Consider the following 144,179-nt stretch of genomic DNA (forward strand, 5'->3'; position numbering starts at 1 on the left):
GGTGTATGCATTTCTATAATACGGTACTGACAGCTGCTGCAGCACATCTTCAGACAGAGGAAAATTCCTGTGGATTGGAAGTGATGGATTTATTTGTAGCAAGAGAGGAAGAGATGGTGATAGAACTATGGGTGAAAGTGATTATAGCATAAGATTTGTAGGATTGGTGGGAAGCCACAGATATACCCTGTATTCAGACGGTCAATCGTACTTGTTGGCCACATCTAGAATTGTATCATACAATAACTGGCACTGATTGTATTATCACACTGGGAGTAAGAAGAGAGCAAAGACCAATTAAGTTCACGGAAAAGCGAGTTTGGTATTGGTGCCCTAAAGACACCCACCATCCTGGCACTGAGAAGTGCCCATACATTCATGCATAGTCACCCCACCTGGTGCCCTTCTTGCCTCCTGCATGGGGGGCTCTGAGAAGTCTGAGCTGAGCCTCCCCTGACTTTCCTGCTTGGTGTTGGATCTTGGATCAGACTTAGATGCAGGTTAGGAACACTGGCCTCGATGGTGGAGGCACATGGGACACACCATGTGCTTACTGTGACAGATGATATTGTCAGTGCCAGGGAGGAGGGTCACTTTAAAAAAATAAATAAATAATCAGGATTAAACTATCAGCTTAATATTGTGCACTCTTACTGGTCCATACTTCTTGTGTTCTGATGTTCCTCTGTTAATCCTCAGCAAAATCTACGTGTAAAATTTTTGGAGAATGGTTAGTATTTACTAAGATATAATAGCCAAACTGATGTGTGAGCATGAAGATCATAAGGGGTTGTAATGTGTAATGATCCACTCAGTATGCAGTCCTGTGTAAGGACACGTCTTGTCACAAAATATGTAAAAACCACACAGGGGGGGGTCAGTCAGTGGACGACACAACACACGCACACACACACACACCAGGATGGTATAAGGGACAGAAACACCCTACAGATAGGGAATGAGGTATGGCCACCACCTGAACTCAAACCTGAGTCTGTCTCTGCACTCCCCTAATGTCCTAAGTGGGTCCTTTGCCCCCCACGGCCATCAGGAACCTCATCCCTCGCTGTCACCTCACACTGCCCTGGCTAGTGCACTAGCCGGCAAGGACACTAGCCTCACCACTGCGAATGGTTAAAACACAGGGGACAATGACAAACACGAGAAAGACAAGGTGAAAAACACAACACTTAGCTTCCAGACTCCGCACACAAGCTCCACACCGCAAATAACACAAACTCCAGAAGTAGCTGACGCCAGAGAGCTGCAACTGCAAAGCTGGTTTCCGTAGAAAACTATCACCAACAGTCAGCTGATGCATCAGGTAACCATTTAAAGGATGATGGGAGTGCTCACAACCCACATAAGCTAACCCAGCCACTCTGCAGTTGCAGCAGATTGCCAACAAGGGAAAACTGACATTAACCTCCGCTGGTCCTGAAAGGAAAAAAGCTAAATTTAAAACAGATTGGAACCAGAGCTGCCACGAGTCCAAAAATGGATTGTGACACGTCTGTACTCCTAGTAGGAGGTCTATTAGAAGCACTGACAGCATACATTGGACACTCAGTTTAGGAGTCTGGCATATTCATAAATAGAGCTGTCCCTCTGCCCTCCTCACAGTGACTGATGGCCTGTTACGCATGCAGATCCACAGCAGCCATTTAGTGCCTAATGGCTGGGGGCGGCTCTCCTCATACATACGACGGACATCTATACGGTGTGTTCAGTCTATTCCTTAAAGGGAAGGTGCCACCAGTTTTCTTGTATTTTGTTTTTTTGTGAAATTAAGCTTAAAATAGTAATTAAAATGTATTAATGCAATGTTTGCACTGTTTGCAAACATTTCTATATGAAAAATATTATATATTTTTCTACAAATATACATATTTACCACTAGGGGGAGCATTTTCTGTTTTAGACCTCAAGCAGCTATAGTAAGATTTAGCAGCTCTGCCCCAGGGATATTAGACCACCTAAAAGGGGAGGGGAATGCTGATGTCAGCAGTTACTGCCCCAACAGTAAGAATGAAGAGCAGCATCACAGGGCAGCACCATTTTGTGTGTGACTGCTCTGTGATCTGCAATCACCAGCAGTTACTGCATCAGAGGCACAGCTTGTTTACAGAGGAGCAGAACACAGTGGGCTCAGCAGAATTTTTTGTGAATAACATTCTTGCCATCCCCCTTCCCCCACCTTAATCCCTGTCCTGTCAGCTGCCCTGCTCCCTCTCTCCAGGTGTCACCTCCCTCTCTGCAGGCTGTGAGTGCAGCTTACAGGAGATCACAGGGACTGTGTGTGAGGGGGAGGGGGAGACACAGCAGGAGAAGCACACAGGGCAGCCTGTGAGAGCAGAGGACATGCCTGCTTGGAGTACAGAGGAGCAGTGAGGGCTTCTTCTGTCCTGCGATAGAGAGCACAGGGCTATAATAAAATGGCAGCTAGTCACACCTACAGCAGTGAGTTGTGCAGCCCACAGAGGCGTGCCCAGCTCACTGCTACTGCTGCTGCAATGTTACAGATAGGGTCAGCGCCGGTCTATTATCTCCTATGTCCATGGGGTGCCGTAATCTGACACTGATAGGGCCCTGCTACTGCTGCAAAACGAAGATGTCAGCCCCCAGTGCATTCTTTAAACTCATATAACACATGAAATCTGTTTCACATGCATTTCAAACTTGCTTATAGCAGCATGTTATGCTACATTACAGATGATTGGCCTCGGGGAGACCAAAACATCCAACACTGCGGAGACACCATCACGTGTTTCTCAACGCAGTGATTCCAGAACACTGCCCCCATCCCTTATGGGAAATATGCAGATGCATGTAAAGAAGCTGCGGAGACACCATCACGTGTTTCTCGACGCAAGCAGTGAATAGCCAGGCCTTTCCCCGGGAAGGAACAACCACGGGAAGGGCAGCATCCTATGAAGGAAAGCCACCTATGCCAAGCATGGTATCCATCCACAGACAGCTGTCAAACACGTGATGGTGTCTCCGCAGCTTCTTTACATGCATCTGCATATTTCCCATAAGGGATGGGGGCAGTGTTCTGGAATCACTGCGTTGAGAAACACGTGATGGTGTCTCCGCAGTGTTGGATGTTTTGGTCTCCCCGAGGCCAATCATCTGTGCCTTTATAGCCTTTTTACTAGGCACTGCTCCTAATAGCCAGGTTCCTACTCCACACTGATGAGGGGCAAAAACCCCGAAACAGCTGTCTGTGGATGGATACCATGCTTGGCATAGGTGGCTTTCCTTCATAGGATGCTGCCCTTCCCGTGGTTGTTCCTTCCCGGGGAAAGGCCTGGCTATTCACTGCTTGCGTCGAGAAACACGTGATGGTGTCTCCGCAGCTTCTTTACATGCATCTGCATATTTCCCATAAGGGATGGGGGCAGTGTTCTGGAATCACTGCGTTGAGAAACACGTGATGGTGTCTCCGCAGTGTTGGATGTTTTGGTCTCCCCGAGGCCAATCATCTGTGCCTTTATAGCCTTTTTACTAGGCACTGCTCCTAATAGCCAGGTTCCTACTCCACACTGATGAGGGGCAAAAACCCCGAAACAGCTGTCTGTGGATGGATACCATGCTTGGCATAGGTGGCTTTCCTTCATAGGATGCTGCCCTTCCCGTGGTTGTTCCTTCCCGGGGAAAGGCCTGGCTATTCACTGCTTGCGTCGAGAAACACGTGATGGTGTCTCCGCAGCTTCTTTACATGCATCTGCATATTTCCCATAAGGGATGGGGGCAGTGTTCTGGAATCACTGCGTTGAGAAACACGTGATGGTGTCTCCGCAGTGTTGGATGTTTTGGTCTCCCCGAGGCCAATCATCTGTGCCTTTATAGCCTTTTTACTAGGCACTGCTCCTAATAGCCAGGTTCCTACTCCACACTGATGAGGGGCAAAAACCCCGAAACAGCTGTCTGTGGATGGATACCATGCTTGGCATAGGTGGCTTTCCTTCATAGGATGCTGCCCTTCCCGTGGTTGTTCCTTCCCGGGGAAAGGCCTGGCTATTCACTGCTTGCGTCGAGAAACACGTGATGGTGTCTCCGCAGCTTCTTTACATGCATCTGCATATTTCCCATAAGGGATGGGGGCAGTGTTCTGGAATCACTGCGTTGAGAAACACGTGATGGTGTCTCCGCAGTGTTGGATGTTTTGGTCTCCCCGAGGCCAATCATCTGTGCCTTTATAGCCTTTTTACTAGGCACTGCTCCTAATAGCCAGGTTCCTACTCCACACTGATGAGGGGCAAAAAACCCCGATACAGCTGTCTGTGGATGGATACCATGCTTGGCATAGGTGGCTTTCCTTCATAGGATGCTGCCCTTCCCGTGGTTGTTCCTTCCCGGGGAAAGGCCTGGCTATTCACTGCTTGCGTCGAGAAACACGTGATGGTGTCTCCGCAGCTTCTTTACATGCATCTGCATATTTCCCATAAGGGATGGGGGCAGTGTTCTGGAATCACTGCGTTGAGAAACACGTGATGGTGTCTCCGCAGTGTTGGATGTTTTGGTCTCCCCGAGGCCAATCATCTGTGCCTTTATAGCCTTTTTACTAGGCACTGCTCCTAATAGCCAGGTTCCTACTCCACACTGATGAGGGGCAAAAACCCCGAAACAGCTGTCTGTGGATGGATACCATGCTTGGCATAGGTGGCTTTCCTTCATAGGATGCTGCCCTTCCCGTGGTTGTTCCTTCCCGGGGAAAGGCCTGGCTATTCACTGCTTGCGTCGAGAAACACGTGATGGTGTCTCCGCAGCTTCTTTACATGCATCTGCATATTTCCCATAAGGGATGGGGGCAGTGTTCTGGAATCACTGCGTTGAGAAACACGTGATGGTGTCTCCGCAGTGTTGGATGTTTTGGTCTCCCCGAGGCCAATCATCTGTGCCTTTATAGCCTTTTTACTAGGCACTGCTCCTAATAGCCAGGTTCCTACTCCACACTGATGAGGGGCAAAAACCCCGAAACAGCTGTCTGTGGATGGATACCATGCTTGGCATAGGTGGCTTTCCTTCATAGGATGCTGCCCTTCCCGTGGTTGTTCCTTCCCGGGGAAAGGCCTGGCTATTCACTGCTTGCGTCGAGAAACACGTGATGGTGTCTCCGCAGCTTCTTTACATGCATCTGCATATTTCCCATAAGGGATGGGGGCAGTGTTCTGGAATCACTGCGTTGAGAAACACGTGATGGTGTCTCCGCAGTGTTGGATGTTTTGGTCTCCCCGAGGCCAATCATCTGTGCCTTTATAGCCTTTTTACTAGGCACTGCTCCTAATAGCCAGGTTCCTACTCCACACTGATGAGGGGCAAAAACCCCGAAACAGCTGTCTGTGGATGGATACCATGCTTGGCATAGGTGGCTTTCCTTCATAGGATGCTGCCCTTCCCGTGGTTGTTCCTTCCCGGGGAAAGGCCTGGCTATTCACTGCTTGCGTCGAGAAACACGTGATGGTGTCTCCGCAGCTTCTTTACATGCATCTGCATATTTCCCATAAGGGATGGGGGCAGTGTTCTGGAATCACTGCGTTGAGAAACACGTGATGGTGTCTCCGCAGTGTTGGATGTTTTGGTCTCCCCGAGGCCAATCATCTGTGCCTTTATAGCCTTTTTACTAGGCACTGCTCCTAATAGCCAGGTTCCTACTCCACACTGATGAGGGGCAAAAACCCCGAAACAGCTGTCTGTGGATGGATACCATGCTTGGCATAGGTGGCTTTCCTTCATAGGATGCTGCCCTTCCCGTGGTTGTTCCTTCCCGGGGAAAGGCCTGGCTATTCACTGCTTGCGTCGAGAAACACGTGATGGTGTCTCCGCAGCTTCTTTACATGCATCTGCATATTTCCCATAAGGGATGGGGGCAATGTTCTGGAATCACTGCGTTGAGAAACACGTGATGGTGTCTCCGCAGTGTTGGATGTTTTGGTCTCCCCGAGGCCAATCATCTGTGCCTTTATAGCCTTTTTACTAGGCACTGCTCCTAATAGCCAGGTTCCTACTCCACACTGATGAGGGGCAAAAACCCCGAAACAGCTGTCTGTGGATGGATACCATGCTTGGCATAGGTGGCTTTCCTTCATAGGATGCTGCCCTTCCCGTGGTTGTTCCTTCCCGGGGAAAGGCCTGGCTATTCACTGCTTGCGTCGAGAAACACGTGATGGTGTCTCCGCAGCTTCTTTACATGCATCTGCATATTTCCCATAAGGGATGGGGGCAGTGTTCTGGAATCACTGCGTTGAGAAACACGTGATGGTGTCTCCGCAGTGTTGGATGTTTTGGTCTCCCCGAGGCCAATCATCTGTGCCTTTATAGCCTTTTTACTAGGCACTGCTCCTAATAGCCAGGTTCCTACTCCACACTGATGAGGGGCAAAAACCCCGAAACAGCTGTCTGTGGATGGATACCATGCTTGGCATAGGTGGCTTTCCTTCATAGGATGCTGCCCTTCCCGTGGTTGTTCCTTCCCGGGGAAAGGCCTGGCTATTCACTGCTTGCGTCGAGAAACACGTGATGGTGTCTCCGCAGCTTCTTTACATGCATCTGCATATTTCCCATAAGGGATGGGGGCAGTGTTCTGGAATCACTGCGTTGAGAAACACGTGATGGTGTCTCCGCAGTGTTGGATGTTTTGGTCTCCCCGAGGCCAATCATCTGTGCCTTTATAGCCTTTTTACTAGGCACTGCTCCTAATAGCCAGGTTCCTACTCCACACTGATGAGGGGCAAAAAACCCCGATACAGCTGTCTGTGGATGGATACCATGCTTGGCATAGGTGGCTTTCCTTCATAGGATGCTGCCCTTCCCGTGGTTGTTCCTTCCCGGGGAAAGGCCTGGCTATTCACTGCTTGCGTCGAGAAACACGTGATGGTGTCTCCGCAGCTTCTTTACATGCATCTGCATATTTCCCATAAGGGATGGGGGCAGTGTTCTGGAATCACTGCGTTGAGAAACACGTGATGGTGTCTCCGCAGTGTTGGATGTTTTGGTCTCCCCGAGGCCAATCATCTGTGCCTTTATAGCCTTTTTACTAGGCACTGCTCCTAATAGCCAGGTTCCTACTCCACACTGATGAGGGGCAAAAACCCCGAAACAGCTGTCTGTGGATGGATACCATGCTTGGCATAGGTGGCTTTCCTTCATAGGATGCTGCCCTTCCCGTGGTTGTTCCTTCCCGGGGAAAGGCCTGGCTATTCACTGCTTGCGTCGAGAAACACGTGATGGTGTCTCCGCAGCTTCTTTACATGCTACATTACAGTGATTTATTAATGACCTACAAACGCGGTACCTTCCCTTTAAGGGTATGTGCCCACGCTGCGGATTACTCTGCAGATTATTCCAGACTGATTTTGGTAAATCCGCACTGCGGATTTTCTGCGGAATTACAGCATTTTTTGTGCAGATTTCGCCTGCGGTCTTACACTTGTGGATTCCTATTATGGAGCAGGTGTAAACCGCTACGGAATCCGCACAAACAATTGACATGCATGTGCACTGCGGATTTTGTTTTCCATAGGTTTACATGGTACTGTGAACTCATGGAATAATGCTGCGGATCCGCAGCGTGTGCACATACCCTTCGCGTTCCTGGTACTCAGAAGGCGAGTACTCCATTCCTAAGATATACAGTGACTTGAAAAAGTATTCACACCGTGTGAACTTTTCCATATTTTTCATGTTACACCGACAAACAAATGTACTTCTCTAGGATTTTATGCGATATAATGTGACAACATAGCAAATATTTATGAAGTGTAAAGGAAAAGATACATGGTTTAATTATTTTAAAAGTATAAATTTGAAAATTGTGATGTGTATTTGTATTCAGCCCCTGGAGTCTGATACCCATAAATAAAACCCTGAGTGATCAATTGCGTCTAGTAGTCACATAGAATCCATTTATTCTGAGTTTAACTACAGCTGTTCTGTGAAGGTCTTTGTTTCTTTGAGAACATTAAGGATCACACAGCATCATGAAAACCAAGGAACACACCAGACAGGTTAGGAATAAAGTTGTGGAGAAGAGTAAAAGTAAACATCTCTCAAAGCACAGTTCAATCCATCATCCAAAAATGGAAGGAGTATGGTGCAACTGGAAACCTACAGAGACCTGTCCGTCCACCTAAACTGACATCCCAACATGGAGAGCACCAATTTAGAGAAAAGCCCATGGTCGCTCTGGAGGAGCTGCAGAGATTCAAGGCTCAGTTGTGGCTCTGTCCACAGGGCATTATTAGCACTATTTTAAGACAGTATTTGGCATTTGTAAGCCAAAATCCAGAGTGAAACAAATCAGAGGAAAAGTATAATAGAAACACGTCACCACTTCTATAATTTTTCATCCTCTACTGGTTTTGGCTCACAAATACTGAGGTAAACTACTGACCAAATATAGATTATGTGAACGTCGTCCTTAGGCCAGGGTCACACACAAGGTATAAAAATACGGTCCGTTTTACACGGACGAGAATCGCACAAATGTTTACAAAACAGTGATCTGTGTGCAGTGTGAGGATGCGATTTCCTCGCATCAAAGTATACGTGTGACATCCGTATGGCATCCGTAGGACGAGATTTTCTCGCCAGCTTGCAAAACGGACATAGAATGGATCCATGACCTCAAATATTAGTAAAGACATATATACAGTCTAAATATATATATATATATGTCAGTGAGACACATTATATATATTATATATATTTATATTTCATATAGCGATAGATAGCATAAAAGCCGATAATTCAATTGCCGGCTATTGCCATCTCCTTCCCAAACCCGACAGGATATGAGACATGGTTACATACAGTAAACCATTTCATATCACTTATTTTTTTTTACATATTCCTCACTACTAATGTTAGAAGTGTATGTGTGCAAAATTTGGGGACTCTGTTAAAATAAAGGGTTAAATCGCGGGAAAAAAAAACTGGTGTGGGCTCCCACGCAATTTTCTCCACCAGTGTGACTGAGGGCAGATATTAATAGCCTAGAGAGGGACCATGGTTATAGGACCCCCCCCCCCCCCCGGCTAAAAACATCTGCCCCCGGCTAAAAACATCTGCCCCCAGCCACCTCAGAAAAGGCACATCTGAAAACCATCCCGAATGGGAAGGCACCCAGCCCCGACGGTTTCCCGGTGGGCTATTACAAAAAGTTCTCTGATATTCTTCTCCCCCACCTAGTTGATCTGTTTAATTCCTTTCTAGAGGGGAAGCTCCCACCTCGCCAGGCACTAGAGGCCTACATTGCTATTATATCTAAGGAGGGGAAGGACGACAGCCTGTGTAGCAATTACCGCCCTATCTCATTGCTCAACACTGACCTGAAATTGTGGGCCAAGGTGTTGGCTTCGAGGTTGAATGGTGTCTTGGGCAGAATTATTCGGCCTGACCAGGTGGGTTTCGTGAAGGGTCGCGAGGGCAAACATAATTCTACCAAAATCCTCCACGCTATTTCATATGCAAAGAAGACTAAGACTCCATTGACTATTTTGTCGACTGATGCTGAAAAAGCATTTGACAGAATTAGCTGGAGATACATGGTCTGTACGCTTCAAAACGTTGCCTTCCCACAAGCCTTTATAGATGCTGTAATGTCCCTCTACGTAGATCCATCTGCTAGGGTCGGTGTGAACGGTATTTTTTCCGAACCATTTAATATAACTAACGGTACCAGACAGGGCTGTCCTCTCTCTCCCTCCCTTTTTATCATGGTCATGGAAACCCTGATGGAAATGATTAGACAGGATAGTGAGATCGTAGGCCTTAAGATGGGTAAACTAGACGTCAAAGTAGCTGCTTTTGCCGACGACCTTTTAATCTTAACCTCCAATCCCAAAACATCTTTCCCGAAGTTAATGTCCCTGTTTGCTGATTTTGGTGAGATATCTAACTTTAAAATAAACGCAAATAAATCTGAAGCATTAAATGTCTCAGCAAACAACTCAGATATCCTGGTTTTAAAAGAAAACACCCCTTTTAATTGGCCATCAGAGAAACTAAAATATCTTGGAATTTATCTAACGGCCGACCCTTCCTCCCTTTATAAATGTAATTATACTCCCCTCCTGACACGGCTTCAAACGGACTTAAAAAATTACGACATACCTTATTTATCTTGGATGGGCAGAATAAATGTCTTTAAATCTTATATTTTCCCCAAAATATTTTATACCATGAACATGGTTCCCATACCCCTTCCCAACTCATTCTTCCATTCAGCCAACCAACTGATCTCCCAGTTTATATGGAAATACAAAAGAGCCAGACTCCCTTTTAAAATTCTCTCTCTTCCTAGAGGTAGCGGCGGTCTTGGCCTTCCAGACATCAAAACCTATTACAAAGCCATACATATTGCTAGATGGTTTAACCTGGTAAAACCCAATCCAGAAAATCTCAGTACAAATCTAGAACTTGCTATACTAGGGGATGAAGCTGATCTCTATCTCTGGTCATCTTTTAATTGCACACGCATAAAATCTAATGAGATCCTGTCCAACACTCTATATATAAAACGTTCCCTTATACCAAACCAGATTCCATATTGTCATTTTCTAGAAAGTATTCCAATTAAGATCATCCCATGGTTGGTGGACCCTACCTATGAGGACGTTTATGGACTCTGGACATCCCTACCAGACGCCCCAATTTCTCAGTTCCTTTCAAACCAAATACCTTGCATTGATAATTGGCCGATCAGTGCAACAAAACGACCTACTAATTTTATCCAGAAATATCACATACACCGTATAATGACCGCGTTTAGAACTAAGATAAACCAGTCTACGGATTGGCTCTGGCTTGACTTGCTAGTGAAGTTGAAAGCTCCAATCACTAAATTGGTTTCTAAACTATACGCGAACCTCCTCAAAAGTTCAACTCAATTTAAACCTTTATATCTTTCTTCCTGGGAGACGGAGTTGGGAATGACACTTTCCCCTCATGAAACTCAGCGGGTACTAGCCAATTCCCATGGGTTCTCCAGATGCATCCTATTACAGGAAAATACATTTAAGATCCTTTCCAGGTGGTATTATACCCCAGAAAGACTTTCATTTGGGATTGGTGGATTCCCCGCTGTGTTGGAGGTGCTCTCGATGTGTGGGGTCCTTAGCGCATATCTTCTGGCTCTGTCCGGAATTAAAACAATTTTGGGCAGATGTAAATATGTCTTTACACGATATGGGCCTGATAGATCGGGATCTAACTCCCCAGGAGGTGTTGCTCTCTCTTCCTTCTTCCTCTTTTAACCCAAAGAAACACGACTTACTACCCATTTTATTAGCGGCCGCAAAACACTTAATCTCATTACACTGGAGAAAAACATCTCCCCCAACGCTGGAGGAATGGATCCTCAAAGTCCAAGATTTATATCGTTTGGAGGAATTATCTAGTTGGGAAACACGCTCTCACGAGAGATTCAAGGATTCTTGGCTTCCATGGGAAGTGTTTTTGTCCCCTACTCCTGGGTTTAGGGCGGAAGACCCCCCCATGAGGACTTCATCTACTAGTTCCCTACCAAGAGCTCTGTTTTAACCCTTCCAACTTATCTTTTATTTAGTAAGACGCGATGACCATCCCGACTCTATTTTTGCATGTTCTAGCCTTTTTCTTTGCCATCCACTCCTCCTCCACCTCATCTGAATTCAATTTTATCCGCAGTAAATTAGTCCTTCCGTCGCACCCTCTAGCCTTCTAAATTTCTATTATAACTTGTATTGTATCTAGGGCTAGTTCTTTGCAGTCCTGAAATTTTGTTCTAAGTTCTGTAAGCTCAATTGTCTTCACTGTCTAAAGACTGCATACGTATAATCCAGATGCCATGATTATCCTTAGACATATTATAAAATGACAAATACCTGTATTTCTTGACATGAGAGCGAATGTTTACTGTTTTTTATTTCTGTTAATTGAAAACTTAAATAAAGAATTTCAAAAAAAAAAAAAGAAAAGGCACATCTGTAAGATGCACCTATTCTGGCACTTAGCCTCTCTCTTCCCACTCCCAAATAGCGGTGGGATATGGGGTAATAAAGGGTTAATGTCACCTTGCTATTGTAAGGTGACATTAAGCCTGGTTAATAATGGAGAGGCATCAATAAGACACCTATCCATTACTAATCCAATAGTAGTAAATGGTTAATAAAACACACATTAGGAAAAAATTATTTTAATGAGATAAAGACACATGGTGTTGTAATAGTTTATTATACTCTAAATTCAATTGAAGACCCTTGTCACCTGAAACAAAGTTAAAATAAAAAAACAACAATATCCCATACCTTTCCGGCATTACAGTCAAGTCCCACGTTGTAAATCCATCAGAAGGGGTTAAATAATTTTACAAGCAGGAGCCTGCTAATGCAGCTGCCCCTGCCTGTAAAAACCTGGGGAATGAATGGGAGCAGGGGAACGCAGCTACCTAGACTTGCGGTGCTGCGCCCCCTGCTGGCATAACCTCTTATGAACTCCAGCGTGGGAATTTTTCTGAATCTTTTCTCACGCTCGAGTTCATATGAGTTTATACCAGCAGGGGGCGCAGCACCACAAGCATGCTGCGATATCACTCGGATCCTGAATACGGCCGACAAAACAATGGATAATAGGAGCTGCCCCATAGATTAACATTGAGCCGAGTGCTATGCGATTGCATTGCACTCTGCTGTATTACGGTCTAGTTTGACTCCGGCCTTAGTCATATACTTCACAACCACAAATCCGGCCTTTATGGAAGAATGGTAAGAAGAAAGCAATTTCTGAAAGCAAGTTATAGAAAGTCCTGTTCTACATGGCTTTTTGCAAACTGTAGACACACAGCTAACATATAGAAGAATGTGTTCTGTCAGAAGAGGCCAAAGTAGAACTTTTTGGGCTAACTGCAAAACACTGTGTGGCAGAAAACTAACACTGCACATCACCCTGAAAACACCATCCCCAATGTCAAACATGGTGGTGGCAGCATCATGTTGTGGGGATGATGGTCTTAAGCAGCGACAGGGAAGCTAGTCAGAGCTAATGGGAAGATGGATGAAGCTAAATACAGGGCAATCCAGGAGGAAAACCTGTAAAAGGACGCAAAAGACTTGAGACTGGGGTGTAGGTTCACCTTCCAGCAGGACAACGACCCTAAACATCCTGCCAGAACTACAATGGATGGTTTAGATAGAAGCATTTTCATGTGTGTGAATGGCACAGTCACAGTCCAGATCTAAATTTCATTGAGAATCTGTGGCAAGACTTGAAAATTGCTGTTCACAGACGCCTCCATCCAATTTCACTGAACTAGAGGCAGTTTGCAAAAGAGAATGGACAAAAGATTCAGCCTCTAGATATGCAAAGATGGTAGATATACTGCTGCAAGCCCTTTGGGGTAATTGCACAAAAGGAGTTTCTACAGGTATTGCCTCCAGGGATGAAAACAAATGCACATCACAATTTTCAGATATAGATTTTTTAAAAATATTTAGAAAATCAAGTATCATTTCCTTTACACTTCACAAATACTTGTTGCTTTGTGTTGGTATACCACATAAAATTCCAATAAAATACATTTACGTTTGTGGTTGTAACATGAAAAATGTGGAAAAGTTCATGGGGTATAAATACTTTTTTTTTTTTTCAGTCAGTGCTCTATTAGTAGACTAATGTTACAAGATTTGTGTGTGCGGTTTTGTCTACTAGGAGTACAGACGTGTCCTTACACAGGACCGCATACTGAACTGACTATTCCAATTTACAGCACCTTTTGATGTGAACGCTCACATATCAGCAAGTGTCTTAGTTTTTAATATATTTAAAAGCATGAAATACTGTTTTTCTTTATGAGTATTTATTATATTGTAATAATTTCACGTTAATATTTGGTATATATGGTTCCTTCATTTTCTCTTTTCTCCTCTGTTTCCTTCTTTATTGATTGAAGGGGAATATTATTTTTGGTTTGGTTGTTCTATGTTGTTTTCCCTTCTTCTGTTATACTTACTCTTCAGCATGTGCGCATGTCTGCCGGTGATGCATCCTGATCCATCCCTGTGGGCCTCCGTAATGTCAGGTGGGTGATATGACGTCATGGGGATTTCCCCTCACCCATCCTGACAGGTGTGCGGCCCGCGGTGATGCATCCTGGAGGGTGCACTGCACGGCGCACATGCGCCATAGGATGCTGTGATGGGTGGTGGGCAGCGATATACGCAAATGGTGCCGCTGCCTGATGGGCGTCCTGGTGCCCTTGTGCGCACGCGCGATTATCGCTCATTTCTGTTCTTTCAGTGCGCAGGCGCCAGGGATGAGCGGCTAGACAGCGGCGTATTGACACTACGCTGCTTACCTAAGTTACGTATGGCATCTCAATACGCATGCGCGGATATCGCTTTACGACCGTGTGGTCGTGAATTACATCTTAGAGCGCAAGTGCTGGGGAGTGGATGATTAGGAGCGGAAACAGCTGCGGGAGGGATATATAAGCACATGGGAATGACACACACATACAGCCCCCGGAAGAAGCCCACGCGAAACGCGCGTTGGGGCTGCTGTGGAGTGCACACTGGCGGATTATATTATGGGTAAGATGAGCGTCCTTTGATAGGGGTCAATGGATATTTCCCTATTACACCATGTTTGGTAGAATTTCAGCTTGTGGGGAATAGGTCACTGATATCCATGCAAAGAGGTTGTGTTGCCCTTAGTGTTTAGCCCTATTATGGGATGTTACGAGTTATAATGGATGTTGGTTATCTTGGACTATATGCCTATTAGGTACGCTTACCTTCTCAGTCCGATATTTTAGATGTGCTGCTCTTTCTTCACATGAGTTTCTGTTTGGACCTTTTTTCATGTCTGTTTTGTACATATGTGTTATATTTTTATATATTGCATATTCATTAATAAAGTACTTTTAAATGTTCACCTGAGTGGGACATATACTCCTTTTGTGGTCTTGTGTAGGATTTATGGTAGTCGGAGTGTCCTGAGAGACTTATATAGTGGTCTATTGATGTGGCAATTTGCCCTTTGGAAATATATATTGATGTTTCAGTGGATTATTTTTCTATCAGTTGCTTTCTGTGTCTTCACAGCTGCCTCCACTGATAAAATGGACTTTAAGGCACGTGAACAAGCGTGGCTTTTACAGCTTGAAAAGGTTTTTAGCGGTAACTCATGTGGGATTTTAGATTCCAAGACCAAGGATTTGACTGAATTGACTAACAGATATAAGGAACTATTACAAAAAAGGACCCGCCTATGGTGGAATAAGTCCTTTTTGGAAAAATATATCACATGTGGATTAATTCCAAGAGGTTTGCGGATACAAGTGTTCCCGTCATTTAATGTTGATGATGAATGGTTTAAAAATCAGTGGGAAGAAGCTGCATCAAACTGCTCCAAAAAGTTTATGGAACTACTGATTAAAAATAATGAGGGGTCTCTTAATGACATTGATAAGGATCTCGATCTGATTCAAGAAGAGATCAATAAAACCTTCTCCCCTGAAAACAGCGAGAATTTTACAAAAGAACTAGATACCGCTGTACAGAGATGGGAGAAGGATATTATTGCAGTAAAAACAAAAAAATACCAACGTGATCTCTCTGACGTTCAAAACAACAGACTTTACAGATGGAGATCAATTCATGTAAATAAGAGGTCATTATCAAGGGCACGCTCGGTCTCTTTTTCATCGGTTTCTTCTGTCGATGAAAGAGCTGTGACCGATGAGAAGGATAAAACACCTATTGAGAGACCTGAGAGTAATAGAGATCGATGGCAGAGAACCACAAGATTTGGTAATAAACGGAAAAACTTTACCTCACCACAGAAAGAAAAAAGACCAAAGATGAATGCTCTTGAGGTAATTAATTTATCACAACACAATCTAACTGAAGCTCAACGTGAGGTTCTGTGCCTTGGTCTCTCCTTCTCTCCCTGTAACAACTATGATTATTTCACAGCGTTAAAGGATTTACACTTATTTTCCCGAAAACTTGTTTTGAAAAAATTACATTCTCGTTCAACAACGGAGAATTGGAGTATTGCCGAACAAGAGGCGATTTCCATTTTGGAGGAGCTGGAGAGTGAATCTATGGGACCATCTACAGGTATGGGTCTTCCTCCAATCTCGGCCAGATCTACCGCCTTCCCCCCCTTCTCTCTGTGCCCTCAGGTGGAGATTTTTACTAAACTGGTGGCCGCTGATCTGAAAAGGATTGATAATAGAGGTAAAAGAGACAATCTATCCTGGAGCCAAAGAAAAGCACTGAGGGAAATTAGGTCATGGAATGATGTGGTAATCAAGCCAGCGGATAAGGGGGGGAATGTGGTGATCTGGCCGATTGATAAGTATGAGAGGGAGGCTTTGAAACAACTTCGAGATAAAGATACATATGTTTTGCTCCCCCAGAATCCTCTCTCCAAGTTTATGGTTGAGATTTCACTCATCCTTGAGGAAGCATTTTTGGACGGAGTAATAAACAAAAAAATCTTGGATGGGCTTGTGGTTAAAAATCCAGTTATTCCAACATTTTATCTTCTCCCCAAGGTCCATAAGGATGCAGTCAGCCCTCCGGGGCGTCCCATTGTCTCTGGCATAGGAGGGCTATGTGATCCTATATGTAAATTTATAGATTATTATTTGAGATCGCAGGTTGAAACGTTGCCCTCCTATGTCAGGGACACTACGGACGTCCTGAAGAGATTGGATGGTGTTGTTTTGGAGCCTGACATGTACCTCGTCACGGCGGATGTTGAGGCATTATATACCTCCATCCGCCATGATGATGGTTTGGAGGCGGTTTCTTTCTTCCTGGAATCCAGCAATATTGAAATGGAGATGAGAGATCTGGTGTTGACACTTTTGCGGTTCATCCTTACGCACAATTTTTTTACGTTTAAGGATAGATACTACCTCCAGAATCGGGGTACTGCAATGGGGGCGGCGTGTGCGCCTTCATATGCTAACCTCTTTCTGGGTTTCTGGGAGAGGGGCATTTTTCAGGGAGGCGCACACTCCGCCTCCCAGATTCTGGGGTGGTATCGTTTTATTGATGATATTCTGTTTATTTGGCAGGGATCCAGTGAGGATCTCCATGGATTTATGCAGGATTTGAACCGCAATGGTCTCAACATCAGACTCACATATACTTTTGATCAGAAAAAAATCTCCTTTTTAGACATTTGTTTGCTGGTCCAGGAGGATGGATCCATCAACACCGATGTATATAGAAAGGAGACGTCTGTCAACTCCCTCCTCCATGCATCATCATCCCATACCAGCTCAACGATTAGAGCTATTCCGACTGGACAATTTCTCCGTATGAGGAGGATTTGCAATACGGACGAGGCATTTGAGAGACAATCCCGGGACCTTGGGGAGAGATTCCTGGCAAGGGGGTATAGTAGGAGAAATATTAAATCTGGACTTACCCGTGCCAGGAAATCAAAAAGATGTGATTTATTAAACCCAAGAAAAGTGAATAAACAAGAAAATTCGGGGATACGTTACATTTCTACCTTTAACCATCAATGGGGGAGGATGTATGAGATTTTGAAGAGGCATTGGCCCATTTTGATGACGGAACCGAGCCTAACAAGATGCCTTTCGGACTTACCCCTCATGACGGCTAGGAGGGGAAAAAATCTGAAGGACATCTTAGTCCGTAGCCACTATGTGGCGAGAACACCTGAGCTATTTGGGGCGGGAAAACGTAAGTGGGGATTTTACCCATGTGGTGATTGCATGGCATGTCGGAACCATACTAGGGCAGTTTCCTTTTCTTCCTCAGATGGCCGGAGAAATTTTAAAATCACAGACTATATATCATGTAGCACGACATTTGTGATATATTTGGCCAGATGTACCTGCAACTTAAGTTATGTTGGATTAACATCACGTGAGATCCGGGTACGTACCCGTGAGCATGTCAGGGATATCCAGGCAGCCGTGGAGATTGAGGATTACACCACTCTAAAAACAATCCCACGCCATTTTAAATTGTGTCATGGATCCAACCCAAAAGATCTTCAAGTGATTGACCGAGTGAGGTGTGGGATTAGAGGGGGTGATTTAAAGAGGACGCTTGCCCAATTAGAATGCCGGTGGATCACAACATTGGGCACTATGACCCCAAGGGGTCTCAATGAACAACTTAGTTTTTCGGCATTCCTTTAAGGAGTAGTGTATAAATATTATAACATCTGTTCCTGTACCTGTGGCCTTTCTAGTAGTTCTATTCCTTGGTTTTGGTTTTTAATTATGTGTGTCTTTTGTCTTTTTATGTAGTTATTTGTGTCATCATTTCTTACCATTTTGTGGTCGACTTCCCGTGTGCAGAGATTCGTCTGCGTGGCTTTTTCTGCTTCGGAGAGATGGTTGGAGAAGTGGTCTATGAAGAATTTGGAATCTCTTTCACATTGGATCTGTGGGACATTCACGAATTGGTTTCGGATGAAATTAATATACTGGGATGTTCAAATAATGTTTTTGTATATGTGTCACTATTATAGCTATGCTCTCTATTGTGGGTAGTTATATTTATGTCATTGTATTAACACATCTTAGATATGATTCACTTTTTTCACTAGTCATTTTTAATATATTTAAAAGCATGAAATACTGTTTTTCTTTATGAGTATTTATTATATTGTAATAATTTCACGTTAATATTTGGTATATATGGTTCCTTCATTTTCTCTTTTCTCCTCTGTTTCCTTCTTTATTGATTGAAGGGGAATATTATTTTTGGTTTGGTTGTTCTATGTTGTTTTCCCTTCTTCTGTTATACTTACTCTTCAGCATGTGCGCATGTCTGCCGGTGATGCATCCTGATCCATCCCTGTGGGCCTCCGTAATGTCAGGTGGGTGATATGACGTCATGGGGATTTCCCCTCACCCATCCTGACAGGTGTGCGGCCCGCGGTGATGCATCCTGGAGGGTGCACTGCACGGCGCACATGCGCCATAGGATGCTGTGATGGGTGGTGGGCAGCGATATACGCAAATGGTGCCGCTGCCTGATGGGCGTCCTGGTGCCCTTGTGCGCACGCGCGATTATCGCTCATTTCTGTTCTTTCAGTGCGCAGGCGCCAGGGATGAGCGGCTAGACAGCGGCGTATTGACACTACGCTGCTTACCTAAGTTACGTATGGCATCTCAATACGCATGCGCGGATATCGCTTTACGACCGTGTGGTCGTGAATTACATCTTAGAGCGCAAGTGCTGGGGAGTGGATGATTAGGAGCGGAAACAGCTGCGGGAGGGATATATAAGCACATGGGAATGACACACACATACAGCCCCCAGAAGAAGCCCACGCGAAACGCGCGTTGGGGCTGCTGTGGAGCGCACACTGGCGGATTATATTATGGGTAAGATGAGCGTCCTTTGATAGGGGTCAATGGATATTTCCCTATTACACCATGTTTGGTAGAATTTCAGCTTGTGGGGAATAGGTCACTGATATCCATGCAAAGAGGTTGTGTTGCCCTTAGTGTTTAGCCCTATTATGGGATGTTACGAGTTATAATGGATGTTGGTTATCTTGGACTATATGCCTATTAGGTACGCTTACCTTCTCAGTCCGATATTTTAGATGTGCTGCTCTTTCTTCACATGAGTTTCTGTTTGGACCTTTTTTCATGTCTGTTTTGTACATGTGTTATATTTTTATATATTGCATATTCATTAATAAAGTACTTTTAAATGTTCACCTGAGTGGGACATATACTCCTTTTGTGGTCTTGTGTAGGATTTATATTAACAATTTCCCAGAACTTTTTGTCATCAATTTCCCAGTGGAGTATCAGAGGAACATCACAACACAAAAGTTCTAGGAAGGCATGCCCCAAGCATAATATCCTAGAGATAGACAGACATGTCAGGAGGGCGGTCAGGTCCTCCTTAAAGGGATGAATTTTCCATTTTCCACACCCTTCGATACCCCGAGGAGGATGGTGCAGCTCTCCTGTAGACACGCCAGGACACAGGTTGGTAAATATTACTTTTATTCTAGGACACTCTGTGTTAATACAATAAATATACAAAACATCTGAACTACTCAGACATGCAACACAGAGTGGGAGCGCGGAGGTTTGTACAGGGCAATGGTTTATTTAACTGTGATGGAAGCGAAATATTAGTAATTTACAAAATATACAAACATCCTTCAGATAAATAAAATCCAAGCTTTACAATACAGAAATATTGGAGGGCGCCGACATTCCAGTGTTTAGATTGGATTGCGTTGATCACAGGCAACCCGCCATTTGCCCCGCAGCAGCCGTCCTGCCTACGTAACCAGTGTTACTGGTTCCCAAGGTAGTGATTGTTAATGGCTCAGAAACACTGGCTTTATTTCCTACACGGTGACCGCCGCTGTGTGCAACCAGGGGGGCCGCTGTAAGGCCGGGATCACACATGTGCGAGATACGGCCAAGTCTCTCAGGTGAAATCCCTCCTCTGGCGCCGGCACTCCAGAGCGGAGCGTGCACCCGCACAGCAACACATGGAGCTGCACACTCCGCTCCCAAGTGCCGGCACCAGAGGAGGGACTTCACCTGCGAGACTCGGCCGTATCTCGCGCATGTGTGATCCCGGCCTAATACATGTGGAGAATGAAAACATTCAGTGCAGAGAACAAAATCCTCCAATGCAAATGATGCGTCATTGATTCAACCAGTCAGTCGTGGATCGCAGAATGTGGGATTGGGTGGAAAGATGTCATCTGAAGAAGGGAACCTCAGATATAGCTAGATGATCATGCGTTAATGGAAGGAGCACAGCAGATGACATAATATTGAACAATCAGTCATAATCCTTTTAGCCACAAAGCCAAACTATAACATCATAAATCACATTCAATCTAGACGTGAGCAAAAATAAAGATTCCAGTTATCCAGGTCCGACATCCAGTTTGGTTCCCCATGGCAGTCAGATGAAGGCAGTGCAAACTCTGGCTCCAGCAACATCCTGGGCATGATGATGTAACATGGTGGCTGAGGCACCCAGGACGGCAGGCCGAGCATTGCGGGACCACATGTTCACTGCTCTGAACTGGCTGCCACATGGGACCAAACTGGACCCCGGACCAGGTACTTCAAGTCTTTTCTACATCTCTAATCTGTTCTCGTACCAGCCCATGACATTGTGCATTGGCCGCATTACAGGGGGCATCTCATAATTAACTTTTATGACACAACATAGCTGCAGCATTACCTTCAATACATGGGCCCCTTGCCTCTTATTACCATGTAGAACCCTTCAAGATCCATTAAAATAGGGGAATTTTAGGACATGTCTAATGTGTCGCAAGAGTTAACTATGGGATAATCCCATACAAGAGGTCATACAAGAGGGAAATTATACATTTTTAATCATTTTTGCAACATTTGTCTGTCTACAGTGAGCCATTATGACTGGGATTTCCAATGTAAAACACAAAGAAGCATAAAATACAAAGAAACAATCCTAATCTATTTACTTGTGAGGGTGTTTGGCTGCAGAGTGGATTAACGCCCTATGGCGGGACAATACAACCGGCCACAGAAAGAAAAGGCTAAAGCTGGCCACAGGCCCCTAGAGAGCCGCCGGCCACAGGCCCCTAGAGAGCCGCCGGTCACAGGCCCCTAGAGAGCCGCCGGCCACACGCCCCTACAGAGCATACGCCCCTACAGAGCATACGCCCCAAGAGCCACCGGCCACACGCCCCAAGGACCTGTTGGCCATACACCTCAGATTGCTGCTGGTCCGGCAGCTGTCCACTTGGTAGCTATCTCACCTGACTTCCCCCATACAGTGCATGATTAGATGTACTTGTTTTCGTGAGGAAATAAACCATTACCAGACACCTCTATAGCCGGCTTTCTCTGCTGAGAACAAAATTATAGTTATATCTGCCATCACAGAAGAGTGCAAACCCCAAAACACACTACACAATTATAGATTAAGACAGACAACTTAAAAGGGGTCGTCCAATTTCATATAGATTTGCTTGGCAATTTTTTGGATTCTCACACAAATTAATAGAGACATGCATGCACAGCCATTTCTACAGTCCCCTGTGGGGATTCATAAGTTTGCAGTAACACAGAATGACTGCAGACTTATTGATTTGGCCCGGACAACCCCTATAAAGTGCCATCTGCCTGTGTGAACAGGGTAATGATATTTGAGAATTGCTCATCTTCCTTGAGAACAAAACATTGGGTACGTGGAAATGTAACATTCCTGATTACTTTTTGCTCCGGATGGGAAGAGGGAACATCCACCAAAAGTCTCATACATAATAACTGGTTGGTCGATTCGACAGATCGTCAGGTTAGATTAACCCAAGTGTAAAGTATAGGGGACAATCATCTAATCTGTACGGTCGGCTGAAGCCAAGCTGTTACAGAGCAGATCAGATATAAGATAGGTATAATTCAGACTGTTCAGCACAGCATATAAGTCACCGGCACAGCCAGCGCAGTTTGGGGGCTTTTGTAGTGACTGACACATGGATCGATGCTGCTCACATTCACAAGTTGAATTCAGCTAAAACTATTGAGCAATGTGAAATCCAAAGTCATATGTTTTCCCTGGAGATCTGGGACTTTCTTATAGCGCCCCTCAGATCTGTGAACAACTGGGTAAGTTGGAAGTGGAACTTAAAGGGATATTTCCATCTCCAAGATCCTAGCTAAATAAGTAGTAGGTGTAATAATCTTAGTACATATCTCCAATTAGAAATGTAGTATAGTTCTTCTGATTTACTACGTTGTTTACCTCATGTGCAGACATTGCAGAAGCTTAGCTAACAATAGTTACGACCACTAAGAACTGTGTAACTGTCACTATATCAGTGGTCGTAACCATGGATACCTAAGCTACTGCAATGCCCTGTACATAAAATAAATAACGTAGCGAATCTGAAGAACTATACTACACTTCTAATTGGAGATATTTGCTATTAATATTACACCCACTACATATTGGGATAGGATCTTAAAGATGAGAATACCCCTCTAATGAGGTGCATTTGCAGCTTTTGCCCGACTGTCACTTTAGGTTCACATTTCCCTTTAAACAACGCTAATGATGATTTCGACAGTGCAATGCCCAATAAATGCTCCCAATATCACTCCTATAGGGGATAGTTTAAATTTGGGTATAAACCTAATGAAGTACTCATGGCAGAGTGCACAGTTAAAACAATAAGTTGTTGCACATACTTTGCATAGTTGGTTAATGGGTTTGCAATGACCTGGAAAAATCTTATTACTGTGGGTGATTACAAAACTGGAAAAAATAAATAAGTAAAATAAAATTGTAACTTCATAAGAGTTCATGCATTCGTCATCACAGGGTCTATCCTGAATACACAGTGTGTGAGCCCTACCTCTGCAACACGACGGCGTTCTACTGGAACGGTATAATGCATTCCTCCTGCAGTATACAGCCCAGGGAACGTATGTAATAAGGGAGGGCAGTGCGACAGTCACACTGCCTAGTGTTTTGGCTAGACCTGTAATAGATTCAGTGATCCCAAGCCCATCAGGCATCGGCCCCTACATGTGCACGGCAGCTATACACACAATGTATAGTGTATACACCAAGGTGCAGCCCTCGCCGCCAACAATACACTGCACACGTGTAATGACCAGCACCATCATCATCTAGTACTACATCTGTACGTTCCCCCATGTTTCTTCCTGGTACTGCTCATATATAATACAAAATGCTGGAGCAAAGCGTTAACAGCATCAAACTCCAAACTAAAGGAGACCGATCATATCACATACTGGGGTTCCAGTTACAGCTATAGGACCTATACACATCACTGTAAATAATACAATTTAGGGTTGAGGATAACCCTATCCCTGGGTTGTACCCATCTCCTTCTATAAATGAAGGAACTGCCTGAATCTAAAGCTCAACTTTACATTGTATGGGTAGCATTAATAATGTAGTGTCTTTCCCCGAGGGCTGCCACAGATGTTTATATTCCAGCCGGATGACTAGGCTTCCCGGTATACATAGGTTGGCAGACACCGCTGGCACTGGGCACTGCTCATCTTCCTTGTGCCATTACTCAGCCTCATGTATTGTAGCCTGGGAAATCCGGACTGTACAAACCCTCATCTTTACGTTCTCCTAACTATATGTCCAGCTTTAGGCACAGACACTCCGCTCAGAAAGGAGTTTACTGACAGACGTAACGTTGGCGAGGGCGGCTGTACCTTGTACCATGTGCTCCCAGTTTTGTTGCCTGGAAATATCTGCACATGTAAGGTGTCCTACCATAGCTGCTCTTTCAGCTGAAGACGGGCCCTGCACATTTGTCAGATTAGTCATTTATTGGAAGCCCCCTTCATCCAGGATACAAGTCTAAAACTGGCCTCACATGTGACAGCTAGCCCACTCAACTCCCCCAGTACAAATGATTGATTGGTTTGGAAAGGCATTAGTGTGTTTCCAATGGGGAGAGCGGATAACGTTGCTGACAGACCCCTCTGGCGGTGGCTTGTCTCCTAGAGGACAACAGGATCAGGGTGTTTAGATGCAGACTGCCTGATCCTCACCTTACCCGACAACATCTGTAGGGGAAACGTCAGTAAATCCCCTTCCCCCAAAATTGATGCTGCAATGGTGGATTCACTAGTAAAATTTAAGGAGGTCTGGATGCTTTCCCTGAAAAATATAAAATTACAGGTTATAGAGGTTACAGGCACTAGATACTGTGAAGGGAACTAGTCTGATTGCCATTCATGGAGTCAGGAAGGAATTGTTCCCCTGTATGGAGCTATTAGTGTCTGCCCCATGGGGTTTTTGCCTTCCTTTGGATCAACATGTTAGGGTATAGGTTGAATTAGAAAGACTTAAGTCTACCGTCAACCTTAAGAACTCTGAAACTATACACATCGGATGGTCGGCCAATTCTGCTCTTATCAATGGGTAGAGTGACCTTTAAAGTCTAGGATATTCTCTGCATTAGGCTGCACACTCCGGTCCCGAGAGGGTATTGATGCAAGTGTGACCCTGGCCTTATAACACAATGGTTGAAAAAAGGGGGAAAAAAAAGCCTAATGCAATTATAACCGCCTTATCAAGCACAGCCTGCTGACATGGGAATCCAGAAAGCCTGACAACAGCATCAGGGTGCGCGGCGGGGTCTGCACTGCTAATATAGTATTTGTACAATCAGAAACACAGTCTTGGCTGCCTGTATAGACAGTTTCAATATGTAAAAGCAGGAAAAATTGACCTTTTTACTTAAAAAAAATCAAAGCAAAAGAACAATGCACTGCATTAAATAACAAAAACCGCAAAATAGAGATGAGACGTCACAAACACACAAAAACATAAAGGCTATGAAGAAAGCCAGCACAAACACTGATACAGCTCCCTGTCTTCTCGTCAGCCCTAATGGCTAGCCTCAACCACAGACCATGCAAAGTACACACCAATCCTGCGGAGGTACGCTGGGATTGAATACCAACCCTGCAATACAGGGTTAAACACCCTTTCCTCTTCACATCTATGGACTATATATCAGATGACGGTACCATTTGTGCTGTGTCAGTAAAAATTCACATTAAAAAGAAAACCCCAGGGCACTAACTACTTACTATGTGCAGGTATGTATGGTCGTCCCCGGCTCGACTACTACCCGAGCGAGCACTTCTACAGAGATTAATTCTGTGTTTTTACTTAAGAGACTAAATACCAACGAAAAGTGTATCAGAAAATACCCACAAATGTGCGTTAAGAGTCGGCAAATACCTTCTGCACTTAGGACCTGAAGACGACTGCAATCTAGTTACGCCATAGTCACACTACAGATACCCACCACTTATCTAGATGGGTTTGGGTCGGCGCGTTCTGCGCTTGGGGCGGGGAGGGCTGGATAAAGAGACGGGAGTGTACAAGAGCTCCAGTAACAGCATCATTATTTTCACCATGCACAACCAATAGGCCCATAACCTGCCCGCAGAACCTTTGTGTTTTTTTTTTTTTTTATTCCTGGCATGGCATGGGCTAAAATGTAACAGAATACACATGGCAAGTGCAATTTAAAGTCTTTAGTGGGTGTTGCAAACACGGCTGGAGGAAAAGAGCGTGAATGAAGAGAGATGACGGTGGTGATGGTTGCCTTCACATCTGGTTACCCTTGAACGCATTCTGAGCAGCGCTGCTGGCAGCTGTGGAGGCCGCATTGGCTGCAGCAGTCTGCACCGTTTTGTTAGACATCACGCCTGTAGCAAACTCTTGCTGGGCCTTCTCAAAGCTGGCACCCGTAGTCCGGTACAGTCCATGCACCTGGAAGACACGACCGACAAAATAAGAACATTACTCTGCATAAGTAGATCCAGAAAAAAAAATCAGCAAATATGCTCCTAATCAGCAAATATGCTCCTAATCAGCAAATATGCTCCTAATCAGCATGTGCAGGGCAAGTGTGTTCTTGGGTCCTTACAATGCAACGGTCAAAGGGAAACTCTGCCTCATATGTTAGTATTCATAGAGAACAAATGAGCAAATCTGCTGACCGGGAAAAGAGCAGAAAATGCCGATCTAGGCCGGCTCTAGAAGTAATGGAGTTGTAAAAATAAATAATATAATAATATATTATTATAATACTACTAATTCCACATCTTACCTTTTTAAACATCGCTAGTGATACTACTGCGGAACCTGTGAAAAGGGCGGCAATCAGAATCATCATGATCCCCACGGGAATATTGTCATTGAGAGCAGTTAGTGCAGAAATCCAACCGCTGCAAAACACAAAGTCGATGATTAGGCCGCTAGTCGCCACATTACGCCCACCAGAAAGGACACTTCCGTATTGGACATTATTGATCTGCTCGCTAACCACGGCAAATCAGATGAAGAGAGAAGTACGGTAAAGATGCACATTAGGAATACAATGTGCTGCAATTCTCCACAAGTACACTAATATTACAATACTAGCTATCTGTACGCTTTGCATCACATATACAAGGAAAAGCTCCAAGAGTTATCCGGAATTTGAGGTTTTCCATTATTGAATTGTCTGTTCATTATGAGCTTGACGAAGTTACAGTATGTGATTAGTATTGGGCTGGTGGTGGTCCGGCACTGGGCACCCTCACATCAGCTGCTTTCAGCACTGGTAGCAGCTGGTGGTAAACAGAGCCGGGACGTGGTGTAGTAGATTGGCTGCATACACTTTTTACATCTTGTGGCTGCTCCAGCAGAAACCAGTTGATCAATGAGAGGTCTCAAGTGTCAGACCCACTCCATCTGATACTGACAATTAGTGTGAACTACAAATAAAGTTACTTACCAGTTTCCCCATCCTTTAAAGCCTGCCGCCTGTAGAACATGCACGGCGAACTGACAGATGTACACAAAGAAGAATACGAAGAACCTGAAGGAACTGTCGCTCCTGTAAAGACGAGCACCGATGTGAGGATCACAGCAACAAGAAATCAAGAGAAAGAGAAAAAACAACTCCAAATAAATGGTGCATAGAAGAGAACGTGATAATCCTGAGAAATTCCACCTCCTGTCTGCACGCTCTTCCAGAATGCCTTCTATTAGCTCTGGTCCTATGGAGCTAAACACCCAGCCACAGTAAGAAACAGACTGCACTCATACCCCGGGTGCATTCACATGTACACTGCAAACAGTGATTGTCAACCCACATTAACCCGACAGAGGTGATAAAATGATGTCAACTTTGCTTTATATACAGAAACAAACAGTAGGCAACATGAGAACAGATGATACACGGTCAGACAGAATATCATACAAAAATAGGGATTTTTGTGTACTCACCGTAAAATCCTTTTCTCCGAGCCATTCATTGGGGGACACAGACCGTGGGTGTATGCTGCTGCCAATAGGAGGCTGACACTAAGTGATACAAAAAAAAGTTAGCTCCTCCCCTGCAGTATACATCCTCCTGCTGGCTCTCAGCTAACCAGTTCGGTGCAAAAGCAGTAGGAGATCAATAACAATATATGAGCGTATAGCATGTCATATTCTAAAAAAACAAGCATAAGCTAATAACAGGGTGGGAGCTGTGTCCCCCAATGAATGGCCCGGAGAAAAGGATTTTACGGTGAGTACACAAAAATCCCTATTTCTCCTTCGCCTCATTGGGGGACACAGACGTGGGACGTCCCAAAGCAGTCCCTGGGTGGGGACAACAATAGATCAGGCCCTGTGTAACCGCTACTTACAAGTGCGCCACCGCGACCTGCAGAGTCCGCCTGCCCAGACTCACATCTGTGGAAGTGTGGGAATTATAGTGCTTCAAGAATGCATGCGGACTGGACGAATCCGCAAGCTTGCAGGCGTGCCTTGCTGACGCCTGGTGCCTAGAACCCTTGATAGACAGGGAGATAGGCTGACATCTAGCACGGAAGGACTCCTGGATGGAGAAAAGAATTCACCATGTTATCATGGTCGATGAAACGGCTAAACCCTTCCTGAAAATGTCAGGAAGCCTTCCTCTACCGTCAGGAAGCCCAAATAAAACGTCCAACCTTCAGAAGGACGCCGTCCTCAAGACGTACCTACTCAGAGCACTCACTTCGTCCAGAATATGGGGGGTCTTATTCCATTTTGTGGACTAGAGCCAAAAGAGATAGGGAAGAACTATGCCCTCATAACAGTGGCAATACAGTACCACCTTGGTAACAAGGGATGGAGATGGCCTGAGGACAACCTTGCCTCGAAGGTAATAAGGGAAAAAAGTCTGAAGGAGCAGAGAAGCTGGCTCCGAAGACTCGTCAGAATGAGAATATCGCAGAGGAGAACGGGACGACTTTCCCTGATAGTAAAGTCTGCCCGAATGAAAAAGGAGCCTACTGTAAGGCTCCTAGGAATAATAAGGTCCCAATGATCTAACGGTATGCGATAGGGAAGAACTACGTGTGAAAAACTCCCTGTGAGAAAGTCCCTACTTGCAGTTGTGCTGCGATAAGGCGAGAAGATACTAGCTCCGCAAACAAAAAAACAGACGTGGTCAGTGCGGATCTCTGAGGATCACTGGGGCCCCTTTCTGCTTCCGAAAGGCTTTCGGAAGCAGTGGAAGGGCAGACATGGAAACTGGTACCACGGCAGAACCAGAGCATGGAGAGCAATGGCTCCTGGATCTCGAGGCCGAACCACGAACTTGAGTACATTGGCCTTCAGTCTGGATGTCATCCCATCTACAACTGGAGAGCTCCAGTAAGGACAGATCTGATGGAAGACTTCGGGGTGAAGTTCCCACTGACTTGAGGCGGAAAACTGACAGCTGAATTTGTTTGCCGTTCAGAGTTCTACTTCTGGGATATATACTGCCGAGATCACCAAATAATAGACTTCGGCCCATCAGAGAAAGTGAGGTACCTCAGTCATGGCGCCTGACCCAGGGTACCTGCTAGATGACTGACGTAAGGCACCGCCGTGGCATTATCCAATTGAATTCGGATAGGGAGACCCGCCAGAAGGCAGTGGACCTGCTGTAAGACTACCGTTCGGATCTCCAGAACAATGATGGGGAGAAGACGACTGGCATTGGTAGTTACTAATAACCATTGAACCGGGAGAAAGGCCCTGGATGAAGAAGGAGCTCAGAGACTATTGTCTGAAAGTCTGTTTGACTTGCTGAAAACGAGCGGAGCGAAGGAAACCGCTTCCATAGTAGTCACCATTTTTCCTCAGAACTCTCTTAGCAAATCGAATGAAATGAGGGGTTGAGTAATCAAGTCTTCAGAACTCTCCTTGCACGAGCTCCCTGTTGAAGGGCCATGACCTTGTCTCGAGGAAGAATTACCATCCTTCTAGAAGTGTGCAGGATCATCCTCAAAAAGGATATCTGCTGGGCTGGAAATGAGGAGAACTTGTCTAAGTGTAGCTGCCAGCCCAGGAAAGAAGGTATCGCAAGAGATCTAGACGACTCAGCGTAGTCCTGGAAGGGCGGCTAGACAGACCAAACAGGGCAGGACGAGCACGCCTCTAGAGTGCAAGAGAAACATGACATCCGCCATGACCCGAGCGAACACTCTGGGTGCGGAAGCAAGGCCGAAGGACAAGGTTGTGACTTGAAAATGCTGTTGACGATAGGTAAGGCAAAGGAATTTTTGCAGAGGGCAAGCAACCCGAATGTCGATGGATGCCGGAAACTGCACCTTTTTCTGTTGAAGTAATGGCTGAGCGGAGGAACTCCATTTAAAGAAGGAGGACCATGTCAAAGGCTGTTAGAAGTTTGAGGTCCAGGGTCGATCTTATTTTTCGTTCCCCTGTTTGGAACCAAGATCCCTTAGATCTAGACTGTGCTGGACAATCCTTATACAATCCTTTGTCAGTCTCCCACTCAAAGGCTTTGATTGGCCAGTTGTTGCTGGTGTGAATCAAGGTAGTTAAGGTCTCCCGGCCAGGAGACCATTGCTCTAGCAATCCATGCGGCTGCTAGGGAGGATAGAGCGCTGGACCCGAAGCCGCAAGACGGAACGAACCAGATTTGCTATCTGACAGTCCGTGGTATTTTTAATTGATGACCCATCAGGTAGGGATACTGGTAGGTATACCACAGGAGATTCTACCCGGTTAATCTGCCCCATGGCAGAATGAGCGGCTGCATCCAGCAGGTCATAGTCTCTTGCCATCTCCTCTTTTCACGGTGCAGAGATAAAAATTAGGAACCCTCGATCCATCAACCTCTTAACAGGGAAGTGGAGAGGAATTGTCCGCCTTCTTGCATCATCCACTAAATAGTGATGATGCAGAGGGGGGAGCTCATAGGCCAAAAAGGGTGCCTCTATATGTCCACAGAGTTCAGGTCTCCAGGTGGACAGGACAGGTTGTCTGGATGCAGAAGAGGAAACATGGAGACGACACTCCATGTGATCGTCTGTTGATGGTGTGGGGAGATCGGTGCCCTCTAAAGGACCCGTTGCCCTAAAAAAAAAAATAGGGATTTTTGTGTTGCTCACCGTAAAATCCTTTTCTCCGAGACGCTCATTGGGGGACACAGGACAGTGGGTGTATGCTTCTGCCGCCAGGAGGCTGACACTAAGTAAACTTGAAAAAAAAAAGTTAGCTCCTCCTCCATCGTATACACCCTGACACCGGCTACCAGAGACTCCAGTTTGGTGCAAAAAGCAGTAGGAGAACAAAACACAAAAAATAATATAACAGCATAAATACAGAAACTTTATGTGTAGAAAAGATCCTACTGACTAATGTAATCAGATATAACCAAAGCAGCCATAAGGCTACCAGGGAGGGAGCTGTGTCCCCCAATGAGCGTCTCGGAGAAAAGGATTTTACGGTGAGTAACACAAAAATCCCTATTTCTCCTTCGCCTCATTGCGGGACACAGGACAGTGGGATGTCCTAAAGCAGTCCCTGGGTGGGAAAAATAACTCACCAGTCAAAGACATCCAGATGATGGTTGTCTATAAATGCGCCACTGCCGCTTGAAGAATCCTTCTACCCAGACTTGCATCTGCAGAGGTCTGGGAGTGGACATTATAATGTTTGACAAACGTATGCAGACTAGACCAGGTCGCAGCTTTGCAAACCTGTTCTGCTGAGGCCTGGTGCCGAACGGCCCAGGAAGCCCCCACCGCTCTTGTTGAATGAGCCTTGATTCCGGCCGGAACCGTCATGCCCATGGTGCGATAAGCCTCCTGAATTGTCGCCCTTATCCACCTGGCCAGGGTAGATTTTGAAGCAGCGCATCCCCTCCTGCGACCCTGCGGAAGGACAAATAGAGCATCTGTCTGGCGAAAAGGAGCCGTACGGGAAATATACCTCCTCAGAGCCCTCACCAGATCCAACGTATGGAGAGCTTTTTCTATACGGTGCGTAGGTGCCGGACAAAAAGAGGGCAGAACAATGTCTTCATTGATGTGAAAAGATGAAACAACCTTTGGCAAAAAGGACGGTGCCGGTCTGAGAACTACCTTGTCCTGATGAAATTGCAGAAAAGGGGGACGACAAGAAAGAGCTGCCAGCTCCGATACCCGTCTAATGGATGTTATAGCCACTAAAAATACAACTTTCCAGGAAAGAAACATCTTGCAGGGGCTCAAAAGGAGCGTTCTGTAAAGCCCTTAAGACCAGATTAAGGTCCCAAGCTTCCAAAGGAGTCTTATAAGGAGGGACCTTATGAGCGACTCCCTGGAAAAAAATCCTGACCTGACGATTAGTAGCAATCTTGCGCTGAAAAAGGACTGATAAAGCCGAAATCTGCCTTTTAAGGGTACTTGGAGCAAGCCCAGAATCAAGGCCTGCTTGAAGGAAGGCTAGAATGTTAGGAATGGAAAAACGCAGAGGAGGCAGCCCGCGCACTCTACACCAGGAAAGGAAAACCTTCCAAGTGTGATAGTAAATCCTGGCCGAGACGGGCTTACGTGCACTGATCATGGTATCAGCTACTTTTTGAGAAAACCCTGCCTGAGTTAAAACCCAAGATTCAACGGCCAGGCCGTCAAACGTAGGACCCCTGAGTTCTGGTGGTAGATCGGCCCTTGAGATAGAAGATCCGGCCGATCGGGGAGCCGCCATGGAACCCCGGCGAGAAGCTGTACCAGGTCTGCATTTCAGGTTCGTCGAGGCCAATCTGGAGCGATCAGGATAGCCGGCACTCTCTCCGATTTATCTTCTTGATTACCCTCGGGAGCAGTGCCAGAGGAGGGAACAGATAAGAAAGATGAAATTGGTTCCAAGACAGTACCAGCGCATCCACGGCGATAGCCTGGGGATCTCGGTACCGAGAGACAAAACTGGGCACCTTGGCATTCACCTTGGACGCCATTAGATCCACGTCTGGAGTTCCCCAAAGATGGCATATCTGCAAAAAAAACCTCGGGATGGAGAGACCATTCCCCGGAGGCTAGACCCTGACGGCTTAGGAAATCTGCCGCCCAGTTTTCCTCGCCCGGAATGTGGACCGCTGAGATCACAGAGTGATTTCTCTCCGCCCAGAGTAGAATCTGTTTTACCTCCTGCATGGCTGCCTTGCTGCGGGTGCCCCCCTGGTGATTTATGTAAGCTACCGCTGTGGCGTTGTCCGATTGAATTCGGACAGGGCGACCCGCCAGAAGATGGTGAAAACGTAACAAGGCTAGCCGAACTGCTCGAATCTCTAAGATATTGATGGGGAGATCTGATTCCCGAGGAGACCAGCGTCCCTGAGCTGTGTGATGGAAGAACACTGCTCCCCAACCCAGGAGACTGGCATCTGTTGTGACCACTAGCCAATTGGTTGGAGGAAAGGGCTTCCCCCTGAGTAGAGATGGGCTGTTTAGCCACCAAGAGAGAGCCTGCTTGAACTGGAAAGACAACCGGAATCTGCGGTTGAGAGAGAGAGGATTTCTGTTCCATACTGATAGGATTGCTCGTTGGAGGGGTCGAAGATGAAGCTGTGCAAACGGAACTGCCTCTATGGTTGCAACCATCTTTCCTAACACCCTCATCCCGGACCGAATCGTATGAGGGTATGGTTGTAGAAGATTCCTCACTTCCCGCCGAAGGGCTAGGACCTTGTCCTGGGGAAGGATAGATAGGGCTTGAGAGGTGTCGAATATCATGCCTAAAAAAGATTTTCCGAGACGGCTGTAGACGGGAAAGGGTGTCCAGAGTGATGCCGACATTTTCCCTGCAAGATTGAAATGTCGGTCCCTTGATCAGCAGATCGTCTAGGTATGGCAAGACGACTATACCTCGGGAGTGCAGAATGGACACCACAGTCGACATGACTTTTGTGAACACCCTGGGAGCGGAGGCCAGTCCGAAAGGTAATGCCGTGAACTGGAAGTGTAGATTGTTTACGGCAAACCGGAGAAATCTTTGATGAGGCGGAAAAATGGGAATATGAAGATAAGCATCCTGAATGTCTACTGAGGCCAAAAATTCTCCCTTTTCCAGAGAGGCGATGACCGACCGCAGAGACTCCATCCGAAAGTGTCGAACGCGGACAAACCTGTTTAAGAGTTTGAGATCTAGGATAGGCCTCACTGCTCCGTCCTTTTTGGGCACTACAAAAGATTGGAATAAAAGCCCTGAAACCTTTCTTCCTTTGGAACAGGAGAAATGACACCGCTGATACGGAGAGACTCTATGGAATTGAACAAGCTTTGACGGAGAGATTTGCACCTGGGAAGACGGGATGGGAAGAACCGGGAAGGAGGAAGACGGACCAGCTCTATCTTGTAACCTGAAGATACGAGCTCTGCCACCCACTGGTCGTGAATTACCTGAAGCCAGACCTGGCGAAATAAAAGTAGACGTCCGCCTACTTTTTTGGAAACACCCGGAGGAGGCCTCCAGTCACTTGGCCGAAAATCTTTGAGTCCTAGATCCTCTGGATCTAGAAGACTGGGGACGCATTCTTCCCCCTTGGCTGGCCGTATAAGAGATCCGACCGTCTCGGTCCTGATTGGGCCGACCCTGCGCAGGAGAGCCTGATGCTGGGGCCCATCTGACATAGCGAAAGGTTCTAAAACGGGCCTGAAATTGGCGCCGAAAAGGCTGTCTAGCCTTCTGCTGAGGAAGAAACTTGCTTTTCCCTCCTGTGGAGTCGGAAATGAGCTGATCCAGCTTTTCTCCGAACAAACGACCACCCTGATACGGCAGGGATGTAAGAGATTTTTTAGAGGTAGAATCAGCCCGCCAGGACCTTAACCAAAGGGCCCTTCTGATGGCAATAGCATTAGACGCAGCCGAAGAAGCACAATCTGCCGCATCCAGAGATGCGTTAATCAGATAGCTACCAGCCATAGCTACCTGAGACGACATTTCAGCCAATTCCGCTGACACATTACCTTCTTGGAGAGCCTTAGATAACGAGTCTGACCAAGATATCATAGCCCTGGCAACCCAAGTTGCTGCAAAGGAAGGAAAAAGTGCTGAGCTTGAGGCCTCAAAGAAGGAACGAGCCAAACTCTCTATAAGACGATCCGTAGGATCCTTAATCGATGAGCCATTAGGGAGAGATAGCAACGTGTTAGAGGCTAAACGGGACACTGGAGGATCTACAGAAGGATTTTCTGCCCAATCACTACAAAGTTCCGAAGCAAAGGGATACCTAGCCTTCAGAGCTCTTTGCCCTGAAAAACGTTTGTCCGGGTGCTCCCGATTGCGTCGAATCAGGTCCTCGAACTCAGGGTGAGAGGAAAAGACCCTATGGGCCCGTTTAGTCCGCTTAAATGAGACCTTATGATCAGAGGAAGAGGTGAGCTCGTCTACTATCCCCAAAGATTGATTGACAGCTTCAATTAGGCTGTCTACTGACTCCTGAAACCCAGGTTTATCAAAATTAAGAGACCCTTCCGACTCGTAGTCAGTCTCAACTTCCCCGCTTTCTGCAGGGGAAGGAGAGCAAGATACGGAACTCCAGGATGCGGATGCACCTGAGTGCCTGGGCGACGCTTTGCGATTCCGCTTTCCATGCGTCTGTCGAGCGAGAGCACGGCCCCTGCAGGCCGAAGACTCCTGAGACCCCGAGGCCCTCTCTGAGACAGGTGGATTACCGGTCCCGACCGCCGGGGTCTGCAGAGATTTGATCGCTTCAGTAAGGGACGCCATGGATTGTGACAAGGACGTGACCCATTCTGGTGGAGCTACCCCAGCATCCGCTTGAGGGACCGGAGCCGGAGAGACTACTGGAGAACTGGCAGTGGGGGGCTCCTGGACGCGTTCAGAGTCACAGGCCTCGCAGAGGCGATTACTTTGGGCGTGCGGAAAAAGGGCACTACAAGATACACAACTGGTAAAAAGAACCGTGTGAGTCTTAACCCTTCTAGACATAACGATCCGTAATGCTATACCCAGGGCCAGAGACTGGGAAAAAAAGAATGCTTCAGCCAGATGGAGGGAGAAGCACTTACCCCAGTCCTGTGTCCCCACGAGTACCGAGATGGATCCTGAAAGCACGATGCGGAGCCCAAAAGTGCTGTCTTATATGCAAAGCAGGCCTTAGGGGGGAGGGACCGCCAAACGATGCTGCGGCCTGGAGCAGGCCCGAAGCCGGGGCCTCAATTTTCCCCCCCTTAGAGCGAGGAGAGCCGGAACCGGAAGTGACGCGCCGGAGGGGGCGGAGCCTCACAGCGCGGTCCGATGGCCGGAAGTCCCGGCACCAGGAAGCTGCTCCACGCCTGAAGCAGCCAGGCAGGGCCGAAGCCTCTGGGGGGACAGCGGCGCTGATCATACCCGCAGCGCCGCTCCTAATGCCGCGCGCCGCCGGACCACGCTGCAGCGTAGCTGCGCTGCAGCGTCGCCGACATAACGCCACAGCGCCGGACAACGCCGCAGCGCTGCCGTCCTAACGCAGCAGCGCCGGATGACGCTGCAGCGCCGCCCGGATCACGCTACAGCGCCGCTGTCCCAACGCCGCAGCGCCGGACCACGCCGCAGCCCCCGGAGGACGCAGCCGCAGGTAATGCCAGGAGCCCCCCTTGTCATACCACACTCATCGAGGGGTAGAACCAATGACGGTGCAGGAACCCTATCTCCATTATCCCCAGGATAAGGAGAGGGACCGTCCACCACCCCAGCTAACACCGCAGGGGTGTAGAAATCAGGGGGGAACACACGGACATCTTACGGGCACCTGTACAGCCTGGAGTCTAGCTACCTCAGGGTGGTCAGGGCTAGTCCGGTGAAGAATCCCACGTAGCGGGGAAGGATACGTGGAGAAACATCGCACGTACTTGCCCATTGATGGTTTGGGGAGATCGGACCCTCAAAAAGGTCCGTCGCCCCTTCAATGCAAAGATGTTGAAAAATCGGGTCCAACGATCCAGGACCCAGAGATGTGCCTCCTTGAGACACTAAGCATAAACTGGAGTCTCTGGTAGCCGGTGTCAGGGTGTATACGATGGAGGAGGAGCTAACTTTTTTTTTCAAGTTTACTTAGTGTCAGCCTCCTGGCGGCAGAAGCATACACCCACTGTCCTGTGTCCCCCAATGAGGCGAAGGAGAAAAACAGGCCAGGCATGGCATCCCACGTAGAGGCTTCTGTCCAGTGAATCGCTTATTCGAATTGAATGGCAAATGCTCTCGAGGGAGTTTAGTCTCTGAAGCTCTGGCAAGCTCAGGCAAGCTCAGGCAATATCCAATCCATATTCAGAGCCTTGTTGTCATCAAATCATTGGTGAGGGAGCAGAAAATGAAAAACTTCCGTTTTCTAGATGCCTGTATGTTTCTAGACGCCTGCACGTTTCTAGAATACTTGCGGCCCCTGCTAGCCGACGGCTCCCATGTAGGATAGGGACCATGTATATTGGTCCTGCGAGCACTCCAAACACAGAGGGTACACAGAGGGATTCAATCTCTTGGTCAGAGAACCATGGATTGGTCAGTGAAGAAGTCCACTGAGGGGAACTAGAGGATAAAGCTGCGTTGGGGTCTGAAACAGACCCATGTGCCTCCTACAGACACTAAGCAAGAACTGGTTAGCTGAGAGCCAGCAGGAGGATGTATACTGCAGGGGAGGAGCTAACTTTTTTTGTATCACTTAGTGTCAGCCTCCTATTGGCAGCAGCATACACCCACGGTCTGTGTCCCCCAATGAGGCGAAGGAGAAATATAAACTTTATTAATAATTATTAAAACAAATGCATGGAAGGTGATACAAATAATGGCGCCACAGCGAAAAACGCTGCAACAGAACGCCGGGGGCGCGCACACAGGAATAAAAGTCCTCAGAACCTAATGTTCATGTTATTCAAAGGCATAATCCAGGAAAAAAAATAAATAAAAAGTACAAAGCAACCTAAAAAATAAACAAAACAAACTAAATATAGCTTTATGTGGCATAATCCCTGTGGAGTGGGAACTGAGCTGCTGGCAGTAATGCACTAAGAATTACCAAAGACCTTGGTCAGGGGTACACCAGATATATTATCAGTGTACCGTGTAAAGATCCATATTAAGTATAAGACCGCTGATCCACAATGTAGCAGTTAAATGCACCGCCGCCGGTCTACAATGTAAAAAATGAATACACCGCCGCAGAAAAGTACCCACCGCAAGAGGACTGCAGATCCTGTGAACGCGCCTCAGCCCCAACGCGCGTTTCGGTAGTAAACCTGATGAAGGTTTACAGGATCTGCAGTCCTCTTGCGGTGGGTACTTTTCTGCGGCGGTGTATTCATTTTTTACATTGTAGACTGGCGGCGGTGCATTTAACTGCTACATTGTGGATCAGCGGTCTTATACTTAATATGGATCTTTACACGGTACACTGATAATATATCTGGTGTACCCCTGACCAAGGTCTTTGGTAATTCTTAGTGCATTACTGCCAGCAGCTCAGTTTCCCACTCCACAGGGATTATGCCACATAAAGCTATATTTAGTTTGTTTTGTTTATTTTTTAGGTTGCTTTTTACCTTTTATTTAGTTTTTTTCTTGGATTATGCCTTTGAATAACATGAACATTAGGTTCTGAGGACTGTTATTCCTGTGTGCGCGCCCCCGGCATTCTGTTGCAGCGTTTTTCGCTGTGGTGCCATTATTTGTATCACCTTCCATGCATTTGTTTTAATAATTATTAATAAAGTTTATATTTTTGTATGATATTCTGTCTGACCGTGTATCATCTGTTCTCATGTTGCCAATATGTATTTTGATGATAGGTCTTTAGGTCCTTTTCAGATTAATGGTACAGATTTCTGAAATAGTTATTGTTACCATGTTAGTTGGCTATATTTGTTGTTATTAGAAACAAACAGTAGAATAATAATAATAAGATGAGATAAGCCCACCGGTATCAGGGGCTTATCTACAGCATTCTGTAATGCTGTAGATAAGCCCCCGATGTAACCTGAAAGATGAGAAAAAGAGGTTAGATTACACTCACATGGGGGGGCTGGCCAGTCCGATGGGCATCGCGATCCGGTCCAGGGCCTCCTATCTTCATAGGATGACGTCCTCTTCTTGTCTTCACGCTGCGGCACAGGCGTACTTTATCTGTCCTGTTGAGGGCAGAGCAAAGTACTGCAGTGCACAGGCGCTGGGCCTCTCTGACCTTTCCCGGCGCCTGCGCACTGCAGTACTTTGCTCTGCCCTCAACAGGGCAGACAAAGTAAACCTGCGCCGGAACCGCAGTGTGAATACAAGAAAAGGACGTCATCGTAAGCAAATGGGAGGCCCCGGACCGCAACGCTCATCAGACCAGACCACAGCGGAAACGCCCCTGGGTGAGTATAATCTAACCTCTTTTTCTCATCTTTCTGAATACATCGGGGCTTATCTACAGCATTATACAATGCTGTAGATAAGCCCCTGATGCTGGTGGGCTCCGCTCATCTTAGATTTTGGGGGTGACAGGTTCCCTTTAAAAGCAGGACTGTGGAGTCCGAGTCAGTCGTGGAGTTGGAGTCATGGAAATTTAGGAGTCAGAGGTGTGGCTTACCGGCTCCACAGCCCTGTTTAAAAGGGTTGCCTCCGGTGCTGGGACCATTCCAGCGTCGGGTTTATGCCACTTGATCCCTGCAGCCAATCAGCAGATCTCACTTCCTTCGGACAGACAGACATCTGGAAGAAGTGGGAGCTGCCGCTGGATTATAAGGAAGTGAGAGTGGAGTGGTCACCGCCTAACTGCCGGGATCGTGTGGCACAATACAGTCACGCGAGACTCAGCGCCACCATTGCTGGAACTGGAGCAGAGTATAAGGTGTTTTTATCCTACGTAGGGGAATATAACAAAAGAGAGATGGATATCAGAGTAGCGGACCACCCTGTTACTATGGCGGCCTATTGGTGACGTAGAATGAGGCACCATTTCAGCGCGCAGGACAGAACCTGCATATTCTGATCCAATCTGCATTTACTAAACAGGACAAGTGCTTAACGCTTAAGGTACCTTCACACATAACGATATTGTTAACGATATCGTTGCTTTTTGTGACGTAGCAACGATATCGTTAATAAAATCGTTATGTGTGACAGCGACCAACGATCAGGCCCCTGCTGGGAGATCGTTGGTCGCTGAAGAAAGTCCAGAACTTTATTTCGTCGCTGGATCTCCCGTGGACATCGCTGGATCGGCGTGTGTGACACCGATCCAGCGATGTCTTCACTGGTAACCAGGGTAAACATCGGGTTACTAAGCGCAGGGCCGCGCTTAGTAACCCGATGTTTACCCTGGTTACCATCCTAAAAGTAAAAAAAACAAACAGTACATACTTACCTACCGCTGTCTGTCCTCCAGCGCTGTGCTCTGCACTCCTCCTGCTCTGGCTGTGAGCGTCGGTCAGCCGGAAAGCAGAGCGGTGACGTCACCGCTCTGCTTTCCGGCCGCTGTGCTCACACAGACAGTACAGGAGGAGTGCAGAGCACAGCGCTGGAGGACAGACGGCTGTAGGTAAGTATGTACTGTTTGTTTTTTTTACTTTTAGGATGGTAACCAGGGTAAACATCGGGTTACTAAGCGCGGCCCTGCGCTTAGTTACCCGATGTTTACCCTGGTTACCGGCATCGTTGGTCGCTGGAGAGCTGTCTGTGTGACAGCTCTCCAGCGACCAAACAGCGACGCTGCAGCGATCCGGATCGTAGTCGGTATCGCTGCAGCGTCGCTTAATGTGAAGGGGCCTTTAGCAGAATTTACAGCCCTTATTAACAAGTCGGAAATTGCACAGTTATGGAATATATTCTGCTATATATGCAAAATCTAACGCTTTATATACATGGATTTGTGCCATGTGATAAAGGAAGAAAATGTATACAGTTCCCAAGCCAAGGAAAAAAAATGTGTTTTCGCTTTGAAGGCAGTGTGCCGTCTGTCTGCGGTATGGGCAGAACTGGAAATCATCTACTAATGCTGAGCACAAGATTTACACAAAGGAAGCAACCGATTTATGGAAAGGAGTTCACAGGAGATTACAGACCTGTCTATAATGAAACTTTAGACAAAAATTGCATTTTCCCCCCCAGACTTTTCAAACAAATACCAAACCGTACAGAAGAACTGTACCTTGGTAAAAAAGTATTGTCAAACGTGACTATATAAAGAACACTGACATAGAATAGTGAATAAATTGAAAGTACGATAAGAGGGTTTATAAAAAAAAAAGTTGCACCCAGGCAATACATGTAGAATAAGTAAATCCAGTGGCTTGCGAAAGTATTCAACCCCTTGGGTTTTTACCTATTTTGTTACATTACAACCTTTGGTTACATAATATACAATTTGTGTGTGCTGCATCAGCACTAATTAGTCTAAGTTGGTGAAGTGAGAAACATATAGGCATAAATTACATTTATGGGATCAAATAATAAAAAATTGGCATGTGCATATGTATTCACCCCTTTAGCTAGGAAACCCCTAAAAGTTTCTGGTGCAAGCAATTACTTTCATAAGTCACACGCTTAGTGAGAAGCAGTCCACCTGTGTGCAATGTACAGTAAGTGTCGCATGGTCAGTATATACACTTTACCTTTTCTGAAATTATATTATATATATATATATATATATATATATATATATATAGATCCCGTGCAACCCCATCAAATGCATTATCAGATGGAAAGAACATGGTACCACAACAAACCTGCCAAGAGAGGACCACCCACCAAAACTCTCAGCCCAGGCAAAGAAGGCATTAATCAGAGAGGCAGCACAGTGACCGAAGGTAATCCTTAATGAGCTGCAAAGTTCCAAAGCAGAGACTGGAGTATCTGTCCATACATACTAAGCTGTACACATAGACGTGGCCTTTAAGAAAGAGTGGGCAGAAAGAAGCCTTTACTTACACATAAAAACTGTAAAGCTTATTTTGAGTTTGGCAAAAGACACGTGGGAGACTCTCTAAATGTATGGAGGAAGGTGCTGTGGTCAGATGAGACCAAAATTGAACCTTCTGGCCACCAAGCAAATGTTATGCCAAGCTAAAACAGCTCATCGCCCCAAGAAGATCATCCCCACAGTGAAACATGGTGGTAACAGCATCAAGCTGTGGGAATATTTTTCCACAGTAGGGACAGGGAAAATGGTCAGAGTCGAGGGTAAGATGGATGGCGCGAAATACAGGAATAGTCTTGAGCCAAGCCTGTTTCAGTCTGTCAGTGATTTGATACTAGGACAAAGGTTCACCTTCCAACAAGACAATGACCCAAAGCATACTCGATTGGTTTAAAGAGAAACAGGTAAGTGTTTTGGAGTGGCCTAGTCGAAGCTCAGACCCTTAATCCAATTGAGAATCTGTGGTCAGACTTTAAGATTGCTGTTCACCAGAGGAAACCATCTAACTTGAAGGAGCTGGAGAAGTTTTGCCTTGAGGAAGAGAAACAAATCCCAGTGGGAAGATGTGGAAAGCTCATAGCGACTTATCCAAAGTGACTTGCCGCTGTAATTGCTGCAAAAGGAGTCTTTACAAAGTACTTCAGGGGGTGAATAGTTATGCACACTAAAGTTTTCAACCATTTTGTCTTATGCGGTTTGCTTCACAAAAAAACAACAACAAATGTTCACAGTTGTAGGCATGTTCTTTACATGAACTGATATAAACCTAGCCAGTGATTGTTATTGTGACATGAGGTCTGCAACCAAGGTGAAGCAAAGTCTAGCAGGCAACATCGAGAAAACAGAGCATAGAATAGAAGCAAAAGGGTGAGCATTAAAGGAATTATCTACTATATAATTGTCTAAGGGTCACTTCCATCTGTCCTTCTGTCACGGATATTCATTGGTCGTGGCCTCTGTTTGTCATGGAAATCCAAGTCGCTGATTTTGCCGCGACCAATCAGCGACGGGCACAGTCCGGAAGAAAATGGCCACTCCTTACTCCCCGCAGTCAGTGCCCGGCGCCCGCATACTCCCCTCCAGTCACCGCTCACACAGGGTTAATGCCGGCGGTAACGGACCGCGTTATGCCGCGGGTACCACACTCCGTTACCGCTGCTATTAACCCTGTGTGTCCCCAACTTTTTACTATTGATGCTGCCTATGCGCCATCAATAGTAAAAAAATGTAATGTTAAAAATAATAAAAAAAACAAAAAACCTGCTATTCTCACCCTCCGTAGTCTGCCGAGCCGCACGCGCCGGCCGCCATCTTCCATTCCCGGCGATGCATTGCGAAATTACCCAGAAGACTTAGTGGTCTCGCGAGACCGCTAAGTCATCTGGGTAATTTCGCAATGCATCCTGTGAACGGAAAATGGCGGCAGCTGTGCGCGTATCGCCGGAGCTTCGCTGGATCCCAGGGGTGAGTATATAACTATTTTTTATTTTAATTATTTTTTTTTTAACATGAATATGGTGCCCACACTGCTGTATACTACGTGGGCTGTGTTAGATACCGTGTGGCTGCTATATACTACATAGGCAGTGCTATATACTGCGTGGGCTGTGCTATATTCTGCGTGGGCTGTGCTATATACTGCGTGGGCTGTGCTATATGCTGCGTGGGCTGTGCTATATACTGCGTGGGCTGTGCTATATACTGCGTGGGCTGTGCTATATACTGCGTGGGCTGTGCTATATACTGCGTGGGCTGTGCTATATACTGCGTGGGCTGTGCTATATACTGCGTGGGCTGTGCTATATACTGCGTGGGCTGTGCTATATACTGCGTGGGCTGTGCTATATACTGCGTGGGCTGTGCTATATACTGCGTGGGCTGTGCTATATACTGCGTGGGCTGTGCTATATACTGCGTGGGCTGTGCTATATACTGCGTGGGCTGTGCTATATACTGCGTGGGCTGTGCTATATACTGCGTGGGCTGTGCTATATATTACGTGGCCACTGTTATATACTACGTGGGCTGTGTTATATACTACATGGGCTGTGTTATATACTACATGGCTGTGCTATATACTAAGTGGGCTATGTTCTATGTGGCCACTGTTATATACTGCGTGGGCTGTGCTATATACTGCGTGGGCTGTGCTATATACTGCGTGGGCTGTGCTATATACTGCGTGGGCTGTGCTATATACTGCGTGGGCTGTGCTATATATTACGTGGCCACTGTTATATACTACGTGGGCTGTGTTATATACTACATGGGCTGTGTTATATACTACATGGCTGTGCTATATACTAAGTGGGCTGTGCTATATACTGCGTGGGCTGTGCTATATACTGCGTGGGCTGTGCTATATACTGCGTGGGCTGTGCTATATACTGCGTGGGCTGTGCTATATACTGCGTGGGCTGTGCTATATACTGCGTGGGCTGTGCTATATACTGCGTGGGCTGTGCTATATACTGCGTGGGCTGTGCTATATACTGCGTGGGCTGTGCTATATACTGCGTGGGCTGTGCTATATACTGCGTGGGCTGTGCTATATACTGCGTGGGCTGTGCTATATACTGCGTGGGCTGTGCTATATACTGCGTGGGCTGTGCTATATACTGCGTGGGCTGTGCTATATACTGCGTGGGCTGTGCTATATACTGCGTGGGCTGTGCTATATACTGCGTGGGCTGTGCTATATACTGCGTGGGCTGTGCTATATACTGCGTGGGCACTGTTATATACTACGTGGGCTGTGTTATATACTACATGGGCTGTGTTATATACTACATGGCTGTGCTATATACTAAGTGGGCTATGTTCTATACTGCGTGCTATATACTATGTGGCCACTGTTATATACTGCGTGGGCAGTGTTATATACTACGTGGCTGCTATATACTGCGTGGGCAGTGTTATATACTACGTGGCTGCTATATACTGCGCGGGCTGTGCTATATATTACGTGGCCAGTGTTATATACTGCGTGGCCTGTGTTATATACTATGTCGCCTGTGTTATATACTGCGTGGCTGCTATATACTGCGTGGGCTGTGTTATATAGTACAAGGCTGTGTTATATACGGAGTGGCCACTGTTATATATTGCGTGGCCTGTATTAACGCATCGGGTATTCTACAATATGTATGTATATAGCAGCCACATAGTATATAGCACAGGCCACGTAGTATTTGTCTGCTATATACTACATGGCTCCTATATACTACGTGGCCTGTGCTATATACTATGTGGCTGCTATATACACACATAAATACATATTCTAGAATACCCGATGCGTTAGAATCGGGCCACCATCTAGTCTTCTAATAAAAGGCCTACAGTCACTATGTGCATACCCCGATGCTGTCCCGATTCACATGTATTGCCAGGGAAAGAGCTGGAAGTCATGTGGCTGCAAGTATGCGATTTGCATACTCCCGGTCACATTCCAACTAGTCGTACCTGGCTTGTCTTGATATACGTGAATTGAGAGATGCAGAGCATGCCTGGACGGCATGTGACTGCATGCCTGCAAATCTCATACTTGCAGTCACATGATCGCCCACTGTCTCACTGGCAATACTGGTAAAGCCTACTGAGACAGCGTTTATGAAGAGTTACCAAAAGACTGGACAACTCCTTTAATTGTTGCCTGTATGCAGCATTTTTGTTATCTTGGATAAGCCCTTTAATAAGCAGCTGAAAATGTGACCTTACCTGAAGGCTCCATATAGTGGTCTGTACCAGCAAACAAAGGAGCATGGTGTGAATAGCAAAAACCACAGGATGGCCAATCCAAAGTCAACACCTCGACTTGTATCGATGCAGAACCACGCCAGACAGCCAAAGATATTTACAAAGAGGGTGACTGTATGGACTGCGGGGAAACAAGAAAGAGTCAACATGCAGGAAAGTAAAAACAGAAGCTAACTACAACTATGGGCACCCTCATGCAATTTTGCACCAAGGTGAAAGGTTAGTATAATCACAAAAAGAAAAAAAATAGCTAACGCTCCACATGGGTCAAAACAGAGTCCTCAGTGGTTGATACCTTTTAATGGCTAACTGAAAAGATGGTAACAAATTGCAAGCTTTCCAGACTACTCAGGCCTCTTCATCAGGCATAGAATACTAGAAATTCTGAAGAATCACATATTTATGCACAACATAGCACAGAAAAATGCCATAGATAAAACAGGTGACAGTTAAGCAGAATTACCATTATGTGAGTGATAAACCGTTATGTCCATAAATACTGGAACAGTTCATAGATAAGAAGTGTGAATGTTTTATTCTCTGATTGGGGTCTGGTTCTGTGTTGTGATGCCCCCACAAGGTCTGAGGAGCAAATTCCTTAGTTGATGTAAAAAGACATAAATCCGTGCGACACATTCATTCCTGCACTGAGAGTGTCAAAGGTCATCATCAGCTTATATTCCCAGACTCTTTGAAGTTACCTTTTAATACAAGTAATTTCATGTCCATAATGCTATGATCAGGGAGACAAAAATGTTTGGCCACAGGTAGATCCATTCTTTTTTCTCTTATTGTATGGCGATGAGAATTCGTCCTTGTTCTCAGTTTCTGCCCTGTCTCCCATACATACAGACCCCAGTTGGACATTTTTCTGTGCTGTGTTGTGTGTAAATATGTGATTCTTCAGAATTTGTTTTAGTCTTTGCCTGATGAAGAGACCGGTGTAGTCTCGAAAGCTTGCAATTTGTTACCATCTTTTCAGTTAGCCATTAAAAGGTATCAACCACTGAGGACTCTCAATTCTAAATATTTTTCTATCCACTGGCTAACACTGTACCAAGATATATATCTTTCCTGTACCACGTGGGTCAGACATTTATTTTTAATACATACGGTGCATCTTTTACAAAAGTTCAAGATGTGCAAAATCCATGTATGCCAATGAGGCATTTTTTATATAGCCATCACTAAATCACAAGAAAAGGTCCAAAAATAGAATTTTATGCAGTAAAGGCAGCACGGATAGAATGAGTGTCCTATGCAAACCATCTGTTCCATCAAGATTCCTCCATAAAAATGTTATAAATGGCTCACAGTGCCTCAAATACAAAGTACCGTGGCTATACAAAAAGGGGAAAATCAGCTTACCCCTACAATGACAGTAATGTCCAACTTGGTCATGTGATTGATGCATGGATCCCTCCAGGCCGGTAAATCAGGGTGAGTAGCAAGGATAGTAAGGAAAACGGGGAAAATGTATCCAGCACAGAGTGCCCAAAAAAAAAAATATATGTGTGTGTGTGTGTGTGTCCGGGATTGGCATCTGCACCGTCGCAGCTACAGCCACAAAATTTTGCACAGTCACACGTCTGGACCCTGAGAACGTCATAGGCTATGTTGTGAGGTGAAATTTTAACCACGCGCTTTCCAATTCACCAAACAATTTTGCCCCATCTATATAATGGGAAAAAATGAAAGGAAAAGTGTAGGAGGCAAATTGACAGCTGCCAGATGTGAACAAGGGGGACTTAAAGAATGAGAGCGATGGCGCCAAAGAGTATATACCGTACAGTTGCTAAGGTGGGGCCCCGACATGGGATACTCACCACACACGGGGATATGAACACACACACAAAATGCGCCACACTACCACTATGTATGTATAGTGTTACACTATAACACTATGTGCTTGAACACATATTACCCTCAGCACACATTTCACCACAAATACACCAACCTCGCCACATAAAAGTCGAAACACAAAAGTCGCCACTCAAAACTCGCCACGCGCAGAACTCGCCACATGCAAAAACTAGGCTCTTGCAAAACTCGCCACAAGTGCAAAACTCACCTCATGGAAAACTCGCCACACGCAAAACTTGCACACGCGGAAAAATTGCCACATGCACAAAAGTTGCAACACATGCAAAAGTTGCCTCACACAAAACTTGCACATACTCAAAAGGCACCACACATAAAACTCGCCACGCGCAAAACTTGCTGCACACAACTTGCTACACTAACCTGTCACATGCAACTCGACACACAAAAAGTCGCTACATGCATGTCGCCACACACAACTCAACACACACAACTTGACAAACGAAACTCGCCCTAAAACACACACAAGTCTGGTATTAGCCTTCAAAAATAAAAATCTGATTAATAAGCAGACAAACTACAACAAATGTACCATATAGGAAATACGGCAGCTGTCAGTCACATGACCTGTCTATTATGTGTATGTGTGAGCTAATATATACTGCCAGGGGGAGGGCTTCCTGTTGGCTGGGGATTTATCAGGCTGCCAATTTAGCTTACAAATACTGAGGTAAAAATACTGAACAAATAACGTGTGAACGAGGTCTAATACAGGAGGAGATGACACACAGGTATATACTATATACAGGGGAGATGACACAGATATATACTATATACAGGAGAGATGACACACAGGTATATACTATATACAGGAGCAGATGACCTACATGTATATACTATATACAGGAGGAGATGACACACAGATATATACTATATATATACAGGAGGAGATGACATACAGGTATATGCTATATATAGAAGATGACATGCAGGTATATACTATATACAGGAGGAGATGACACACAGATATATACTATATACAGGGGAGATGACATAGGTATATACTATATACAGGAGGAGATGATATACAGGAGGAGATGATATACAGGTATATACTATATATAGAAGGAGATGACATTCAGGTATATACTATATATAGGGGAGATGACACAGCAGGTATATACTATATACAGGGGAGATGATACAGGTATATACTATATACAGGAGATGACATACAGATGTATACTATATATAAGGGAGATGACAAACATGTATATACTGAGGTGATGAGGTGAAAATGAGAGGTGTGAGGTGAAAATGAAAAGGTGTGAGTGCAAAATGAGAGGAGTGAGGAAAAATAGTGGAGTGATCGGAAAATGACAAATGTGAGGTTGAAATGACAAGTGTTAGGGGGGAATGAGAGGAGTGAGGGAGAAAATGAGAGATGTGATTGGGAAAATGAGAGGCGTGATGGGAAAATAAGAGAAGTGAGTTGCTATAACTAACCACAGATATTTACTATGCCCAGGCAACGCCGGGCTCTTCAGCTAGTATGTAAATGTATGTATGTATGTGTATGTATGTATGTGTATGTATGTATGTGTATGTATGTATGTATGTGTATATGTGTATATGTGTATATGTGTATATGTGTGTGTGTGTGTGTGTGTGTGTGTGTGTGTGTGTGTGTGTGTGTGTGTGTGTGTGTGTGTATATATATATATATATATATATATATATATATATATATATATATATATATATATATATATATACACACACACATACGCACGGTACATATCGTGAAGCTTCCTTTGTTAAAAAATAAATAAAAAACTAGATACATCTTTCTCCTTCCCCATTTTCCCTCCTTTCCTTGCACCATAATCTGGGTTCCGGAGGCAACAGCACCTCAACAGAAGAGCAAAATACATTGTCCGGCTTGTTCTTTCAGGACTCAAATTCAGGAACTGGAATGCTTTGTTTGATCTAACAAAGAAATGACGGCGACTACTTTTCATCTCTACAGACATTGTTTGATACATCTGTGTGATATTCATTTTTATGCAATCAATTATGTATCGGTATATATAATTAAACACAGTTTCCTATGTTAATAATGGCAGTGTATCCATAATAATCGGATGCAATACAGATGATCCGCACGGGATCCAATTTTGTGTGTGCACCTAGAGTTGAATGGGCGAGACTCATTCAAAGTATGGAAGAGAATAGTGCGTGCTGCGAGTGTTCAGGACTTTAAGCTTACACACGGAATATGCAAAGGGTTCAGAAAACATTAGGGGGTTTTCATCAATTTTTCACATAAAGAAAGTATCAAAGATTTATAAGATTATCTAGTGCTTATCATTACATAATGTTTTTTTTGGGGGAGGACGGGATCAATAGAAATTTACACAACCTGTCTTGGTCTCAGTGGTTGGACCTCTTCTGGTAATATTATGTTAATAATAATAAATGTGCCATAACATCATGAGATGGTTTGGGTGGAAATCCTCTTTCACGATTGTGTCCTGAATCTGACGCTAAACACTCTTTGTCCTCAACGTAGTGACATAATATTCACAAAGGGCAAAAGATGGAGAGAAAGCTTAGACACCAATTTTCCAGAGAATCCATAGCAGAAGTTTGAGGCAGAATCAAGAGGCCTAAAGTCAGCCAAACGCGCCAATATCAGCAGGAGTGGCCAACAGTTTATTGTGTATGGTGGCATCTGAAGTCTCACCTGACCGATGGTCGTGGGAGAGATGAGGCTAAGGGTACCGTCACACAGTGGCATTTTGATCGCTACGACGGCACGATCCGTGACGCTCCAGCATCGTAACAATATCGCTCCAGCGTCGTAGACTGCTGTAACACTTTGCAATGCACGACGCTGGAGCGATAATTTCATGACGTATGTGCGATGTAGAAGCTGTTGGTTACTATGCGCACATCGTTTACAATATCGTGCACACCTTTGTTACACCATGCGATCATGCCGCCACAGTGGGACACTAGACGACGAAAGAAAGTTTCAAACGATCTGCTACGACGTACGATTCTCAGCGGGGTCCCTGATCGCAGGAGCGTGTCAGACACTGCGAGATCGCTGGAACGTCACGGATATATCGCTGGAAATCGTGCCGTCGTAGCGATCAAAATGCCACTGTGTGACGGTACCCTTAGCCTTAATGAATTTCCAAGGGCCGATAAGCCTGATGCTACAGCGGCTCTCTGTTTGTTACTATATCTTAGAATTTACAAAATGAAAAGGAACAGCGGGAAATGACAAAGTGTTTTCTTCCTAATCTGGAAGTCGATAGTATCAGATATTCCCCTCGGTGCGCTGCTCTATTTTCAGATCTGCTGCCACTAACAAGAATGATTCCGCTTATAACAATATATCAGGGAGCGCTCAGCCGGAGTTCTTACTTTAGAAAGACATTGTCTATTGTTTGCAGGAGACATGCTAGCGGGCGTCCGTATCTTGTCAACACAGCACTTACACATCCATAGATAGTACATAATCTTTACAGTTTTCTGAAATTCCACAGGAATATCCACCGAGAAATCTTGGTAAAAACATGGACCTACAGGAAAATTTGACGGTAGGGGAGGCCAATTGTTCCTTCTTCCTGAAATATAAAAAGATACGGGAACAAACAAGATGTTATTTGATGATAAGTAAAGCTGCAAAGCGATTAAGGTGATCATGAAAATGGTCAATGTCCGAACCAAGGACTAAACTAGAAGCTTTGTGCAATTACAGGGTGAACCTAGGAAAGAAATAGAATATATATCTCTATCCATCCATTTATCTGATTTCTGGGGAGATTAAAGCTTAAATTGGATCTATAGCAACTCGTTTTTTTTGGGGAGAGACCAAGGAGGCCATTTTTGTTTACTGGCTGAGTGTGGTAGCGCAGAGTCATTGGATATTCAAGCGCCACTCTCTTTCACATCGGGAGGAGAGTGTGTCAAGTCTCATTTCCACCCAAGGTGAGTCAATGATTGACAGGTATCAAGTACATCTCCTATTATAATAAAAAAGAAGATGAAAGATACCAACTGGGTCTGTGCCATACTGGAATAGATGAGAATGGTGATAAGACAAGGGATCTCTGCAATGATCAGCCACTACATTAAAAACACCTGCCTAATATCAGACAAGTCAGCATCATGATGTCACACAGCTATGACCCATCCAGGAATGGACTCATAAGATCTATGAAGGCGTCTGGTTTTGTCTGTCACCAAAACATTAGCAGCAGATCCTGTGTGTGTGAGATGCAGCCTTCCTGGGTAGGACTTCATACTCCAGCCAATATCACAGATTATCAAGAGGACTGAGAATTCTGGAATTTGTTCATCTTGAACGCTTTATATTGAGGGAATCTATTTGGGTTTGCAACAATGTTTATGTAGGTATCACAAGTCAAGTTAACATCCACATGAATGCCAAGATCAAATGTGTTTTCCAGCAGCACATTGCCCACGTGATCACACTGCCTTCTTCCCGTAATACAGCCTCGTGACATCTCTTCCTCAGGTAAGTACACATCCATAGGATTTACAAGGAAACATAATTCGACAGACCCAGGGCGCCGCCTTGTTTTGCTCCATGATTCAGTTCAGATGTTCATGTGCCCATTAGTAGATGCTTTAGATGGCAGTCCGGGTCCAGCATGGGCCCTCTGACACTCTACAGGTAAATGCAAAAAAAGATTTGCAGGACCCTGGTCTGATATCCACATCAGTACCGTGTGGCAGCTGGATCAGCACAGTGCGAGCATCCTCAGATGGCATTTGAATGCTGGCATCTTGGGCTTCTCTTGTATTTACTAGGCTCTTGCAAAGTCCTGACATCATGTGAGGTCTACTGAGTATGCCAAACACAACATCTTGACATGCAGTGCGCCACAATGTCACCGAGGACTAGTAATCACAAGAGGCACCCAGAATGTTGGTGTTTGACCGATGTTGAGGAACTCAGCATTTCTTGGTGAAGCGGTGAAGGAGTGCCTAGGTGGACACCAGACAAAGGAGAGGCAAAACTTTTTGCTCATCTGACAGCTTTCTGACATAAAGCTAACAAATTGTTGAAGTCTTTATCTTGATTCCACGGGATGGGTCATCCTTCGATGCCCTCACACATCAGTTAGCCTTGGGCACCCATGACCAGGTCATTTTGATCACTTTCGGTAGGTACTAACACTGTGCCACAAATCTGATGTTTTGGAGATTTTTTTACCCAGTTCTCTACAGAATAACATAGTTAAAGTTGCTCAGATCATTCCACTTGACCATTTTACTCCTTCCAAGACAAAATATAAGGACTATGGCCCAGATTCATCAAAATGAATAAGCCAGAATTATGTTGTAAATTATATTGTGCAAACATTTTACTTCTTTTCATAGCTGCAGTTAGCAAAAAATAAGCAACTTTTGGTGTTTTCACGTCAGTTTCGCTTAGCTCAGACAAAGTGGCTCGAACTGGTTAGTGACACCATAGCTTATCTAATAAGTATTGAGCTGTGGCATGTGTTATGCCAGAAACCTTACTCCAGTCCCTGACTTGTATAAGATTTGTGGCTATTTGCCACTCTTGAGAGATGCTTCCGACTTATTAAGAGGTGTAGGCCTGTTAATGAATCAACTAAACAAATAAAGTAGCATTGTGTAGCGCTATAGCATGCAAACATGAAATATGAATTGAATTACTGCACTAGAAAATATGAAAAACTGAGAATACTTCGCGCATAAATATGCCAATTCATGTGTACCCGGCAGCCACGATAAGGCGACTCTTGTTGCCAGGACCTGCCTAATGTGAATCCTCTCTTTGACTAAAGTCTACATCTCTATGGGAAGGTAGGATCCTGCTGTAATTAAAAATGCCTGAGGTTGAGGGGCGGAGTGCTCTCTGGCCAATTTGTGCGCTAAGTATTCTCAATTTTTCATCTTTTCTAGTGTAGTAATGTGATTCAATTTTCATATTTCCATGCTATGGCGCTACAGTGTGCTGCTCTATTTGTTTGATTGTATATGTAGTGATGAGCGAATATACTCGTTAATCAAGATTTCGTTTTTCTTGCCACAGCTGAATGATTTACATCAGTACATGTGGGGGTTGCCTGGTTGCTGGGGAATCCCCACATGTACTTATGCTGGCTAACAGATGTAGATCATTCAGCTGTGGCAAGAAAAACTAAAACTCCGAGCACTAAAAAATACTCGGAGGACACACGAGCGTGCTCGCGAAATTTCGAGCAAAGTGTATATTCGCTCATCACTAGTAAGCACCTGTTCACACCTAGTCTCTATTTGGAGGTGACAGTCAGTATTGATATTTGTTAATGAATCGGGCGCCTCTGCCTAAAACACACCAGTCTTGATGAATTGGGGCATACGAGTTCACTTTATGCTTAATGTCCCCCCCCCTTGATTGGCACCACTGTCACAAAATAATGCTGTTCACTTATTCTGTCAGTGGTTTTAATAAGCTAGTCTATAAGATTATTGAACTGACTGCACCTCTCTAGCTAATAACTCTCATGGCAAAGTGAAATCATTGCTTTTTCTTCAGAGACCGGTTATGTACAAGCAGCAGTCATGAAAGATGTAAAAGGCTTGTACGGGATTGGGGAAACAAGGCTGCTCTCCGAGAGATTGTGCCTCACTAGTCCAGGGGCTGAGTCCCGTAATGCAGTATAGCTTCAATGAATAGAAAGGAGGTTACATGCAATACCAGACATAACCCACAGACAAGTGCGGTACCATTTTTGCAAGAAAGCAGCTACATTTGTTTGATCCAGAACAAGCCTTTTAACTGGTGATGGAAATGGACAACTAAATGTTGTACTCGCCTCCTGGTTGGTTCAGGCTCTGAATCTCCCGCTCCCTGCGGTCTAGTTCTGCTGCTTTCTTTTCCAGTTCTTCCTGGCGCTTCAGAAGCTCGGCCTGGGTTATAGCATGTTCCTTAAGAGAAGAGAATTTCAGACATAAAATGTTAAGTTGCTCTTAAAAGGATTTTCATAATCATTTACCAAAGAGCTCCTGAAAACACCCTGTACTAATGAAACATGACAACCAGAGATTATAATGCCACCATTCTGGCATCGACAGACTTCAGTGTATGGACCAGAATAGTGGGGGTCACGTGGCAGTAGAATTAGACCCAAAAGAGGCAATAGGAATTATGGAAAAAAGTAGGATTTTACGTATAGCCATTATTTTAGGCAAACCTGACAGGAATTGGGTTTTCCGTTACCTAGCATGTAGAGATTTTAGAAAATGGGCACAGAACAGAGGACAAGCTCACAGACTACGGACCCCATACAGCAGTCTCTGCACACAGGGTGGACAAGCTCACAGACTACGGACCCCATACAGCAGTCTGTGCACACAGGGAGACAAGCTCACAGACTACGGACCCCATACAGCAGTCTGTGCACACAGGGAGGACAAGCTCACAGACTACGGACCCCATACAGCAGTCTGTGCACACAGGGTGGACAAGCTCACAGACTACGGACCCCATACAGCAGTCTGTGCACACAGGGAGGACAAGCTCACAGACTACAGACCCCATACAGCAGTCTGTGCACACAGGGTGGACAAGCTCACAGACTACGGACCCCATACAGCAGTCTCTGCACACAGGGTGGACAAGCTCACAGACTACGGACCCCATACAGCAGTCTGTGCACACAGGGAGGACAAGCTCACAGACTACGGACCCCATACAGCAGTCTGTGCACACAGGGTGGACAAGCTCACAGACTACGGACCCCATACAGCAGTCTCTGCACACAGGGTGGACAAGCTCACAGACTACAGACCCCATACAGCAGTCTGTGCACACAGGGAGGACAAGCTCACAGACTACAGATCCCATACAGCAGTCTGTGCACACAGGGAGGACAAGCTCACAGACTACAGATCCCATACAGCAGTCTGTGCACACAGGGAGGACAAGCTCACAGACTACAGATCCCATACAGCAGTCTGTGCACACAGGGAGACAAGCTCACAGACTACGGACCCCATACAGCAGTCTGTGCACACAGGGAGGACAAGCTCACAGACTACAGATCCCATACAGCAGTCTGTGCACACAGGGAGACAAGCTCACAGACTACGGACCCCATACAGCAGTCTGTGCACACAGGGAGACAAGCTCACAGACTACGGACCCCATACAGCAGTCTGTGCACACAGGGAGGACAAGCTCACAGACTACAGACCCCATACAGCAGTCTGTGTACACAGGGTGGACAAGCTCACAGACTACGGACCCCATACAGCAGTCTGTGCACACAGGGTGGACAAGCTCACAGACTACAGACCCCATACAGCAGTCTGTGCACACAGGGAAGACAAGCTCACAGACTACAGACCCCATAGAGCAGTATGTGCACACAGGGAAGACAAGCTCACAGACTACAGACCCCATACAGCAGTCTGTGCACACAGGGAGACAAGCTCACAGACTACGGACCCCATACAGCAGTCTGTGCACACAGGGAGACAAGCTCACAGACTACAGATCCCATACAGCAGTCTGTGCACACAGGGAGGACAAGCTCACAGACTACGGACCCCATACAGCAGTCTGTGCACACAGGGAGGACAAGCTCACAGACTACAGACCCCATACAGCAGTCTGTGCACACAGGGAGACAAGCTCACAGACTACAGACCCCATACAGCAGTCTGTGCACACAGGGTGGAAAAGCTCACAGACTACAGACCCCATACAGCAGTCTCTGCACACAAGGAGACAAGCTCACAGACTACAGGTCCCATACAGCAGTCTGTGCACACAGGGAGGACAAGCTCACAGACTACAGACCCCATACAGCAGTCTGTGCACACAGGGAGACAAGCTCACAGACTACAGATCCCATACAGCAGTCTCTGCACACAGGGAGACAAGCTCACAGACTACAGACCCCATACAGCAGTCTGTGCACACAGGGAGGACAAGCTCACAGACTACGGACCCCATACAGCAGTCTGTGCACACAGGGTGGAAAAGCTCACAGACTACAGACCCCATACAGCAGTCTGTGCACACAGGGAGACAAGCTCACAGACTACAGATCCCATACAGCAGTCTCTGCACACAGGGAGGACAAGCTCACAGACTACAGATCCCATACAGCAGTCTGTGCACACAGGGAGACAAGCTCACAGACTACAGATCCCATACAGCAGTCTGTGCACACAGGGAGACAAGCTCACAGACTACGGACCCCATACAGCAGTCTGTGCACACAGGGTGGAAAAGCTCACAGACTACAGATCCCATACAGCAGTCTGTGCACACAGGGAGACAAGCTCACAGACTACAGACCCCATACAGCAGTCTGTGCACACAGGGTGGAAAAGCTCACAGACTACAGATCCCATACAGCAGTCTGTGCACACAGGGAGACAAGCTCACAGACTACAGACCCCATACAGCAGTCTGTGCACACAGGGTGGACAAGCTCACAGACTACGGACCCCATACAGCAGTCTGTGCACACAGGGTGGACAAGCTCACAGACTATTTACCCCATACAGCAGTCTGCGCACAAAGGGTGGACAAGCTCACAGACTATTTACCCCATACAGCAGTCTGCGCACAAAGGGTGGACAAGCTCACAGACTACGGACCCCATACAGCAGTCTGTGCACACAGGGTGGACAAGCTCACAGACTACGGACCCCATACAGCAGTCTGTGCACACAGGGTGGACAAGCTCACAGACTATTTACCCCATACAGCAGTCTGCGCACAAAGGGTGGACAAGCTCACAGACTACGGACCCCATACAGCAGTCTGTGCACACAGGGTGGACAAGCTCACAGACTACGGACCCCATACAGCAGTCTGTGCACACAGGGTGGACAAGCTCACAGACTACGGACCCCATACAGCAGTCTGTGCACACAGGGAGGACAAGCTCACAGACTACGGACCCCATACAGCAGTCTGTGCACACAGGGAGACAAGCTCACAGACTACAGATCCCATACAGCAGTCTGTGCACACAGGGAGACAAGCTCACAGACTACAGACCCCATACAGCAGTCTGTGCACACAGGGAGACAAGCTCACAGACTACAGACCCCATACAGCAGTCTGTGCACACAGGGTGGAAAAGCTCACAGACTACAGATCCCATACAGCAGTCTGTGCACACAGGGAGACAAGCTCACAGACTACAGACCCCATACAGCAGTCTGTGCACACAGGGAGACAAGCTCACAGACTACAGACCCCATACAGCAGTCTGTGCACACAGGGTGGACAAGCTCACAGACTACGGACCCCATACAGCAGTCTGTGCACACAGGGTGGACAAGCTCACAGACTACGGACCCCATACAGCAGTCTGTGCACACAGGGAGGACAAGCTCACAGACTACGGACCCCATACAGCAGTCTGTGCACACAGGGTGGACAAGCTCACAGACTATTTACCCCATACAGCAGTCTGCGCACAAAGGGTGGACAAGCTCACAGACTACGGACCCCATACAGCAGTCTGTGCACACAGGGTGGACAAGCTCACAGACTACGGACCCCATACAGCAGTCTGTGCACACAGGGTGGACAAGCTCACAGACTATTTACCCCATACAGCAGTCTGTGCACACAGGGTGGACAAGCTTACAGACTACGGACCCCATACAGCAGTCTGTGCACACAGGGAGAGAAGCTCACAGACTACGGACCCCATACAGCAGTCTGTGCACACAGGGTGGACAAGCTCACAGACTATGGACCCCGTACAGCAGTCTGTGCACAGGATGGAAGACAAGCTCACACACTATGGACCCCATACATCAGTCTGTGCACAGGGTGGAGGACAAGCTCACAGACTATGGACCCCGTACAGCAGTCTATGCAACAGTGTCAGTGTTGGTTGGTGACTGGCAGCAACAAGTTTAGCAAGTGTAAAATTATTTGCTGTATTCAAAATATGGTGCCGCCCTCAAGTTGCCACAATGCTTTGGCAGGTGTCGTTCATGGCTATTTAGTCAGCTGCATGGTTTCAAATTTGTCCCACAAGTACACTATCATGCACAAAACTGAATTCCTATTTGGACAGGACAAAAGTAAAGCCCCCTATTCACATTTTAGGTGTCAGACAAACAATGGTTCTGCTGACGGCCATCTTCATCGACTTCACCATAGATAGGAGCACTTGGTTTATCTCTTAAAGGTAATCGGTAACCCCCAAAATCGAGGGTGAAGTAAGCCCACCGGCATCAGGGGCTTATCTACAGCATTCTGTAATGCTGTAGATAAGCCCCTGATGTATCCTAAAAGATGAGAAAGAGAGGATAAATTATACTCACCCAGGGGCGGACCCGCTGCTGGTCCGGTCCGGCGCCTCCTATCGTCATCAGATGACGTCCTCTTCTTGTCTTCACGCTGCAGCTCTGACACATGTGTACTTTGTCTGCCCTGTTGAGGGCAGAGCAAAGTACTGCAGTGCGCAGGTGCTGGGCCTCTCTGACCTTTCCCGGCGCCTGCGCACTGCAGTACTTTGCTCTGCCCTCAACAGGGCAGACAAAGTACGCATGCGCCGGAGCCGCAGCGTGAAGACAAGAAGAGGACGTCATCGTAAGAAGATGGGAGGCCCCGGACCACGACGCCCATCGGATCAGATGGCCCGCCCAGGTAAGTATAATCTAACCTTTTTTCTCATCTTTTAGGATACATCGGGGGCTTATCTACAGCATTACAGAATGCTGTAGATATGCCCCTGATGTCGGTGGGCTTAGCTCACCGTTGATTTTGGGGGTGACAGATTCCCTTTAAAGAAAAGGGCCAGCTATTAGAAAGTCAATGTGCAAGATCCTTCTCTCCCTACATGATGCGCCAGTTAGAGTGAGGACGCCCCCATACACAGTCAGCGGATCACACTGATCTCGGTAGGATCGACCAACCTTCGTCTAGTCCAATGTGCACGGTTTCCTTGTCTCAGGTTCACTTATGGTTGTTGGTGAACTCTCATTCTAGGCTGCCAGTGCAGGAATCCTCAGTGCTCATTGGCACACTGCACCAGGACCACGTGTGCTGTACTGACATCACTCAGTAATTTTGGGCTGCTGACTTATGATCTGACACTCAATTTATCTGTTCCATTTGGAGAAGACTATAAACTGATTAAATGCCCAATACGGCTATGCTGCATAACCATAACGGATGCCAGCAAAAGCAGGGGGCCTCAGTGATAGTTGCAGGGTCTGCCTGGGTTTTGTTATGTGTCAGTTTTGGGAATGGAAAAGAAAAGTTCTGTATCATGCCCTCTTTCTCTGTTCTAAAAGCAGAGCCATAAAGCCTAGAAGGCCCCCACAATAATCAATAGGGTCCCTCTGCAGCAGTTATGTAATGGATCTGTTTATGACATTATCCCATTTGCTCCTCAAAAAAAAAAAAAAAAAAGACTGCCAAGATTCATGGACATCTGCTCTTTCAGCATTATTTACTAAGCAGGAGCAGAATCTGCAGTTAAAACTCCTAGCTGAGATTCCCTCAATCATTAGGCCACATACTACCTTTGCAATCTGTGTGTACGCAGGAGGCTCCTCTGTTGGCTTCATTATAGCCGGCTGTGTGCTCGGAGCTGTAGTCGGCATTTTCACTTTTGCTGGTTGCGGCTGAAGAAGAAAAAACAAAGACAAATTAGTAGACCAAAAAAAACCCAAAAAAACTTACAATGACAAACTAAAATCTATATTGTCATTAGAGGATTGCTTTCCAGTCTTCTCTCCTAATCACCTGGGGGATCCCACTGTGCAGGCTGGCATAAAGGGCTTCATTTCCCTGCGGTGCCACAAGGGCCGTGAAGACGTGCCCATTCACATCACTGGGGCATCTGCGTAATGCTGGACGGGAGCGCTCCTCCAGAGCCAGAAACTGTTTACACTAGGATTAGTATTATTCTGAAATTCCCTCTCTATTGCCATAAAATTTATATACAGGACATCTACGAATACGGATTATAAGATTTTTTTTTTTTTTTTTTTTTAACCCCTTTACCCCCAAGGGTGGTTTGCACGTTATGGACCGGGCCAATTTTTACAATTCTGACCACTGTCCCTTTATGAGGTTATAACTCTGGAACGCTTCAACTGATCCCGGTGATTCTGACATTGTTTTCTCGTGACATATTGTACTTCATGATAGTGGTAAAATTTCTTTGATATTACCTGCGTTTATTTGTGAAAAAAATGGAAATTTGGCGAAAATTGTGAAAATATCGCAATTTTCCAACTTTGAATTTTTATGCAATTAAATCACAGAGATATGTCACACAAAATACTTACCGTAATAAGTAACATTTCCCACATGTCTACTTTACATCAGCACAATTTTGGAACCAACATTTTTTTTTGTTAGGGAGTTATAAGGGTTAAAAGTTGACCAGCAATTTCTCATTTTTACAACACCATTTTATTTTAGGGACCACATCTCATTTGAAGTCATTTTGAGGGGTCTATATGATAGAAAATACCAAAGTGTGACACCATTCTAAAAACTGCACCCCTCAAGGTGCTCAAAACCACATTCAAGAAGTTTATTAACCCTTCAGGTGCTTCACAGGAATTTTTGGAATGTTTAAATAAAAATGAACATTTAACTTTTTTTTCACAAAAAATTTACTTCAGCTCCAATTTGTTTTATTTTACCAAGGGTTACAGGAGAAAATGGACCCCAAACGTTATTGTACAATTTGTCCTGAGTACTCGGATACCCCATATGTGGGGGTAAACCACTGTTTGGGCGCATGGGAGAGCTCAGAAGGGAAGGAGCGCCGTTTGACTTTTCAATGCAAAATTGACAGGAATTGAGATGGGACGCCATGTTGCGTTTGGAGAGCCACTGATGTGCCTAAACATTGAAACCCCCCACAAGTGACACCATTTTGAAAAGTAGACCCACTAAGGAACTTATCTAGATGTGTGGTGAGCGCTTTGACCTACCAAGAGCTTCACAGAGCCGTAAAAATAAAACAAAAATTTTTTCCCACAAAAATTATTTTTTAGCCCCCAGTTTTGTATTTTCTCGAGGGTAAAAGGAGAAATTGGACCCCAAAAGTTGTTGTCCAATTTGTCCTGAGTGCGTTGATACCCCATATGTGGGGGGGGGGGGAACCACCGTTTGGGTGCATGGGAGGGCTCGGAAGGGAAGGAGCGCCATTTGGAATGCAGACTTAGATGGAATGGTCTGCAGGCGTCACATTGCGTTTGCAGAGCCCCTAATATACCTAAACAGTAGAAACCCGCCACAAGTGACCCCATATTGGAAACTAGACCCCCCCACGAACTTATCTAGATGTGTTGTGAGAACTTTGCGCCCCCAAGTGTTTCACTACAGTTTATAACGCAGAGCCGTGAAAATAAAAAATCTCTTTTTCCCACAAAAATTATTTTTTAGCCCCCAGTTTTGCATTTTCCCAAGGGTAACAGGAGAAATTGGACCCCAAAAGTTGTTGTCCAATTTGTCCTGAGTACGCTGATACCCCATATGTTGGGGTAAACTCCTGTTTGGGCACACGGGAGAGCTCGGAAGGGAAGGAGCACTGTTTTACTTTTTCAACGCAGAATTGGCTGGAATTGAGATCGGACGCCATTTCGCGTTTGGAGAGCCCCTGATGTGCCTAAACAGAGGAAACCCCCCAATTATAACTGAAACCCTAATCCAAACACACCCCTAACCCTAATCCCAACAGTAACCCTAACCACACCTCTAACCCAGACACACCCCTAATCCTAATCCCAACCGCAAATGTAATCCAAACCCTAACCCTAACTTTAGCCCCAACCCTAACTGTAGCCTTAACCCTAACCCTAGCCCTAATGGGAAAATGGAAATAAATACATTTTTTTAAAAAAAATTTATTTTTCCCTAACTAAGGGGGTAATGAAGGGGAATTTGATTTACTTTTATAGCGGGTTTTTTAGCGGACGCTTTTTATTGCAAAAAATATTTTTTGCGTTATCACATTTTGAGAGCTATAATTTTTCCATATTTGAGTCCACAGAGTCATGTGAGGTCTTGTTTTTTGCGGGACGAGTTGACGTTTTTATTGGTAACATTTTCGGGCACGTGACATTTTTTGATCGCTTTTTATTCCGATTTTTGTGAGGCAGAATGACCAAAAACCAGCTATTCATGAATTTCTTTTGGGGGAGGCATTTATACCGTTCCGCGTTTGGTAAAATTGATAAAGCAGTTTTATTCTTCGGGTCAGTACGATTACAGCGACACCTCATTTATATCATTTTTTTTTATGTTTTGGGGCTTTTATACGATAAAAACTATTTTATAGAAAAAATAATTATTTTTGCATCGCTTTATTCGCGTTGCTGCGGGGGTCTAAGGGAAGCCCGCAGGGAGCCCCCTTCCCTGCGCGATGCTTCCCTATACCGCCGGCACACCGCAATCATGTTTGATCGCGTTGTGCCTGGGGTTAATGTGCCGGGGGCAGTCCGTGACCGCTCCTGGCACATAGTGCCGGATGTCAGCTGCGATAAGCAGCTGACACCCGGCCGCGATCGGCCGCGCTCCCCCCGTGAGCGCGGCCGATCGCGCTGGACGTACTATTCCGTCCTTGGGAATTAAGGCCCACCCCACATGGACGGAATAGTACGTCCGATGGCAGAAAGGGGTTAAAGTCCAAATATAGTATATTCTGCGCAATGGGAAGGGGGAAAAAATAAAATAATGTATTTAACTTTTGTTAAGTGGCGGCTTAGTAGTTCTGGAGGCTTAGTTTGGTTGTAGTTTAAGAACCCTATGTTCTGACTGTTTCATAACTCAGCACATACGCTTTCTCTATGTGAAATGATTGGCATATGTATGTTTTGTCTTTTTCAATCCCTGTAAGTGTAACCATGCAGATTAATGACAAGGACAAATATGTATGCTGTAATTTTATGCTATGTTTAATAAATAAACGAATTTAAAAAAAATATAATATATTCTACAAATATTCAATAGGGAGGGAAATACTTACAGTTTTGGAATCCGAGAAGGGATTATATTCTTCTAACCCGGGGGGCGCATTCCTGGTTACCTGTGTGACTGATGGATCCTGTAGGAAATAAACATGTGATACTTTATTTACACTATGTCAAACTTGGCAAAAGAAAACAAAGCATGTCACAACAAGAAGCCATAAACTTATTCTCCAGAATTTGCTCCAGCTACCGATCCGGGGATCAGACCCAGCCAAATCATCAGGAAAGAGAGGATTCTGAAATTTTGAATCTACTGAATAGCAGATGATTTAGAAGTGCTCAACTCCCAGTGCCAGTAAAAAGTGAAGCAAGGATCACCTTAAAAGTGATAGCCCATGTTCTGCTCCCCGCCTCCTCATTGCTAGAGATATGGAGCGCTCCTGACAGTTCAGGCGCTGATCATTGCTGCTGTGCTCTCAGATTCAGGTATATATGAGGCAGCGTCTTCTCTGCGGTGTCGGAAGTGCAGGGACACGGTCGCTGAGCAGAAATAGGAGCCAACAGTGCGCTGCGCATATCCGGCCAGCCTCAGTGCAGTGCTGACAAGCTCATCACCAAAGAGCTTGTAAACACTGCGCATGTTCGGCTACCACTCCAAGAGCTTGGCAGCGGCCAGTCTGTCATGCAAAGAGCAATAAAGAATTAAATAAAAGAAGAGGTTTGGGGAAACAGGGCAAACTAACTGCAAAGTTGCTTGCTTTGGAATTTATTATAAGATGTGCCAATCATGGGCATCGTCACAGGAGAACATGGGCAAAACAAATCACTTCCATGAAAGATCAGTGTACTGAGACAAAATAGCAAAACAAATAATCCAAAATGTATCTCCTGAAAGTGCACATAGCCCCACATAAGTAATCCAACTGGAGAGAGAAATAGGACACTACCCACAGACACCTATGGGTGAAGTCCTATGGCGGGCGATGCACCTACATACAGCCGTCAGCCGTCTCCCCCATACACATTCGGCTTGTCTGAAGTTTAGTGTGTTTTCAGATGGGAGACTGGAGAAAGTCGCTGCCAGACGGCTCTCACTGCGGCTTATCTCCGGAAGAATAAAAATACTGCACAGAAAAGGCAATCCGCCCGACTCTGATCCTCCCCAATATAATCTGCGAGACCCCATACATTACACTGCGGAAAGCTCTTTAAAGGGAACCTGTCCGCAAGTATTTAGATATGGAAGTAGTGGCATGGCTGTATAGGCGACTGTCACCCTATAATAAGGATACCTTCTTTGTAGAAAGTCATGAGAAATCTAGTGTACAAGACATATGCAAATCAGAGTGTAAGTGCACGGAGGCGTGTCAGTGCATTCAGATTGGCACGCCCCCACTGCACTTCCACACAAATTTGCATATGGCTTCTACACAACCAGTATTACTATATGTGTAGATGTGCTGATCGGAGTCCTTTATAGACTGAATCCAGAAGACGCCCTTTTGGCCTTCGTCCAGCAGTTATGCGTCTGCATACTATTAGGTTATGTTTACATGATGTGTTTTTTTGCTGCTTTTTAATGCAACTTGCGTTTTACAGAACCAGCAAAGCCTATGAGATCTCAGAAGTCTCATGCACACACATTGGGTTTTTTTTCCTGACTGATTTGGAAAACAGCAGCATATCACCTCTTTCAGTGTTTTTTTCACCTATAGAAAGCAATAAGTAAATGTAAAAACGCTGCAAAAAATACAGGTATCAGGATTTGGGTGCAAAAACCTTAAGGAAGTTGCATCATGATTTTTTTTCCTTCTAAAAATGCAGCAAAAAAAGAAAAGCAGTAAACCCTTTTTTTTGTAGCAGCTTCTCTGAACAGGTGTTACAGGCAGAAAAACACAGCAGCAAAAACGCAACATGTAAACATAGCAATCGGTCAGCTACGCAATTTGAGAGTTGCACGATGTAGGGGCGATGACCCGGATTCCAGCGGTGTGTCACTTACTGGGCTGCTTGATGCAGCTTGAATAAAATCCATTTTCTCTGCTGTAGATGTATCAGTGACTGCTGAGTTCTGTATAACCCCGCCCACTCCTCTGATTGGCTGCTTCCGGGGAACAATGTGCACTGTCAGCAAGTTGCCAATCAGTGGAGTATGACAGACCTGCATCGGACACCTAGTCCTGTAGTCAGTCTCCTGCCTATAAAACACTGATTGTACTAAAACTACAGCACACAGCCCAATAAGTGGCACTGGATTCAGGGTCTCTGCCCCACATAATGATGCTCTCTTATAGGTTCCCCAAAGTATACTTTCCTGGAAGATCTATAAGTAATGAATACATTTTAAAAAGTATAATATCAATGACTTGTAGGTCATCAATATCACATCTGTGGGGTCCGACATCCCCACTGATCAGCTGCCATCAGTGCCAGCCGTTGCTGGATGTAAACATTAAACCGAAATTAATGGAGTCAAAAAGAACTGGGGAGGAAGAAATAACTCCAAGATTAGGAATGAAGGGATGGAGATGGCCACCTGATATTAGCTTGTTATAAAATGATAGGATTTCAGGTTTACAAAGCCGGGCCCCGTTGTGTAGCCCTACAGCAGGGCCAGCACGTGGCGCACTAAGGCTCCCTGGCCAGCTGCCATTTTCCACATACGTTCCCTGGCTGTCTCAGGTCTCACCTGGACAAGCTCACATTTCCATGCAGGCTTCTATGAAGTGCTGTGCCTGGCACCTATAGGGGCAGCGGGCCCCCCTTACACCCAGCACATATTTTCAGGTGGTGGAGTAACGCTACCTGCTGTCAATGTCAAAGAAGCCTGGCATAAGGTAAGACAGACTAAGTAAGCGGCCATCGGCTGGAACTGAAAAGCTAAACTAATCCCGATACCTGAAAGTTGTAGGAGCAATGATTGGCGATGGTACGCACAAAATAATATCATCCGGATTATAGCAGTCGTATAGTTACACCCAGCATCACTGGGCTTTCACTTACTTCAAGACCCCACTTTTCTCGAATTTCCAGAGCTCCCAAAACGCTAACTTACCAAGGATTCCTGCACCAGAGCTCCAGGGGTCTCGTCACCTTCCAGGACATCCCCTCCTGAGGGCGGCTGAGACATTTGCACTCCCATGGTCCTGTACAGGTCCTTCTCAAAAAATTAGCATATAGTGTTAAATTTCATTATTTACCATAATGTAATGATTACAATTAAACTTTCATATATTATAGATTCATTATCCACCAACTGAAATTTGTCAGGTCTTTTATTGTTTTAATACTGATGATTTTGGCATACAACTCCTGATAACCCAAAAAACCTGTCTCAATAAATTAGCATATTTCACCCATCCAATCAAATAAAAGTGTTTTTTAATAACAAACAAAAAAACCAACAAATAATAATGTTCAGTTATGCACTCAATACTTGGTCGGGAATCCTTTGGCAGAAATGACTGCTTCAATGCGGCGTGGCATGGAGGCAATCAGCCTGTGACACTGCTGAGATGTTATGGAGGCCCAGGATGCTTCAATAGCGGCCTTAAGCTCATCCAGAGTGTTGGGTCTTGCGTCTCTCAACTTTCTCTTCACAATATCCCACAGATTCTCTATGGGGTTCAGGTCAGGAGAGTTGGCAGGCCAATTGAGCACAGTAATACCATGGTCAGTAAACCATTTACCAGTGGTTTTGGCACTGTGAGCAGGTGCCAGGTCGTGCTGAAAAATGAAATCTTCATCTCCATAAAGCATTTCAGCCGATGGAAGCATGAAGTGCTCCAAAATCTCCTGATAGCTAGCTGCATTGACCCTGCCCTTGATGAAACACAGTGGACCAACACCAGCAGCTGACATGGCACCCCACACCATCACTGACTGTGGGTACTTGACACTGGACTTCAGGCATTTTGGCATTTCCTTCTCCCCAGTCTTCCTCCAGACTCTGGCACCTTGATTTCCGAATGACATGCAAAATTTGCTTTCATCAGAAAAAAGTACTTGGGACCACTTAGCAACAGTCCAGTGCTGCTTCTCTGTAGCTCAAAAGTGGCTTAACCTGGGGAATGCGGCACCTGTAGCCCATTTCCTGCACACGCCTGTGCACGGTGGCTCTGGATGTTTCCACACCAGACTCAGTCCACTGCTTCCTCAGGTTCCCCAAGGTCTGGAATCGGTCCTTCTCCACAATCTTCCTCAGGGTCCGGTCTCCTCTTCTCGTACAGCGTTTTCTGCCACATTGTTTCCTTCCAACAGACTTACCATTGAGGTGCCTTGATACAGCACTCTGGGAACAGCCTATTTGTTGAGAAATTTCTTTCTGGGTCTTACCCTCTTGCTTGAGGGTGTCAATGATGGCCTTCTTGACATCTGTCAGGTCGCTAGTCTTACCCATGATGGGGGTTTTGAGTAATGAACCAGGCAGGGAGTTTATAAAAGCCTCAGGTATCTTTTGCATGTGTTTAGAGTTAATTAGTTGATTCAGAAGATTAGGGTAATAGGTCGTTTAGAGAACCTTTTCTTGATATGCTAATTTATTGAGACAGGTTTTTTGGGTTATCAGGAGTTGTATGCCAAAATCATCAGTATTAAAACAATAAAAGACCTGACAAATTTCAGTTGGTGGATAATGAATCTATAATATATGAAAGTTTAATTGTAATCATTACATTATGGTAAATAATGAAATTTAACACTATATGCTAATTTTTTGAGAAGGACCTGTATACTGGCCGTCCACAGGCACCATGAGACAGTCGCTGTACTCTGGCAGCACCCAGCCAGGGCCAGCACAGGGAGATGACTGGCACCCCGCGGCCGGGCGCAGAGCATCATGCCAGGTGACATCAGCACTGAAAATGTCAGGTGCAATGACACCATGTTTTTTTGCCGCATTTTCCAGAGTTTTTTTGCAGCAGAATAACTGTGGCAAGACACCAGCTTGAAGTTAGTAGAGAATAGAAAAATCAAGCAATAAAACTTTTTTGTAGCTTTTTTGTTTTATTGCTTTTTCTTTCTTTTTTCAAAATTTTGCTCTAAATATGGTGTTTTACTCAGGTATTTTTCCATATATAAAACTTTTGCACAGGAAACATTGAAAAGAAAAAAAAACCTGTCCAAAGTGTGACAAAAAAAAAAAAAACTGCAAAAAAAAAATCTATCCATTTGTGATAGAAGAAATTTAAAAAAAAAAAAAAAAAACTACGTCAAGTGTGTGCAACAAAACAAAGGATGCTACAAAAAAAAAAATAATTATAATAATCATGGAAATTCCAGTCAGACAAAGAAATAAAATATAAAACAAAGCATGACTGAAGGTAGCCATGAAAAAATATTGACATCCAATTGTATAACAAAAGGGAAAAAAGGCAAGTTATGGCTATTTAAGTATATTTAGTATGAGTTTTTGATATGATGTGCATGGTGCGAGACATGAACCCATTATTAACCCATGCAATGTTTCAGTTCAGGAGAGGTTTTCTCAATGCTTGAGAGCTGAATCATCACGAGGGTTAATAAAAGGTTCAGGTCACTGGATATGCGGATTTTCAATACCTGTTGGATCACCCCCATAGAGGCGGCACCCACTGCTGCTTCACTTAACCCCTTAGTGACGGAGCCAAATTTTTGAAATCTGACCAGTGTCACTTTATGTGGTAATAACTCTGCAACGCTTCAACAAATCCCAGTGATTTTGAGATTGTTTTTTTCGTGACACATTATACTTTATGATAATGGTAAATTTAGGTCAATATGTTTTGTGTTTATTTATAAAAAAATATCAAATTTGAGGAAAATGTTAAAAAATTAGCAATTTTCAAAATTTGAATGATTATCCCTTTAATGCAGATGGCCATACCACAGCAAAACATTAATAAATAACATTTCCCACATGTCGGCTTTACATCAGCACCATTTGTAAAATGTTATTTTATTTGGCTAGCATTTTAGGAGGATTAAAAATGTAGCAGCAGCTTTTCATTTTTTTAAAGGAAATTTACAACATTTATTTTTTAGAGACTTATCCATGTTTGAAGTGACTTTAGGGGTCCTATATATTGGGAAACCCCCAAATGTGATACCATTCTTAAATCAGCACCCCCTGACGTATTGAAAACTGCTGTCAGATAGTTTATTAACTCTTCAGGTGCTTTACAGGAATTAATGCAACGTGGCATGACAAATGAAAATGTGTATTTTTATCACCTAAATGTCTCTAACTTCTGAACAGGTTACAACTAGGGTTGAGCGAAACGGATCGTTCATTTTCAAAAGTCGCCGACTTTTGGCAAAGTCGGGTTTCATGAAACCCAGGGTCGGCCATGCGGTACGCGACTTTCGCGCCAAAGTCGCGTTTCGTATGACGCGCTTGGCGCTATTTTTTCAGCCAATGAAGGAGCGTGGGCAGGGTGATGACATAGGTCTTGAAATGTGTAACACCAGCTTTTCGAGAGAGAGAGATCGAGAGAGATCGAGAGAGATCGAGAGAGATCGAGAGAGATCGAGAGAGATCGAGAGAGATCGAGAGAGATCGAGAGAGATCGAGAGAGATCGAGAGAGATCGAGAGAGATCGAGAGAGATCGAGAGAGATCGAGAGAGATCGAGAGAGATCGAGAGAGATCGAGAGAGATCGAGAGAGATCGAGAGAGATCGAGAGAGATCGAGAGAGATCGAGAGAGATCGAGAGAGATCGAGAGAGATCGAGATCGAGAGAGATCGAGATCGAGAGAGATCGAGATCGAGAGAGATCGAGAGAGATCGAGAGAGATCGAGATCGAGAGAGATCGAGAGAGATCGAGAGAGATCGAGATCGAGAGAGATCGAGAGAGATCGAGAGAGATCGAGAGAGATCGAGAGAGATCGAGAGAGATCGAGAGAGATCGAGAGAGATCGAGAGAGATCGAGAGAGATCGAGAGAGATCGAGAGAGATCGAGAGAGATCGAGAGAGATCGAGATCGAGAGAGATCGAGAGAGATCGAGAGAGATCGAGAGAGATCGAGATCGAGAGAGATCGAGAGAGATCGAGAGAGATCGAGAGAGATCGAGAGAGATCGAGAGAGATCGAGAGAGATCGAGATCGAGAGAGATCGAGAGAGATCGAGAGAGATCGAGAGAGATCGAGAGAGATCGAGAGAGATCGAGAGAGATCGAGAGAGATCGAGAGAGATCGAGAGAGATCGAGAGAGATCGAGAGAGATCGAGAGAGATCGAGAGAGATCGAGAGAGATCGAGAGAGATCGAGAGAGATCGAGAGAGATCGAGATCGAGAGAGATCGAGATCGAGAGAGATCGAGATCGAGAGAGATCGAGAGAGATCGAGATCGAGAGAGATCGAGAGAGATCGAGAGAGATCGAGAGAGATCGAGAGAGATCGAGAGAGATCGAGAGAGATCGAGAGAGATCGAGAGAGATCGAGAGAGATCGAGAGAGATCGAGAGAGATCGAGAGAGATCGAGAGAGATCGAGATCGAGAGAGATCGAGAGAGATCGAGATCGAGAGAGATCGAGATCGAGAGAGATCGAGATCGAGAGAGATCGAGAGAGATCGAGAGAGATCGAGAGAGATCGAGATCGAGAGAGATCGAGAGAGATCGAGAGAGATCGAGATCGAGAGAGATCGAGAGAGATCGAGAGAGATCGAGATCGAGAGAGATCGAGAGAGATCGAGAGAGATCGAGATCGAGATCGAGAGAGAGAGAGAGAGAGAGAGAGAGAGAGAGAGAGAGAGAGAGAGAGAGAGAGAGAGAGAGAGAGAGAGAGAGAGAGAGAGAGAGAGAGAGAGAGAGAGAGAGAGAGAGAGAGATACCACTGACTTTGAATTGGGTTTCGTGTTTCGGTCGATCCCCGACTTTTCGCCATAATCGGCCGATTTCACTCGACTTTAGAGATAGTCGGGTTTGGCGAAACCTGACTCGACCCTAAAAAAGTAAAAGTCGCTCAACCCTAGTTACAACAGCTGTCAGACTCTAAGGCCGCTATTTAGTCGTGAATTGCCATGGCAAACAGCAGGACCACAAAATCATGATCTGAGGGCACCAATTGGGATAAAGGGGAAGCCCCCACACTCTGTTAACCATTTATAATGATGTAGTCACTATTGACAGCAGCATATAAGGGGTTAAACTGATATGGATGGTGAAAACACTGATCGTGGCTGATGCAGCAAGTTGTCAGCTATAGTGGACAGCCGACAGCTGCTGGATTGTCACCTGTATGGGGAGGCTATTCTCTTATATATCAGGTCAGTTACCGTAAATGACGTATTGGCTGTCATTAAGGGGTTAAATTACTTCTCTATGATGTCAGATGACCTGCAGATCAATGGAGGTCGGCTCCAGAAACCCCCATGAGTTGCTCCTAAGGGTATGTGTTCACGTGCAGGAAACGCTCGTGTCTGACGCTGCATAGAGCCGCAGCGTCAGACACGCAGCGTCCAGATGTTACAGCATAGTGGAGGGGATTTAATGAAATCCCGTCTCCACTATGCGTGGTAACACGCACGCGGCGGCCCTGCGACTCCGGACATGCTGCGCGTCTTTTCAGATCGCAGCATGTCCGTATATCTTGCGGTGACGCTGCGTCGCCGCAAGATATAGCACAGGGCCCTATGGTGGGGAGCGATGATGCCGGATGTGTGCTGTGAACACATCCGGCATCATCGCGTCCCAGAAAGGGGGCGGGGCTTACCGCTAAGCCGCTCCGACGATACCGCCGGCCATCCTGATCGTGGACACATACCCTAAGGGTTCGCACATCTTAGGCCACGTGCACATGTTCAGTATTTGGCGAGTTTGTTACCTCAGTATGTGTAACCCAAAACCAGGAGTGAATAATACAGAAATGCTGACGTGTTTCAATTATACAGGAAAAGTATAGTAGAAACATATGCACCACTTCTGTATTTATCACCCTCTCCTGGGTTTGACTTACAAATACTGATGTAAAATACTGGTCAAATACTGAGTGTGTGAACATGGCCTTGTAGAAGTTGGTGTACCCGCATCATTTTTGAAAAAGAAGACACATCAAGAATCCACTAGCAGTATTTTTGTTAACCGCCTTCCTGACGTGACGTCTCTTTTGTGGCTTTTGCCACCTGAGCTTTTTTTAAACAATCTTAAATATAAAATAGTTGCTCTTTCCAAGAGAAAGCCAAGAGAAGAACAGATTTTTTTTTTTAACCACTTGACGGCTTTGGAAGCCTAAGTGGATAAAAGTTGAAAATGACGGAATATGGAGTCAGTGCTTTTTAAGGTGGAATCCACCCGATACAGACGCCGTGTGCACACACGCAGACACCGCTCTGATACACACACACACCCCAGCAAGCAGAAGCGCAGAGCTGGATGGAGCGTCTATGGTCCCTACACCCTCTGTCTGGCCGCTCGTGCAGGAGTGCCGAATTGCTCTTCGTTGAAGCGACTGCTTCAGAGCATCGTTTTGAGCAATCGGTGGGTGTCAACGCTATTTGGGCCACCTGACAGCTTTAAATTGGAGTCTGGCGGGTGGCCCAGTCAGGCAGGATTACCATTGTATGTAACACCTCTATACACAGCTGATAACAAGATCCACCATTCAGAGTAGGTAAAGTCACAGCTGACCCTTCAAAATGACCTCTGCACACGCTCATTAGATGCTATAATACAGAAGATGGGTTTGAGTTAGTCCATTGCTGCTAATGTACATGTGCATGTCCAGAAAAAAAACAAAAAACCTTACAGGACATCAGTCATAAAAAGGCTCAGTGACTAGGGTGAAAATGGTAACATTTCTATTTTTTTTTTATACAGATTGTGATATGAAAGGAAAACAAAACGTCAAAAATGTTTACGCAATATTTAAAACAAAAGCCTGATTTAAACAATAGGTCATTTTCTGATATATTCCTTTTAAATGCACTGTCTTGCATATATCACAGGCACAGAAAACCAGAGAAGCTGCTGTCCCTTTAAGAAGACATTTAGAGCGGCTCGGCATAACGAGCGTCTCAGTATTGGATTACTAATAACCGGTTACTGACGGTCCACACACAACAAGCCCACAATTCTCCATATTACAGGGTTGTCAGCTCAGGGTTTTTTAAGGTTTGGAATATATTTTAATAGAAAAAAAAATCCCCATCAAACACTATTGTGGACTAATAACTAGTTTCTGCTCGGTTGGTCGAGTAGTCAGTAATTATCATTATGGGATAAGGCGTTAGTCACAATCCCACTGTATTTCTGTTTCTTTCTCAATCACAGCAGATCCGCCCCTGCACATCTTACTTTACCTCATATACAGTGCTTTGAATATGTATTCACAACCTGTGAAATTTTCCACATTTTTCACACTACACCCCAAACTTAAATTTATTGTATTGAGATTTTATGTGCTATAATAACACAAAGTAGAAAGTATTTGTGAAGTATAACGGAAACCACGGTTTTGTAATCGTTTTAAAAATATAAATCTGCACTTGTTTTCAGTCCCCTGTAGTCTGATACGCCAAAATAAAATTTCCAATTGCATCCAGAAGACACATAATTATTAAATTGAGTCCATGTATTCTCAGCATAATTACAGCTGTTCTGTGAAGGTCTCAGAGGTTTGTGTGAGAATATAAGGGATCAGACAGCATCACGAAAACCAAGGAACACACCAGACAGGTCAAGGATAAAGTTGAAGAAAAAAAGTAAAACAGTGTTCAGATTTATATTTTTTTTAAATATTTAGAAAACTATTTAGAATTTCCGTCACACTTCATGAATACTTGCTACTTTGTGTTGGTAGATAACATAAAACCAAATAAAATACATTACGTTTGTTTAATGAGGTCACCATCCTCACAACAAGGTAATCGAATGACATCACGAGAGACTGTGCAGGAAGACAGCAGCCTTAACGTGCTCTACCCACAGTATTATTACAGAGAAGAGCGGTATACGACATCAGTACAGATTACAGTCACAAGCATTTATAATCAGATACTGATTTTTTTTTTATACTAAAGTTATCAGATACAAAAATTGTTCACATATTCAAAAAGGCTATTTCCATTATCTTCATTATAGCGGTTGGCTGGGTCTAAGGGTACGTGTCCACGTTCAGGATGGCCGGTGATTTGGACGGAGCGGAAAACTCGCTCCGCCCCCTTCTGGAGACGCGATGATGCCGGATGTGTTCATTGCACACATCCGGAATCATCGCGCACTATGTTTTAGCTTGCGGAGGCGCAAGGTAAACGGATATGCTGCGACCTAAAAAAGACGCACCACATGTCCGGAATCGCAGGGCCGCCGGATGCGTGTTACCACGCATAGTGGAGACGGGATTTCATAAAATCCCCTCCACTATGCTGTAACATCTGGACGCTGCGGATTCCATACAGCGTTCAATCCGCAGCTAGTCCGGATGTAAAACGGCCCATGGACACATACCCTCAGGGGTTTATGACCAGAACAACAGAGCTCTGCGCAATGTTTACAACCGGCCACCACAAGAGCCATAGCTGACGGGTGGGAAGTGACGGACACCCATTGACCTTACATTTATGCCTGGACAATCCATTTAATATTGGATATACCATACATATCTGATACATTTGTACAAACTCTACCTGGTCTGGTCTTAAAGGGAACCTGTCACCCCGAAAATCCCGGGTGAGGTAAGCCTGTTGAGGGCAGAGGATAGTACTGCAGTGCGCAGGCGCCGGAAAGGTCAGAGGCCCGGCGCCTGCGCACTGCAGTACTTTGTCTGCCCTCAACAGGGCAGAGCAAAGTACGCCTGCGCCGGAGCCGTGGCTGAAGATCAGAAGAGGACGTCTTGTAATGAAGATGGGAGGCGCCGCAGCGGACCGGAGACGCCCATCCGACCTGACCAGCAGCGGGACCGCCCCTGGGTGAGTATAATATAACGTCTTTTTCTCCCTTTTCAGGTTACATCGGGGGCTTATCTACAGCATTACAGAATGCTGTAGATAAGCCCCTGATGCCGGTGGGCTTACCTCACCCGGGATTTTCGGGGTGACAGGTTCCCTTTAAGAAAGGGATGCCTGACCCAAGTTTTCTTGGCTGCTATATACCATGGGCATAGCCCTTTAAAGAGTCTGTTACCTCTCCTGTGCGGTTTATTTTTATTAAATACTAGTTTTCTTCATGAAATGATTATGATCTCCCATATGGGCTCAGTCAGACATCAGTTTTTCTCATACGACTGCTATCCATGTGTTTCACAGATATCACTTGTACCCGTGATCGTCTATGGGGCTGTTCACACATCTAATTTTTCCTTGGACCAAGTGGTCCGTGCAAAATCACGGAGACATGTCTAATACTGATCTGATAGAAAGGTAAAAATCATCAATGCAAGCCTATGGGTAGATGAAAAAAAAAAAAAAAAAATTAGGCCGCACTCGGATGCAAGGCTCAGCGCTACATTCAGGCCCTTGTGATAAGTGCACAGCGCGGAGAAGCATTCAGGGGCTAGGGCTCCACAGAGACTTTTGGGTTAACGCAAATATCATGTGACTTCCAATGCATCCAGGCAACACTTACAATTTAGGCTATGTTCACGTTCAGGATTTTCACGCGTTTTTTGGCCGTTTTCTGCTAAAAAAAAAAAAAAAAAAAAAAAAAAAAGCGCTTACATTAAGCATCCCATCATTTCAATGCATTCCGCAATTTTTGTGCAAATGCTGCATTTTCTGCGAAAAAAAACGCATCGCGGTAAAAAACGCAGCATGTTCATTAATTTTGCAGATTTTTCGCGATTTTGCTGCTATATTATTGCATTGGGAAGCTCTGGAAAAAAATGTGAAAAAATCTGCAAAAAAACACGTGCAAAAAACGCATGCGGATTTCCTGCAGAAAAAGTCCAGTTTTGTTCAGGAAAATTCTGCAGCCATTCCTGAATGTGTGCACATAGCCTTAAAGGGGTTTTCCATGATTATTTTTGTCCCATGGCTTGCCCAGCATATGATAAAATAAGTTATGCCCACCTTCCCCTCAGCTCCAGTGCTACCGCTCCACCACTGCCTCTAGTTATTTGTTCACATGGCTGAAGCGGAGGCATCACGACTACACTGCCCACTGCTGCCCATCTCTGAGCACAGCGGCGATACAGGGGTAGTCAGCACGAGACTGCTGAGCCCAGTGATTGGCTGCAGTGGTCATGTGCACTGTAGTAGTGATGTCACCACTGCAGCCTGTAAACAAACACTGGAACAATGGCACAGAGGAAGCTCTGGACCTGCGGAGGCAGAGTAGCGCTTACTTTACTATGATGCCAAGTCAGGGAACAAAAATAATCATAAAAAAACCCTGAGTAAGAACAAATTCCACTTTGATCCCGATGTGAAAGTTTCACCATATACAGGTCCTTCTCAAAAAATTAGCATATAGTGTTAAATTTCATTATTTACCATAATGTAATGATTACAATTAAACTTTCATATATTATAGATTCATTATCCACCAACTGAAATTTGTCAGGTCTTTTATTGTTTTAATACTGATGATTTTGGCATACAACTCCTGATAACCCAAAAAACCTGTCTCAATAAATTAGCATATTTCACCCATCCAATCAAATAAAAGTGTTTTTTAATAACAAACAAAAAAACCAACAAATAATAATGTTCAGTTATGCACTCAATACTTGGTCGGGAATCCTTTGGCAGAAATGACTGCTTCAATGCGGCGTGGCATGGAGGCAATCAGCCTGTGACACTGCTGAGATGTTATGGAGGCCCAGGATGCTTCAATAGCGGCCTTAAGCTCATCCAGAGTGTTGGGTCTTGCGTCTCTCAACTTTCTCTTCACAATATCCCACAGATTCTCTATGGGGTTCAGGTCAGGAGAGTTGGCAGGCCAATTGAGCACAGTAATACCATGGTCAGTAAACCATTTACCAGTGGTTTTGGCACTGTGAGCAGGTGCCAGGTCGTGCTGAAAAATGAAATCTTCATCTCCATAAAGCATTTCAGCCGATTGAAGCATGAAGTGCTCCAAAATCTCCTGATAGCTAGCTGCATTGACCCTGCCCTTGATGAAACACAGTGGACCAACACCAGCAGCTGACATGGCACCCCACACCATCACTGACTGTGGGTACTTGACACTGGACTTCAGGCATTTTGGCATTTCCTTCTCCCCAGTCTTCCTCCAGACTCTGGCACCTTGATTTCCGAATGACATGCAAAATTTGCTTTCATCAGAAAAAAGTACTTGGGACCACTTAGCAACAGTCCAGTGCTGCTTCTCTGTAGCTCAAAAGTGGCTTTACCTGGGGAATGCGGCACCTGTAGCCCATTTCCTGCACACGCCTGTGCACGGTGGCTCTGGATGTTTCCACACCAGACTCAGTCCACTGCTTCCTCAGGTTCCCCAAGGTCTGGAATCGGTCCTTCTCCACAATCTTCCTCAGGGTCCGGTCTCCTCTTCTCGTTGTACAGCGTTTTCTGCCACATTGTTTCCTTCCAACAGACTTACCATTGAGGTGCCTTGATACAGCACTCTGGGAACAGCCTATTTGTTGAGAAATTTCTTTCTGGGTCGTACCCTCTTGCTTGAGGGTGTCAATGATGGCCTTCTTACATACATAGTAACATAGTAACATAGTTAGTAAGGCCGAAAAAAGACATTTGTCCATCCAGTTCAGCCTATATTCCATCATAATAAATACCCAGATCTACGTCCTTCTACAGAACCTAATAATTGTATGATACAATATTGTTCTGCTCCAGGAAGACATCCAGGCCTCTCTTGAACCCCTCGACTGAGTTCGCCATCACCACCTCCTCAGGCAAGCAATTCCAGATTCTCACTGCCCTAACAGTAAAGAATCCTCTTCTATGTTGGTGGAAAAACCTTCTCTCCTCCAGACGCAAAGAATGCCCCCTTGTGCCCGTCACCTTCCTTGGTATAAACAGATCCTCAGCGAGATATTTGTATTGTCCCCTTATATACTTATACATGGTTATTAGATCGCCCCTCAGTCGTCTTTTTTCTAGACTAAATAATCCTAATTTCGCTAATCTATCTGGGTATTGTAGTTCTCCCATCCCCTTTATTAATTTTGTTGCCCTCCTTTGTACTCTCTCTAGTTCCATTATATCCTTCCTGAGCACCGGTGCCCAAAACTGGACACAGTACTCCATGTGCGGTCTAACTAGGGATTTGTACAGAGGCAGTATAATGCTCTCATCATGTGTATCCAGACCTCTTTTAATGCACTCCATGATCCTGTTTGCCTTGGCAGCTGCTGCCTGGCACTGGCTGCTCCAGGTAAGTTTATCATTAACTAGGATCCCCAAGTCCTTCTCCCTGTCAGATTTACCCAGTGGTTTCCCGTTCAGTGTGTAATGGTGATATTGATTCCCTCTTCCCATGTGTATAACCTTACATTTATCATTGTTAAACCTCATCTGCCACCTTTCAGCCCAAGTTTCCAACTTATCCAGATCCATCTGTAGCAGAATACTATCTTCTCTTGTATTAACTGCTTTACATAGTTTTGTATCATCTGCAAATATCGATATTTTACTGTGTAAACCTTCTACCAGATCATTAATGAATATGTTGAAGAGATTACATTTATCATTGTTAAACCTCATCTGCCACCTTTCAGCCCAAGTTTCCAACTTATCCAGATCCATCTGTAGCAGAATACTATCTTCTCTTGTATTAACTGCTTTACATAGTTTTGTATCATCTGCAAATATCGATATTTTACTGTGTAAACCTTCTACCAGATCATTAATGAATATGTTGAAGAGAACAGGTCCCAATACTGACCCCTGCAGTACCCCACTGGTCACAGCGACCCAGTTAGAGACTATACCATTTATAACCACCCTCTGCTTTCTATCACTAAGCCAGTTACTAACCCATTTACACACATTTTCCCCCAGACCAAGCATTCTCATTTTGTGTACCAACCTCTTGTGCGGCACGGTATCAAACGCTTTGGAAAAATCGAGATATACCACGTCCAATGACTCACCGTGGTCCAGTATATAGCTTACCTCTTCATAAAAACTGATTAGATTGGTTTGACAGGAGCGATTTCTCATAAACCCATGCTGATATGGAGTTAAACAGTTATTCTCATTGAGATAATCCAGAATAACATCCCTCAGAAACCCTTCAAATATTTTACCAACAATAGAGGTTAGACTTACTGGCCTATAATTTCCAGGTTCACTTTTAGAGCCCTTTTTGAATATTGGCACCACATTTGCTATGCGCCAGTCCTGCGGAACAGACCCTGTCGCTATAGAGTCCCTAAAAATAAGAAATAATGGTTTATCTATTACATTACTTAGTTCTCTTAGTACTCGTGGGTGTATGCCATCCGGACCCGGAGATTTATCTATTTTAATCTTATTTAGCCGGTTTCGCACCTCTTCTTGGGTTAGATTGGTGACCCTTAATATAGGGTTTTCATTGTTTCTTGGGATTTCACCTAGCATTTCATTTTCCACCGTGAATACCGTGAAGAAGGTGTTTAATATGTTAGCTTTTTCCTCGTCATCTACAACCATTCTTTCCTCACTATTTTTTAAGGGGCCTACATTTTCAGTTTTTATTCTTTTACTATTGATATAGTTGAAGAACAGTTTGGGATTAGTTTTACTCTCCTTAGCAACGTGCTTCTCTGTTTCCTTTTTGGCAGCTTTAATTAGTTTTTTAGATAAAGTATTTTTCTCCCTATAGTTTTTTAGAGCTTCAATGGTGCCATCCTGCTTTAGTAGTGCAAATGCTTTCTTTTTACTGTTAATTGCCTGTCTTACTTCTTTGTTTAGCCACATTGGGTTTTTCCTATTTCTAGTCCTTTTATTCCCACAAGGTATAAACCGCTTACACTGCCTATTTAGGATGTTCTTAAACATTTCCCATTTATTATCTGTATTCTCATTTCTGAGGATATTGTCCCAGTCTACCAGATTAAGGGCATCTCTAAGCTGTTCAAACTTTGCCTTCCTAAAGTTCAGTGTTTTTGTGACTCCCTGACAAGTCCCCCTAGTGAAAGACAGGTGAAACTGCACAATATTGTGGTCGCTATTTCCTAGATGCCCGACCACCTGCAGATTTGTTATTCTGTCAGGTCTATTCTTGACATCTGTCAGGTCGCTAGTCTTACCCATGATGGGGGTTTTGAGTAATGAACCAGGCAGGGAGTTTATAAAAGCCTCAGGTATCTTTTGCATGTGTTTAGAGTTAATTAGTTGATTCAGAAGATTAGGGTAATAGGTCGTTTAGAGAACCTTTTCTTGATATGCTAATTTATTGAGACAGGTTTTTTGGGTTATCAGGAGTTGTATGCCAAAATCATCAGTATTAAAACAATAAAAGACCTGACAAATTTCAGTTGGTGGATAATGAATCTATAATATATGAAAGTTTAATTGTAATCATTACATTATGGTAAATAATGAAATTTAACACTATATGCTAATTTTTTGAGAAGGACCTGTAATAAGTAACTCCGTAAATACATTACGTGACTTATTTCTGACTGATCTGAGGGACGACCTGCAACTGGCCAGAAATCACAATAATTACTGGGACATCTATAAAGTGCAAATGAGGTTCAGACGGGTGAAAGCAGAGTTTCTGTAACTCCACGGCCATACGACGTCAGAGGAATTCACTTTCTAAAAAATAGCTGCAGAGATAAAACATTCCGGCCCAAGAACGTTCTCATATGTTAAGAAGCAGATAAGAGGCAACCGTTCCTGGAGAATATCACCCGCTGCTGGTGACTCCGCCATCATGGACGATCAGTAGCGTCACTACAGCAGACCTGCCACTAAAGTCACCTCAATGTGGACAGGAGTCTATTCCACCTATAAAGTGCCCCTGCATCATTCTGCACGAATACAGGGGCTTCGGAGTTCGGGTATATGCAAGCAGCGTCAGTCAGGAAATAAAAACACAAGCTATGTGCATGAGATTTCGGAAATCTCATACACTTTGCTGGTACTGTGAAACACAGCAGCAAATGTGTGTGTGTGTGTGTGTGTGTGTGGGGGGGGGGGGGGGGGGGGAAATCGCTGCAAAAATGCAAAGTGTGGGTTGTCCTGGATTAGGAAACATGGTCGTCTTCTGTAGAAAACCGCACAGCCCCCGCACACTGCTGCTCATCACATTCACACCAAAGCCACTAAATAGCAATACCAAACAATCTACGGACAGATGCGCCGCTGTTTGTAGAAGTAAAGGCCGCAATTCCATCATCTAGGTTTTTAAGCTACTTTTTTGATTTTGTGGTATTCTTTGACAATTTTTATGGTAAATTCTTCAAAATGGCACAAGAAGAAGATCATAAATATTGTGAAAAGTGAAATGTCACAGCGAGGTCACTGGGCACCATGGTGAGCGGATATACGGACACGTCCAGCCAGTCGTGAAGAATACTTCCATCATATAGCCTGGTGACAGGGCCTCAAATCATTATGTCCATTACACATTGCAAGAAAAAAAGTGTCATCCGAGGGCTTTTTCTTTTTACATTTTAGGCCATGTTCACACGCAGCAAGTGCTCTTAAATCTCGGTACAATTGCATCATGTGGACCGGGCATTATTGCAAACAAGAAGCTGGATTTATTTTTTGCATACGAGAAAAAACACGACACTGAAGATAAAAACAAGCACCAAAAACGGATGAAAATTGAATCCTGCACACTAGTAAAAGACTGTCTTTAAGACCACATTCACACATTCAGCATTTGGTCAGTATTTTACCTCAGTATCTGTAAGCCAAAACCATGAATGAACAATCAGAGGAAAATTATAATAGAAACACGTCACCACTTCTGTATTTATCACCCACTCCTGGTTTTGGCTCCAAATACTGATGTGAAATACTGACCAAATACTGAATGTGTGAACCTTAACAGGAATTTCCCCAAATACACACTGATGGCCTAGACTTAAAGGGGTTTCCCAACTTCACCAAATCGAAAATCTTGAGGAATCATGAATGGGATGAAAATGACAAAATGTTTATTTAGTCACCTGCTGTCATCCCCCCACCCCCGGATTCAGTGCAGACCACTATAGTGATCAGTGCCATGACGTCGCCATTCCCCAGTCACAGAACTCCTGACGCCTGTGACTGGCTGCGACATGTCAGAGAAACATCAAATGACGCATCGCTCTGACTGAAACCTTTTTATTACTGATTTAAATGCATTCTGCAGACAGATGGTATAGACCTATTCTTAGGAATAGCTCATCAATATCAGATCAGTGGGGGTCCGACACCCGGCATCTCCACGATCAGCTTTTAGCAGCTCTGGCACATAGAATGGAAGGCACTGCACAGCCACATTCAGTGTAGCAGCCACTGCCAGGTGCTGCAGAACAGCTGTTATCTGGCATCATACGCTGCACATTTATGGGTACGGGTGCTGGGATCTGTATGGATCTGATATTGATGAGTTTACCTAAGCATAGGTCATAGTACCATAAGCCCAGAGTACCCCTATAAAAGGGAACCTGTCCTCAGGGTAGCATTAATCAGATACTGGGTGCGCCATTATAGCCTTTCAGGGAAAATAAAGCTCGACGAGCAGGCCAGGGACTATAGGGAAAGACCTGCTAGGGCAATGCGATCCCTGGCGGCTGCTTCCGCCCCACTCCAGTTGCCCAAAAGTTCTCTTCCTATGTGTGTACACAGAGAGCAAGTAGTCAGTCAAAGTGATTGTGGCGGAGACAAGCTGCCAGTGACCACACTGGACTAGTCAGTGGACACACAAAGTGCTCAATTCATCAAAACATTTCAGACAGAATTCTGTCATAAATTGCTTTAAAAAGTCACTAAATTTTGACATCTGGGAGTTGTGCCAAAATGTTTTGACTTTTGTCAATTTCACACCAGTTTCTCCCAGCTCCACGGTGAGGGCGTGACGCCACAGCTCGTTTAACTCATGGTGAGCTCTGGCCTCCCTTAAGCCAGAAATCTTACTCCAGTCAGGGACTGGAATAAGATTTTTTGTGAGGCGCTCGCCACTCATCAGACACTCGTGATTTATGAAGAGGTGTGCACTTTTTCTTGAATCAGGAGCATCTTACTCCACAATGCGCGCTCCTCAAAACCAACGAGGAAATCACCGGTCTTGATGAATCGAGGCCATTGTCCCCGGCTCTTCAATCTATATCTTCTCTGAAAAGCTGCAGCATTACACAGTACAACATATCTGGCGGTAATCGTACACCCGGTCTCTCATTCATGAGGCCTGTGGTTTAGGCAGTATGAATCTGATGTCAGGTTCCCTTTAATTTGTATATCCAGTCAGTGCAGTAAAATATACCAACAGGATGGCATCAGATTCATGACACCCATTAGTCTCACAGACCCAGACTTTTCTGTATCTCTCAGCAATGGAAGCACATGATAAAGCCTTTATACAAAAACATAAGACAATGTCCGGCACCATTTTATCTTCTTTATCACATCAATGGCCTGTATATGAGGGATGTCAAGACTGAAGAAGGACTACGGTATGTAAAAAAAGGTCAAGTCTCTGCGTATTAGCCCTCTGCCTCAAGTATGTGCCATTACTGTAACAAGTATGATAAAGCAGACTGAGGAGTGCTGCGGTATGTCCCGTTACTGTCAGATGGATGAGTGCTGCGGTATGTCCCGTTACTGTCGGACTGATGAGTGCTGCGGTATGTCCCGTTACTGTCAGATGGATGAGTGCTGCGGTATGTCCCGTTACTGTCGGACTGATGAGTGCTGCGGTATGTCCCGTTACTGTCAGATGGATGAGTGCTGCGGTATGTCCCGTTACTGTCGGACTGATGAGTGCTGCGGTATGTCCCGTTACTGTCAGATGGATGAGTGCTGCGGTATGTCCCGTTACTGTCAGATGGATGAGTGCTGCAGTATGTCCCATTACTGTCGGACTGATGAGTGCTGCGGTATGTCCCGTTACTGTCAGATGGATGAGTGCTGCGGTATGTCCCGTTACTGTCAGATGGATGAGTGCTGCGGTATGTCCCGTTACTGTCAGATGGATGAGTGCTGCGGTATGTCCCGTTACTGTCAGACTGATGAGTGCTGCGGTATGTCCCGTTACTGTCAGACTGATGAGTGCTGCGGTATGTCCCGTTACTGTCAGATGGATGAGTGCTGCGGTATGTCCCGTTACTGTCAGATGGATGAGTGCTGCGGTATGTCCCGTTACTGTCGGACTGATGAGTGCTGCGGTATGTCCAGTTACTGTCAGATGGATGAGTGCTGCGGCATGTCCAGTTACTGTCGGACTGATGAGTGCTGCGGTATGTCCCGTTACTGTCAGAAGGATGAGTGCTGCGGTATGTCCCGTTACTGTCAGATGGATGAGTGCTGCGGTATGTCCCGTTACTGTCAGATGGATGAGTGCTGCGGTATGTCCCGTTACTGTCAGACTGATGAATGCTGCGGTATGTCCCATTACTGTCGGACTGATGAGTGCTGCGGTATGTCCTGTTACTGTCAGATGGATGAGTGCTGCGGTATGTCCCGTTACTGTCAGATGGATGAGTGCTGCAGTATGTCCCGTTACTGTCGGACTGATGAATGCTGCGGTATGTCCCGTTACTGTCAGGCTGATGAATGCTGCGGTATGTCCCATTACTGTCGGACTGATGAGTGCTGCGGTATGTCCCATTACTGTCGGACTGATGAGTGCTGCGGTATGTCCCGTTACTGTCGGACTGATGAGTGCTGCGGTATGTCCCGTTACTGTCAGATGGATGAGTGCTGCGGTATGTCCCGTTACTGTCGGACTGATGAGTGCTGCGGTATGTCCCATTACTGTCGGACTGATGAGTGCTGCGGTATGACCTGCTACTGTCGGACTGATGAGTGCTGCGGTATGTCCCGTTACTGTCAGATGGATGAGTGCTGCGGTATGTCCCGTTACTGTCAGATGGATGAGTGCTGCGGTATGTCCCGTTACTGTCAGATGGATGAGTGCTGCGGTATGTCCCGTTACTGTCAGATGGATGAGTGCTGCGGTATGTCCCGTTACTGTCAGACTGATGAATGCTGCGGTATGTCCCATTACTGTCGGACTGATGAGTGCTGCGGTATGTCTCATTACTGTCGGACTGATGAGTGCTGCGGTATGTCCCGTTACTGTCAGTTGGATGAGTGCTGCGGTATGTCCCGTTACTGTCGGACTGATGAGTGCTGCGGTATGTCCCGTTACTGTCAGATGGATGAGTGCTGCGGTATGTCCCGTTACTGTCGGACTGATGAACGCTGTGGTATGTCCTGTTACTGTCAGATGGATGAGTGCTGCGGTATGTCCCGTTACTGTCGGACTGATGAGTGCTGCGGTATGTCCCGTTACTGTCAGATGGATGAGTGCTGCGGTATGTCCCGTTACTGTCGGACTGATGAACGCTGTGGTATGTCCTATTTGTACATAGGATCCCATTATCTGAAATACCAGACAATGGTCGATAGAACAGCCAGGAGGCGCAAACAGCAGGAAATGCAAAATCTGCACGTCATCACTAATTCAAGGTACCAAACATTAAAGGGAAAACAAAAATAATCCCACAAAGAGTGCGCAGCTGAGCATCACACACGGTAGACGGGACGTCAAGGATTTACAGGAGGCCCAGAATACCAGAAGACTACAAGAGCGGCAGTCAGCAGATTACACCCACCAAACCCGGAGCAAGCACAAGAAATGTATCCTGAGACCACGATGGATGGATGAAAGCTGAACACAACCTGCAGAGCCTCATTAATAATGTGACACCAGACCGGCACGTAACCCAATACTAGAGGCTCCGCACTAATGAAATGGCCCAACCATCGCACCACGGCCGGCCACATATCAATATACAATCATAGTAATGGTGAGACAGATTGTTACAAGCTGGATCACTGGCCCTATCCTTTACTACCAGTAATATCCCGACTAATGGCCCATCCACACGGCCGACCACAGCTGCGAGGTGTATGGAGTAGTGGTGCACCGGGTCTTACCGCGCCTCCGATCTCACACAGAGCCCATCGTATGCATCATTGTACTCAGAGTCTGTAATGGTGCGGAGCACTGTTCTAGGGGAGCTTCCCTCGAATACAAAAGGGGAGCAGCCCGGCCCTATATAGGTCTGTACAATGGGGTTTTTATAAGATGGTCTCTTTATCCCAGGTTATAACTGTCATGTGTTATCACCAGGACCCCCACCGATCTCTTAGCAGGGGTCCCACACTCCCTCAGGCACAAGATGGTGATGGAAAAGTGTTGTATGTAGCATCGGTAGAGGCACTGGTGACCAGGGGATAGCAAAATCCCCCTCTTATCTAACAATGTCTGTCTAGAGCTGGCCATCCACGAGATCGCAGCTCTGGACAGGTCGCTCCTCTGACTCCACCATAAACTTGAGCACTGGCTCTGCTAAATGTTTATGTACTTTCACTGGGGAAAAAGGAGAGAAAAAAACCTTCTTCCAGACTGCTCCAACAGCGGCTCATCTCACCTGAAAACAAAAAGATCGACCATTGACGTCACAGACCTGATCCTTCTGCTCCCCAACATCATCTGTGCGGGAGAGTTAGGAAGGTGCCCCCACACATCAGATGTTCGGCCGACTACGGAGCCCCCACACATCAGATGTTCGGCCGACTACGGAGCCCCCACACATCAGATGTTCGGCCGACTACGGAGCCCCCACACATCAGATGTTCGGCCGACTACGGAGCCCCCACACATCAGATGTTCGGCCGACTACGGAGCCCCCACACATCAGATGTTCGGCCGACTACGGAGCCCCCACACATCAGATGTTCGGCCGACTACGGAGCCCCCACACATCAGATGTTCGGCCGACTACGGAGCCCCCACACATCAGATGTTCGGCCGACTACGGAGCCCCCACACATCAGATGTTCGGCCGACTACGGAGCCCCCACACATCAGATGTTCGGCCGACTACGGAGCCCCCACACATCAGATGTTCGGCCGACTACGGAGCCCCCACACATCAGATGTTCGGCCGACTACGGAGCCCCCACACATCAGATGTTCGGCCGACTACGGAGCCCCCACACATCAGATGTTCGGCCGACTACGGAGCCCCCACACATCAGATGTTCGGCCGACTACGGAGCCCCCACACATCAGATGTTCGGCCGACTACGGAGCCCCCACACATCAGATGTTCGGCTGACTACGGAGCCCCCACACATCAGATGTTCGGCTGACTACGGAGCCCCCACACATCAGATGTTCGGCTGACTACGGAGCCCCCACATGACATTCTCACCCTGCATTAAGAAAAGCTCCCGGACTGTACAGCAAAACTATGTGCAGGTCTCTGATATTCCAACTGAGCCCAGAGAAGTATCTCCATCCAGCCGATCAGACCACACCATTCCATACAGTCAGGTGACACCAGTAGTCCGTGGCCGCTTGATGGTAGCCCTGAGAACCACCTTCTGCCTGCTGGAATCTCCAGAGCCTGATTTATAGGCAGGACGCACGCATGACATTTGATCTCCCCGAGGTCATTCATCCTTATGTTTATAGTCCTTTTACCAGGCACTGCTCCTAATAGCCAGTTTCATACTCCACACTGATGAGGGGCAAATACCCCGAAACAGCTGTCTGTGGATGGATACCATGTTTTGGCATAGGTGGTTTTCCCTTTTTGGATGCTGCCCTTCCCGTGGTTGTTCCTTCCCGGTGAAAGACCTGGCTATTTATTGCTTGCGTTGAGAAACACGTGATGGTGTCTCCGCGGCTTTTCTACATGCATTAGCAATCAGAAGAGGCCCAGGGATTCCCACAGGTAGAAGGTGGTCTGCGGGGCTCACAGGCTACTGCTGTGGCCACTGGCCCAGGGTCTATTATTAGTGCGGCTCTCCACCACTCATCTCCCATTATGTAGAAATGGAAGAACAGCCCAAGCCCTGGTATAAAACCGGCACAAGATCTCACCTGCAATAACAATTAGGACTACAACTCTCATAGTTATATACAGAACAGCCGAAATGTCCCAGGTCCTGATGGCCAGCAATCATTCTCTGAGACTGTAGTATATATATATTTATTATGGCCAGATCGCTCTCTGATGCTGCTGCAGCACAGCTTTGCCCCTGAGGCTGGGCAGATCCAACAACCAGGACTGGTAGGCTCCATAGCAAAGAGCTTGTAAGCGCTGCGCTCCTCCTCTAGGAGAGAAGAACATCCCTGAATGATGGCCGAGAGTCGGTAACCTAGGCAACAAGTGGTAAACTATAAAATAATCCCTCAGTTCTAAGAACATGGAGGGATTTTTAAAAACAAGTACGGTAGCTTTTTTTTTTTTTTTCAAGCATCTTGCAAATTCACCCAATCATGGAGCTGAGGGAACAGGTCAGGGAGATTTTTGCCTCCAAATCGCTACCTCCATGTAATAAGGTGTAAGGGGTAAGGCTTCTCCTTGTGGAGAGTGACACACCAGGTAAGGAGGCTTATTCGCCGTGCAATGCTCCTCTGGGAAATATAATATGCAAATTGCCTCTGAAGAGGCAATTTGCATATGTAATAAGTTGACAATTATGTCTCTATATTCTGTAGGAGTTATATAAAACCAGTGCACTATAGTGTAATGTACTTTAAGGAGTCATAGGGGTGGAGCCTCTGAGGAGTCACACTGGCCGGTCTTCCTTCTGGCTTGCCGATGTCCCACTACACTCTAGTGCGCGTTACTTCTGCAGGACGCTGTGTGATGGCATACCAGGAATTGTGGGATGCCCACCGGGCCAGGAGAGGAGGCTAGCGTGACTCTTTAGGAGGATAGCCCCGCCGCGTGACTCTTTAGGAGGGGTAGCCCCGCCGTGCTTTAGAAGGGCAGCCCCGCGTCTCTATAGGAAGATAGCCCCGCCCCCACGGCGCTTTAGGAGGGCAGCCCCGCGGCGCTTTAGGAGGGCAGCCCCGCCCCCGCGGCGTTTTAGGAGGGCAGCCCCGCCCCCGCGGCGCTTTAGGAGGGCAGCCCCGCCCCCGTGACTAGTTATTAGAATATGCCGCTTGCTATTTATAGGTCATACTGCATCTAGCAGAAGCCAGAGGGGAATCACTGTCCGCCGGAGAAGGCCGGGCAGTCGGGGATACAGGATCTAATGGTGCCCATCTGACAACAGGCCGGCAGCCCGCACTTGTAGTCAGCACTGGCGGAGGACACATCCCGGGCTCCCACATGTCCTCGGTGCTCCTAGTGCTGCCATCAGCCCTGCAGCCCCCTCACCATGTCCGAGGTGGAGCGTCCCTGTAGGACGGGGCCGTCCATGGAGTCAGCGATCACACACAGCCCCGCACATCTGCTGCCGCACCGGGAGATACCACTACACGGAGCGAGGGGGGTGGGCGCAGGTGACGTCACACACATACAAACTGCCTGTCAACAGAGGGCTGTCAGTGAATGGCAGCGCTCCATCACCGCCCGGATCACACGCTGCTCACCTTAAACGGATTGTTCAGGTCCGGATCCGCAAACGGGTTGCTGTCGAAGTCGGACATGGCTGCGGTGGGGGCTCACGGGCAGCTCCCGGAGCACGGACCCGCACGTACCGTTATCCTAAGCAGCAGAAATGGCCGCTCCGGAAATGACGTCACCGCATCGTACACGTAACTCCTGGTCGTCCGCCTCAGAGAGGGGTTCTACGGCTCCGCCCCTCGCGTCACGTGGTGCAGTCAGCTGTAGGGGGATTACACATGGGGGTAACGAGAGGACAGAACGCTATGGGCGCCGCCACATAATACCCCTCAGCCATGTAATCCCGGCGGGGCTGTGGGGCAGTATGTATATAGTGCTTGTTCCCCACTGGGGAGGTGCCTGAGCAACCTTCCTGTTTTGAAGTCTATGTTGTGTAAAGTTGCATACCAGTCCCTGCTGCACTCTGATGCATACCAGTCCCTGCTGCACTCTGATACAAGCTCTGCCTGCTGCTCTCTGATACATAGTAACATAGTAAGGCCAAAAAAAGACATTTGTCCATCCAGTTCAGCCTATATTCCATCATAATAAATCCCCAGATCTACGTCCTTCTACAGAACCTAATAATTGTATGATACAATATTGTTCTGCTCCAGGAAGACATCCAGGCCTCTCTTGAACCCCTCGACTGAGTTCGCCATCACCACCTCCTCAGGCAAGCAATTCCAGATTCTCACTGCCCTAACAGTAAAGAATCCTCTTCTATGTTGGTGGAAAAACCTTCTCTCCTCCAGACGCAAAGAATGCCCCCTTGTGCCCGTCACCTTCCTTGGTATAAACAGATCCTCAGCGAGATATTTGTATTGTCCCCTTATATACTTATACATGGTTATTAGATCGCCCCTCAGTCGTCTTTTTTCTAGACTAAATAATCCTAATTTCGCTAATCTATCTGGGTATTGTAGTTCTCCCATCCCCTTTATTAATTTTGTTGCCCTCCTTTGTACTCTCTCTAGTTCCATTATATCCTTCCTGAGCTGATACGACTCTGCCTGCTGCACTCTGATACGACTCTGCCTGCTGCACTCTGATAGGACTCTGCCTGCTGCACTCTGATACGACTCTGTCTGCTGCACTCTGATACAAGCTCTGCCTGCTGCACTCTGATACGACTCTGCTGCTCTCTGATACAAGCTCTGCCTGCTGCACTCTGATATGAACTCTGCTGCACTCTGATACAAGCTCTGCCTGCTGCACTCTGATACGAACTCTGCCTGCTGCACTCTGATACGACTCTGCCTGCTGCTCTCTGATACGACTCTGCCTGCTGCTCTCTGATACAAGCTCTGTCTGCTGCACTCTGATATGAACTCTGCTGCACTCTGATACAAGCTCTGCCTGCTGCACTCTGATACGACTCTGCCTGCTGCTCTCTGATACGACTCTGCCTGCTGCTCTCTGATACAAGCTCTGCCTGCTGCACTCTGATATGAACTCTGCTGCACTCTGATACAAGCTCTGCCTGCTGCACTCTGATACGAACTCTGCCTGCTGCACTCTGATACGACTCTGCCTGCTGCTCTCTGATACGACTCTGCCTGCTGCTCTCTGATACAAGCTCTGTCTGCTGCACTCTGATACGAACTCTGCCTGCTGCACTCTGATACGACTGCCTGCTGCACTCTGATACAAGCTCTGTCTGCTGCACTCTGATACGAACTCTGCCTGCTGCACTCTGATACGACTCTGCCTGCTGCACTCTGATACGACTCTGCCTGCTGCACTCTGATGCAGACCCTGCCTGGTGCACTCTGATACGAATTCTGCCTGCTGCTCCATCCAATCGTCCTTTGGGTCCAGCTGCTGCGCGACCCTTGGTCTGTCCCAGAGTGGCCCCTGCCGTTCATCGGGAGCCGAGTCTAACCTCACCATCAGAGGCTCTAGTGAACAGTCCGGTGTTTGCTTAGTCACGCCCCCAGGCTCTCCGAATCCGTCGCACAGTGCTTCCAGAAACGACGTCTGTGACATTCAGGCACTTCTTACTATACAGTGAGTGGCGGATGTCAGCCTGCCCCGGCACTGACGGACAGCTGGTGATGCAGCACATCTGTGCAAAGCGCGCGGACAATCAGTGTGACGGGGAATTCTTACATCTGACGCTTTGTACTGAGCAGTGGCTGAAGCTGCTCCATCCTGTTGAGGAAACTCGTTTCCTGGGGGGCTAATTTGGGGGAAACACAAAGGGTCTCCAGGTCTGCCAGTGTTAGGCTATGTTCACATTAGCGTTTTTCGCGGCTGCGTTGGGCGCAGCCGCGGCGACGCATGTGTCATGCGCCCCTATGTTTAACATGGGGGGCGCATGGACATGCGTTGTGCTGCATTTTGCGACGCATGCGTTTTTTTGCCGCAAGCGTAGGGCGCAGAGGACGCAGCAAGTTGCATTTTTTTGCGTCCAAAATTCGGCAAAAAAGGACGCATGCGTCACAAAACGCTGCGTTTTAGCGTGCGTTTTGTTGCGTTTTTGTTTGTGTTGTGCGGTGCGTCGCCGACGCAGCCCCGCACAACGCAAATGTGAACGTAGCCTTAGTTAAATTAGGAGTGATGCTTAGAGAAAAGAACACACACATAAAAATAAGTCCTATCCCAAAAATAATCCCTAGCAAGAATATTTGGCCTTTTTGAGAAAGCTGAAATATAAACCCTACTTCAGAAATAAGCCCTAGTTGCAGTTCAATGAGGAAGTGTCCAGGCAGCTAAAAAGGTTAAAGAATACAACAAAATTGCAGACACCCCAAAGAAAGAGGCCCCCCCCCCCAAAAAAAAAAAAAAAAAAAATCACACTGACCAGACCCTATACAACTACAGCTGGCAAGTGCCGATGGGGATGGGCTCTCACCTGGGGATCTGCATTGCTATGAGGTCCCTCGCCGCTCCAGCTGAATTGCACTGCAGCTTGCACAGACACATTGGGTCCCAGTATCACTCTGCTCTCACTAATTGCGCGAGTGATACTGCTACCGGCCAGCAGTGGAAAGCAGGGACACCTGACAGCAGCGCTGATTTGTATCTGAGAGCCCATTCACTCGCCAATTCTATTGTTTTTGGTCTGGTAAGTGCAGTTCTTGTGTATGTTGGGGGTTCTGCTTTCTTTTGAGGGTAAAGAGTAGATAGAAAATAAAACATTTAAAATTGGAAATAATAATATAAATACTGAATATATTCAGTCAGGAGATGGCACCACATACAACAGAGGAAAAGCAATAGAATGGTAATAATTGCCCATCTCAAAATTCATAGGACCTCACAATGTCAATGTCTGACGAAGGGAGATGCCAAAACGCGCGTCGGGGTGGGCACATCCAAGGGACCATCTGTATGTGCATAAGTTAATGATCTGAGGCTTTTTTTAAAGTACCGTATATACTCGAGGATAAGCCGAGAATTTCAGCCCATTTTTTTAAGGCTGAAATTGCCCCTCTCGGCTTATACTCGAGTCATACCCAGGTGTCGGCAGGGGAGGGGGAGCGGCAGCTGTGTAATAATACCTGCTCCTGGCGCGGTGTCCCTGGTTCCCCGGTGTTATGGAGAGAATATATGGCATATGAAGATATACTGAAATCAAACTTATATGGACGCTTTGCTGAATATATATATATTAGATTCATGTAGCTTTAAGGTTTTCTGATTCACTGTCATGAGACTAAGTTCTGTTCATTACTTCGTACCAGGATACACCTAGTGTCCAGATGGACTTTAAGAAAGGCTGTGTAAATCCCCTACTCTTATCTAGAGTAAATGTATCTGCACGAAGGTGAATCGATCGCCAATAAACCAAAGATAAGTAGAATACGTGCATAGACAGATGTCAGCTTGACCCAATAATGGTACTATAGTAATAAATATAATAACACATAACATGTAAGATCAAAGAGATTTGTGATAATTAAGTTGGAAAAACAACCCAATGATGTAATGTGCTTTACTCCTATAAAAGGAGGCAATGTGCGGATGAATAAACTAGGTGAGAAGCATTTGAGACATGATCCATTGTCTTGCGTGTCTTTCTTTCCTCCGTGCACGTACTTTCTCTCCTAGAGAACTAATTTGACCACAGACAATTAAGACGGGTCGCACCTAATGTGACAGAATTAACAGCTGGCGCCCAACGTGGGGCTCAGGACGATACCCAGACGACCACAGCCGCACCACATCTCCCCCAGGACGGACATCATCGGTGGGACGAGTCTGCAGCTCTGAACAAGGTAAGAAAATATATAATCTTACCTGACCCCTGTATACGTCCTCCCCTGGGCTGAGATAGTTGGCTGTCGTCCCTGGACAATAGACCACATTTGAAAGTCCTGAGTCTACGAACCTGGTCTGATATATACTTCCTTAATTGTCTGTATCTGTGTGTATTGTCCAGTCCGACTGAGGGTGTGTCTAGTGTCTACTCCTAAGCCATCCCACACTATACATGGGCTGTTAGATTCGTGCGGAGGGGTTACTGTTATAAGACCATCATGCAATCGCCCTGGTTCCGACCTTAGACGGTCGAAGAGCTACACTCATACAGGTGCTCACGTCCGGCCATTCGCCCCATAGTACAAAACTGGGGTCTGGTGACGTGACTGACACGGCATACACATATATGTGACAATTGATACAAAGGATTGTGGCATTGCTATACCCCTCCACAGTAAGATCAACTGTATTAACCAAAGTTGATCATTAACCATATTACTGCCCATTGCAGCTGAAGTTGAGCCCTAGATGTCTTGGTTACAAAACCAGTGACAGGAAGGGAAAAGCATTAACTATTGCATTACTACTCACAGTTGTCTCATGTCTTGCCCTCACTGTGTACAATGTTATGATCAGGTAATTCAGTACCACAATGGACATAGAAGTCAGAGCACATACAGTGACCTGACAATAACCCAAAAACATAGAACGAGCTCTGAGACGTGGGAACTCTGCTGACCGCAATCCCTAATCCTCTCCAACCACACTAGAAGCAGCCGTGGATTGCGCCTAACGCTCCCTATGCAACTAGGCACAGCCTGAGAAACGAACTAGCCTGAAGATAGAAAATAAGCCTACCTTGCCTCAGAGAAATACCCCAAAGGAAAAGGCAGCCCCCACATATAATGACTGTGAGATAAGATGAAAAGACAAACGTAGAGATGAAATAGAATTAGCAAAGTGAGGCCCGACTTTCTGAACAGAGCGAGGATAGGAAAGGTAGCTTTGCAGTCAACACAAAATCCTACAAATAACCACGCAAAGGGGGCAAAAAGACCCTCCGTACCGACTAACGGCACAGAGGTACACCCTCTGCATCCCAGAGCTTCCGGCAAGCAAGAAAAATCAAACAAGCAAGCTGGACAGAAAAAAACAGCAAACAAAAATAACAAAAGCGGAACTTAGCTATGCAGCGCAGCAGGCCACAGGAACGATCCAGGAGGAAGCAAGTCCTATACTAGAACATTGACTGGAGGCCAGGATCAAAGCACTAGCTGGAGTTAAATAGAGCAGCACCTAACGACTTCACCACATCACCTGAGGAAGGAAACTCAGAAGCCGCAGTACCACTCTCCACCAACGGAAGCTCATAGAGAGAATCAGCCGAAGTACCACTTGTGACCACAGGAGGGAGCTCTACCACAGAATTCACAACAGTACCCCCCCCTTGAGGAGGGGTCACCGAACCCTCACCAGAGGCCCCAGGACGACCAGGATGAGCCATATGAAAGGCACAAACAAGATCGGGAGCATGGACATCAGAGGCAAAGACCCAGGAATTATCTTCCTGAGCATAACCCTTCCACTTAACCAGATACTGGAGTTTCCGTCTTGAAACACGAGAATCTAAAATCTTCTCCACAATATACTCCAACTCCCCCTCCACCAAAACCGGGGCAGGAGGATCAACAGATGGAACCATAGGTGCCACGTATCTCCGCAACAATGACCTATGGAATACATTATGGATGGAGAAAGAATCAGGAAGGGTCAAACGAAAAGACACAGGATTAAGAACCTCAGAAATCCTATACAGACCAATGAAATGAGGTTTAAACTTAGGAGAGGAAACCTTCATAGGAATATGACGAGAAGACAACCAAACCAAATCCCCAACACGAAGTCGGGGACCCACACAGCGTCTGCGATTAGCGAAACGTTGAGCCTTCTCCTGGGACAAGGTCAAATTGTCCACTACATGAGTCCAAATCTGCTGCAACCTGTCCACCACAGTATCCACACCAGGACAGTCCGAAGACTCAACCTGCCCTGAAGAGAAACGAGGATGGAACCCAGAGTTGCAGACAAACGGCGAAACCAAGGTAGCCGAGCTGGCCCGATTATTAAGAGCGAACTCAGCCAAAGGCAAAAAGGACACCCAGTCATCCTGATCAGCAGAAACAAAGCATCTCAGATATGTTTCCAAGGTCTGATTGGTTCGTTCGGTCTGGCCATTAGTCTGAGGATGGAAAGCCGAGGAAAAAGACAAGTCAATGCCCATCCTAGCACAAAAGGCTCGCCAAAACCTCGAAACAAACTGGGAACCTCTGTCAGAAACGATATTCTCTGGAATGCCATGTAAATGAACCACATGCTGGAAGAACAGTGGCACCAAATCAGAGGAGGAAGCTAATTTAGACAAGGGTACCAAATGGACCATCTTAGAGAAGCGATCACAAACCACCCAAATGACTGACATTTTTGGAGAGACGGGAAGATCTGAAATAAAATCCATAGAGATATGTGTCCAAGGCCTCTTCGGGACCGGCAAGGGTAAAAGCAACCCACTGGCACGAGAACAGCAGGGCTTAGCCCGAGCACAAATCCCACAGGACTGCACAAAAGAACGCACATCCCGCGACAGAGATGGCCACCAAAAGGATCTAGCCACTAACTCTCTGGTACCAAAGATTCCAGGATGACCAGCCAATACCGAACAATGAACCTCAGAGATAACTTTATTCGTCCACCTATCAGGGACAAACAGTTTCTCCGCTGGGCAACGATCAGGTTTATTAGCCTGAAATTTTTGCAGCACCCGCCGCAAATCAGGGGAGATGGCAGACACAATTACTCCCTCTTTGAGAATACCCGCCGGCTCAGATAAACCCGGAGAGTCGGGCACAAAACTCCTAGACAGGGCATCCGCCTTCACATTTGTAGAGCCCGGAAGGTACGAAACCACAAAGTCAAAACGGGCAAAAAACAGCGACCAACGAGCCTGTCTAGGATTCAACCGCTTGGCAGACTCGAGATAAGTCAAGTTCTTATGATCAGTCAAGACCACCACGCGATGCTTAGCTCCTTCAAGCCAATGACGCCACTCCTCGAATGCCCACTTCATGGCCAGCAATGTTGTGAATTCTGTGGCTGAGTTCACTTCTGTGGTCACAAGTGGTATTGCAGTCTCTGGGCTTCCTCCCTCAGGTGTTTTGGTGAGCTCGTTGGCTGCCTTGCTATTTAGCTCCACCTGAGTCTGTCTTCCTTGCTCCTTGTCAATGTTCCAGTGTTGGATCTGAGCTACTGCATCTTTCCTTGGGCCTGCTGCTCTGCTAGATAAGTGCTTCTAGTTTGTTTTCTGTTTTTTCTGTCCAGCTTGTTATTATCTTTTGCTGGAAGCTCTGAGAAGCAAAGGGGTGCACCGCCGTGCTGTTAGTTCGGCACGGTGGGTCTTTTTGCCCCTTTGCGTGGTTTTCGTTTTAGGGTTTTTTGTAGACTGCATAGTTCTCTTTGCTATCCTCGCTCTGTCTAGAATATCGGGCCTCACTTTGCTGAATCTATTTCATTCCTACGTTTGTCTTTTCATCTTGCTAACAGTCATTATATGTGGGGGCTGCCTATTCCTTTGGGGTATTTCTCTGAGGTAAGTCAGGCTTGTATTTCTATCTTCAGGCTAGTCAGCTCCTCAGGCAGTGCCGAGTTGCATAGGTAGTGGATAGGCGCAATCCACTGCTGCTTCCAGTTGTGTGAGGATAGATCAGGTACTGCAGTCTACAGAGATTCCACGTCTCAGAGCTCGTCCTATTGTTTTGGGTTATTGCCAGATCTCTGTATGTGCGCTGATTACTGCACGCTGTGTTGCCTGATTGCCAGCCATAACAGTACAAGGAGCCATTCAATGATTTCCAATAGAGGGAAAAAAGAAATCCTGACATCATTTTTTTTTCTTAGCTCTGTCTTCAGTCTTTTTTTTCCCCTAGACATTAGAGTGCTTCAGGACACAGCTGTGGACATGGATATTCAGGCTCTGTGCTCCTCAATGGATAATCTCGTTGTAAATGTACAAAAGATTCAAGATACTATTGATCAGAAATCGATGCTAGAACCAAGAATTCCGATTCCTGATTTGTTTTTTGGTGACAGAACGAAGTTCCTGAGCTTCAGAAATAATTGTAAGCTATTTTTGGCCTTGAAACCTCATTCTTCTGGTAATCCTATTCAACAGGTTTTGATTATTATTTCTTTTTTGCGCGGCGACCCACAGGACTGGGCGTTTTCTCTTGCACCAGGAGATTCTGCATTGAGTAATGTTGATGCATTTTTCCAGGCGCTGGGATTGCTTTACGATGAGCCTAATTCAGTGGATCAAGCTGAGAAAAATCTGCTGGCTTTATGCCAGGGTCAGGATGATGTAGAAGTATATTGTCAGAAATTTAGAAAATGGTCAGTACTCACTCTGTGGAATGAATCTGCACTAGCGGCTTTGTTCAGAAAGGGTCTCTCTGAAGCTCTTAAGGATGTAATGGTGGGATTTCCTATGCCTGCTGGTTTGAATGAGTCTATGTCCTTGGCCATTCAGATCGGTCGTCGCTTGCGCGAGCGTAAATCTGTGCACCATCTGGCGGTATTGTCTGAGAGTAAACCTGAGCCTATGCAGTGCGACAGGACTATGACTAAAGTAGAACGGCACGAACACAGACGTCTGAACAGACTGTGTTTCTATTGTGGTGATTCTACTCATGCTATTTCTAATTGTCCTAAACGCACTAGGCGGTTCGATAGCTCTGCCGTTATTGGTACTGTACAGTCCAAATTCCTTTTGTCCATTACCTTAATGTGCTCTTTGTCATCATATTCTGTCATGGCGTTTGTGGATTCAGGCGCTGCCCTGAATCTGATGGATTTGGATTATGCTAAACGTTGTGGATTTTTCTTGGAGCCTTTGCGGTGTCCTATTCCGTTGAGAGGAATTGATGCTACACCTCTGGCCAAGAATAAGCCTCAGTACTGGGCCCAGCTGACCATGTGCATGGCTCCTGCACATCAGGAAGTTATTCGCTTTTTGGTACTGCATAATTTGCATGATGTGGTCGTGTTGGGGTTGCCATGGCTACAAACCCATAATCCAGTATTGGATTGGAACTCTATGTCGGTAACCAGCTGGGGTTGTCAGGGAGTACATGGTGATGTTCCATTTTTGTCTATTTCGTCATCCATTCCTTCTGACATCCCAGAGTTCTTGTCGGACTTTCAGGATGTATTTGAAGAGTCCAAGTCTGATGCCCTACCTCCGCATAGGAATTGTGATTGTGCTATCGATTTGATTCCTGGTAGTAAATTCCCTAAGGGTCGTTTATTTAATTTGTCCGTACCTGAACACACCGCTATGCGCAGTTATGTGAAGGAGTCCCTGGAGAAGGGACATATTCGCCCATCGTCGTCACCATTGGGAGCAGGGTTCTTTTTTGTAGCCAAGAAGGATGGTTCGCTAAGACCGTGTATTGATTACCGCCTTCTTAATAAGATCACTGTTAAGTTTCAGTATCCCTTGCCATTGATTTCTGACTTGTTTGCTCGGATTAAGGGGGCTAGTTGGTTTACTAAGATTGATCTTCGTGGTGCGTATAATCTGGTGAGAATCAGGCAGGGAGATGAATGGAAAACGGCATTTAATACGCCCGAGGGTCATTTTGAGTATCTGGTGATGCCGTTCGGACTTGCCAATGCTCCATCTGTTTTTCAGTCTTTTATGCATGACATTTTCCGTGAGTATCTGGATAAATTCTTGATTGTTTACTTGGATGACATTTTGATCTTCTCAGATGATTGGGAGTCTCATGTGAAGCAAGTCAGAATGGTTTTCCAGGTACTGCGTGCTAATTCCTTGTTCGTGAAGGGATCAAAGTGTCTCTTCGGTGTGCAGAAAGTTTCATTTTTGGGGTTCATCTTTTCCCCTTCTACTATCGAGATGGATCCGGTTAAGGTTCAGGCCATCCAGGATTGGACTCAGCCGACATCTCTAAAAAGTTTGCAGAAATTCCTGGGCTTTGCTAATTTTTATCGTCGCTTCATCTGTAATTTTTCTAGCATTGCCAGACCATTGACCGATTTGACCAAGAAGGGTGCTGATTTGGTTAATTGGTCTTCTGCTGCCGTGGAAGCTTTTCAGGAGTTGAAGCGTCGTTTTTGCTGTGCCCCTGTGTTGTGTCAACCTGATGTTTCTCTTCCGTTCCAGGTCGAGGTTGATGCTTCTGAGATTGGTGCAGGGGCGGTTTTGTCACAGAGAGGTTCTGGTTGCTCAGTGTTCAAACCATGTGCTTTCTTTTCCAGGAAATTTTCTGCTGCTGAGCGTAATTATGATGTGGGCAACCGAGAGTTGCTGGCCATGAAGTGGGCATTCGAGGAGTGGCGTCATTGGCTTGAGGGTGCTAAGCATCGCGTGGTGGTTTTGACTGATCATAAGAACCTTACTTATCTTGAGTCTGCCAAGCGCTTGAATCCTAGACAGGCCCGTTGGTCGTTGTTTTTTGCTCGTTTTGATTTTGTGATTTCATACCTTCCGGGCTCTAAAAATGTGAAGGCGGATGCTCTGTCTAGGAGTTTTGTGCCCGACTCTCCGGGGTTATCTGAGCCGGCGAGTATCCTCAAGGAAGGAGTCATTGTGTCTGCCATCTCCCCTGATTTGCGGAGAGTGTTGCAGAAATTTCAGGCTAATAAACCTGATCGTTGTCCGGCCGAGAAACTGTTCGTCCCTGATAGGTGGACTAGTAAAGTTATCTCTGAACTTCATTGTTCGGTGCTGGCCGGTCATCCAGGAATCTTTGGTACCAGGGAGTTGGTTGCTAGATCCTTCTGGTGGCCATCTCTGTCACGGGATGTGCGTGCTTTTGTGCAGTCCTGTGGAATTTGTGCTAGGGCTAAGCCCTGCTGTTCACGTGCCAGTGGGTTGCTTTTGCCCTTGCCGGTCCCGAAGAGGCCTTGGACACATATTTCGATGGATTTCATTTCTGACCTTCCCGTTTCTCAAAAGATGTCTGTCATTTGGGTGGTCTGTGATCGCTTTTCTAAAATGGTCCATCTGGTGCCCTTGGTTAAATTGCCTTCCTCCTCTGATTTGGTGCCTTTGTTCTTCCAGCATGTGGTTCGTTTACATGGCATTCCTGAGAATATTGTTTCTGACAGAGGTTCCCAGTTTGTCTCGAGGTTCTGGCGAGCCTTTTGTGGTAGGATGGGCATTGACCTATCTTTTTCCTCGGCCTTCCATCCTCAGACTAATGGCCAGACCGAACGAACCAATCAGACCTTGGAAACATATCTGAGATGTTTTGTTTCCGCTGACCAGGATGATTGGGTGTCATTTTTGCCGTTGGCTGAGTTCGCCCTTAATAATCGGGCCAGCTCGGCTACCTTGGTCTCTCCATTTTTCTGCAATTCTGGGTTCCATCCTCGTTTCTCTTCAGGACAGGTTGAGTCTTCGGACTGTCCTGGTGTGGATAATGTGGTGGACAGGTTGCAGCAGATCTGGACTCAGGTAGTGGACAATTTGACCTTGTCCCAGGAGAAGGCTCAGCTTTTCGCTAATCGCAGACGCCGTGTGGGACCCCGACTTCGTGTTGGGGATCTGGTTTGGTTATCTTCTCGTCATATACCTATGAAGGTTTCCTCTCCTAAATTTAAACCTCGTTTTATTGGTCCGTATAGGATTTCTGAGATTCTCAATCCGGTGTCTTTTCGTCTGACCCTCCCAGACTCCTTTTCCATACATAATGTATTCCATAGGTCGTTGTTGAGGAGATACGTGGCACCTATGGTTCCATCTGTGGAGCCTCCTGCCCCTGTTTTGGTGGAGGGGGAATTGGAGTATATTGTGGAGAAGATTTTGGATTCTCGTGTCTCTAGACGGAAACTCCAGTATCTGGTCAAATGGAAGGGTTATGCTCAGGAAGATAATTCCTGGGTTTTTGCCTCTGATGTCCATGCCCCAGATCTTGTTCGTGCCTTTCATGTGGCTCATCCTGGTCGGCCTGGGGGTTCTGGTGAGGGTTCGGTGACCCCTCCTCAAGGGGGGGGTACTGTTGTGAATTCTGTGGCTGAGTTCACTTCTGTGGTCACAAGTGGTATTGCAGTCTCTGGGCTTCCTCCCTCAGGTGTTTTGGTGAGCTCGTTGGCTGCCTTGCTATTTAGCTCCACCTGAGTCTGTCTTCCTTGCTCCTTGTCAATGTTCCAGTGTTGGATCTGAGCTACTGCATCTTTCCTTGGGCCTGCTGCTCTGCTAGATAAGTGCTTCTAGTTTGTTTTCTGTTTTTTCTGTCCAGCTTGTTATTATCTTTTGCTGGAAGCTCTGAGAAGCAAAGGGGTGCACCGCCGTGCTGTTAGTTCGGCACGGTGGGTCTTTTTGCCCCTTTGCGTGGTTTTCGTTTTAGGGTTTTTTGTAGACTGCATAGTTCTCTTTGCTATCCTCGCTCTGTCTAGAATATCGGGCCTCACTTTGCTGAATCTATTTCATTCCTACGTTTGTCTTTTCATCTTGCTAACAGTCATTATATGTGGGGGCTGCCTATTCCTTTGGGGTATTTCTCTGAGGTAAGTCAGGCTTGTATTTCTATCTTCAGGCTAGTCAGCTCCTCAGGCAGTGCCGAGTTGCATAGGTAGTGGATAGGCGCAATCCACTGCTGCTTCCAGTTGTGTGAGGATAGATCAGGTACTGCAGTCTACAGAGATTCCACGTCTCAGAGCTCGTCCTATTGTTTTGGGTTATTGCCAGATCTCTGTATGTGCGCTGATTACTGCACGCTGTGTTGCCTGATTGCCAGCCATAACACAGCAACTCTCGATTGCCAACATCATAATTTCGCTCAGCAGGCGAAAACTTCCTGGAAAAGAAGGCGCATGGTTTCATCACCGAGCAACCAGAACTTCTCTGCGACAAAACAGCCCCTGCTCCAATCTCAGAAGCATCAACCTCGACCTGGAATGGAAGCGAAACATCTGGTTGACACAACACAGGGGCAGAAGTAAAACGACGCTTCAACTCTTGAAAAGCTTCCACAGCAGCAGAAGACCAATTGACCACATCAGCACCCTTCTTGGTCAAATCGGTCAATGGTTTAGCAATACTAGAAAAATTGCAGATGAAGCGACGATAAAAATTAGCAAAGCCCAGGAACTTTTGCAGACTTTTCAGAGATGTCGGCTGAGTCCAATCATGGATGGCTTGGACCTTAACAGGGTCCATCTCGATAGTAGAAGGGGAAAAAATGAACCCCAAAAATTAAACCTTCTGAACACCAAAGAGACACTTTGATCCCTTTACAAACAAAGAATTAGCACGCAGGACCTGAAACACCGTTCTGACCTGCTTCACATGCGACTCCCAATCATTCGAGAAGATTAAAATATCATCCAAGTATACAATCAGGAATTTATCCAGGTACTCTCGGAAGATGTCATGCATGAAGGACTGAAACACTGATGGAGCATTGGCAAGTCCGAATGGCATTACTAGATACTCAAAATGGCCCTCGGGCGTATTAAATGCAGTTTTCCATTCATCGCCTCGCTTAATACGCACTAGATTATACGCACCACGAAGATCTATCTTGGTGAACCAACTAGCCCCCTTAATCCGAGCAAACAAATCAGATAACAGCGGCAAGGGGTACTGAAATTTAACCGTGATCTTATTTAGAAGGCGGTAATCTATACAAGGTTTCAGCGAACCATCCTTCTTGGCCACAAAAAAGAACCCCGCTCCTAATGGCGACGATGACGGGCGAATATGCCCCTTCTCCAAGGACTCCTTCACGTAACTCTGCATAGCGGCGTGCTCAGGCACAGATAAATTAAAGAGTCGACCTTTTGGGAATTTACTACCAGGAATCAAATCGATAGCACAATCACAATCCCTATGCGGAGGTAGGATATCGGACTTGGGCTCATCAAATACATCCCGGTAATCAGACAAGAACTCTGGGACCTCAGAAGGGGTGGATGACGAAATAGACAGAAAAGGGACATCACCATGTACCCCCTGACAACCCCAGCTGGACACAGACATGGATTTCCAATCTAATACTGGATTATGGACTTGTAGCCATGGCAACCCCAACACGACCATATCATGCAGATTATGCAACACCAGAAAGCGAATAACCTCCTGATGTGCAGGAGCCATGCACATGGTCAGCTGGGTCCAGTACTGAGGCTTATTCTTGGCCAAAGGCGTAGCATCAATTCCTCTCAATGGAATAGGACACTGCAAGGGCTCCAAGAAAAACCCAAAACGCCTAGCATACTCCAAGTCCATCAAATTCAGGGCAGCGCCTGAATCCACAAATGCCATGACAGAATAAGATGACAAAGAGCAGATCAAGGTTACGGACAAAAGAAATTTTGACTGTACTGTACCAATGGTGGCAGACCTAGCGAACCGCTTAGTGCGCTTAGGACAATCAGAGATAGCATGAGTGGAATCACCACAGTAGAAACACAGCCCATTCTGACGTCTGTGTTCTTGCCGTTCAACTCTGGTCAAAGTCCTATCGCACTGCATAGGCTCAGGTTTATGCTCAGATAATACCGCCAAATGGTGCACAGATTTACGCTCACGCAAGCGTCGACCGAACTGAATGGCCAAAGACATAGACTCATTCAGACCAGCAGGCATAGGAAATCCCACCATGATCTTCTTAAGGGCTTCAGAGAGACCCTTTCTGAAAATAGCTGCGAGCGCACCTTCATTCCATTGAGTGAGTACGGACCACTTTCTAAATTTCTGACAATATACCTCTATCTCATCCTGACCCTGACACAGAGCCAGCAAATTCTTCTCTGCCTGATCCACTGAATTAGGTTCATCGTACAGCAATCCGAGCGCCAGGAAAAACGCATCAATATTACTTAATGCAGGATCTCCTGGCGCAAGAGAAAATGCCCAGTCCTGAGGGTCGCCACGTAAAAAAGAAATAACGATCCTAACTTGTTGAACTGGGTCACCAGAGGAGCGAGGTTTCAAAGCCAGAAATAGTTTACAATTATTTTTGAAACTCAGAAATTTAGTTCTATCTCCAAAAAACAAATCAGGAATAGGAATTCTTGGTTCTAACATAGAATTCTGAACCACAAAGTCTTGAATATTTTGTACTCTTGCCGTGAGCTGATCCACACATGAAGACAGACCTTTAATGTCCATCGCTACACCTGTGTCCTGAACCACCCAAATGTCTAGGGGAAAAAAAAGGCAAAACACAGTGCAGAGAAAAAAAAATGGTCTCAGAACTTCTTTTTTCCCTCTATTGAGAATCATTAGTACTTTGGGCCTCCAGTACTGTTATGATCAGGTAATTCAGTACCACAATGGACATAGAAGTCAGAGCACATACAGTGACCTGACAATAACCCAAAAACATAGAACGAGCTCTGAGACGTGGGAACTCTGCTGACCGCAATCCCTAATCCTCTCCAACCACACTAGAAGCAGCCGTGGATTGCGCCTAACGCTCCCTATGCAACTCGGCACAGCCTGAGAAACTAACTAGCCTGAAGATAGAAAATAAGCCTACCTTGCCTCAGAGAAATACCCCAAAGGAAAAGGCAGCCCCCACATATAATGACTGTGAGATAAGATGAAAAGACAAACGTAGAGATGAAATAGAATTAGCAAAGTGAGGCCCGACTTTCTGAACAGAGCGAGGATAGGAAAGGTAACTTTGCGGTCAACACAAAACTCTACAAATAACCACGCAAAGGGGGCAAAAAGACCCTCCGTACCGACTAACGGCACGGAGATACACCCTCTGCGTCCCAGAGCTTCCAGCAAGCAAGAAAAATCAAACAAGCAAGCTGGACAGAAAAAAACAGCAAACAAAAATAACAAAAGCGGAACTTAGCTATGCAGCGCAGCAGGCCACAGGAACGATCCAGGAGGAAGCAAGTCCTATACTAGAACATTGACTGGAGGCCAGGATCAAAGCACTAGGTGGAGTTAAATAGAGCAGCACCTAACGACTTCACCACATCACCTGAGGAAGGAAACTCAGAAGCCGCAGTACCACTCTCCTCCACCAACGGAAGCTCATAGAGAGAATCAGCCGAAGTACCACTTGTGACCACAGGAGGGAGCTCTGCCACAGAATTCACAACAGTACAAACACTAATACTCAGTATCTCACAAGAGGGTTGGCGCATTATCAAAGTACTAGACACACCCATCCGAAGATTCAACACTGGTTATTCTGCCTTTTCTGCTGAATTCCCTGAATTTAAAGTGTTTATACTGAACATTCACGCTAAGATATCTGTTCCTAGTCCAGAAGGTGCACTACCACACCACATTGAGTCTAATAGGTTGTACAACCCTACACATATACAGTCATGGCCAAAAGTATTGACACCCCTGCAATTCTGTCAGATAATACTAATTTTCTTCCTGAAAATGATTACAAACACAAATTATTTGGTATTATTATCTTCACTTAATTTGTCTTAAATGAAAAAAACACAAAAAGAATTGTCCTAAAGCCAAATTGGATATAATTCCGCACCAAACATAAAAAAGGGGGTGGACAAAAGTATTGGCACTGTTCGAAAAATCATGTGATGCTTCTCTAATTTGTGTAATTAGCAACACCTGTAACTTACCTGTGGCACCTAACAGGTGTTGGCAATAACTAAATCACACTTGCAGCCAGTTGACATGGATAAAAGTTGACTCAACCTCTGTCCTGTGTCCTTGTGTGTACCACATTGAGCATGGAGAAAAGAAAGAAGACCAAAGAACTGTCTGAGGACTTGAGAAACCAAATTGTGAGAAAGCATGAGCAATCTCAAGGCTACAAGTCCATCTCCAAAGACCTAAATGTTCCTGTGACTACCGTGCGCAGTGTCATCAAGAAGTTTAAAGCCCATGGCACTGTGGCTAACCTCCCTAGATGTGGATGGAAAATAAAAATTGACAAGAGATTTCAATGCAAGATTGTGCGGATGTTGGATAAAGAACCTCGACTAACATCCAAACAAGTTCAAGCTGCCCTGCAGTCCGAGGTTACAGCAGTGTCAACCCGTACTATCTGTCGGCGTCTGAATGAAAAGGGACTGTATGGTAGGAGACCCAGGAAGACCCCACTTCTTACCCCGAGACATAAAAAAGCCAGGCTGAAGTTTGCCAAAACTTACCTGAAAAAGCCTAAAACATTTTGGAAGAATGTTCTCTGGTCAAATGAGACAAAAGTAGAGTTTTTTGGGGCAAAGGCATCAACATAGAGTTTACAGGAGAAAAAAAGGCATTCAAAGAAAAGAACACGGTCCCTACAGTCAAACATGGCGGAGGTTCCCTGATGTTTTGAGGTTGCTTTGCTGCCTCTGGCACTGGACTGCTTGACCGTGTGCATGGCATTATGAAGTCTGAAGATTACCAACAAATTTTGTAGCATAATGTAGGGCCCAGTGTGAGAAAGCTGGGTCTCCCTCAGAGGTCATGGGTCTTCCAGCAGGACAATGACCCAAAACACACTTCAAAAAGCACTAGAAAATGGTTTGAGTGAAAGCACTGGAGACTTCTAAGGTGGCCAGCAATGAGTCCAGACCTGAATCCCATAGAACACCTGTGTAGAGATCTAAAAATGGCAGTTTGGAGAAGGCACCCTTCAAATATCAGGGACCTGGAGCAGTTTGCCAAAGAAGAATGGTCTAAAATTCCAGCAGAGCATTGTAAGATACTCATTGATGGTTACTGGAAGCGGTTGGTCGCAGTTATTTTGGATAAAGGTTGTGCAACCAAGTATTAGGCTGGGGGTGCCAATACTTTTGTCTGGCCCATTTTGGAGTTTTGTGTGAAATGATCAATGTTTTGCTTTTTGCTTCATTCTCTTTTGTGTTTTTTCATTTAAGACAAATTAAATGAAGATAATAATACCAAATAATTTGTGTTTGCAATCATTTTCAGGAAGAAACTGAGTATTATCTGACAGAATTGCAGGGGTGTCAATACTTTTGGCCATGAATGTAACACCCTTCAGATGTGCTCACAATTACGGTAGTCCAGAGGTGTATGAAGTTTTGGCACAACAAGAAGTACGGTGGTTAGAAATTAATTGTAAAATGGGTACCAGCGAGTCTAAACTCAGTCAATTCTCAGCACAAGAGATAGTGGCAGAACGAGAAGGCAAACAGTATGTTAAAATGTAAAGCGCCTTTTAAAACTTATGGGATCTACAACCCGAGGGGGGAAGCTTGATGAGACAGAATGGAAAAGTATGTTGTCTAGCAAGAAAGGACTCTTAAGAGATAATAATGTTTTAAGAGATGCTGAAGCATGGTATAGAACGGCAAAAGAGATTAAAAGACAAATGTTGGTTGAGGAATGTAATTCTGCCACTGGTGAATATCTTTACCGACCACCTCCCGATAAAATGGCTCTGGCAGGTGCATCCACGCCACATAGACCACCCCCATACTCACCAGAGGGATGGACATGTGCAGTCTGCCAAAATCAGATTGGAGGGACACTTGTGCTGTGTGCGGAGCACCACGCCCACACAAGTCTACTTCCCTATATCCAGAAACACATGGGCCACCTGCATAGCGAACAAGTCTGTAGGAACCTGTTCACACCACCAAAGAACTTGAAAACACAAAAGCGCACAGAGAGGTAAAAAAATACTCTGTTGTAAAAAAAGTCACAGTAAATAAGCAAGTGCTAGTCAAAAAATGAAAAAATACAGGGTATTTAGTTACTTTTTTTGCAAGAAAAGTATTATGTTAAGCTGCTCCACCAATCGCCAAGGTATACCCATAATAGAGCAGTCCTGTCTAATGTATATAATCCCTATCTGATGTATTTAAAAACCTGATCATCTGTATAGTACCTGTATGAACAGGGCTCAGAGAGAAAATATCCACGTTGAACATGCGAGATGGAACAGCTACAATGCAAATGACCCACAAAGGAGTGGTGAACTCCCCAGTCTTGTAGAAACAAACAAAAAAACGTATTAACTAAATACCCTGTATTTTTTCATTTTTTGACTAGCACTTGCTTATTTACTGTGACTTTTTTTACAACAGAGTATTTTTTTACCTCTCTGTGCGCTTTTGTGTTTTCAAGTTCTTTGGTTGTGTGAACAGGTTCCTACAGACTTGTTCGCTATGCAGGTGGCCCATGCAGTGGCAACTATACTGACCGCAAACCCTGATCCTATCACCGCAACTAGAAGTAGCCGTGGGGTGTGCCTAACCAGACCTAGACACCTCGACACAGCCGAAGAACTAAATATCTCTAAAGATGGAAATAGGAAAACTCTCTTGCCTCAGAGTAGACCCCCAAAGGATAGATAACCCCCCACAAATAATGACTATGAGTAGGAGAGGAAAAGACATACGCAGACTGAAAACAGGGATAAGCAAAGGAGGCCACTTCTACCTAGATAGGAAAGGAAAGTACAGGATACTATGCGGTCAGCATAAAACACTACAAAATATCCACAGCAGAAAAATACAAAAACTCCACCACCTAACTAAAGATGTGGAGAGTATATCTGCGACTCCAGCGAATCCAACTAGACTGAGCAAAACAATCAGGCACAGTCTAGCAGGAACAAAATAGAAACAAGATAGCGCAGAAAATAAACACACAGCAGTGTGTCTAAAACAAAATGAAGCAAACACTTATCTTTGCTGAAATGGCAGCAAGCAGGAGAGGCCAGGCAGGACCAACACTTCCAAAGGAACATTGACAACTGGCAGGGACTAATGAGTCCTGCAAAGCTAAATACCCCAGTCAGCTTTGCAATTAGCAGATACACCTGTCCAATCTTGCAGTCCAGGCACAACTGCATTACCCTCTACAACCACCGGAGGGAGCCCAAAAGCAGAATTCACAACAGACAGGACTGCTCTATTATGGGTATACCTTGGTGATTGGTGGAGCAGCTTAACATACTTTTTTTTTGCAAAAAAAACGTATTAACTAAATACCCTGTATTTTTTCATTTTTTGACTAGCACTTGCTTATTTACTGTGACTTTTTTACAACAGAGTATATTTTTACCTCTATATGCGCTTTTGTGTTTTTAAGTTCTTTGGTGGTGTGAACAGGTTCCTACAGACTTGTTCGCTATGCAGGTGGCCCATGTGTTTTTGGTTTTATAATTGTTCTCTTGTTTCTACAAGACTGGGGAGTTCACCACTCCTTTGTGGGTCATTTGCATTGTAGCTCTTCCATCTCGCATGTTCAACGTAGATATTTTCTCTCTGAGCCCTGTTCATACAGGTACTATACAGATGATCAGGTTTTTAAATACATCAGATAGGGATTATATACATTAGACAGGACTGCTCTATTATGGGTATACCTTGGCGATTGGTGGAGCAGCTTAACATACTTTATTTTTGCAAAAAACGTATTAACTAAATACCCTGTATTTTTTCATTTTTTGACTAGCACTTGCTTATTTACTGTGACTTTTTTACAACAGAGTATTTTTTAACCTCTCTGTGCGCTTTTGTGTTCCCTATATCCAGTCCTTAATGCTGATGGCACGCCCCATGTCCCGGTGGCCATCTTACGTCAGGCCACACCTACACCTGCACCTACCGCCATTTTAAGTAAGGGCACACGTCACCGAGCAGCCATCTTAGCTCCGGTAGCATCTGGCATATTCACAAAAGGGGATGAGGATGAAGATGAAGGTACAGAAGAAGGGGTTAAGGAGGAAAAAGTAGAAACAGTCCGCCCTCCAACCACATCCTCACAGCAAGAAACAGGCACAAGCAGTGAAGCAAACCCAAGAGACAGTGCAACCGCAGCGGCTCTTTACACACCAAAAATATCTATACCTTACTACGTAGATGAGAGCCCAGACAGGACAGAGTCTATAAGGGTTTCAGACCGCCCCCGTACTAGACGTACAGCTCCCTTCCGTGACAGCTTAATCGGTACCAGACGTAGCACCCGCTACGTGAGCTGGAAGCCCCAGGAAGCGGCTACCCTAGTAAACAGTCTACCAGACCCGGAAGGGCACCCTATGCCTTTCTATAGGAAGATGAGTCAGATACATAAGACACATGCTGCCTCATGGATAGACTTGATTGGGCAGAAATTAAAGCAGGTGACTCCTTCTGGCCCGTTATGGAACCGGCCTTGAGGCCCATAAGTGGCCTACCTGAATATTATCAGTCATTAGAATCGGGACAGGACTTCCTCGATCAACTCCGGACCTGGGCTAAGGACCGCCTGGCAGACCAAGTCACCTCCCTACAGGACACAATGCAGGAAAAGGTGGAGTCTGTGGAAAAATGTTACCACAGACTAAATCAAATGTTTACTAATCTAGGATTCGATCTACACGACAAAGCCCATCATCAGATATGGGTACAGGCCTTTGTGCAGGGCCTCCGAGAGCCAATACGCAAGCAAGTGCAGGCTACAAGGCCAGAGTACAGAAGGCTAGACTCAGAAGTGCTCCACACGGTAGCAAAGGGAGTAGAGCTGAACCAACCGCCCAGACCCCGTACCACTCTTCTGTTCTCTCAAGACCCTTCAGACCCAACTAAACCACACAGACCTAGGGCAATCTGCTACAATTGTGGCAAAGCAGGACACCTTAAAAGGAACTGCAGATCAGCTCCGCTTAAGAGGGGGCCATGGCAGCAACAACAGCCCACCCAGGGGCCACCTGGACCCAATCCACAATAGGACATTGGTAATCCGGATCCACTGCACACACCACTCATACTCTTACACTCCACAAAACAGCCGAGTGGACCAACGCCTACCATCCAGCTAGAGGTTGAGGGTAAACTGTTGTGAATTCTGTGGCAGAGCTCCCTCCTGTGGTCACAAGTGGTACTTCGGCTGATTCTCTCTGTGAGCTTCCGTTGGTGGAGGAGAGTGGTACTGCGGCTTTTGAGTTTCCTTCCTCAGGTGATGTGGTGAAGTCGTTAGGTGCTGCTCTATTTAACTCCACCTAGTGCTTTGATCCTGGCCTCCAGTCAATGTTCTAGTATTGGACCTGTTTCCTCCTGGATCGTTCCTGTGGCCTGCTGCTCTGCATAGCTAAGTTCCGCTTTTGCTATTTTGTTTGCTGTTTTTTTCTGTCCAGCTTGCTTATTTGTTTTTTCTTGCTTGCTGGAAGCTCTGGGACGCAGAAGGTGTACCTCCGTGCCGTTAGTTCGGTACGGAGGGTCTTTTTGCCCCCTTTGCGTGGTTTTTTGTAGGGTTTTGTGTTGACCGCAAAGTTACCTTTCCTATCCTCGCTCTGTTCAGAAAGTCGGGCCTCACTTTGCTAAATCTATTTCATCTCTACGTTTGTCTTTTCATCTTACTCACAGTCATTATATGTGGGGGCTGCCTTTTCCTTTGGGGTATTTCTCTGAGGCAAGGTAGGCTTATTTTCTATCTTCAGGCTAGCTAGTTTCTCAGGCTGTGCCGAGTTGCATAGGGAGCGTTAGGCGCAATCCACGGCTGCCTCTAGTGTGGTTGGAGAGGATTAGGGATTGCGGTCAGCAGAGTTCCCACGTCTCAGAGCTCGTTCTATGTTTTTGGGTTATTGTCAGGTCACTGTATGTGCTCTGACTTCTATGTCCATTGTGGTACTGAATTACCTTATCATAACAGTACTGGAGGCCCAAAGTACTAATGATTCTCAATAGAGGGAAAAAAGAAGTTCTGAGACCATTTTTTTTTCTCTGCACTGTGTTTTGCCTTTTTTTTCCCCTAGACATTTGGGTGGTTCGGGACACAGGTGTAGCGATGGACATTAAAGGTCTGTCTTCATGTGTGGATCAGCTCACGGCAAGAGTACAAAATATTCAAGATTTTGTGGTTCAGAATTCTATGTTAGAACCAAGAATTCCTATTCCTGATTTGTTTTTTGGAGATAGAACTAAATTTCTGAGTTTCAAAAATAATTGTAAACTATTTCTGGCTTTGAAACCTCGCTCCTCTGGTGACCCAGTTCAACAAGTTAGGATCGTTATTTCTTTTTTACGTGGCGACCCTCAGGACTGGGCATTTTCTCTTGCGTCAGGAGATCCTGCATTAAGTAATATCAATGCGTTTTTCCTGGCGCTCGGATTGCTGTACGATGAACCTAATTCAGTGGATCAGGCAGAGAAAAATTTGCTGGCTCTGTGTCAGGGTCAGGATGAGAGAGAGGTATATTGTCAGAAATTTAGAAAGTGGTCCGTACTCACTCAATGGAATGAAGGTGCGCTCGCAGCTATTTTCAGAAAGGGTCTCTGAAGCCCTTAAGGATGTCATGGTGGGATTTCCTATGCCTGCTGGTCTGAATGAGTTCATGTCTTTGGCCATTCAGATCGGTCGACGCTTGCGTGAGCGTAAATCTGTGCACCATTTGGCGGTATTATCTGAGCATAAACCTGAGCCTATGCAGTGCGATAGGACTTTGACCAGAGTTGAACGACAAGAACACAGACGTCTGAATGGGCTGTGTTTCTACTGTGGTGATTCCACTCATGCTATCTCTGATTGTCCTAAGCGCACTAAGCGGTTCGCTAGGTCTGCCACCGTTGGTACGGTACAGTCAAAATTTCTTTTGTCCGTTACCTTGATCTGCTCTTTGTCATCTTATTCTGTCATGGCATTTGTGGATTCAGGCGCTGCCCTGAATTTGATGGACTTGGAGTATGCTAGGCGTTTTGGGTTTTTCTTGGAGCCCTTGCAGTGTCCTATTCAATTGAGAGGAATTGATGCTACGCCTTTGGCCAAGAATAAGCCTCAGTACTGGACCCAGCTGACCATGTGCATGGCTCCTGCACATCAGGAGGTTATTCGCTTTCTGGTGTTGCATAATCTGCATGATGTGGTCGTGTTGGGGTTGCCATGGCTACAAGTCCATAATCCAGTATTAGATTGGAAATCCATGTCTGTGTCCAGCTGGGGTTGTCAGGGGGTACATAGTGATGTCCCGTTTCTGTCTATTTCATCATCCACCCCTTCTGAGGTTCCAGAGTTCTTGTCTGATTACCGGGATGTATTTGATGAGCCCAAGTCCGATATCCTACCTCCGCATAGGGATTGTGATTGTGCTATCGATTTGATTCCTGGTAGTAAATTCCCAAAAGGTCGACTGTTTAATTTATCTGTGCCTGAGCACGCCGCTATGCGGAGTTACGTGAAGGAGTCCTTGGAGAAGGGGCATATTCGCCCGTCATCGTCGCCATTAGGAGCAGGGTTCTTTTTTGTGGCCAAGAAGGATGGTTCGCTGAGACCTTGTATAGATTACCGCCTTCTAAATAAGATCACGGTTAAATTTCAGTACCCCTTGCCGTTGTTATCTGATTTGTTTGCTCGGATTAAGGGGGCTAGTTGGTTCACCAAGATAGATCTTCGTGGTGCGTATAATCTTGTGCGTATTAAGCGAGGCGATGAATGGAAAACTGCATTTAATACGCCCGAGGGCCATTTTGAGTATCTAGTAATGCCATTCGGACTTGCCAATGCTCCATCAGTGTTTCAGTCCTTTATGCATGACATCTTCCGAGAGTACCTGGATAAATTCCTGATTGTGTACTTGGATGACATTTTGATCTTCTCGGATGATTGGGAGTCTCATGTGAAGCAGGTCAGAACGGTGTTTCAGGTCCTGCGTGCTAATTCTTTGTTTGTGAAGGGATCAAAGTGTCTCTTTGGTGTTCAGAAGGTTTCATTTTTGGGGTTCATCTTTTCCCCTTCTACTATCGAGATGGACCCTGTTAAGGTCCAAGCCATCCATGATTGGACTCAGCCGACATCTCTGAAAAGTCTGCAAAATTTCCTGGGCTTTGCTAATTTTTATCGTCGCTTCATCTGCAATTTTTCTAGTATTGCTAAACCATTAACCGATTTGACCGAGAAGGGTGCTGATGCTGATGTGGTCAATTGGTCTTCTGCTGCTGTGGAAGCTTTTCAAGAGTTGAAGCGTCGTTTTTCTTCTGCCCCTGTGTTGTGTCAACCTGATGTTTCGCTTCCATTCCAGGTCGAGGTTGATGCTTCTGAGATTGGAGCAGGGGCTGTTTTGTCGCAGAGAAGTTCTGATTGCTCAGTGATGAAACCATGCGCCTTCTTTTCCAGGAAGTTTTCGCCTGCTGAGCGTAATTATGATATTGGTAATCGAGAGTTGCTGGCCATGAAGTGGGCATTCAAGGAGTGGCGTCATTGGCTTGAAGGAGCTAAGCATCGCGTGGTGGTCTTGACTGATCATAAGAACTTGACTTATCTCGAGTCTGCCAAGCGGTTGAATCCTAGACAGGCTCGTTGGTCGCTGTTTTTTGCCCGTTTTGACTTTGTGATTTTGTACTTTCCGGGCTCTAAAAATGTGAAGGCGGATGCTCTGTCTAGGAGTTTTGTGCCCGACTCTCCGGGTTTATCTGAGCCGGCGGGTATTCTCAAAGAGGGAGTAATTGTGTCTGCCATCTCCCCTGATTTGCGGCGGGTGCTGCAAAAATTTCAGGCTAATAAACCTGATCGTTGCCCAGCGGAGAAACTGTTTGTCCCTGATAGGTGGACGAATAAAGTTATCTCTGAGGTTCATTGTTCGGTGTTGGCTGGTCATCCTGGAATCTTTGGTACCAGAGAGTTAGTCGCTAGATCCTTTTGGTGGCCATCTCTGTCGCGGGATGTGCGTTATTTTGTGCAGTCCTGTGGGATTTGTGCTCGGGCTAAGCCCTGCTGTTCTCGTGCCAGTGGGTTGCTTTTGCCCTTGCCGGTCCCGAAGAGGCCTTGGACACATATCTCTATGGATTTTATTTCAGATCTTCCCGTCTCTCAAAAGATGTCAGTCATTTGGGTGGTCTGTGATCGCTTCTCTAAGATGGTCTATTTGGTACCCTTGTCTAAATTACCTTCCTCCTCTGATTTGGTGCCATTGTTCTTCCAGCATGTGGTTCGTTTACATGGCATTCCAGAGAATATCGTTTCTGACAGAGGTTCCCAGTTTGTTTCGAGGTTTTGGCGAGCCTTTTGTGCTAGGATGGGCATTGATTTGTCTTTTTCCTCGCTTTACATCCTCAGACTAATGGCCAGACCGAACGAACCAATCAGACCTTGGAAACATATCTGAGATGCTTTGTTTCTGCTGATCAGGATGACTGGGTGTCCTTTTTGCCTTTGGCTGAGTTCGCCCTTAATAATCGGGCCAGCTCGGCTACCTTGGTTTCGCCGTTTTTCTGCAACTCTGGGTTCCATCCTCGTTTCTCTTCAGGGCAGGTTGAGTCTTTGGACTGTCCTGGTGTGGATACTGTGGTGGACAGGTTGCAGCAGATTTGGACTCATGTAGTGGACAATTTGACCTTGTCCCAGGAGAAGGCTCAACGTTTCGCTAATCGCAGACGCTGTGTGGGTCCCCGACTTCGTGTTGGGGATTTGGTTTGGTTATCTTCTCGTCATATTCCTATGAAGGTTTCCTCTCCTAAGTTTAAACCTCGTTTCATTGGTCCGTATAGGATTTCTGAGGTTCTTAATCCTGTGTCTTTTCGTCTGACCCTTCCAGATTCTTTTTCCATACATAACGTATTCCATAGGTCATTGTTGCGGAGATACATGGCACCTATGGTTCCATCTGTTGATCCTCCTGCCCCGGTTTTGGTGGAGGGGGAGTTGGAGTATATTGTGGAGAAGATTTTGGATTCTCGTGTTTCAAGACGGAAACTCCAGTATCTGGTTAAGTGGAAGGGTTATGCTCAGGAAGATAATTCCTGGGTCTTTGCCTCTGATGTCCATGCTCCCGATCTTGTTCGTGCCTTTCATATGGCTCATCCTGGTCGTCCTGGGGGCTCTGGTGAGGGTTCGGTGACCCCTCCTCAAGGGGGGGGTACTGTTGTGAATTCTGTGGCAGAGCTCCCTCCTGTGGTCACAAGTGGTACTTCGGCTGATTCTCTCTGTGAGCTTCCGTTGGTGGAGGAGAGTGCTACTGCGGCTTCTGAGTTTCCTTCCTCAGGTGATGTGGTGAAGTCGTTAGGTGCTACTCTATTTAACTCCACCTAGTGCTTTGATCCTGGCCTCCAGTCAATGTTCTAGTATTGGACCTGTTTCCTCCTGGATCGTTCCTGTGGCCTGCTGCTCTGCATAGCTAAGTTCCGCTTTTGCTATTTTGTTTGCTGTTTTTTTTGGTCCAGCTTGCTTATTTGTTTTTTCTTGCTTGCTGGAAGCTCTGGGACGCAGAGGGTGTACCTCCGTGCCGTTAGTTCGGTACGGAGGGTCTTTTTGCCCCCTTTGCGTGGTTTTTTGTAGGGTTTTGTGTTGACCGCAAAGTTACCTTTCCTATCCTCGCTCTGTTCAGAAAGTCGGGCCTCACTTTGCTAAATCTATTTCATCTCTACGTTTGTCTTTTCATCTTACTCACAGTCATTATATGTGGGGGCTGCCTTTTCCTTTGGGGTATTTCTCTGAGGCAAGGTAGGCTTATTTTCTATCTTCAGGCTAGCTAGTTTCTCAGGCTGTGCCGAGTTGCATAGGGAGCGTTAGGCGCAATCCACGGCTGCCTCTAGTGTGGTTGGAGAGGATTAGGGATTGCGGTCAGCAGAGTTCCCACGTCTCAGAGCTCGTTCTATGTTTTTGGGTTATTGTCAGGTCACTGTATGTGCTCTGACTTCTATGTCCATTGTGGTACTGAATTACCTTATCATAACAGTAAACCCCTTAATTTCCTGGTGGATACCGGTGCAGCCAGAAGTGTAATCAGGAACGTTGACTTACCCGGACTGTCTCACGGATGAAGTAGTGCCTTGTTTAGGGGTAGATGGTAACACACGGTACACTCCAATGACCAGACCCCTCCACATTGGCCTACAACCAACACAAAGCATGCTGTCCCAACTAGTAGTCTCGTCCACCTGCCCCGTCAATCTACTAGGATCAGACCTGCTATCAAAACTCCAAGCCAGTATCCTGTTTCACGAGGATGGAACCGTCACTCTTACAACCCCACTCTCACCGGAGCAGTCTGCAGATGTATACGGTCTCTTTTCCTTACAGGACACACCTGTGAATCTCGTGAACATTGAACTGCTGGCACTGATCCCAGACTCGTTGTGGGCGCGCGGACCGGAAGACATTGGCAGGTTCAAAGTTCAGCCTGTAAAAGTGGAACTGAAACCAGGAGCTCTGTTGCCACGGAAACCACAATACCCACTCTCCATATCACAATCTGCCGCCATTGCCCAACAACTTCAAATCTACCTGGAAAATGGAGCAATCATCCCTACCAAGTCACCGTGCAACACCCCTTTGTTTCCAGTAAAGAAGAAAACACCTAAAGGACAGCCCACAAAGTTCCGCATGGTACATGACCTGCGTGCTGTCAATGAGGCCACAGTGTTGGACACACCCATCGTGCCCAACCCACATACACTGCTGTCATCAATCCCACCTACCTCTCCATGGTTCATGGTGATTGACTTGGCAAATGCCTTCTTCAGCATACCTCTACATCCTGACAGCCAGTACCTGTTTGCTTTCACCCATGATGGTCGGCAATATACTTGGACTGTGATGCCACAGGGGGCACAAAATAGCCCTTCTATGTTCACCCAAGCCATGACAACAGTCCTGGAACCCTGGAAGATGACACACCCGACTACAACCCTACTGCAGTATGTGGATGACCTCCTCCTCTGTGCTGACACCCTATCAGATGCACAGACAGAGTCCATCTCCTTGCTACAGTTCCTGGCCACCAATGGATGCAAGGCATCTAAAGACAAGCTACAGTTCTGCAAGGAAAATGTTGTGTTCCTGGGACACTGCGTCTCCCACCAGACCAAGCACCTGACTGAAGACAGGAAAACAGCTGTCCAGAGCATACCTCTGACAACCAAGCCCCCACAGCTGCAGTCCTTCCATGGACTTGTATCCTACTGCCGCCCCTGGATCCTGGATGCCTCTCTCCACATGCAACCCCTGAATGACTGCCTCAAGGACACTCCTTTCACTCTGACCAAGGAAGCCATTGATGGGTTCTACATGCTAAAAACTGCTATCACATCCTCTCCTGCCCTGGGACTCCCTGACTACGCCAAATTATTCTGCCTATTCGTCATGGAGAAGCAAGGCAATGCAACTGGAGTTCTCACTCAGCTCCATGGAGGCAGACAACGGCCTCTTGGGTACTACTCTGCTAGACTCGACCCAGTGGCCTGTGGAGCCCCAACCTGCATGAGAGCTGTGTTTGCAACACACTTGCTACTGGACAAAACTTCTGACATCATTCTAGGCCATGAACTGAGGATAATGGCACCTCATGACATCACAGCCATCCTGGCCCAGACACAGCCAAAGCACCTGTCTGCTGCCCGCCATTTACACCTACAATGCTCTCTTCTTCCTGACAATGTCTCCATCTCCAGATGTGCCGTCCTTAACCCAGCTACTCTCCTACCTCTGCCAAGGGGAAAGGAGAGTGAAGGCCACATCTCTGACACAACGATGGAAGAGGTAGTCGACTCTGAAATGGCTCAGCATGACTGTCTCGCTCTCATGAGACAGGAAACCTCCGGTTTTGACTCAGTCACTGATGTACCCTTGGAAGATCCTGACCTGACGCTCTTCGTGGATGGATCAAGGTATGCAGACCAAGAAGGCCGCTTTCACACTGGTATAGCGGTGGTCACTGAAGATACAGTGCTACTAGCACAACCATTGCCTCCATCCGTCTCTGCACAGGAGGCAGAACTGAGGGCCTTGGCAGAAGCCTGCAAAATGTCTGCCCAACGCAAAGCTACAATCTACTCTGACTCACGCTACGCTTATGGCGTATGTCACGACTCTGGACCAATCTGGAAGGCCAGAGACTTCATCACGGCAAATGGAACGCCTGTCAGACACCACAAAGCCATACAGGAACTGATGGAATCCCTACTTATACCAGAAAGAGTTGTGGTGGTAAAAGTGAAGGCGCACACTGGAGGCACTTCAAAGGAAGCAGTAGGCAACAGACTGGCTGATGTCACAGCAAAAGAAGCAGCGTTACTGCCAGTGGATGCAGAAACATCTCACCTGTACTCTCTACTGGACTCAGAAGCAGAAGAAAAGAAGCAATCCTGGGAGAAGATGCTCTCTACACTCCAAAGGCAAGCACCCAAGGAAGAAACAGACAAATGGACCCAAGATGGAGCCACACAGGATGAAAGATACCTGATGATGAACAAAGGAAAACCTTGTCTACCAAGAGTCCTCTACCCTATGGTGGCAAAATGGGCCCATGGCACCACTCATCAGTCCAAGATCAAGATGCATAATCTTGTCCGCCAGTACTACCATGCCCCAGGCTTCTCTACAGTAGCTGCCAACATCACCAAGGGATGTCTTGTCTGTGCCCGATGCAATCCAGGGAAAACAGGAAAGATACCCCAGAAATGCACACCCAAACCCCTATATCCCTTCCAGCGCATACAAATAGATCACATCCAAATGCCGCACTCAGGGGGTTCGAGTATGCCTTAGTGGTAATAGACATATTCTCAGGGTGACCAGAAGCTTTTCCAGTCAAAAATCAGCAAAGACCACTGCCAAAAAACTCCTCTCTGAGATAGTTTGCAGGTATGGGCTCCCAGAAACCATAGAAAGTGACCAAGGGCCTACATTCACTGCTAACCACACAAAAGAGATATGGGACGCACTCGGGACCGAGTTGGCTCTTCACACTCCATATCACCCGCAGAGCAGTGGCAAAGTTGAGAGGTTAAATGGGACATTGAAGTGCAAAATGCTGAAAGCAGCACAAGAAACAGGGAAACCATGGCACGAGAGTCTCCCTCTTGCACTGTTTAGTGTCAGGCACACACCATCTGGTCCTACCAAACTTAGCCCATATGAGATCCTGTTTGGAAGTGCCCCCAGGTTAGGATTGTACTTCCCACAGCAGTTGTCTATGCAGTATGACACTTTGACTAAGTTTGTGATTGAATTAGCTAAACACCTGACTAAAATACATTCTCGAGTATTTTCATCCATCCCAGATCCTGAAGACCTTGAAGGAACCCACCAAATCCAGCCCGGTGATTGGGTCCTGACAAAGAGGTTCAACAGACGTACCCTCGAGCCCAGATATGACGGCCCGTACCAAGTCCTGTTGACCACTGCCACAGCAGTCAAGCTTGAAGGAAAGCCCACATGGATCCACGCTTCCCACTGCAAAAAAGTGTCGGATCCAGATCCAGAGGACAGTGGCGGCTGCCACCCTTCATCCATCTGATACTTATCCTTTATCTAACCCCAGCAGTAGCCAGTACCCAAGGGGCCATCTCCCATGAAGAGGGGATAGTGACTTTCTGGTATAATGTCTCCACCCCCAGGGTTACATATCAATTTGACTATTGCCTCATAGTTGAATGTCCAGGCCCAATGGGACAGTTTGACATCTGGCTAGGCACTCAATTCATCTGTGTCACCGCAGCTGAAAGGGGGGAGGGGTCAAACTGTGAGGATTGGACACTTGTTGGGTGGCACACCGGAGAAAGTAATTGGGGGTATCAACCAGCCCTAGCCCTGCAATGCACAGACAAATGGGGGCCAGCTTAATCACCCGTATGTCTTTGGCCAAAGCCCCGTTCAAAGGCAAGAGAGGGTATCTGGGTTCAACTCTCCCTATCCCTGCCACCCACTGTCCCAAGGAGGGATGCATAGTTCTCTACCTCACTATTGACAATCCCTCAGAAAATGACCAAGGGTTATATGTGCTAGGCTCCAGTACAAAGCTTGGTAGGGAAGGGGAAGGTGACAAAATGGGAAAATTTCGATTGAGAAATCTTGCCTCCAGGTCTATATCTGAAAATGTAGAGATCGATGAATTAATACCAGGAGCCAAATTCCTAGTAGATCTGACCTTTGAGGATAAGCTTGCTATAGAAACAGGATTCTCTGACTCCAATGTCTGGCTAGAGTGGGTAAGAAACACTGTTACCAATGCAAATCGCTCCTCATGCATAGCCTGTACCACCGCCAGACCTCATTCAGGCACAGTACCATTCCCAATAGACCCACGGGTGGATGAAGTGGGATTTTTATGTGCCTTATCTCTGTACATGAATAACCAACCAGGTAACTCACATAAATGCCAAACTGTATCTCACTTATACCCTCCTTACCAAAGTAGTGAACCAACTGGCAATGGGATTACCCCCTATCCAGGGAAGTACACCTGTTTTCAAAGAGAAGGTCCTGGACGACAGGTAGATAACTTACCACCTGAATACTGTAATAGCCAAGTAATCCCGGTCCAGGAAGGTAGTCTATATAATGATTCCTTGTTGGTAGGACAAATCTACCAATTGCCTGATGTATATTGGCTATGTGGAGACATGAAAATCAGGCCTAGACTTAATACCCCGTGGAAAGGACAATGTGCCATGGTAAAAGCCCTTATGCCCTTTCATATATTTGATCTACCTAGCTGGGACCAAGTACTTCGAGAAGACCACCTGCCCCAAAAAGTAAAAAGGGAGCTACGAGGTTCTTTTGACCCCCACATCTACATAGACACTATTGGGGTCCCACAGGGAGTACTGTTATGATCTGGTAATTCAGTACCACAATGGACATAGAAGTCAGAGCACATACAGTGACCTGACAATAACCCAAAAACATAGAACGAGCGCTGAGACGTGGGAACTCTGCTGACCGCAATCCCTAATCCTCTCCAACCACACTAGAGGCAGCCGTGGATTGCGCCTAACGCTCCCTATGCAACTCGGCACAGCCTGAGAAACTAGCTAGCCTGAAGATAGAAAATAAGCCTACCTTGCCTCAGAGAAATACCCCAAAGGAAAAGGCAGCCCCCACATATAATGACTGTGAGTTAAGATGAAAAGACAAACGTAGAGATGAAATAGATTTAGCAAAGTGAGGCCCGACTTTCTGAACAGAGCAAGGATAGGAAAGGTAACTTTGCGGTCAACACAAAACCCTACAAACAACCACGCAAAGGGGGCAAAAAGACCCTCCGTACCGAACTAACGGCACGGAGGTACACCCTCTGCGTCCCAGAGCTTCCAGCAAGCAAGAAAAAACAAAAAAAGCAAGCTGGACAGAAAAAAAACAGCAAACAAATAGCAAAAGCGGAACTTAGCTATGCAGAGCAGCAGACCACAGGAACGATCCAGGAGGAAACAGGTCCAATACTAGAACATTGACTGGAGGCCAGGATCAAAGCACTAGGTGGAGTTAAATAGAGCAGCACCTAACGACTTCACCACATCACCTGAGGAAGGAAACTCAGAAGCCGCAGTACCAATCTCCTCCACCAACGGAAGCTCACAGAGAGAATCAGCCGAAGTACCACTTGTGACCACAGGAGGGAGCTCTGCCACAGAATTCACAACAGTACCCCCCCCCTTGAGGAGGGGTCACCGAACCCTCACCAGAGCCCCCAGGACGACCAGGATGAGCCATATGAAAGGCACGAACAAGATCGGGAGCATGGACATCAGAGGCAAAGACCCAAGAATTATCTTCCTGAGCATAACCCTTCCACTTAACCAGATACTGGAGTTTCCGTCTTGAAACACGAGAATCCAAAATCTTCTCCACAATATACTCCAACTCCCCCTCCACCAAAACCGGGACAGGAGGATCAACAGATGGAACCATAGGTGCCACGTATCTCCGCAACAATGACCTATGGAATACGTTATGAATGGAAAAAGAATCTGGAAGGGTCAGACGAAAAGACACAGGATTAAGAACCTCAGAAATCCTATACGGACCAATGAAACGAGGTTTAAACTTAGGAGAGGAAACCTTCATAGGAATATGACGAGAAGATAACCAAACCAAATCCCCAACACGAAGTCAGGGACCCACACAGCGCCTGCGATTAGCGAAACGTTGAGCCTTCTCCTGGGACAAGGTCATATTGTCCACTACATGAGTCCAAATCTGCTGCAACCTGTCCACCACAGTATCCACACCAGGACAGTCCGAAGACTCAACCTGCCCTGAAGAGAAACGAGGATGGAACCCAGAGTTGCAGAAAAACGGCGAAACCAAGGTAGCCGAGCTGGCCCGATTATTAAGGGCGAACTCAGCCAAAGGCAAAAAGGACACCCAGTCATCCTGATCAGCAGAAACAAAGCATCTCAGATATGTTTCCAAGGTCTAATTGGTTCGTTCAGTCTGGCCATTAGTCTGAGGATGGAAAGCCGAGGAAAAAGACAAGTCAATGCCCATCCTAGCACAAAAGGCTCGCCAAAACCTCGAAACAAACTGGGAACCTCTGTCAGAAACGATATTCTCTGGAATGCCATGTAAACGAACCACATGCTGGAAGAACAATGGCACCAATTCAGAGGAGGAAGGTAATTTAGACAAGGGTACCAAATGGACCATCTTAGAGAAGCGATCACAAACCACCCAAATGACTGACATTTTTTGAGAGACGGGAAGATCTGAAATAAAATCCATAGAGATATGTGTCCAAGGCCTCTTCGGGACCGGCAAGGGCAAAAGCAACCCACTGGCACGAGAACAGCAGGGCTTAGCCCGAGCACAAATCCCACAGGACTGCACAAAAGAACGCACATCCCACGACAGAGATGGCCACCAAAAGGATCTAGCCACTAACTCTCTGGTACCAAAGATTCCAGGATGACCAGCCAACACCGAACAATGAACCTCAGAGATAACTTTATTCGTCCACCTATCAGGGACAAACAGTTTCTCCGCTGGGCAACGATCAGGTTTATTAGCCTGAAATTTTTGCAGCACCCGCCGCAAATCAGGGGAGATGGCAGACACAATTACTCCCTCTTTGAGAATACCCGCCGGCTCAGATAAACCCGGAGAGAGTCGGGCACAAAACTCCTAGACAGAGCATCCGCCTTCACATTTTTAGAGCCCGGAAGGTACGAAATCACAAAATCAAAACGGGCAAAAAACAGCGACCAACGAGCCTGTCTAGGATTCAACCGCTTGGCAGACTCGAGATAAGCAAGTTCTTATGATCAGTCAAGACAACCACGCGATGCTTAGCTCCTTCAAGCCAATGACGCCACTCCTCGAATGCCCACTTCATGGCCAGCAACTCTCGATTGCCAACATCATAATTTCGCTCAGCAGGTGAAAACTTCCTGGAAAAGAAGGCGCATGGTTTCATCACCGAGCAATCAGAACTTCTCTGCGACAAAACAGCCCCTGCTCCAATCTCAGAAGCATCAACCTCGACCTGGAACGGAAGCGAAACATCTGGTTGACACAACACAGGGGCAGAAGAAAAACGACGCTTCAACTCTTGAAAAGCTTCCACAGCAGCAGAAGACCAATTGACCACATCAGCACCCTTCTTGGTCAAATCGGTCAATGGTTTAGCAATACTAGAAAAATTGCAGATGAAGCGACAATAAAAATTAGCAAAGCCCAGGAACTTTTGCAGACTTTTCAGAGATGTCGGCTGAGTCCAATCATGGATGGCTTGGACCTTAACAGGGTCCATCTCGATAGTAGAAGGGGAAAAGATGAACCCCAAAAATGAAACCTTCTGAACACCAAAGAGACACTTTGATCCCTTCACAAACAAAGAATTAGCACGCAGGACCTGAAACACCATTCTGACCTGTTTCACATGAGACTCCCAATCATCCGAGAAGATCAAAATGTCATCCAAGTACACAATCAGGAATTTATCCAGGTACTCTCGGAAGATGTCATGCATAAAGGACTGAAACACTGATGGAGCATTGGCAAGTCCGAATGGCATTACTAGATACTCAAAATGGCCCTCGGGCGTATTAAATGCAGTTTTCCATTCATCGCCTCGCTTAATACGCACAAGATTATACGCACCACGAAGATCTATCTTGGTGAACCAACTAGCCCCCTTAATCCGAGCAAACAAATCAGATAACAATGGCAAGGGGTACTGAAATTTAACCGTGATCTTATTTAGAAGGCGGTAATCTATACAAGGTCTCAGCGAACCATCCTTCTTGGCCACAAAAAAGAACCCTGCTCCTAATGGCGACGATGACGGGCGAATATGCCCCTTCTCCAAGGACTCCTTCACGTAACTCCGCATAGCGGCGTGCTCAGGCACAGATAAATTAAACAGTCGACCCTTTGGGAATTTACTACCAGGAATCAAATCGGTAGCACAATCACAATTCCTATGCGGAGGTAGGGTATCGGACTTGGGCTCATCAAATACATCCCGGTAATCAGACAAGAACTCTGGAACCTCAGAAGGGGTGGATGACGAAATAGACAGAAATGGGACATCACCATGTACCCCCTGACAACCCCAGCTGGACACAGACATGGATTTCCAATCTAATACTGGATTATGGACTTGTAGCCATGGCAACCCCAACACGACCACATCATGCAGATTATGCAACACCAGAAAGCGAATAACCTCCTGATGTGCAGGAGCCATGCACATGGTCAGCTGGGTCCAGTACTGAGGCTTATTCTTGGCCAAAGGCGTAGCATCAATTCCTCTCAATGGAATAGGACACTGCAAGGGCTCCAAGAAAAACCCACAACGCCTAGCATACTCCAAGTCCATCAAATTCAGGGCAGCGCCTGAATCCACAAATGCCATGACAGAATAAGATGACAAAGAGCAGATCAAGGTAACGGACAAAAGAAATTTTGACTGTACCGTACCAATGGTGGCAGACCTAGCGAACCGCTTAGTGCGCTTAGGACAATCAGAGATAGCATGAGTGGAATCACCACAGTAGAAACACAGCCTATTCAGACGTCTGTGTTCTTGCCGTTCAACTCTGGTCAAAGTCCTATCGCACTGCATAGGCTCAGGTTTATGCTCAGATAATACCGCCAAATGGTGCACAGATTTACGCTCACGCAAGCGTCGACCAATCTGAATGGCCAAAGACATAGACTCATTCAGACCAGCAGGCATAGGAAATCCCACCATGACATCTTTAAGGGCTTCAGAGAGACCCTTTCTGAAAATAGCTGCGAGCGCACCTTCATTCCATTGAGTGAGTACAGACCACTTTCTAAATTTCTGACAATATACCTCTATCTCATCCTGACCCTGACACAGAGCCAGCAAATTTTTGTCTGCCTGATCCACTGAATTAGGTTCATCGTACAGCAATCCGAGCGCCAGGAAAAACGCATCGATATTACTTAATGCAGGATCTCCTGACGCAAGAGAAAATGCCCAGTCCTGCGGGTCGCCATGTAAAAAAGAAATAATGATCCTAACTTGTTGAACTGGGTCACCAGAGGAGCAAGGTTTCAAAGCCAGAAATAGTTTACAATTATTTTTGAAACTCAGAAATTTAGTTCTATCTCCAAAAAACAAATCAGGAATAGGAATTCTTGGTTCTAACATAGAATTCTGAACCACAAAGTCTTGAATATTTTGTACTCTTGCCGTGAGCTGATCCACACATGAAGACAGACCTTTAATGTCCATCGCTACACCTGTGTCCTGAACCACCCAAATATCTAGGGGAAAAAAAAGGCAAAACACAGTGCAGAGAAAAAAAAAAATGGTCTCAGAACTTCTTTTTTCCCTCTATTGAGAATCATTAGTACTTTGGGCCTCCAGTACTGTTATGATCTGGTAATTCAGTACCACAATGGACATAGAAGTCAGAGCACATACAGTAACCTGACAATAACCCAAAAACATAGAACGAGCTCTGAGACGTGGGAACTCTGCTGACCGCAATCCCTAATCCTCTCCAACCACACTAGAGGCAGCCGTGGATTGCGCCTAACGCTCCCTATGCAACTCGGCACAGCCTGAGAAACTAGCTAGCCTGAAGATAGAAAATAAGCCTACCTTGCCTCAGAGAAATACCCTAAAGGAAAAGGCAGCCCCCACATATAATGACTGTGAGTTAAGATGAAAAGACAAACGTAGAGATGAAATAGATTTAGCAAAGTGAGGCCCGACTTTCTGAACAGAGCGAGGATAGGAAAGGTAACTTTGCGGTCAACACAAAACCCTACAAACAACCACGCAAAGGGGGCAAAAAGACCCTCCGTACCGAACTAACGGCACGGAGGTACACCCTCTGCGTCCCAGAGCTTCCAGCAAGCAAGAAAAACCAAAAAAAGCAAGCTGGACAGAAAAAAACAGCAAACAAATAGCAAAAGCGGAACTTAGCTATGCAGAGCAGCAGACCACAGGAACGATCCAGGAGGAAACAGGTCCAATACTAGAACATTGACTGGAGGCCAGGATCAAAGCACTAGGTGGAGTTAAATAGAGCAGCACCTAACGACTTCACCACATCACCTGAGGAAGGAAACTCAGAAGCCGCAGTAGCACTCTCCTCCACCAACGGAAGCTCACAGAGAGAATCAGCCGAAGTACCACTTGTGACCACAGGAGGGAGCTCTGCCACAGAATTCACAACAGAGTACCTAACGAGTTCAAAGCCAGAAATGAGGTAGCAGCTGGGTTTGAGTCAATAATCCCCATAATTGAGGTGATTAAGAATGTAAAATTGATAAATTACCTATACTATAATCAGCAGAGATTTGTTAATTTTACTAGAGACGCTATAAGGGGACTTATTGAGCAATTAGGTCCCACATCCATCATGGCCTTCCAGAACAGGATGGCCCTAGACATGATCCTAGCAGAGAAAGGTGGAGTCTGCAAAATGATAGGTACTAGCTGTTGTACTTACATCCCTAACAATACTGCCCCGGATGGAAGCATAACCAGGGCACTTAAAGGCCTTACTGACCTGTCAGAAGAATTAGCCCAAAATTCAGGGGTAAAGGATCAATGGGACACCTGGTTTGGGTGGTGGGATTGGTGGCAAAAAGCACTCACAAAGTTTGGAATAGCTGTTCTATGTGTTTTGATTATATTAGCCTTAATTCTATGCTGCCTAGCTCCATGCCTTGAGAAGATGATGATGAAAACCATGGAAACCACAGTGATGACCATGCATGCTGACTTTGAGGATCCCATAGACGAAAGATGCTGCTGTGAGACCATGAGAGGAATGCCAAATCCACCTCCAATACGTCTGCCTGAAGCACACCGATGAGGGAGAGACTAGGATCTGACTTCCTCCTGGGCAAAGTCCGTTAGGAGGGGGTCCATCTAGTAGAGATGGACCGTATCGTTTATACGGTGAAGGTTAGTTAGTTAGATAGGCTTCAGATTAGGCGCAGGAGGACAGATCGATAGGCTCGACGAGATTAGGGTTTTTGATTCTGCATATCTCCAAAGGGGGGACTGTTATGGAGAGAATATATGGCATATGAAGATATACTGAAATCAAACTTATATGGACGCTTTGCTGAATATATATATTACATTCATAACCAAGAAGAGTGGTCTGCAAGGACCGAGAAAAAATGACCAAACAGTCAATATAAACAAATATAGAAAAAACTTTATTAATGTTAAAAAAGTGTAGGACAACAAAGAGACAGGTGGAAGCAAGTGCCGCATGGTGTGCACATCTGCTTCACCGATGCGTAAACCACCATAGGCGCACGGCACCAGGGGAGAAATGCAACTGCATATGAGTATAAATCAGTCACTGTAAAAAAGTTGAGAACCACCGCAACCACATATGGCTAATGTTAATAGTACCAATAGCAATCAGTGCTCAGAGTGGACACCTGAAGAAGGTGTGTTGCCGAAACGCGTGTCGGGGAGGGCGCACGGTCCCGGGGGAGGCTGCTCTGCTTTGCATCTTTGAGGTAAGCGCCGCACCATGATCTTTATTTACCCATTGTTTCAGTTGCGGTGCTGACATCTGGTGAACAGAGTGTGTGTACATGCCAGCTTGAGGAGCATATTCATTCTCTATGTGAGCTCTGTCCACTCTGAGCACTGATTGCTATTAGTACTATTAACATTAGCCATATGTGGTTGCGGTGGTTCTCAACTTTTTTACAGTGACTGATTTATACTCGTATGCAGTTGCTTTTCTCCCCTGGTGCCGTGTGCCTATGGTGGTTTACGCATCAGTGAAGCAGATGTGCACACCATGCGGCACTTGCTTCCACCTGTCTCTTTGTTGTCCTACACTTTTTTAACATTAATAAAGTTTTTTCTATATTTGTTTATATTGACTGTTTGGTCGTTTTTTCTCGGTCCTTGCGGACCACTCTTCTTGGTTATGATGTTTAGCGACTAGTCTTCGTTATAGTTCCTCCCTTGTTTTGGGCTCAGCATGTAACTGGTATTACCATCTGGTATGTTTTATTACATATAGGACTATACAATACTGAGATTTGTTGTGCTTTTTGCTCAATATTAGATTCATGTAGCTTTAAGGTTTTCTGATTCACTGTCATGAGACTAAATTCTGTTGATTACTTCGTATCAAGACGTACCAAGATACACCCAGTGTCCAGATGGACTTTAAGAAAGGCTGTGTAAATCCCCTACCCTTATCTAAAGTAAATGTATTTGCAGGAAGGTGAATCGATCGCCAATAAACCAAAGATAAGTAGAATACGTGCATAGACAGATGTCAGCTTGACCCAATAATGGTACTATAGTAATAAATATAATAACACATAACATGTAAGATCAAAGAGATTTGTGATAATTATGTTGGAAAAACAACCCAATGATGTAATGTGCTTTACTCCTATAAAAGGAGGCAATGTGCGGATGAATAAACTAGGCGAGAAGCATTTGAGACATGATCCATTGTCTTGCGTGTCTTTCTTTCCTCCGTGCACGTACTTTCTCTCCTAGAGAACCAATTTGACCACAGACAATTAAGACGGGTCGCACCCTAGTGTGACAGAATTAACACCGGCACCGGCAGCTTCTTCCTGCAGTGAGCAGTCACATTGTACCGCTCATTACAGTAATGAATATGAACCCGACGCCACTCCCATAGAGGTGGAGCCGAATATACATTACTGTAATGAGCGGTACCATGTGACCGCTCAATATAGGAAGAAGCTACCGGCACCGGAGAACCAGGGACACCACGCCAGGAGCAGGTGAGTATAACACAGTGCACGATATTCACCTGCTCCCCGTTACGCCGTCGGCGCCGCTGCATCTTCCCCGTCCTCTGCAGTGACGCTTAGGTCAGACGGCACGATGACGCTATAAGTGTGCGCGCTGCCCTCTGCCTGAACAGTCAGTGCAGAGGACGGGGAAGACGCAGCGGCACCCGTCGGTGGAACGGCAAAAGTGAGTATAGCAAGTGCTGGGGGCCTGAGAGGTGAGTATGTGACTTTTTTTTGCAATTGCAGCAACAGCATATGGGGCAAATATCTGTATGGAGCATCTTATGGGGCCATGTGCAGCATTATATGGGGCAAATATCTGTATGGGGCCATATGCGGCATTATATGGGGCAAATATCTGTATGGGGCCATGTGCAGCATTATATGGGGCAAATATCTGTATGGGGTCATGTGCAGCATTATATGGGGCAAATATCTGTATGGGGCCATGTGCAGCATTATATGGGGCAAATATCTGTATGGGGCCATCTTCCACATTATATGGGGCAAATATCTGTATGGGGCCATGTGCAGCATTATATGGGGCAAATATCTGTATGGGGTCATGTGCAGCATTATATGGGGCAAATATCTGTATGGGGCCATGTGCAGCATTATATGGGGCAAATATCTGTATGGGGCCATCTTCAACATTATATGGGGCAAATATCTGTATGGGGCCATGTGCAGCATTATATGGGGCAAATATCTGTATGGGGCCATGTGCAGCATTATATGGGGCAAATAGGCAAATATCTGTATGGGGCCATCTTCAGCATTATATGGGGCAAATATCTGTATGGGGCCATGTGCAGTATTATATGGGGCAAATGTCTGTATGGAGCATGTTATGGGGCCATAATCAACATTTGTGCAGCATTATATGGGGCATATTTTAATATGGAGCATCTTATGGGGCCCATCATAAACTGTATGGAGCATTATATGGGGCTACTGATTCAATATGGATATTCAAAAACACTTAACCTACTGATGTCTCAATTAATTTTACTTTTATTGGTATCTATTTTTATTTTTGAAATTTACCAGTATCTGCTGCATTTTCCACCCTAGGCTTATACTCGAGTCATTAAGTTTTCCCAGTTTTTTGTGGCAAAATTAGGGGGGTCGGCTTATACTCGGGTCGGCTTATACTCGAGTATATACGGTACTAAAATACAGTTGTATACTTATGCCCTACCATATTACCTGATTTATTTGTAGCTGTGTTCACTCTGCCTCTACTGGAAAACTATTGCACAGGCATTTTATCTTTTCTATACCTGCACACTATTATTTCCGCTGTTTGCATTTTTATCCAGCACATATAGCTGTATATATGGCACTTGAATTATTACCCTAAACTGGTAGATTCATACTATATATTTTCTACTTGTGCTTTATAGTTATTTTACTGCTTGGTGTTTATCTTGCAATCTTTGCTGTCCCTTGTGTTGTGCCCCTTTTTGGTATTTGTTTCCCCACCTTACCTTCTGTTGTATGCTACAATAAATATTTTCATATATTAAATCTACTTGGACTATCTTTAGTTTTTTTTCATTGTTTCTCTGCTCAATTATCCGATATGTCCAGAATAATGTCCATTGGTACACATATGGCGGTGATGGCATAATATTTCATGTGTTACTCTTTTATGGCCATACTTTTTATGTGTACTTTGCCTTTGAGTCACTTTAAATATCCTTTAAACAGCATATTAGGAAGGAACATCCCAAAAAGACTAGTCGATCTAATTAAAGGGTAACATCCACGGTTACCCACACTATATCTTCAGCAATGTACCTTAATTCTAGTAATCTTGACAAAAAATCGTGGCTCTGTTGCTACAGCTTCTTGAATTTGTGTTTATTTGCCTTTGGACGGGGCACGTATCTGCAACTTCAGGGAACAGCCATGGGAGCTTGTTGCGCCCCATCTTACGCCAACTTATTACTGGGAGCATGTAAAAGGGACATCTTTCTTTGCAACTTGCGCACTCGCTGCCATCTCATTCGGGGATGGATGAGATACATTGATGATATTTGGTTTATTTGGGAGGATAACATTGATGATCTACAGAAACTCATGGACAACCTAAACCAGAACTCTATCCACATCAATTTAATTTTTATATATGGCATTATGTTAGATTTCCTGGAATTGTGGATACATTAATCCCTGCCCTAAGAAAGATCTTAGGAAAGAACAGCTTGATATGTGGCTCCAGGAGACCAATGATGACTTGGAAAAGTGGGAAAAAGACATCTGCCAAACTAAAGTCAAGAAATATATGAGAGATTTGACAGACTATAAAAACAACAGAGTATACCGGTGGCAAGGTAAAAAGACGAGGGATACAGGGATTGGCTCCAGTAATGCCTTGTTCAGCTCCCTATCCTTAATCTCTAATACTTATGCTTCTAATTGTGAGCCCTGAAAGCACTCTATCTTGGAACCAACGCACACGACATGGTTGAAACCAGAGAGGTGTGGACTCCTTTAGAAAAATATCTAATCGTAGAAATGACGAGCTGAAGGTGATTAATCTGTCCTCACAGGTGATGATTACCAATCAAGTTAAGATACTTGAAAAAGGATTTACCTTCTCCCCTTCATATTCCCCAGATGCTTTCACAAACATAAACGATTTACATCTGTTTTCCCGCAAATTGATATTGAAAAGGATGCACCAAATGGGAGATACAACAGCAGAGGAAATAGAAGCCTTAGCCGATCTTGAAGCTTTGGCTCAGGAAAGCAACCCAAGAGAAGTATGCACAGTTCCAGTTGTAACAAACAGGAAAGGAAAGCACTGGAAGAAATTAAGGGGTGGTAGGATGTGGTATTTAAACCAGCGGACTAGGGTGGCAACCTTGTGAAGCCTACAACCAGCAGTAACCACCAAATCGCTGCACAACCAGCTCTGCCCTCACCTACTGTATCCTTATTTACCCTTGTAGACTGTGAGCCCTCGCGGGCAGGGTCCTCTCTCCTTCTGTACCAGTCGTGACCTGTGTTGTTTAAGATTACTGTACTTGTTTTTTTATTATGTGTACCCCTATTCACAAGTAAAGCGCCATGGAGTAAATGGTGCTATAATAATAAATAATAATAAATAATAATAATATGGCCATATAACATGTACAAAAACAAGCATAAAAATTACTAAACAAAATTTGCTGCAAAAAAAAGGCAACTAACGCCTTGAGTTTTTTCTAGGATGAACTCGGCAATATCTTTGAATCTCAGTAATGGGAAAGTCTGTCTTCATTGAATACAGATTTTACCTCAGAATTGAGAATTTTGATATTTAAAGATCAGTTCTGGCAAATAAATAAGCAGATTTGGCTGATCACATATATTACAGTGTTGCTTATTTTCACGTGTACTATTGATTCATGGAATAAAAATGAAAACAATGGTTACACTCTAACCCCTTCCTGACGTGCCGTATATATATGGCGTCACGGGAGCGGCATTCCCGCAAACCGCCTACAGATAACGGCACTGCGATCGCGCGGGCTCACTCTGAGCGCCGCTGCGATAGAGTGCAGGTGTCGGCACTATGTGAGAGCTGACACCATGCAGCAATGTCTACGATCAGTGCTAGCACCGATCGCAGGCATTTAACCCCTGTGATGCCACTGTCAATAGTGACAGCAACATCGTGGGCCATCTCAGAGGGAAGGAGCTTCCTCTGTGCTCCCATCGCCACAACGTGTCTATGGTCTCCATGTTGACCCCGACCGACACCAAGATGACCATGGGTCACCCAGGGTTGGTGGCCTGTCAGCTCATTCTGAGAGCATGAGCTGACATGCCTCCTCCCTGCCTGTCGGACTCTGGTCTGATGCCCTGCAGTTCAAAAGCATTGCAGCGTATTAGGTCAGAGATTTGTCACTATACAGTTGATGTGCCATCCTGGGATAATGTGAAAAAGGTATAAAAAAAGGTATTTTTTTAAATCTCAACATAAAGAAAAGAAGAAAATATGAATCCAATAAATACATTTAACCTACAAGAGAAAAAAATGAGTAATAACCCTGCTGTAAATAAGTAAAAAGCAAAAAGTGCATCTAAATAACACAGAGTTTTTAGTAATACTGTTTTTGATCAAAAATAGCATAAAAGCCATCCCACCACGACATGGTAACTCTGATCGGGGCGGTCCTACACTGTCTGATATTAAAACCTTACCATGTGTCAATGTTGACAGTGTAGGACCGTCCCAATCAGAGTTACCGTGTCGTGGTGGGATGGCTTTTATGCTATTTTTTTTAAATCAAAAACAGTATTACTAAAAACTCTGTTGTTATTTAGATGCACTTTTTGTTTTTACTTATTTACAGCAGGGTTTTTACTCATTTTTTCTCTTGTAGGTTTTATATGTTTTATGGCCAATGTGAACATGGGTTTATGTGTTGCATGTGTACCAACTTAAGTCAAGCTCAATTTTTGTGTTTTTTTCAATAAATACATTTATGTAAAAAAAAGCACACATATTTGGTATCGCCGCGTCTGGAACTAACCAACCTATAAAACTGTCCCACTAGTTAACCCCTTCAGTGAACACCATTAAAAAAATATATAAAAAAAGAGGCAAAAAACTATGCTTTATCATCATACTGCTGAACAAAAAGTGGAATAAAACATGATCAAAAAGACCTGTCTAAATAAAATTGGAATCTCTGAAAACGTCATCTTGTCCTGCAAAAAAGCAAGCAGCTTCATCAGCTGTAAAATAAAAAAGTTATAGCTCTCAGATTAAAGCGATGCAAAAATAATAATTTTTCTATAAAATAGTTTTTATTATATAAAAGTGCCAAAACATAAAAAAACTATACAAATGGGGTATTGCTGTAATTGTACGGACTTGAGGAATAAAGCTGCCTTATCAAAAATTGCCTTATAAATTTTACCACATGCTGCACGGCATAAAAAATACCCCCAAAATAATTACTAAACTGTTGGTTTTTGTTAATTTGGACTCCCAAAAATCATTTTATAATGCTGTAGATAAGCCCCCGATCAAGTTATATTATACTCACAGTATAACAGTCCGGAACAGTCCGATCCAATGGGTGTCGCAGGTCCGGGTCTGGCACCTCCCATCTTCTTATGATCGCTGCCCTCCTGCTTGCTTCATGGCTCCCCGATATCGCGCTCCTGTTCAGGCTTACTTATCTGCCCTGTTGAGGGCAGAGCAAAGCACTGCAGTGCGCAGGCGCTGGGCCTCTCTGACCTTTCCCCGCGCCTGCGAACTGCAGTACTTTCCTCTGCCCTCAACAGGGCAGATAAGTACGCCTGCGCAGGAGCGTGATGCTGGGGAGCCATGAAGCAAGCAGGAGGGTGGCGATCATAAAAAAATGGGAGGTGCCGGACCCGAACCTGCGACACTCATCGTACCGGACTGTCCCCCGGGTGAGTATAATAAAAGTTATTTTTCTTAACTTGTAGGTCGGATCGGGGCTTATCTACAGCATTATAGAATGCTGTAGATAAGCCCTGAAAGGCAGTGGCCGCATCTTATATCAGCCAAACCTGGTGACTGGTTCCCTTTAAGTGACTCTCCTTTTTTGTTCTGTGATATTTTTGGCTCCAAATTCATCAAATTCTGCATGCAATTCATGAATTTGGTACTGGGGGTAAGGGTAGAAGATGGCTTTTTTCTGTCTTGAACTGGTTTTGTGACTTTTGATGCTAAAAGTTGCAAAAATTGAAGCTAATTTCTGGCATACTAAAAAATACATTGGGAGGAGACTGGAGTGAAATTGGACCAAATTTAACGACTTTTTGAAAAAGTCGTAATTGACAAATCAGGCTAAAGGATTTGCAATTGCTATACTCTGCGCACAAAGCAGAACAAAACAACAACAGATATAAAACAGACTTGGAAAAAAAGGCAAAAATAAAATAATGAATTGGGTGCAAACAGAAAAAGCAGCAAAACACTAGACAAAAAAATAAAAACAGGTGCAAAGGCAAGGATGAATCAGGGCCAATAATTTATGACACAATATTAATCACTTGTAGGGATACATGCTCTTTGGTAGCCACTACTATACACAGGCAATGTGTCTGGTCAAACAACTCAAGGTTTATTGTCTCCATAAACTGCCACACGACTCAAAACAGCCTTATTCGACACAAAAACTAACAAAAACAAAACAGTCCATACACTGGCGGTCCAGCAATGGTGTCCAGATATGCGGTCTCACTTGCAGTAAATCGAAGTCCAGCTTTTTCAAACAGATCTGTCCAACACCAGAAGGTTCTCCTACCTACCACACACAGACAGACCTGAGACAGCTTTACAATAGAACCTGGAAAGCCTAGACTGGAGCTATGGGAGCGACCATTCCCACCCAAGCTCTTCTGGTCGCTCCTAAAACCCGGACTCTAAATCCAGTTCTATTAAAATCTTCAGAACTTACATCACTGAGGCTAGCCACCTCGGTGACACATACCTCCCTTCCAGTACTTTACCTGCTGTTTTCTTACACACTGTTGAAGCACCAAAGGGTAGGATATGCTAGGCAGCAAGTGAACAGTCAATTCAAATTCATGATAACTAGGCAACCAATTCAAAGTGTCTCTGTGTAGTGCAGTGGTCCCCAACTCCAGGCCTCGAGGGCCGCCAACAGTGCAGGTTTTCAGGATTTCTTTAGTATTGCAGCGGTGTAATGTGATCATCTGCACAGGTGATGATTCCAACCCCTGTGCAATACTAAGGAAATCCTGAAAACCTGCACTGTTGGCGGCCCTCGAGGCCTGGAGTTGGGGACCACTGGTGTAGTGATTTGTAACTTCCAAATGTGATCCATGGAAGAGTCCTTGGTGAACTAGAAACAGGATAAAGGGCACACATATTGATGTGAGGTTAGCCCCTGTAGTCTGATCCTTCAGAAGACCTGCTGTATGTAGGCATGTCAGATCACTCTGTGCATCATAGTTTTCTGTGTATGTGGCAGTGAAGCCACAGAACAGAGTACTTTTCACAGGCCCACAAGTGAAAGCTACTGCATTGGGAGCTTAAAGGGAACCTGTCACCCCCAAAATCGAAGGTGAGGTAAGCCCACCGGCATCAGGGACTTATCTACAGCATTCTGTAATGCTGTAGATAAGCCCCCGATGTATCCTGAAAGATGAGAAAAAGAGGTTAGATTATACTCACCCAGGGGCGGTCCGGGTTCTGTTCTGGTCCGATGGGCATCGCGGTCCGGTCCGGGGCCTCCTATCTTCATAGGATGACGTCCTCTTCTTGTCTTCAGGCTGCGGCTCTGGTGCAGGCGTACTTTGTCTGCCCTGTTGAGGGCAAAGCAAAGTACTGGAGTGCGCAGGTGTCGGGCCTCTCTGATCTTTCCCAGCGCCTGCGCACTGCAGTACTTTGCTCTGCCCTCAACAGGGCAGAGAAAGTACGCCTGAGTCGGAGCTGCAGCCTGAAGACAAGAAGAGGACGTAATCGTAAAAAGATGGGAGGCCCCACACCGGACCACGACGCCCATCGGACCAGAACAGAACCGGGACTGCCCCTGGGTGAGTATAATTTAACCTCTTTTTCTCATCTTTCAGGATACATCGGGGGCTTATCTACAGCATTACAGAATAAGCCCCTGATGCCGGTGGGCTTAGCTCACCTTCGATTTTGGGGGTGACAGGTTCCCTTTAAGGGAGCAGACAGACGGCTATATGTATTGTGTGGGGATTGCATTGGATTCGTCAGACTGACAACCGTCTCTCCTTATCTGAGATGAAAGCTGCATAGAAATACATCACAATGTCAGGCTCAAGTCAGGAGAGGTGCCAGGCCAGTACGTGCATTGCGTTGGGAACCTTGCAAGAGAAGTACCGCTGTCTGTCTGTCTGAGCCCTTAGAGACATAACTGAACCATAATTATCACACAGTGACTATGGGATTATGGGCGTTAACCAGGTCCCTAGAACTAGGGGTGCCTTGGTCTATCTCTGTCCCCCGGATTACTCCGGAAGGTGGAGACGCCAAGTTCAGGTGCTTTGCTATACAAACTCTTATCTGTCCCCTCCCCCACCAAGGGTAGTGGAAAGCAGCAGTGTATAGGAACACACTAATCAGACAAACAAGGGACGACAGACAGGGATAAATGAAAATACCAACCATTCAGATTACACACAGAATGGGACACGGGGGGTGGGGGGGGCGTGGCCAGCAACTGAGGGAGCAAGACGTGTCTCCTCTGAGCTCCTCTGCTGGCTGAAATAATCTTATTTAATCCACAGTTTTACTCATTCATCCAATAAGCTAGTGGACTCTTACTATCTCCCTGAAGACCCAAAGGTCTTTTCTCATCATTTTTGAATCTTATACAGCCGCCTACTTAAGCTTCCTTCACTGAGGCCTACAAGGGAATCTGAGGCCTGCTGGGGACCCGGCCCCTCACGCCGGTCGTGAGTTGTGCCCGGCGGAAAGGCTACATTGAACAATCCTGCGGCGGATCTCCCCACCACCAACAGCAGTATCAGGAGACAGATCGCCCATCGAGAGCGCCCTATAAGGTGTGGAAGAGGTAGGAAGACCTGAGAGGGGTGCGCACCCTGCGGCTCCGACGGAGGCACTTACCGCCAATCCCCTCCGACACCCGAACCCGCTGAGACCTAGCTGCGGACATCACCGGGGACGCACGCCGCCCCTGCCCCGCCGGACAGGAAGCTCACCTGCTTGGGGAGCGATTGGGAGCACAAAAAACAAAAGAGAAAGAGACGCAGCACCGCTGCAGTACACTCACCCCTCGTGTGTGGAGCTTGTCCGGAAAGCTGAGACTCCAAACATCCAGGCAATCAGTCCTGTCGCGCCTTGTACCCGGCTGGAACCTGACCGTCCAACTGGTGCCGCCGCTGCGGGCCTCGTGGAGAGGTCATCGCGGGATGCCGCCATCTTGGGGAGTTCGCGGCCCTGAAGCACGCCGCACCTAGACGGCTTTGGAGAAGAGCGGGCTTCCTGCTTCCCTGATGCGATACCTGCCCCGGCTCGTCTCCTCCTCGGGCTGCCGTCCCTATTGCTCGGAGGCCTCCGCGGTCTGGTGATTGCTACGCAGCGTGACGCTGACGCTGCTGCGCCGCATCCGGGGCGCCCTCTCAGAATACCTGAGGGACGGAATCTACACTTCTGCCGGCTTCTGAGCTGGGTGGGCTCATCGTCCATAGCGGCGCTCTGAGTCCCCCCTTCGACCCAGCGGCTGTCTTGTGCACGAGGGGGAGTCTGGGGTCCGGAGAGCGGTGAGTCAGACCGGGGGATCCCCCCCCCTGCTGCGCCATCTTAGATTCCCCTGTGTTCAGTGGGACTCAGGACATCTACACAGCGAATTCACAGCTGGAGGTCCTGTATTATGCAGCTCCTGGTCTGAGGCGCCTACACCTAGATCATCTCCGAACATATTATTTTATTTTATTTAGTTTTTTCTTATTATTTTCCCCCTTTTTATTCAATTTTTACTAAAAAGCTGAGAGACACTTCACCTTGCACATCTGTGGTGGGGAGGGCCTCCTCTGGAGGAGAACCTTTGATAACCTACAACAACTCAAGGACTCCGTGTTACTACTACGCCACCTGCAGGTGACATTAAAAGCTTCAATATACCTCTCTTCTTAATTGAACATCACAGACAGTCTGGTGACAACCCCCTTTTCTTTATTAAACCCATGACAATGTTCATCTTACTTCAACCACACTCACAAATATGCTGATTTAAAAGTAATTCTGGCGCACAGGTGGTGATTTCCCAAACAAGCGCTATATTTAGCTAGAATGGTGAAAAATCATAAAGAGCGCTGCAAATCTTCTCTACCTATTACAAAACAAGACAAACAAAGTGACATGGAGAAATTCCTAAAACACAAGACCTCGCTGGCCCGGTCGACTCATAAGCCCTCTCGCTCCAATACCAAATCAGATGACCCTGATCTAGATTCCAGTGACGAAGCTTCAGGCAGTGACACCACCCAGATAGACTCTGGAGGAATTTCAAAATCTTTCCTCAAAAAGGCATTAATTCAAGCAATGAAACCACTAATCGCAGAGGTCTCTGGCCTAAGAGAAGATATACAACAAATCGGTAATAGGGTTGAATCCCTAGAAACCACCCAATCTTCTATTATAAAGCACTCTAACAAAATAAAATACCATCTGGACTTTCACAAATCCCAATTAAACATGGCTTCCCTAGCCATAGAGGATCAAGAAAACAGGAGTCGCCGTAAAAACATCAGAATTAAAGGGATTCCTGAAAGCGTCTCCAACTAAATACTTGAGAAATCGACCAGAGAAATATTTGCCTCCCTACTGCCTCAGGAACGATGCGACCAAATGGTCATTGAAAGGATCCATCGCTCGCTCAGACCCAAACCCAAACCAACGGATCCTCCAAGGGATGTGATATGTGGTCTTCTAAATTATCTGGATACCGTTGCAATTTTAAACGCTTCTAGAGATAACAAACACTTATCCTACGAAGGTTCACCAATCCAGCTTTACCAGGACCTAGCACCGTCGACTCTCGCCAAACGTAGGGTCTTGAAACCTCTCCTTGACACATTACGAGCAAATAAGATACTTTATAAATGGCTGTTTCCCTTCGGCCTTGCTGCTCATGGGGGTGGAAAGCAAGTCGTAATCTGTCATCCAGATGATCTCGCCAAAGTGTGGTCTACATTTGACATTGATGCAGTAGATGTCCCTTCGTGGCTGCCTTTGGATATGACGCTTAATGCCCCCTCTAGTCTTCATCGTTTGCCGGATCATGGTGAATGGTCCCCAGCCAAGAGGTCTGCATCTCCGAGACAGAGCAAGTCTGGAACTAAAAAGAAACCGCCTCCTTGAGTCGCTTATGTGACGCTACTTCTTCTTGTTTTTTGATGGTCAGATAAACCTGAGCCCCTCATTGAGCTGGGTTCGGGTATTGTTTAAAATTTGAATGCTCAACTGAATTATTTCCTTAACAACGCTTTAGTACAGACTTCATTGGTAGTAAATGTTCATACCTGGCTTGCCACTTGTGCGCCTACAGTGGACTGTCCTGTCTGTTTGGGAGGATGTTTGTGGCCCCAACCTCTGCTACAGATGGGATTTTTCTTTGTTTTATGTTACATTTTTCTCTCAATAATGTTCTTATTACATTTATAGTTATTATGTTTGTTCAGTACATGTACACAGATGTTAATCTACTTTCTTTTGAAACCCATGGCCGGTAGCATCTCAGATTCAGCCACTGTGATTGTGGCTTCCTATAATGTGAAGGGCATGCGCTCACCAAGGAAAAGAGGGCAATTGATGAGATTCCTGAAATCCAAAAATTCTAATATCGCTTTTTTCCAGGAAACCCACTTCAAAAAAGACAGGACCCCAGATATGTCAAGGACACAATTCCCTACCTGGTACCATAGTACAGGCTCCTCAGCTTCGAGGGGGGTCAGTATAGCTTTCAAAAGAAATACCCCTTTTACTTTGAAAGATACCCTATCAGATGCTGATGGGAGATACATAATGATAAAGGGATTTTTAGCCAACACGATGGTTACCTTTTGCAACATCTATTCCCCAAACCAAAACCAAATTGGGTGGCTATGCCAGGTATTAAATACACTTAAACTTTTTAAAGAAGGAATTTTAATATTGGGAGGGGACTTCAATGTCACTTTTAACCCAGTATTAGACTCTTCTTCAGGGAAATCTTCTATATCACAAAAAGCACTAAGAAAATTACATATCAATTTACAATCTTTAAATTTAATTGACCCATGGAGAACTCTATACCCAACAACTAAAGACTTTACTTTTTACTCCGCACCCCATAATAACTATCACAGACTAGACTACCTTTTAATCCAACCTTGTCATCTTCAGTTAGTGAAATCTGCAAAAATAGACGTTATATCCCTCGGATCATGCCCCGATTTTCCTGGAGATGAACATTAAATCACTCCCTCCCACTTCCTTTACTTGGACACTAAATTAGACCCTTCTTGGTACTAGCTCTTATGTGACTAGATTCTCTACTTCCATCAACCTTTTCTTCAAGGAGAACTGCCTCCCGGGCTCCCCCGTGCCTCTGGTGTGGGAAACACACAAAGCGGTCATGAGAGGAGAATTTATATCCTTGGGCTCATATCTGAAAAAAGAACGGTCTAAAGAGGTGGGGGCTATTCTGCACCAGATCAATTATGTGGAAAAGATGCATAAACGCTCTCAGACAAATAAAGCTCAGACTGAACTAATTTCGCTCAGAAGATCCTTAAAGGATCTCTTGAACATACACTCCGCTAAGATATACATGAGAAGTCAACAGAAGTTTTACCTTCATGGAAATAGAGGGAGCAAACTCATGACTTCTCTTCTGAGAAAACGCAGCGGACGTACTTTTGTCACACGGTTGAGAGGTGCGGATGGCCTTACTATTTCTGAGACCAGAGACATTGCCAATGAATTTAAGCAATTCTACGAGAACCTTTATAATCTGGAGGTTCCGGAGGACATGGGTGAAACCGGGATAGCCTTAGATAAAATAGACACATTCCTCTCCTCTTTGAGACTTCCCTCATTATCTTTAGATGACATCTCTAGCCTAACAGCACCAATTACCCCGGAAGAGGTATTGGAGACCCTATCTAATATTCCCAATGGAAAGGCTCCGGGTCCTGATGGCCTCCCCATTATCTACTATAAGAAATTAGTGAAACCCCTGCTACCCCATATAGTTACATTATTTAATTCTTTTTTGACGGGACAATCCCCCCCGAAACAAGCTTTAGAAGCTTACATCACAGTTTTACCAAAAGAAGGCAAGAATCCCATCCTGTGATCTAGCTATAGGCCTATTTCTCTTCTCAATACTGATATGAAACTATGGGCTAAACTTTTGGCGACTAGACTAGGTAACATACTCCCTAGAATAATTCACTCGGACCAGGCGGGTTTTGTGCGTGGGATGGAGGGCAGAGATAATTCGGCCAAGGCTCTTCAATCTATAATGTACGCTAGACGGCGAAATCTGCCATTTGCTCTCTTGTCTACAGACGCCGAGAAGGCATTTGATAGAGTAAGCTGGAGATATATGGAGAGAGTATTACGCAGGTTTGGTTTTCCACCCCAGTTTATTACAGCGGTCTTCTCCTTGTACTCCTTTCCCACTGCCAGAGTCCGGGTGAATGGTGTTTTATCCGACGTGTTTAATATTAACAATGGTACCAGGCAGGGATGTCCCCTATCCCCTTCCTTGTTCATATTGGTAATCGAAACTCTCATACAGAGAATTAGACAGGAGGCTCAGATTCAAGGACTACGGATAGGTAAAATAGAGATAAAAACATTAGCATTT

The 144,179-nt window shown here is 45.8% G+C and overlaps 1 protein-coding gene across 2 annotated transcripts; it reads right to left on the reverse strand.

Annotated features, from left to right (window-relative positions):
- Positions 1–19,988: 19,988 nt before the first annotated feature.
- On the reverse strand, positions 19,989–89,844 carry SCAMP1 (secretory carrier membrane protein 1). 2 transcript variants are annotated; one of them, XM_069749922.1, is made up of 9 exons: positions 89,702–89,844; positions 63,315–63,392; positions 59,851–59,952; positions 54,156–54,267; positions 50,796–50,924; positions 45,427–45,586; positions 27,307–27,408; positions 26,638–26,755; positions 19,989–26,297 (listed from the first exon to the last, which is right to left on the reverse strand). In XM_069749922.1, the coding sequence occupies exons 1-9, from the start codon at positions 89,756–89,758 to the stop codon at positions 26,133–26,135; spliced, it is 1,023 nt and encodes a 340-aa protein (XP_069606023.1). In that variant the 5' UTR covers positions 89,759–89,844; the 3' UTR covers positions 19,989–26,132. The 2 variants fall into 2 exon arrangements, with proteins under 2 accessions (XP_069606023.1, XP_069606030.1); XM_069749929.1 differs by lacking the exon at positions 89,702–89,844 and adding an exon at positions 89,487–89,588.
- Positions 89,845–144,179: the final 54,335 nt, after the last annotated feature.

The sequence above is a fragment of the Ranitomeya imitator genome, chromosome 1, assembly GCF_032444005.1.
Source record: "Ranitomeya imitator isolate aRanImi1 chromosome 1, aRanImi1.pri, whole genome shotgun sequence".
Taxonomy (NCBI): domain Eukaryota; kingdom Metazoa; phylum Chordata; class Amphibia; order Anura; family Dendrobatidae; genus Ranitomeya; species Ranitomeya imitator.

Excerpts from the sequence above, each read along its gene's own strand:
- SCAMP1 (XM_069749922.1), bottom strand. The coding sequence starts at position 89,758 with ATGTCCGACTTCGACAGCAACCCGTTTGCGGATCCGGACCTGAACAAT. Across the intron at positions 59,953-63,314 it reads CCTTCTCGGATTCCAAAACT|CCGCAACCAGCAAAAGTGAA; the intron begins GTAAGTATTTCC and ends TTTCTTCTTCAG. Across the intron at positions 50,925-54,155 it reads GAGCCTGAACCAACCAGGAG|GAAGAAGGAACAATTGGCCT; the intron begins GCGAGTACAACA and ends TTTATATTTCAG.